Below are 144,179 nucleotides of genomic sequence, written 5' to 3' on the forward strand. Positions count from 1 at the left end.
AAGAGGGAAATGGAGGCAGGAAGGGGATCTCAGCAGCCCCAGTGATCTCCCAAATGTCCTCTGAGGGGGCTGACAAGATGTCCTAGCCTACTGAGCAACTTCTTAGATGTCTGCTGATGTCCTAAAGTCTCCTGGAACCATCCTATCTAGAATCACCGTCAATTTTTAGCCGGAGCTAACTGCCACCAGGTGGCACCAAACTGCAAAGGGAATTGCTCTTATTCCGTGGTGGAGACAGCTTGGTGTCAAAGGCAGAGAGCCATGGATGATTTCTCTGGGTGTTCCTGGGTCCTACCTGGGTCTGGGGATGCAGAAAATATGCAAATGTCTGTTGACTGAAAAATAGATGGTTGAGTGGATGAATAGATGAAGGGACAGGTGGATGAATTTGATTCTTCCCCCAGAGGGACCTGAATACCCCTTCTTTAAGTGGACACTGTAGATGAAGTCAGATATGTTACCCTGAACCTCCAAGAACAGGCTAGAAGCAGGTCTTTATTGCACAAATTGATGGTAGCCTTTGTGCCAGAGGTAGGTCACTGGGAATGTCTTACACTGCATCTGTGTCCTCTGAGGCAATCGTGGAGAAAGCTCCTTCCTGTACCCAGCCCCCAACCTGGCCTAGCCTGTCCCCTTCATCCACCTTCCCACCATATCCTTGCTATTCTTTCTTTCTGGGGAGCTGCTCCTGGATGGTCTTCAAGACTCCTATCCTCACTGCATCCTATTCTCAGTTAAAAGGCATCTTTACAAGATGCTGACCCTCTCTGAAACTTCTGCTTTGGTTTCCTTCTTAACTACCACCTTCTTGCATGTTTTATTGGCACATGCTGAGTGTCTGTCTCCCTGCTGGCAAGCCATCTCCACGGTGTACCCCAGGATCTCAATCAGAAGCTGGCACCCAGTACTGTGTCAGCTGAACCAACCCTAGTTCCACCCCTGGCTGGACCATCACTAGGCAGCTCCTGGTCCCCTCAGCCACCACAGTCAGGATTCCCCACTATTCCACTTGTTGGAGGAGTTCATTTTCCCTGAGAAGTGTATGTTCAGAGTACAGAGGTAACTCTTCCTAATTTCCTCACAGGTTCCAAGCCTTATTAGTTCTCAACTTTGCACCAACACCATGGCCAACCTGACTACCTTATGAAATTCAGGATAAATAGATCCAATATATTTTGGTTTTAGTTATGGCTGTTTAATAGGCCATACAGCTATTGCAATGAAGCTATAGTGAGAAGACTCAAAAGGAGGTCATTTAGAAAATCTGCCAAGGCCAGGGTTGCTGGTGAGGGGGAGGCTGGAGATTCAGGTTTCATTGACTGTATTCCCTATGCCCAGAAAGCCCATCACTTATTCATCTGCCTTTGCTTTTGGCTCTGAGCCTGCCACCCCCACAGAATGTCCTCCCTCCTGTAGAGCAATCCAGAACCCAAGGACTGTGGGACAGTGGAAGTTCCCTACAGTCCAGGTGCCTGGCCCTGCTTACCATATTCAATAAGACCACAAAAAAACTTTGAAAGTAAATTCAGAAAGTCCAATAAGCCACACAAAAAGACTTCTTGCTTTATCTTGTATTTTCTTCTCACTTGTACAAATTTAGGCAGTTTATTGTATTTATTGACTACATTGTATTTCTTTGGGATTTTTGTTATTGTTGGGGTTTTGTTCAGGAAGGGGGTTATCTATGCCTATGTTCCTTTTGGAGGGGTCATGATTTGTCAGCGCTCCCATGCCATTAGATTTTAATCTGTTTGTGTCTGCAATGCAGATGTTTTTCCTGGTTTATTGGGTGGCAGTGGCTGTGTGCCCACTCACATGACAATCTCAATATCTTTAATGGTTTCTCCTTGGTAAGAGTGAAAGTTACCTGTGGCCCTGGACGCTGAAAGAGTTCCCCTCATACCTGCACAAGATTCCCATGGCAAAAGAATCCTGCTCTAGGTTACAATCTAAAAGTTGTGGGAGGTGGTGTTCAAGGGGTTCTCTGACTACCCAAAAAGGAAAATCCCTTCTTGCCCAGCCCCAGGAGGACTGGTCTCTCCAGCCTCACCCTGTCCCTTCTCCTTCTCTCCACTCCCCTGCATCCCTGGTTTTTTCAGCCTTAAGAACTGGAAAAAACGATCACATATAAGAGGTTGTGAGGGGAAAGGGGGGGGGGGAGAACTGAACAACAACAGATGAGGTAGAGAGGGAAGATGGGAGGGGAGGGGAGGGGGGATAGTAGGGGATAGGAAAGGCAGCAGAATACAACAGTCACTAATATGGCATTATGTAAACATTGTGAATGTGTAAATGATGTGATTCTACAATTTGTATTTGGGGTAAAAATGGAAGTTCATAACTCACTTGAATCAAATGTATGAAAGATGAAAAAAAAAAAAAAAGAACTGGAAAAACTCACTTCATTCTCCTCTTGTACTTAGGCTTCTGCCTCCCTTGAATCTTTTGCTTAGGAGGAGCTTGAGAAAGACAAAATCACCCTGGGGCTAAAGGGAAAGGAAAGCATTAGTCCTCTCTATCCACAAATTCGACCAACCACAGACTGAAAAAATTTGGGAGGAGGGATTGAATCCTTAATGAACACATACTGACTTTTTTCTTTTCATTATTTCTTTTTTTTTTAAGAGAGAGAGAGAGAGAGAGAGAGAGACAGAGAGACAGAGAGATAATTTTTTTACTATTCATTTTTTAGTTTTCGGTGGACACAACATCTTTGTTTGTATGTGGTGCTGAGGATCGAACCCGGGCCCCATGCATACCAGGCGAGCGCACTACCACTTGAGCCACATCCCCAGCCCAAGGGGGAAAAAAAAAAAACTCATTATTTCTTAAACAATACATTATAAGCCAAGCACAGTTACACATTCTTGTAATTCTAGTAACTTGAGAGGCTGAGGCAGAAGGATCACAAGTTCAAGGACAGATTATTCAACTAAGCTATCAAGACAATACCATATAACAACTATTTACATAACGCATTGTATTATGTATTATAAGGAATCCAGAGATGTTTTTAAAGTATACAGGAGGAGGTACATAGATTATATGCAAATACTAGACCATTTTATATAAGGGACTTCAATATCTGTGGATTTTAGTATTGGGGGGCATCCTGGAACCAATCCTTGACAGAATAGCAGTATTGGAAGGTGAGGGAGGGGGGACACAGACCATCCTGGAGAGCGTCCAGCAGGGTGGCTTGCCTTCCTTTGCATGCTTTCTCAGAGACTTCTAAACACTGCTGTGGTGGCCTTTTTTTCAGTAGGGTGGTCTATAGGTGGGCCTTCCCTTCAACATCCATTGTCCTCCAAGAAGTATTTTATGGTGGGATTTGGGGTAGCTGTGTCAGCCTCAAAGAAGGTGTAAGGACCTTGGAAACAGCCACATCTGTAAGGCTCTGCAGAGACACACGGTGCCACACACAAGTGACCCTGGAGCGTTCAAGTCCCAGAGAGGGTAATAATTTCCTTTCTCTTTGGGTTTTTCCACCTCTGCCTGGAACTGGCCCTGGGCTCTTGAAAACTTGGAGGGAATTATCTGGCTCATAATTATGGCCAGCAGATTATTTGAAGAAAGTGGTTATTGCATATGCTTCCATCTGTTCTATCAGCCAAGCCAGAGAGGTCTAGATGTGCCCCAGGTGTCCTGCCATGAGGGTACCTGCACAGCCAGTGGCATCAGGCAACACAGGTCCACTAAAGAATCTGTCCTCATTTTACTGCTGTTGACAGCTAGTGCCATGGGCTCCTTCCTTTGAAGTTGGGTTTTCACAGCAAAATAAACAAGCTTCTCTTTGGGGTGGGACTCAGAGACAATGGTGGTTGGGAGCTATGGGACTTGCAGATCAGGGCTCTGACTGCCATTCAGCTCTGCAGAGACCCCCACAGAAGGTGAGTGAGGCAGGTCAAACCACAAAGCTATAGAAAAGCAAGGCAAAGTCAGGGGTCAGGCACATCAGTCCTTTCCCCAGCACCCCTCGACTGACTAATGGGAACAGTGAGGTAGTGCTGGAACCCAATCCTGCCAGCTCAGGAGTTGTGCTGTCAGAAGGGCTCAGCAGGACCCTGATAGTAAGAATGATTAGGAAGGAGGGGAGCTCCAAGCCCAGGGAAGGGTGACAAAGACTCAGGACCAGGACTAGCACAGCCGTACCACCATCCTGCTCCCACAGGTGCACAGCCGCACACACCCTGCGCCACCCTGCCCTCTCCCTCACCTAGAAGGATTGCTAACTCACCCTTCTAGACCAGTATCCCAAATGGTATGATTTTCATCCTCAGTAGGCCTTTGGCAATCTTTGGAGATGGTTTTGTTGCCACAACTGGAGAAGGGGCTGGAGAATGCTATTGGCATCTCATACACCAAGGCCAAGGATACTGTTGAACATCCTATGCAGAAAGGTGTCCAAAAAGATGTTGTGAAGCTGGGGTGACAACCCCACCCCCAAATGCAGAGAACAACCCCACCCCCAAAAAGAAATCATCCTATCAGTCCCAAATGTTGATGGTTCTGAGACTGAGAAGCCCGGCCCTGGAGCCAGCTTGTCCACTCAGCCACCCGTTCATTCCGCACCTGAGCACCAGCTCTCGTGTCTCCTCGGCTGCCTGCCTCCCCGACACCAGGCACACACAGGTCTCTCCTCTTGGTCCCATTATCTCGCCCACAACTTCATCAAGTAGTGGATATGTTCCAAACGCCAGCTCTCTGCCAAGCCTGGGCACTTCAGAAGGTCTAGCAAAATTCACCGCAGCTTCACAACGTCTTCTTGGACACCTTCCCTGTCAATTAATGTTGACTTCATTTCCCTCACTAGGAGGTGAGAGTCCTTTTCTTTTCTACTTACTTACTAGTCTCTTACTCTTCCATAATCCTCATGCTCTCCCCCTGCCCCAGCACAGAGCTCTAAAGAGTGGTATTCCCCACGCTTTACAAATCCGGAGACTGCCACCCAGAGAGGTGAGAGTGTTTTCCAAAGGTCATACAGGTAGCTGGAAGAGGTAGAGCTAGACTTTATCCTAGACAAGGCCTAGGACCTGCCTGCCTTCATTCTGGGTCTGGAGGGCCCAAGAAACAGTCTTTGAATGGCATCTTAGGTTGGTCTGGGAACCCCAGGTTGGAAGAGGCCTTGGAGGTTACTAGAACTTCATCTGTACGAAGCAGAAGGCCACCATAGCCTGACAGGGGGGTCCTGAAGATATGTCTGACTGGCCCTCCCTGCTTCCCCACTGTCCAGACACACGGCTCTCCTATGCAGTGTTCTACGCTGCCTAAATCAAAGAGTATGTAGAACGCATTTGCTTTCTTTTGAAAATAGCTTTAATTGTATTTTTTAATATACCTTCACTTCAGAAAATGCAGGAAACATAGCTAAGTAAGAAGAAAATAAAAACCACATTTGATCACACTAAGCAGAGAAAAACTAGTGTTGGTTAGAGCATATTTCCTTCTGGAGTTTTTCTATGCTAATTGTTTAAAAAGAATACAGGAGGGCTGGGGATATAACTCAGTTGGTAGAGTGCTTGCCTCGCAAGCACAAGGCCCTGGGTTCAATCCCCACCATAACCAAAAAAAAAAAACCAAAACAAAACAAAAAAAAAAAACCAATCATATTGTAAAGACTTCTGTGACCAGTTTTTTTTTTTTTTTCATCTAATAATGTTGCCTGTATGGCTATGAAATCTTCTTCCATGTCTTCTCCATAACTTGGATGGAAGACAGATGAATGGATGGATGGATGAGTAGGTAGCTGGATAGGTGGGTGGATGGATGGATAGATGATCCTTTGTTCACCAATAAGTTCTCTCTATATGGACAATTCAGGTCACATCGATTCTAACATTTTCAAATAAGTGATTTCTCACTCATGACATTGAAGGATTTGCTGGCAGTGGTCTCTGCTTTCTCTAAACTGGTAGGAGTTACACAGGATGGCCCTACAGTCACACTGCTTAGATTTGAACTCTGGCTAGGGCTCTACTAGATGAGTAGCCTCTTATGCCTCAGTTTCCCTAATCATTAAAACAGCAAGAAAATAGTTTAAGCCTCATGGGCTTGCTGAGGATATTCAATTCAGATGACTTGGTGAGCTTAAATCATCAACCCTTGTTTAATAACCCTTGTTTTCATTGCTGTGACCAAAAGACCTCTCAAGAACAATTTTAGAGAAGGAAAAGTTTATTTCAGGGCTCATGGTTTCAGAGATCTCAGTCCACAGATGACTGTGTCCATTGCTCTGGGCCCCAGGTGAGGCAGAACATCATGGCAGAAGTATGTGGCAGAGGAAAGCAGCTGAGGACATGACACCAGGAAGCAGCTCCCCTCATAACAGACACTCCCCCTGTGACCCATCTCCTCTAGCCATGCCCTACCCACTTGTGGATACCACCCAGTTAATCCCAATCAGTGGATTAATGCACTGATTCGGTTAAGGCTTTCATAACCCAATGATTTCACCTCTAAACTTTCTTGCATCGTTTCACAGATGAGCTTTGGGAACATCTTGTATTTCCCTATAAGAGAGAAAACAAATTGACCTCAGCTTAAAAAAAAGGACACAAAAGCTTGAAGAGGTTGGTAGATTAATCACTTTAGCAGGCAGTGAATGGCAGAGCCAGGATTTGAAACTAGGAAGTCTGGTTTTAAAGTGCATGGTAACCACTACATGGTACTGACTTCAACTGTCCTCGCTATGCCTTGGGCTTGGTGTCATGGTTTGGATATGAGGTGTTCCTCCAGAAAAACTCATGTTATTCAATGTAGCAATGTTCAGAGGTGACATGACTAGATTATGAGAGCTGTAGCCTACTTCTTAGATTGGTTCATTGATGGATTGATACTTTGAAAGAACTACTGGACTGGGTGGTAACTACAGGCAGGTAGGACATGGAGGAGGTAGATCACTGGGGGTGTACCCTTGGGGATTATATTCTGTCCCTCTGGATCCTCTTTCTCTCTGTTTCCTGGCTATTGAGAAGTGAGTGGGTTTCCTCCTCCATACCCTTCTACCACGCTGCTCCCCCACACCTCAGGCCCAGAGTAAACTGGGCAATCATGAACTGAAACTCTAAAACCGTGGGCTCAAAATAAACTTTTCCTCCTCTAAGTTGTTCGGTTCAGGTATTTTTATTACAGTGATGCAAGCTGACTAACACAATTAGTTTTCCTCACTTGTAAAATGCAGATGCACATCTGCTTGACAAGGTTTCATGCTCATGATCAGAGAAGGAGCCTTATGTATGAAGAATCCTGCTTGTCGACTGTGGCCTGGCACTGTGTCAGGAGCCCAGGAATCTCTGGCCAGGCTCCCTTCCTAGCCCACTGAGACAACCTTCTATCTGATGCCTCCTCTGCCTATCAGAGAGGCCTGTGACACCTGCCACAAGGTCACAAAGCTCTCGCCATCCAAAGGGTCATCCTCATTTAGGCTAAGTCTGGGGGTCAGCTCACCCATGGGTAGGGCAGAATCGTTACTTTAGAGGATGCTTGTTGGTGGTGAAGATGACCAGCAAGGAATTTCTGAACGCCCTCCCATCCCACTTCCTATCAGTCTTGCTATAGCTGTGCGACTTGGGTTGCCCAAATTCTTGGTGGTCAGGACCAGAAAGCTCTTAGCTGAGACCTTCCTCTGGATCTAGGCAGTCAGCTGGGCACAACAGCCAAAGGCCTGAATACAAACGGGTAGGAGTTAAACAGAGTGGCCATGCAACCACACCACCTGGATTCAAACTCATGCTCTGACTAGTTGAGGGACACTTTAAAAAACAGTTAACATTTATGGAGAATTTTCTATGTGCCAGGCATTCAATATTTCCAGTACATTTTCTCAAACCAATCTTCACAATAGCCTCATAAAGTAGGTTCTGTATTGAACCCTATGCTACATACAAAGAAGATGAGACTTAGAAATAAGATGCTTAGACAATGGAATATGATTCAGCCATGAAAATAATAAAATCCTGTTATTTGCAGTAACATGGATGGAACCAGAGGACATTATGTTAAGTGAAATAAACCAGGCACAGAAAGATAAATACTGAATATCCTCATTCATATATGAAAGCTAAAAAAAAATTGATTTCATGAAAATAGAGAGTAGAAGAGTGGTCACGAGAGACCAGGAAGGGGAGAGTGTAAGGGTGCCAGAAAGGCTGGATAAAAGATATCAAAATACAGTTAAACAGGAGAAATGAGTTTTAATGCTCTACAGCACCAAAGGCTATCTTTAATTCACAATTATTTATTTTATTTTTATTAAAAACTAGAAGAATTTGAAGCTTCTCAACACAAATAAATGATACATGTTAAAAGAGATGGAGGTGCTAATTACCCTAATTTAATCCTTGTACATTGTATACATGTATCAAATTATCACACTCTATCCTATAAATATATTTTGTGTCAATTAAACACAATTTTTGTGTTAAATTGTGTTTTAACACAATTTTTATGTCTCAATTAAATGTTTATAACTATATAATATAAGATGTATAAAGATAAGCCAAAAGTCTTTGGTACCTACCAATTCCTCTTAAGACAAACTGAAAGAGCAATACATGGTTTCCTTCCTCAAAGGATCCAAGCCAGTGTATGTATGTGGAAAAACAGTTCCCAACAAATATCTTATCTATGAATATTAACAATGCAAAATACCTTCACTTTTTTGCAGTTCAACATCCCACACTCCAAAGCAGGATCCCAGAGGTCATTGTTTTTGATCACCATTATAGACTTGAGTTCCTGCAGCACCAGCTCTGCCTCACTGTGTGACCTTCTATGCCTCAGTTTCCCCATCTATACAATAGCAGTAATAACAGAATAAACCTTATAGGCTTGCTGAGAGCATGAAACTCATATGGTGTGGATGAGCTTAATCTCTTAAACAAGTCAGTTTTCTCAAGATATGGGCATCCAGTATTTTGGGAAGTTGCCAAAGTGCTCGTCAGTATTGAAACCTATGTCCAGCACAATATGGACCGGGGCTTCCCTAATTTGGATTATTTCACATTCTTTGTTTTCATTCATTCCTATTCCATCTTCATAGTGCTTAGTATGCCCAGAGTTTACTACTGACTACATCTCATTTTTATAAATTGCTTTTTTGGTAATCAAGATTTTATTTTAAATGGGCACTTTTTAATGTCATTATAAATCCATATTCATATGTTCATAGGATAAATATAAAATAATACATAAGTTATGAGCACACATAGAAATGAAGACACACAGAGCTAGATTTCTAAATACCATTCCCTAATGAAACAGAAGCCAAGCTTGAAGGTATTTCAGAATAAAGAGTTCAAAGGGGAGGAGGGAGGGAGGGAGGAAAGGACAAGACTTCTCAGAGAAATGGCTGGTTCCAGCGAGAGCAGGGAAATTACCCAGGGAGCCTAAACTACAACCAGGAGGTGAGGAACTGGTCTCAAACCAAAGGAACATCTCAAAAGGTCACAAGAGCCAGCTCAGAGAGCCCTAACCAAGACTGGGAATATATGAATCAAAATACAAGATGATATTAATGGATTATAATCCCCCAAATAAAATAGAATTTCATGAGCCCATTCTGACGTAAATAAATAAATAAGGGACAGCTTTTCCTTCCAGTAAATGGCAATAATAAATGGAGATGGAGTGATGGAGTCATAAAATCCTTCGGCAGCCACCACTATCATTAATGGATTCAGGCAAAAATCATCAATGAAGGTTAAATCAGAGGGCAAAAGTTGGATAAAGAACAAGATATTCACATAATCCCGAAAGGATTTCCCCACAAATTACTTACTAATCTCAAAGAGGGCAAGAGAGCTGATGACAAAGGATCCTACCTTACCCAGGGGGTCAAGGTCAGCATCACTAACCCTAGAATGGACTTGTGTCACACACTGCCATGAGGAGGCCCCACAACACATCCTAAACATGCTCTTCCTAATCCTAAACTCAAAGAAGCATCAGACAACTCCTAACTGAGAAGGATTCTGCACTTTCCAAATTATGAATGGCATGAGGGCTCTGTCCCAGTTACAGGCCACTGCAAAGATGGATGACCAAGCACAGTGTGATCCTGGACAGACTGGCTGGACAACTACAGAGGACACCTGAGATAGCTGGAAAAATCTGAGCATGGACCCTGTCTCACATAATAGTATTGTGTCAGTGTGAAATTTTCTGGTTTGGTGACTGTACTGTGATCCTCTAACACATTGCCCTTGTTCTTAGGAAAAATACATAGAAATATTTATGGGCAAAGAGGCATGCTGCCTGCAACTTGCTCTCTAATGTTCAGGGGAAGTGTGTGTGTGTGTGTGTGTGTGTGTGTGTGTGTGTGTATAAAGAGAAGAAGATGGAGAAATAACAAAAGAAGAGGAGAGGGAAAGGAAGAAAAAGTAATGGAGAGAAAGAGATAAGAGGCAGAGCCCCTGAGCAAGTGGCAAAGTAAAAGCAATAAAAATGTACCCACTGGGATATCTTGATCAAGGGAACATGAGAGTTCTCTACCGTTCTCATAACGTTTGTAAAAGTGTGAAGTTATTTCAATAAAAACAACTTGTGAGTGAATGCTTGTTTGGGGTATCACAGGAAGAGTGGAAAGAGGGTGTGACGATACACCTACTGCCCTACACTTCTATAAAGTGTCTGCCTTGCCATGCCCCGTCCTGGCCTATCCCCATCTGGATACTGGAGCCAGATAAACTGGTCTTCAGGCTGTGGAGGGATGGAGGGGGCTCACCTAAGACAAGAGATGTTTCAGGAGTAAGGTCTGGCTGCAGTAGGTGTCAATGTGGCTGCTTCCTTCTGGCCCCAGGAGTGGATGTCCTCTCACTCTTACTGTGTGGGTAACATCAAATAACTGCTTGCCATTAGGAGGCTTTCTCTGTTGGACTCTGAGCTAGATCCCAGGATTCTGTGGACCTCCACCAGGAGACAGCAGTCCGGTCATGAGCTCAGCATACACTCCTGGAAGAGGAGGGGGAGAGTCTTGCTTACTCACAGGAAGCACCCACCCTGTGCCACATCCTGCCCATTGCTGAGCACACCACATCTCCTTTGAAAGCAGTTGCTCTCACATCTCCTGGAGCAGCTGCTCTCCATAGCTTCTCTCCCTGTAGGACTCCCTGGTCAAACTAAGGGCCTTCCCTCCGTTCAGCCTTGAGGCCATGAAAAGTGGAACTTGTCTTCTGCGCCTCAGAAGTGAAGGGTAGGAGCATTAGTGCGGTGGAAAGCTGGTGGGCCCTTGCTCTCACCTTCATGTGGGCATGGGGACAAGAATGATCAGGCCAAGGAAGGCTGGGCCAGTGAAGGAGAAGTGATAGGCCCCCGCACGTGAGGCCTCATTCCTCACTGCCTTTCCCTGTCCCTCTGGCTTCCCCAGCTACCCTGACCAGAGGCTTTCCCTCCTCATTCCCATCCACCCCACCAGACAGATCAGCTCATTCCTCTCCACGTTGCCTGTGAGGGTGTAGGGGTCTCTGGTGGCCCCACTGGGGTGGACACTTCAGGAAGATGCACAGCATGAAGCCAGCTGGAGAGTGAGTCGGGTCCCAGACATGGTCAAAGTCCTCCAAAGTGAACAGGTACTCCCTCTCAATTGGCCTTACATTCTCTGAGCCTAGGATGGGCTGCCTGTTGGGCAGGCACTCTCTACTCTAGGAATTCCCATGACAAAGGTGGAGGATGGTAACCAGGGACTGCAAAGAGTCCCCCCGGGAAGAAGTTCTCCTGAAGAGATGAAGAGGCACCTTCTGTGGCCTTGGACCACCAGTTTCTCCATCAGTGGGAGCTCCTGATGGAGGGGGTTATTAACACAAGGGGTTATTCAGTGGGCAGTCTGAAGCTGTGAGTAGAGCAGCAGCAAAGCCCACACACAAAACAGTAACTAATTTAATGATTTCACATTGTGTACTTCAATTAAAAAAAAAAAAAAAAAAGCAAATCCAAGAAGTGAACAGGAGGCAAATCAGCAATCACACTTCAGTTTAGTATGATTTATATTTTGAATTTGCTTATAGGAAAGGGGCATAATATTATGTTCAGGGTTTGGCAGCACCAAAGGTCCTTAGGGCGCTACCTGCAAATCTCCATCTACCTCACCTCCCAAGGGGACCCCCACGGGAACCTCTCCTGTGGCAGAATGTGGTCCCCACTTTGCCTGCCTTGGCACCCACAGCTGTGGGTAAATCATCTGCTCTGCCCAGTCTGGGTTTCGCCATTCGTAAACGAGGGATTAATACCTCACTTACCCTCACTTAGGGAGCGGCAATGAACGAGAAAAGAATCTCTGCTCACCCTGTGGTTCTTTCAATTTCCTGACTACAAAAGAAAAGATTGAAAAATCTGGCTGACTTCCAATCTTTTTTGAATGTAAAGTGTGAGAATCGCTGTTTGAGGAGAAACACAAGCAAGTCTTGTGTCGCCTTGGTTTGGCCCAGGTCTGGAGTCAGAGGCACCAGACTTTGTTCTCTCCCTCCATCACTTGCAAACCAGCTTTTTCATCTACAAAAGAGGTAAAACTATCCCTCTAAGAGTTGTTGTGAGGATCAATGATCAAAATTACTTCACTCATCTCTGTGGGAAGGGCATGGGCTGCACCCACTACTCCTACCCATAGTCACCCACAGTCAGGAGAAAACATCCAGGGAGGATGGCAGGTTCTGGAAGCCCTTCCAAACCACTAGCCCTGGGCCCAGTAGGAATTCCTGGAGCCCTCTATTCTCTCCATGTAAGGAATTCAAAGTAAAAAACTATACTGCACAGTGAAAGAATCCGGAGATTCAGAGTTTTCTTTCACAACAGCTCTGTGCCATCTGCATTACTTGGGGCTGGCAGTCACGTGAGGTCTCTGCTGGTGGAAACTTAGTGACTCTGGAACAAGACACAATTTGACCCCAAATCATTTGAGAGGTAGTTGCTGGTCTGATGAATTACCTTTAACCCTCCATACTTTAGGGTATACTTCCTAGGAACAAGGATGCAGTCCAGTTGCTAAATTCAGAAAGTTCACAGTAACTTACAGAATAAAATATGAGGTGTAGTATAGTTTACAAGAATTTATTATATATTTTAAAATAAAGATTTTAAATGTTTCCAACACAAAGAAATGATAAATGGTTCCAGCGATGGAAATGCTAATTATCCTGATTTGATTATTGCACATGGTATGCACATGTGGAAATATCACCGTGTCCCATAAATATGTACATTATGTGTCAATTGAAAATAAAAAATACACAGTTCACATTCAAATGTTAAGTTTTTCTATAATGAGAGTGTCTGCCAATGCCTTTAATGCTTGCATCTTTTGTTTCCCCTTATCTAGAATAGCCTTTTGGAATCTTTTATGACATTGACATTTCTGAAGAATGTAGCTCAGATTTTTTTAATAAAGGGCTTTTAAAAAAACAGAAAAAATATCATATTGTATGCAGTTTCAGAAAAAGCTTTTCACATACACGTGCGCACACACACAAACACACACACACACACAAAATGTGTGAGTTTTTCTGCATCAGTAAATAAGGTCTTTCATGTTCTTTTTAAACTGCATTTCATTATATAAATAACTACAGCACTCTTTGCTGCACCACACCACCTGCACCCCTAAACACAGCAGGCCACTGCAATTTGAAAGTAAACACTTGTCATGAGGGCCTGGATTCAATTCCTGACATCTCAGAAAGAGGGAAAGGGGAGGAAAGAAGGAAGGAAGGGAGGGGGAGGAGGGAGAAAAAGACAGGGAAGGGAAGAAGGGAGGGATCTCCTATATTCTTCTTTGTCAGTAATTGACAAGAATAGAAACCTAGACTTGCAATTTAAGTAAACATAGCAAGCGAACCATCCCGAGTGCAGCGTCAGCTTACAGGTCCTTTAACAGAAAGTCCCCCTGTACCACAGGGGACATCCTTCATTTTTCATTGTTTTTCCCCTAGAACGGTTAGCACACGCAGGTCCCTGGTGGCCATTATAGATTATCTGGCTCCGATGGCTGCCAGGAGTGTTCATTAGTTGGTGCTGCTGCCCAGGTGAGCGTCCGTTCCTCATTAAACCTTTTCTCCAGGAAGTGCTCAGCGGCAGCTCTGCGCAGCGACCCCGGCGGGGAGCCGGTGGGCGGTATATGGATGAGGGTCTCCTGGCCCCGCACTGGCTTTTTGGAACTGGCCTGGCATCTTCATTGATGGGTTATGTTTTGTTTGATCTCATTGATGGTGGTGAAGGGCGGAAGAAGAGCCGGTGGACCCAGTGGGCTGACCTGAAGAGCGCCCTGGTCTTCATGGCTCTCACCTAGGGGTTTTCACCAGTGCTGAAGACAGAGTCCGTCAGCACTGACACCATCTATGCCATGTCAGTCTTCATGCTGTTGGGCCACCTCATCTTCTTTGACTATGGGGCCAATGCTGCCATTGTATCCAGCACACTGTCCTTGAACATGGCCATCTTTGCTTCTGTCTGCCTGGCCTCACGTCTTCCTCGGTCCCTGCATGTCTTCATCATGGTGACGTTTGCCACCCAGATTTGTGCACTGTGGCCCATGTTACAGAAGAAAGTGAAGGCCTGTACTCCCCGCAGCTATGTGGGGGTCACGCTGCTTTTTGCCTTCTCAGCCTTGGGAGGCCTGCTGTCCATTAGTGCCGTGGGAGCCATACTCTTCGCTCCTCTGCTGGTTTCCATCTCCTGTCTCTGCCCTTTCTACCTCATTCACCTGCAGCTTTTTAAAGAGAACATTCATGGGCCTTGGGATGAAGCTGAAATCAAAGAAGATTTGCCCCGGTTCCTCAGCTAAGTTAGGGACCCCATTACACTATTCAGGCAAGCTGATAGACTGGTATGCGAACCAGCATAAAATCTGAAGGCAGAGCCCATTCTGGGAGCAGCAGGCTGATGTGGATGAGAGAACAGAGATCAGAAGAAAAAATTAATCAAAGGCTGGGGTGGTGAAGGTGTATGCCCTTCTGTCATTTTCATTTTATGATGTAAAAGCTTTCTGGTGTCCCCTTGAATTACTGCCCATCTGTTATTCACTATAACAGATGAAGTGATGGTCTCTATTAAAGTGATGATCTCTATTAAAGTAATTGTCTCTATTAACAACATACACAAAAAAAAATTTCTCATCATTTCCTACATGATTTTCTATGTCTTGGATGTGCATCCTGTGTTGTAGATGTGGCAGATCTGTTCTCCCAGCCTGTCTTTTATCTTTGTTTAGAGTGTCTATTGTGGCTCAGAAATTTTAAACACCTGTCAGAATCAAGTACATCCATCATTTTTCTTCTGTTTTGTCTTTTGTGTGCTTTACTTTTGAACACCTTTTCTATAGTAAATTTATACACAAATTAATCATTTCTATAATGCCTTTATAGGCTTTTATTTTTACATTTAAATCTTTAATTTGAAAATTTTTTCATGATTATCTACAACTATGTGCAATGCTTTAGATATATATTTAGGTCCTAGTATGTTTATTTAAAAAAGCAGCTTTGTCTTTCTGGACCCATTGATTGAATACATGGGCTGCTATTACATTTCCTTTTGGTTCATTGATGTATGGTATTCCTTGGTATCCATGAGGGATTAGTTTCAGGAACCCCCATGGGTACTAAAATCTATAGATGCTCAAGTTTATATATAAAATGGCATAAAATTTGCATATAAACTATGTACATTCTCCTGTATCTTTTAAATACTGGCTTATTTAGCTTAACAGTTCTAATATCTAATATCTAACACAATATAAATGCTGAATGAATGGTTGTTATACTTTGTATGGTTTTTCAAATAATGACAAGAAAAATAAAGTCTGTACATTTTCAATACACATGAACCCTCCCCCAATTTTATTAGTGCCTTTTAATTATTACAGGATAATGGGTTTCATTGTGGCATATTTGTACATGTGTATGACATGCCTTGATCATATCCACTCCCCATTACCCTTCTCCTGCCCCACCTTTGATAGTCTCCCTGCTACTTTCATGTCATATTTTTTTCCCTCTGTGTTAGAGTTTGGATGTGACATGTCTCCAAAAGCTCATGTGTGAGACAAGGCAAGGTTTAAAGGAAATAATTGGATTATGACAGCTTAATCCAATCAGTGAATTAGGGACTGGCTGGTGGCTAAAGGCCGGTAAGGTGTGGCTGGAGGAGGTGGATCTCTGGGGGCATGGTATAAATTTTATATCTGGTAAGTGGAGTCCCTCAGAGGTCTGATCATCATTTAAGCTGTTTGCCTCCACCACACTCTGCTGCCATGATATTCAGACTCACCTTGAGCCCCAGTGAATGGAGCCCAGCTGCCCATAGGCCAAGACCTCTGAAATCATGAGCCCCCAAATAAACTTTTCCTCCCCTACTATTGTTCTGGTTGGGTCTTTTAGTCACAGCAGCGAAAATGCTTACTAAAAAAGCACCCTGGATTCAACATATGAGGGAAAGTTTGCCATATGTGTCTCTCTGAGTCCGGCTTATTAGCTTAACAGTTCTATCCATTCTCCTACAAATTATATAGTTTCATATTTATGTACTGAGAGTTCTCCATTGTGTATATATCCCACATTTTCTTTATTTATTCATCCACAAATGGAAACCTAGGCTGATCCCATGACTTGACTATTGTAAACTGTGCCATGATAAATGTACATATCTGTAGTATGCTGACTTTAATTACTTTAAGTATATATCCAGGAGAGGTATAGCTGGATCATATGGTAGTTCTATTTTTAGTTTTTGAGCATCTTCCATACCAATCTCAATAGTGATTATACAAATTTACATTCCCACCAACAGTTCCTTTCCCCTCATCCTCATCAGCATTTATTATGTTTTGTATTTTTTTTTGTTTTCCTCTGTGTGTGTGTGTATCTGTGTGTGTGTGTGTGTGTGTGTGTGTGTGTGTTACCGGGAATTGAACACAGGTCCTTGTGCATACTAACTAGGTCAGTGCTCTGTCACTGAGCTAAATCCCCAGCCCTTGTTTTTTATATTCTTGATGACAGCCATTCTGACTTGTATAAGATGGAATCTCAATGTAGTTTTGACTTCCATTTCCCTATGGCTGATCATTTTTTCATATAATTATTGGCCATTTATATTTCTTTTGAAAAGAATCTATTCAGTTCATTTGTCCAATAATTGATTGGTTATTTGGGGGGTGTTAAGTTTTTTAGTTCTTTATGTATTCTGGATAGTAATCCTCTGTTGAAAGAATTGCTTACAAAGATTTCCTCCCATTCTATAAGCTGTCTCATCATTCTGTTGTTTCCTTTGCTGTGCAGAAACTTTTTAACTTGATACTATTCCATTTGTCAATTTTTGCTATTCCTGAGTCACAAGAATCCTATTCAGGACATTGTTGCTTGTGCCTATTTCTTGAAGCATTTCCTCCTGTTTTCTTCCTGCAGTTTCAAAGTTTCAGATCTTATCCCTTTGATCCATTTTTACTTGATTTTTGTACAGGATGAGAGATAGGGATCTAAACTTCTGTTCATATAGAGATCCAGTTTTTTCTAACACGATTTGTTAAAGAAGTTGTGTTTTCTCCAATGTATGTTTCTGGCAACTTTGTCAAAAATCAAAAGGCAGTAGCCACATGGGTTTGTTTCTGTGTCCTCTGTTCTATTCTGTTGGCCTATGTGTTTGCTTTTATGCCAGTACCATGTTGGTTTTGTTATGATGTCTCTGTAGTATATTTTGAAATCAGATATTGTGATGCCTCCAGCACTGATATTTTTTTGTTTACGATTGTCTTGTCTATTTGGAATCATTTTTTGCTTTCATATGAATTTTAGAATTTTTTCTTTTTTTTTAAGTTTTGTAAAGGAAGTCACTGGTATGGGGGGTATTACATTGAATCTGTAGATTGCTTTGGGTAATATGGCCATTTTAAAATATTAATTCTGTCCATTCATGAACATGTTCTCTCTTTTTGTAGTGTCCTCTTCAATTTCTTCAGTGTTCTATAATTTTCATCACAGAGGTATTTCACCTCCTTGATTAGATTTATTCCTAGTTATTTTTTAGATTATGAATGAGATTGTTTTCCTGATTTCTTTCAGCATTCTTGGAATATTTTTGGCCTAAGTTGGTTGAATCCACAGATAGGGAGTCCAGGTGCTATAGTTTGCATCTGGAGGGTCTCCCAAAAGCCCATGTGTTAAAGTCTTGGTCTTAATCTTGGTACTTGTGCAAGGTGGAGGAATCTTTTAGAATTGGAACCTAGCAGGAGGTCTTAGGTCATTAGGTCTTAGGTCCTCCTTCAAAGGGAGTTATGGGAACATCCATTTCTTCCTCTCCCTTCCTTCACCATGAAGTGAATAGCCTTCCTCTGCCCTGTGTTCCTGTCATGATGTGCTGCCTCACCACAGGCCCAAAAGCAATGGGAACAACTGACTATGAACTGAAACATACAAAACTGTGAGCCACAGTAAACCTTTTCTCTTTGTAAGTTGATTATTTTAGATATTATGTTATAGTAATAGAAAGTGACCAATACATAGATATTGATGATTGACTGTATTTGTGTTTTTCTTGGACCAATGACACTTTATTACTATTATCATTATACCTTGTGATCTGTTCAAGTGTCTGTTGGGCTAGGCCCTTTCTCTAGCCTTCTTTCTCAAAGTGTCTTTACCCATTTTGCCTGTCCTGCTGGGTCATCTCTAACAACCAGGCTAACTATCAACAGTAGGGATTTTGCCCCTTCCCCTCCCTCAGTCTCAGTTTATCAATGGATAATTGAAGATAAGCATAATTCCACTTAATTGCTAACCTCTGAGTTTGCCTCTTCATACCCAGAGGAGACATCTGAAAACCAGGCAGCTCCTCCCATGTGGGGAGGGAAACAAAACTCCTGCAGACCAGCAAATCCAACAGAGAGAAATAGTGCTGAAACCCATAACAGAGAATCTGTGCTTTTTAAAAAAAAAAAAAAAAAAAACAGTCAGAGGGCAACATGGGGCCCCAAGAGCAAAAGGGATTTGCCCCAGGTTATCCACCAGGCCTTCTTTGAGCTGGGTGTCTCCACCTTCCTGCCTTTGTTGGCCCCTGGCAGGAGTCACCTGGGGCGAGGTCCCCCTTGCTCATCAGAGTGGCGTTGGCAGATATACCCTTGTGTTTTAGTCAGCTTTTTCCGCTGCTGTGACTAAAGGATCTGAGCAGCACAACTGTGGGGGATGAAAAGTTTATTTGAGGGCTCACAGTCTCAGAGATTTTATTCCAGAGAAGGCCAGCTCCATTCCTCAGGGCTTGAGATGAGGCTGAACACCATGGCCGAAGAGGGTAGCAGAGGAAAGCAGCTCACATCATGGTGATCAAGAACAGAGGGAGAGTGCTGGGCACGGTGGCCCATGCCTATAATTTCAGCAACTTCCGAGGCTGAGGTAGGAGAATCAGGAGTTCAAAGCCAGCCTCAGCAATTTAGTGAGCCACTTGCAACTCAATGAGACCCTGCTCTCTAAATACAATGTAAAAAAGGGCTGGGGATGTGGCTCAGTGGTTAAGCACCCCTGAGTTCAATTCCCAGTACCAGGGAGAAGGAGAAGAGAGAAAGAAACTCCAGCTCTAGTTATAAAATATATACCCCAAAGCCACACCCCACCTGCATTCAGTTAATCCCATCAGTTAATCCCATCAGGGATTAGTTCACTGATTGGGTTAAGACTCTCACAATTCAATCATTTCTCCTCAGAATCTTCTTGTATTATCTCACACGTGAGCTTTTGGGGAACACCTCATATCCAAACCATACATCATATAAGGAAATTCACACTGTCCCACATTAAAAACAAAACGAACCAGATACAATGGCTTACACCTGTAATTCCAGCTACTTGGGAAACTGAGGCAGGAAGATGGTGAGTTCAAGGCCACCTGGGTAATTTAATGAGATACTGTCTCAAAATTTAAAAATTGAAAGGGCTGGAAGGTGTAGCTCAGTGATAGAGCACTTCTGAGCATGTTCAAGGACCTGGGTTCAATCCCAGTACCACACATACTCAAAGGATTACTCATAATAGCAATAAAATTGATATAAATTTTATTGAATGAATCTAACAAAAATATGTGTGAACTTTTATTGCAAAAAGTATAAAATTTTATAGGCAATAAAAGACCTAGCTAAATGTAAATGGGAGTATAGCATGTTTGATTATGCATATCATAAATACAGCAATTTTCATTGAAATAATCTACAAATTACTTGCAACTCTAATTTAAATCCATTTTGCTGGGCACGGTGTTGCACACCTGTAAATCCCACAGGGTAGGGAGGTGGAGGCAGGAGGATCAAGAGTTCAAAGCCAGCTTCAGCAACTTAATGAGACCCTGTATCTAAACAAAATATTTTTTAAAAGAACTGTGGATGTGGCGCAGTGGTAAGCAACCCTGAGTTCAACACCACCCCCCTTTAATCTATTTATTTTTACAAGTCATTAAGCAATATTATACTTAGTGTAGGGTTACGTGCATAGATAGTCAATGAATGGACAAATGCAAGCAAAGAATATTACCTAAATAGGTATATGAGTTCTAAAGTCAGTTATAAAAAGTAATAAATATGTTATAAACAGAAAAGAACCAGGAATGATCTTTGGAGCAAATGAAAAGATGTTCAAACTCATTTGTCATTAGAGAAATGGAAAATCAAACAAAAAGAAACAATTTCACTATCCTCCATTTAAAATAAGTTAGGTTTCTTTATGTGCATTTTTAAAATCTAGGAACTCAATTGTTGTTAAAGGAACAGCTCTTACAAACTGCTGCTGGGGAAGTAAATCAACCTGATGGTAGAAAGCAACTTCTAAATTCCCAGAGAAATCAGAGATTGCCCCACATCTGGGATGTTGGGTCTCAGGAAGCTCTCATGGAGTACCTGAGGGGTTAGGTGCAATGATATGTCAATGTATCATTCCTGGTAATAGCAAACAAGAGTAAACACCTGCCTACCAGCAGCTGAGAACTGAGTTACAATGGAATACTATAGAGTAGTTAAAATGAACAAAATAATAGCTACACATTACCAACATGGTATAAGTCTCAAGAACACACATAGTTGAAGCCAGAATTAGTGAGGCAGTCAGTGTAGATAGGTAAATTGAGTCAGGTCAGATCTAGGAGGCCAATTTTGAGTGAGTCTGGGAAGTTGAAGACTGTCCCCTAAGGGATCTTATCAAGAACCTGCCCCTGCTCCAACCTGTTGCCAAGGTAACCTGTCCCAGGAATTTCCCCTCCCTGCAGGGAGCTATAAGGTTGTTAAGGTGTCCTTGGCTACTTCACCCTGCATTTATTTCTTCAAGGAAAAAGATCTGAAGTAAACATTGCATAATATCTTGACACCTGCTGAACTTGGGCAAAAGATTCCCCCTTCAGCCCACCTGTTTCCCACCTTTTGGCCCTCTCACAGGGCATTCCTAGGCAGGAAGGAGAAAGATAAGGGGGAAAAGGCAGGAGAACAAAGGAATCCTAGGACATATAAAAAAAAGCAGAACACCTCCCTTTTTGGGATACCAGGATACCAGGTATAGCCCCCTTCTCCCTCATGGGAGAAGTCTCTGTTACCCCTTTTTAAATAAACCCTGATTCATATGCTTGCCTTGGGTGCTCTCTAATGTTCAAACTTCAACATGTGGGGAAGCAGAACCGATAACCGGCGGTATCATAGTGAGGTATAAAGCAAATAAAAAAATGCACCATAAAACTCTATTCATTTTAAAAAGTCATTAAACAATATAATACTTAGTGTAGTATACTTAGTATACTTATGTGTGCATAGTCAATGAATGAAAATATGCCTGAGATTAATATATGTCAACTTTCGAAGATTAGTTTCCTCTGGGGAGAGGTAACTAGAGGTAACTCTGGAGAGAAGTGTATGAAAAGAAATTTGGGGCGGTTAATTCTTTTCATTGCATTTATTTCTTTAAGGAAAAAGGATCTGAAGTAAATATTGCATAATATCTTGACACCTGCTGAACTTGGGGAAAAGATTCATGTTGAAATGTCAACATTTAATTCCACTTCAGTGTGAGTGCATGAAAATGAAGGCAGATTTGAGAACTTAATAAGAACTTATTCATAAATGGGAATGGGGAGGGACTGAAATCTGTGAGAGAAGAAACTGGAGGCGGGAAGGATGGGGGCAATTGGGTGGGAGATAGGGGTGGGGATTGGGGGAGGACCAGAAAGCCTAGAAAGGTCTAAGAAACCCATCACCTCCCTGTCCCAGTCATGTTTCAGATTCCAAACTGTGGTTATCAAATAGCTAGGAGGGAGTTGCCTCCTTTTAATGGAAATCACAGTATTCTAAAATGGGATTGCTGTAAACACACCACTAAGGAAAACCTTCAACCTACTTTGCCCTCTTAGTAAAACCAGAACAACGTTTACGTTTTGCTCCCTTCTGGGCCTCTTTTGTCATGGACTCATTTTGCGCCGCGCTGCACAACCCGGAGTCTGCAGACCTCGGTCCTCCAGGGCTTTTGCGTCGGGATCTCCCGGCGCAGGCAGCCCGCGCAGAGGGCGTGGGATGGTGGATCCCTAATGTCATCTCCGCTTTGCAAATCCCCGGTTTCATAGGTATAAAAACAGCTTTTTGTTTTCTTTGATCACTTCTTACCACTAACTAAAAACCAAAAGGAGATAAAGCAGAACTGTGAAAACTGGAAGTGATAAAGGAAGGGAAAACACAGGGTGCTTAAAATTGAAAGTATCACATCGGTTACACATCCACATTTGTACATAATGCCATATTAGTAACTGTTGTATTCTGCTACCTTTCCTAACCCATGTGATTCTGCAATCTGTATTTGGGGTAAAAATGGGAGTTCATAACCCACTTGAATCTAATGTATGAAATATGATATGTCAAGAGCTTTGTAATGTTTTGAACAACCAATAAAAAAAATTAAATTGAAAGTAAAACTTCTGCAAGAGCAGCCCTGAAACTCTCCTGGGAACTCTGAAAACTGACCTGCCTCCTTTTCTTTCAGGATTATCTCCTTTCTGGCTTTAGTCGCACCTCAGGGTGTTTGTATCCAAACAAGAGCCCGCTGCAGAGATGTTTGCCCCCCACCCCCCAATAACCAAATGAATAGCCAGAAGTGCAAATAGCCCATTCTTTTCCTTGCTTCCTTCCTTCTCTCCACCCAACCTTTCTTTCTTCTTTTCCAGGCAGAATCATCAAACAAATGCTTAGTTTTCCTGACTTTTTCACTGTCTTCCAAATAAGCTATGCCCAGGTGAAGTCCAGGGTACTAAAGAATGAGGACCACATCCCTCTCCCACTGTCTTTTTCCTTTGCACTCTGTGCTGGGGCTAAAATCTTAAGCAAAGAGGGAATTCAATGCTCTGGTAATCCCATAATTATCCTGAAAAGCAAAAAGTAAGTTTGCAGGTGTAATAAATTTTTATTACTTTACAATACTTTCAAGGCAGAGGGCACCAAATTCATTGCTTGAAAAAAAAAAAAAAAAAAAAGACTAATCACAGTGGCCAATATTCAAAATCACACAATTTTGAAATCAAGATACAAATTTGAGGTGCTGCCACCAGGAATTCTAACAACTTAGAGATTCTTGAGAGTAATGATGTAAATGAGAAGCATTAGTTGCAGTTTTTCTGTTTTAGATTCAGAAACTACCCAAAACAATAATTTCAATTCAAGCTGATTCCAGTCTTATTTCAAATCTGAAATCCCTAATACACATAAAAGAAAATACACGGGCTGGGGATGTGGCTCATATGGTGGCGCGCTCGCCTGGCATGCGTGTGGCCCGGGTTCGATCCTCAGCACCACATACCAACAAAGATGTTGTGTCCGCAGAGAACTAAAAAATAAATAATAAAATTCTCTCTCTCTCTCTCTCTCTCTCTCTCTCTCTCTCTCTCTCTTTAAAAAAAAAAGAAAGAAAATACACACATTGCACTTTTTCTTCATTGAATATGCTAGGGGGCAGGTGGTCATAGAATATAAAGGTCATACAGATGGCACTTCAAAGGACTATGAAGAATTTCTTATAGGATGAACGAAATTTTCCCATTTCCCTCTTGCATAATTATTTTTTGTTTGCTTGCTTGTTTTTGAAACACAGTCTCCCTATGTTGCTCAGGCTGGCTTTGAACTCCTGGGCTCAAGTGATGCTCCTGTCTCAGCTTCCCAAGTAGCCAATATTTTTTTTTTTTTTTTTAAAGAGAGAGAGAGAGAGGGGGGAGAGAGAGAGAGAGAGAGAGAGAGAGAGAGAGAGAGAGAGAGAGAGAATTTTTTAAAAATATTTATTTTCTTTAGTTTTCGGCGGACACAACATCTTTGTCTGTATGTGGTGCTGAGGATCGAACCCGGGCCGCATGCATGCCAGGCGAGCGCGCTACCGCTTGAGCCACATCCCCAGCCCAGCCAATAATTTTTAATGAAAAATGTTTTTCATATTAATTTCAGGTCATTTGCTCAACAAAATATAATTTTCATTCTCCAGTTAAAATAATTTCAAAATTGTAACCCAGCTATTAATTTCCTCAAATTAATAGATATCCAATAAATTAAAAATATCAGTGTCATTCTTCATCTCCAAATAGAGTTATTTCATTACATGCCCTTTTGACACTTGTGATAGTGGGGTATGAAATGTACCTGTAGTGTTGATTTGGTTAGTGGGGGTTACCTTCCCTTCCTCCTTGGCATAAATTATTTCCCCAAATATCTAACAGCAGAAGATAGTGAGTGAATTCAACTTATGAAAGAAACTTTTGTCATTTGGGTAATAAAGATTAGAATTTGAAAAAAAAAAATGTTCTAACATTACTTGCATGAATTAAGTGCTGATAAATTGGCTCCTTCTCAACTCTTGAGACAGCCTCATTCTCCCTTGAATGTGTATCTACTTCCCTAAATAAATCTGTCTATGAAAAAAACAAAAGCTAATAATTTGAGGTTAAAGGAAGTTAAAGCAGCATCATTCAGTGGAGATCGGATCAAGAATGAGCATAAATAAATATTTGATGCCTAATTTTAGACAAAATTTCAAGATGATGGAAAAAATATACATAAAATTCACATACAAAAATTCATAAATACTTGAATCATATATATACACATGCATATAACCATATATGTATGTAAATTATGCATAAAATTTATACTATGGATAAACACATATATAGTGTGTGTATATGTGTGTATATAAATTGTGAATCAGAAAGTATGACATGGTGGGATAAGAAGGGAAACACACCCCAGATGGAGCAGGTGGCAACTGTCAAGGTGGGAGCAGCCAAGAGAAGTGTGTTGAAGGCAAGAGAGGTGGCTGCATTAGGATCAGCTAGGGTTGGGGTCCTATTTCCACTGCCTCCTTGCCAAGCAGAGAGCCCTGACATCTCTGCGTCTATTAGTAAGAACAGGTGGGCAATGAGGCCTTGTGGTGTCCTAAGAATTGGAAGCAGCCAGGAGAAATGGAAGTCCACGTAAGTCTGAAAGGCTCTGGACACCCTCCCCAGATTAGGATCAACAGGAGCATTATGGACAGGCAAATAGGGGACCTCAAATACATCAATGCAAATGTTTATCAGTCACAGTGGGGTTCTCTTGCTCAATTGGAGGTAGAAATCATGAAAAGGCAAAAGTACAGCTCTTTTTGATGTTACCTGTTCTTAGTTTTATCAGCTCATCAGAGAGTTCTTTCACTCAATTTGAGATAAAAATTATGAAGTGGCAAGCAATATCATCTGGAGGATGTTTTATTGGGGTTGGGCACAAGGACAACAATGCATGGGTTAGGGTGCCTGAACTATTCTCTGAAGATCTGAGGAGCAAAACCTACAGAGGGGAAAAAAAAAAAAAAAAAGGCTTGCTCAGGCTCAGAGTCAGTCGCTGCACAAGATGTCAGGATTTCTGCATGTGTTTTGCAAGTTCTTTGCTTTCCACACCAGGGTTTGCACCCCACACCGTGATCCATGATCTGCACTTGTGTGTTGAGTGCAGCAGGTGGATTTCTTCAGATGTCCTTTGAGTAGATTCCTTTACTTTATAACCAAGTCTGTTAAAATTCTTACCTAAATACTGGAGATAAAGGAAGTGGCCAGCTTCCTCTCTCCTTTAGAGTTCTTATCTTACTGTAATCTTTCCTATGCACAGATAAGTGTTTAACTCAACAGGTTGCAAAGAATGACAAAAATGCTCACTACCTGTGCCAAGAAGGTCAAATATTGGTCAAGATCAGACCTCTAGTGCCTGTGAGGGTTGCAAGGAAGCTTGGGGGAGGAGTCTGCAGCTCCAGAACCCCGTCATTGGTGAAAACAATTCTTTGAAAGCAGCTGACATTTCCGGGAAACTTGGAGTGGGAATCAGGGCCCTCCCTGTTCTGTCTCACAAACACAGCCAAGAATTACCCAAGATATAAGGAAACCAACACCACAAAAGGAATTACCATTCAACCAGCGGCCAGTACTAGAGGTCACCCACCATGAGTGGCTGGAGGAAGCAAAAGGATCTGAAATAGAATGAATGCTCTCAGAGAAGAGAGACCCCAGTATATCCATGACAGAACAGAAGACTGAGAATGCCCAAGAACAAATCTTAGAAAAGAACAATATTTTGTAAAATTAAAAGAGAAACAGTAAGGCATGAACAGAATAACATAACTGACTCTCAAGAAACAACTTATTGATATGGTGATAAAGCTGAAACAATCTCCCCAAAGGTACAAAGTCCAGTTTACACCAGTTCTATGAAGGGTTCAGAAAATCCCTGTTAGATGAACTCTTTTCAGAACATTAAAAAGGTGGAAAGTTTTCCAATTCATTTCCAAAGACTAAAATAACCATCACACACTGACTCACAGACTATTAAAAAATAGGAAAAAGAACTAGGTGTAGTGGCACACGCCTGTAATCCCAGCAGCTCGGGATCCTGAAGCAGGAGGATTACAAGTTCAAAGCCAGCCTCAGCAATTTAGTGAGGCCCTAAGTAATTCAACTAGATCCTGTCTCTAAATAATAGGAAGCCAGCCTCAGCAACAGCAAGGCACTAAACAACTCAGTGAGACCCTGTCACTAAGTAAGCAACTCAGTAGACCATGTCTCTACATAGAATACAAAATAGGGCTGGGGATGTGGTTCAGTGGTTGAGTGTCCTTGAATTCAATCCCTGGTACCAAAATAAATAAATAAATAAATAAATAGGAAAAAGGGATGGGGATGTCTGTAGCTCAGTGGTTAAGCTCAATCCTTGGTACCAAAAAAAAAAAAAAAAAAAGAAAGAAAGAAAGAAAGAAGGAAAGAAAGACACCATAGAGCAAAATTCCCTTTGACCAAGAGGTTGAAAATCTAATAAAATATTAGCCAATGTTACATAAAAGCAAAATACATCATAACCAAACAGGAATTCCTCCATCCTATTCCAGAATTGGGAACATCCCAGGAATGATTAAATAGTTGATACAACAAAAAACAAAATTTGTGCTAATCCAATTCAGAAACTCAGCAAAGGAGGTAAGTATTATGTTAGTAAATGCAGAAAATGCAATTGAAAAATTCAACCTTCATTTTTTTGAGGGATACTAGGGATTGAACTCAGGGGCACTCCACCACTAAGCCACATCCCAGCCCTATTTTGTATTTTATTTAGAGACAGGGTCTCACTGAGTTGCTTAGTGCCTCACTTTTTGCTCCGGCTGGCTTTGAACTCATGATCTCCTGCTTCTGCCTCCGGACTGGTTGGGATTACAGGTGTGCACCACTGCACCTGGCTCAAATTCTTTTTTTTTTTTTTTTGGCAGGGGTACCAGGGATTGAACAGGGCACACAACCACTGCGACATATCCCCTGTCCTATTTGTATTTATTTAGAGAAAGGGTCTCACTGAGTTGCTTAGCACCTCACTTTTGCTGAGGCTGGCAATTTGTGATCCTCCTGCCTCAGCTTCCCGAGCCAGTGGGATTGCAGGAGTGTGCTACCACGCCTGGCTTTCAACATTCATTCTTAATAAAAATTGTCTATAGGAAAAAAAGTTTAACTCATTCAAAAGTATCAACCAGAAACTTACAGCAAATGTGCATCAAAGATTTTCTGATTCAAATAAGGAGCATGGCACATGTGGCGTACCATCACTGTGGCTGGCTAATGATGGGCTGGAAGAGAGAGGTGGCGTGGTAAGAAAAGAACAAGACTTCCAAATGTTGAAAAGAAAGAGACAATCCTTTCATTATTTGTGGATGATGTCTTTTAGCAATACCTGGTAGGCATGAGAATCAGCTGCTAAAGTATTAGTACTATAGATAACTCCATAATAAAATAGTCATCATAGGGGCTGGCATTATGGCTCAGTGGCAGAGCACTTGCCTCGAAAGTATGAGGCCCTGGGTTTGATCCTCAGCACCAATAAAAATAAATAAATAAAATAAAGATATTATGTCCATCTACAATTAAAAGATATTTTTAAAAAATAGTCATAAGACTACCTCACAACAAAAATGGCGGCAGCCAACCCACCAGTGCTAACTTTTATGCCAGGTACTATTTTAAGCTCTTTAATTCAATAAGACCAAACAGAGAATGTAATGGTTTCAGAAATGTTACAAATAAGATTGCCCCAAAGAACTTGTAAACAACAAAAATGTTATATAACAAAAATCCTTTTAACAAAGCTGAGACCTTAGTAAAGTTCCAAGTGAAAAATAATTTTTAAAAAATGGAGCTGTACATGCTCACTGTAAAGTGCTGTTCCTGAAATCCAGAAGTCTGAATTCTACTCTAAGGTATGGATAAGGAGATAAGGATAGGGACCTACTTCAGAAAAGAGTCAGAACTGGTGGTGGTGTGGGGGAGGGTTTGTTCACAGCCACAGTCCTCGGGAAAATGGTGGGCTGGAATAGAATCTACTTCCTGGTACAAACAACTTTCTCTGATCTGAATTCTTAGTGAAGGACTTTATAGCACCCATCCCTCATCCCACACTCACCCGCTGAGAATTCATACTGAGAAGATTATATAGTTTGGGGGTTTGAATTTACATCACCACATGGTCCAGAAAGCTGCAAGTTGAGACACTGTATCATCCCTAAAGCAAAAGGACAGTAAAACACCATTTCCCTGAATGTCCCTTTCTGTTCCCCAAAACCTAGCCAAGTTAAGGGAACAATAAGAGCAGGCTTGGGCCAAAAAGTCCAGATACATATTATCTTGAAGACAATGGCTTTCTTTTATGCACACTGGGAACTAGGGCAAGTTAGTATTATCCATAAAAAGCTTCTTTCTTGCATGAATGCCAGGACCGAGTGGGCACAGGTGCAGAACCAAGGGCACTGTGGAAAGGATACTTGTCTCTCATTCAGTTGGCCACCACTAGACAAAATACCATGAGGGAGAAGAGGCACTGCTGGCCCAACACTGAGAGACTGAGGTGCGCTATCAGCCTGTCACCACTGAACTCTTCTTGGAGCAGTCCCTGATCTCTTATAAGTTTCCCCAATAAAACCAAAGATCTCCTAGGCTGTCTCTGGGCACTTTCTCTGACCTGTCTGCAACCTGCCCTGCTTTCCTGGCACAGCTGGACTGTGAATAAGACAGACATGAACAGAAAAATTGATCCCAGACTGATAATACTCATGGGACACAGTAAATAAATAAATAAAACACTGGTTAGACAAGGCTTATAGCCACAGATAAGTCCCCCCTGGAGATGACTTACACCCAACACTGCAAACACACAAGAAAGCAATTACCATGAGTGAGGGCAAGAGACACGACAGAGAGCAGATTGCTGGCCCAGAACTTCAGCCAGTACAATAATCTGATTCAGATTATATAACAATGTTGCTTAAGATTAAATAAAAATTCACACAAAATAAAAATTCAATTAAAAAAAAAACAGAAAAAGCATTGAGACAAAATTGGGAAGCCTCACAGGGAGAGAAAAGAAGCTTTAGAAATAAATTATAGTTAGGAAATTGAAGATTCAATGAGTAACTTAGGTTAGCAAGAAGTAGTTCCAGAAGGAGGAGAGACAATATTAAAAAAAGATAATGCCTGTACTTTTCTAGAAGTGTTGAAAGATATGAACCCTTAAATTCAGGAAGCATGAATGTCATAGAGGATAAAAATAAATCTGCACAAAGCAGAATGAAAATGCAAAACACCAAAGACAAAGAGATGTTATCCACAACACCAACTTTGAAGACTTAGACAAAATAGACAAGTTTCTGGGAAAATGCAACTTACAAAAATTGCCTGAAAACAATACTGAATGCCTGAAAATATTTTTGAAGTGTACAATCAGGTGCCCTTTAGTCCAATTAAAAATGTTGTACAATCACCATGTCTGTCTAAATATTTATCCCAAACGTTTTCATCACAACAAAAAAGAACCCCAAACGCAGGAAGAATTGCCCACCTAATCCCCTGGCAAACACCAATCTGCTTTCTGTTTACAGAATTACTGTACTGGACATTCCATGTAAATGGAATCATACAATATGTCATCTTTCGTCTGGCTTCTGCCACCTAGTGTGTTTTCAACCTTCATCCATGTTGTAGAATGTGTCAACACTTCATCAACACTTCATTCCTTTTGGTGGCTTAGTAAAATCTCCACTGTATAAATACATTAAATTTTTTTAGTCCATTCCTTTATTGATGAACTCTTTTTTTCCACATTTGGGCTATTATGAATAGTGTTTCTGTGAATATTTATATAAAAGTATTTCTGAATACCAGTTTTCAGTTGTTTGGGGAACATTTCACTGAGTGAAACTGCTGGGTCATATGGTCATTCTGTTTAATTTTTTAAGAATCATCAAACTGATTTTTTCCATATCCTCACCCACAATCATTATGTTTTGATTTTTTAAAAATTTTACTACAACCATCCTAAGGAATATCAAATGGTATCTCACTGTGCTCTTGATTTGCATTTCCCTAAAGACTAATGATGTCAAGTATCTTTCATGTGCTTGGTGGCCATTATATATATGGGAAATTAATCAGATTCCTTTTTTCCAGGGGCAATTTACCACTAAGCTACATCCTTAGCCCTTTTTATTTTTAGACAGGGTCTCATTGAGTTGCTTAGGGTCTGCTAAATTGCTAAGGCTGGCCTGGAACTTAAAATTCTCCCATCTCAGTCTCTCCAACCACTGGGATTATAGGCATGAGTCACCCGACTCACCCAGATTCTTTACCCATTATTTTATATTTGATTGTTTATCTTTTGCTGTTGAGCTCCCAATTTCTCTTGCACCCAATGTTAATTATATATTAATAACCATATTGAGATACAATTCACATACCATCTAACTCAACTATTTAAAAAATACAATTCAATAGTTATTAGTGTATTCAAAGATATATGCAACTATCCCCACGTCAATTTGACATATTTTCATCCCCTAAAAACAAAATAAAAACCCCTCAACCTTCTACTTAGTCCTTCTACCCTCCCCATCTCACTCACCACTCCTTTCTAAGCAACAATTAACCTTTTTTCTGTCCCAGTAGATTTCCCTATACTGGACCTTCATATGAGTGAAGTCATATGTTGTGTTAGAGAGTCTTTGATGATTGAATTTATTCACTTAATTTTTTTTTTTTAAAGAGAGAGAGGTAGAGACAGGGAGAGAGAGAGAATTTCAATATTTATTTTTTAGTTTTCGGCGGACACAACATCTTTGTTTGTATGTGGTGCTGAGGATCGAACCCGGGCCGCACGCATGCCAGGCGAGCGCGCTACCGCTTGAGCCACATCCCCAGCCCCACTTAATTTTTTTTACTTCATCGATGCTGTATTATATAAAGTCCCTCACTGCTTGTTGGAGCTAAATAGTATTCCTTTATATGAATGTACCACTTTTTTATCCATCTCACCTATGAATAAGACATTACAGTTGGACATTACAGTGGATATTACAGTTGTTTCCACCTTTTGGCTATTATGAACAATGCTGCTGTAGACATTCATGTACAAGATTTTGAGTAAACATATGTTTCAATTTCACTTGTGAATAGAACTAGAGGAGGCATTTCTAGATCAAAGGGCAACTCAGTGTTGAGTCATTTGAGAAATTTAAAGTGGTTGCGTCATTTTCCATTCCTGTCAACAGTACATGTAGGTTGCATTTTTTCTATATCCTTGCCAACACTTGTAACTATCTGACTTTTAATTTTAGTTATCCTGATGGACATGAAATGGTATCTCGTTATGATTTCAATCTGTATCTTCTCAAATGCTTATTGGCCATTATTATACATTTTTGGGGGGAGTGTCTATTCAGAGCCTTTTCCATTTTTTAAAAAGGTACTGCTAATCTTTTAATGATTGAGTTACAAGAGTTTAAAAAAAATGTATTCTAGATATAGGTCTCTTCTGGACAAGTGATTTGCAAGTTTTTTTTTTCCCAGTTCTGTGGGTGATCTTTTCATATTCTCGATGGTATGCTTTGAAGCACATAAATTTCACATTTTGATAAAGTTCAATTTACCTATTTTTAAAATTTTTATTGCTTAGGTTTTGGTGTTATATCTAAGAAGGCTTTGATAAATCCAAGGTCATAAAGATTTACTCCTTTGTTTTTTCCTATTTACTCTCATGTTTTCTATAGTTTTGCTCTTACATAGAGGTCTTTGATCTGTTTTAGCTTTTTTGTTTGTTTGTTTGTTTGTTTCTCCTGTATTGGGGATTGAACCCAGGGATAAACTACCACTTAGCTACACCCCCAAGACTTCCAGCCCTTTTAAATTTTGTTGTTGTTAATTTTGGGAAAAGTCTCACTAAATTATCCATACTGGCCTCAAACTTGCGATCATCCTGCCTCAGACTTCTAAGGTGCTGGATTACAGGTCTGTCCCACCACTTGTGTCTTGAGTTCACCTTTTTATATGATGCAAGATAAAGGTCTGATGTTATTCTTTTGCATGTGACTATCCAGTTATCCCAGCGTCATTTGTTGAAAAGATTATTTTATACTCCATTGACTGAACTTGGCACCTTTACTGAAAATCAGCTGACCATAGATATATGGGTCTATATCTGGACTCTCAACTTTTTACATTGATCTACATATTTATCCTTGTGCCAGTACCACAGTTAATTACTATTATCTTGTAGTAATTTGAAATCAGAAAATGTGAGTCTTTCTATTGTCAAAATTCATTAAACAAGAAGCAAAGAGCGGGGGGGAGGGAAGGGTGGAGGATTTATTTTAAAAGAAAACAGTTTGTGGGGCTGGGGTTGTGGCTCAGGGGTAGAGCGCTCGCCTAGTTCGTGGGAGGCCCTGGGTTCGATCCTCAGCACCGCATATAAATAAATAAAGGCATTGGGTCCAACTACAACAACTAAAAATAAAATAAAATATTAAAAAATTAAGAAAGGCATGGAACCTTTAAATAATAATAAAAGAAAGAAAGAAAGAGAGAGAGAGAGACAGAAAGAAAGAAAGAAAGAAAGAAAGAAAGAAAGAAAGAAAGAAAGAAAGAAAGAAAGAAAGAAAGAAAGAAAGAAAACAGTTTGTGCTGGGCATGGTGGCACATGCCTGTAATCCTAGTGGCTCAGGAGGCTGAGAGGAAAATTTGCAAGTTCAAAGCCAGCCTCAGCAACTTAGCAAGCCCTAAGCAACCTGGCAAGACCCTGAGACCCTGTCTTCAAATAAAAATATTAAAAAGGGTTGGGGACATGGGTCAGTGGTTAAGCACCCTTGGGTTCAATCCCTGGTACCAATAAAATAAAATAAAGAAGACAGTTTGCAAGCCAGAGATGGAGCCTTGCATACAAAATGAAAGTGGATCTGAAGAAATGAAGAGTGGGACTGGCTTAAATAGAGAAACCTGGCTCCCGGGTTCCCACTCCAGTCCACACATGTAAATGAAAGTGTGTGGGAAGTACTCAGTCCTGAGTGGTTGACTGCAGATCAAAGCTTATTGGCCAGATCTGGGTAGCAAAATGAAGATTTGGGGATCTGTTTATCTTGCTAGTTGAAAACAGGAACATGCCTGGGAAAGGACAGCAGTTAGTCCACAGTTCTTCCAGGAGTACAGGGCACATTTGTGACACCCGCCCCCCATCAGCAAATGGTTACCAAGTTCTTCTCTAAATTAGTGTACTTAGCTATCAGGCTGTTAGTTTTGGGATCCTTCTTGAAGATTGGGCTACTCTTAATGTTCACTTTACTTTTTTACCCCCTAGGATAGTATTGGCTATTTGGGGTCCCTTGTAATTCCATATTTTAGCATTAGCTTGTCAATTTCTTCAAAAAAAGTCAGCTGGGATTCTAATGGGGATTCTATAAATCAGTTTGGGGAGTATTGCAATTTTAGTGTTAAGTCTTCTGACACATGAACATGGAATGTTTTTCCATGTATTTAAACCTTCTTTAATTACCTTCAACAGTGTTTTGTAATTTTCAGAGTGTAAGTTCTGAACTTTTGATTAAATTTGTTTCTTAAAATCTTATTATTTTCAATGTTGTTGTGAATTATATTACTTTCTTAATCTTATTTTTTGATTATTCATTGCAAATATATAGAAGTAAACTGATTTTCAAAATATTGATCTTGTACCCTCCAATCTTGCTGAATTTGTTTTGTTCTAATAGCTTCTTAATGTATTCCTTAAGATTTTCTGTATACATGATCATGTCATCTGTGAATAGAGATGGTTTTACCTTTTCCTTTCTAACCTGGATTCCTCTTCTTTCTTTTTCTTGTCTAATTGCAATGGGTCAATGTTGAAGAGAAATGATAAAAGTGGCCAACTTTGTCTTATTCATGATCTTAGGAGAGAAGCATTCAGTATTTTTCCATTAAGAATTAAGTTAGCTGTCGGTTTTTCATAGATACCCTTTATTAAGTAAGTTATCATCCATTTCTAGCTTTTTGACCATTTTTGTAAAAAAAATGTCAGATTTACTCAAATGCTTTTTCTGTATCTATAGAGATAATTGTGTGACTTTTTTTCTATTGCTATGATATATTATATTAGTTGATTTTCAGATGTTAAATCAACCTTATATCCCTGGGACAAATATCACTTGATAGTGGTGTACAATTCTTTTTTCTGAGTTGCTAGATTTGGTTCATTAGTATTTTATTGAGGATTTTACCATCCATATTCATAAGCTATATTGGTTTGTAGTTTTATTTCTTTGTGACATCTTTGAATGGTTTTAGCATCTCAATACTGACTTCATAAAATAAGGTGGGAATACCCCCTCCCCTTCTATTTCTTTTTGAATAATCCATGTTAAGTCTTTGATTGCTCTGTAGAATTCAGCAGTGAAGCCACCTGTGGACAATTCTTTGTGGACAGTTTTTCAATACCTGATTTAACCTTTTCCTTGTTATAGGTCTATTCAGATTGCCTATTTCAGCTTGAGTCAGTTTCAGTTGTTCATGTCATTTTAAGAATTTGTCCATAAGTTATCTTTTTTTTGTCATAAAACTGAAGTATTCTTTTATAATTGCTTTTATTCCTGTAAGCTTGGCAGTAATCTCTTCCACAACTGATCCTAGTAATTTGAGTTCTCTTTCTTTTTCTTGGTCAAACTAGCTAAAGATTTGTCAATTTTGTTGATCTTTTCAAAGAAGCAGTTTTTGTAACTTTGATTTTTATTGTTTTTCTATCTTTATTTCATTAATTTCCATTCCACTCCTTATTATTTCTTTCTGCTTGCTTTAGGTTTAGTTTGCTGTACTTTTCCTAGTGACTTAAATGGAAGGTAAGGCTTTTGATTTTAAGCCTTGTTTCCTTTATATTGTAGGCAATTTCATCTATGAATTTCTTAAGGGATGTGTCTTTGTTTTCATTTGTCTCAAAGTATATTCTAATTTTCTTTGGGTTTTCTTCTTTACTCATTGGTTATTTTTTTCTCTCAAATTTATAAGCTTCTTAAATTTTGCCATTTTGATTTCTAATTTCATGATTGTGAACACTGAATATACTTTGTATTGTTTCTATTCTTTAAATTTATTGAAGTTTTATGGGTTAGCATATGGTCTATGTTGAATAAAGTTTCTTGTGAATTTGATAAGACAAACTGTGGTTGTTGGATGAAATGTTCTATAGATATCTGTTAGGTGTAGTTGGTTTGCAGTGTCAAGACTTCTATTTCCCTGTTATCCTTCTGTCTAATTTTCTATCCATTACTGGATAGAATTATTGGAAATTGGGTATTTTAAATCTCCAACTATTAGTGTTATTGATTTCTCTCTTCATTTCTATTAGTTTTTGCTTCATGTGTTTTGGTGCTGGTTATTAGGTGCATATAATTGTTATATCTTCCTGATGGATTGACCCTTTTAGCATTCTCTCTGTCTCTGGTAACATTTTGTTTGAAAGTTGATTTTGTCTGATAAGCAAGCACTCTACCGAGCTATATTCCCAACCCAAATTTGAGTATTTCTTGTTTAAAAGACCCATTAGCAACAATTTTTATTTATTTTTGTTTATCTGAGAAAAACTTTAATTCTTGTAGGTTTTTTCTTATTATTTAATTAATTTATTTATTTTTTGCAGTGCTGGGGTTCAAACCCAGGGCCTTGCACATGCTAGACAAATGCTTTATCATTGATTTATACCCCTGAGCCCTCATTCTTGATAGGATTCTTTGTTGACTTTTTCTTTTATCCCCTCTCTAGAGCACTTTGAATGACATCCCTGCCTCTGGCCTCCATTTTTTTCTACCCTCTGAGAGGTCAGCTCCCAATCTTACTGAAGTTGCCTTTCCACTTTCTGTTTACTGCTCAAATTTTTCTGTTTGAGTTCAGCAATTTTACTATGATATGTCTGTGGGTCCCTTTGCATTTACTATGCTTCAAGGTCACTGATCTTCCTGGATGTTTTTCAGTAAATTCAGGGAGTTTACAGTCATTATTTATTTTTTCTTCTTTCCCTCTTGTTCTTGAAAATCCATTACATATACATTTAACTGTGTCTTAATAGTGTACTTGGTGACGTCTCACATTTCTCTAAGGCTATGTTCATTTTTCTGCTTTTTTCCTGTTCTTCGGATAGCATAATCTGTCAATCTTCAAGGTGATAGAATATTTCTCCTACTAATTCAAATCTACTCTTGACTTCTCTACTGCATTTTTAATGGTAGTTTTAAACTCCATTAATTTAGCTCCTACAACTTGGAACTAGGGGAGTTGGAGAAATGCCGACAGCCTACCCCTCCCAATGAGGTATTTTATCCCTTGACTGGGAGCTGAGAGGGAGCTCCATTTTCTTGAAATACATACCTGGAGCTTCTAGGTGAGGGAAATGTTATATCTCAAACATCATAGACTCACTGTTCTTACCAAGGTTTAGTAGGTTTTCTTGAACAAGTATTACTTCATTCACATATAATTTTAGGACAATTTCCAAAAACATCATATATGTTTTTACTAATTTCACTGATTATGTTTGATTCATGGGTCTACAGGGCCCATCACACTGACATTTTGGAAATGGAAGTCTAAGGGATGTTTTGAAGTTGGAAAATTTATCTGTGTACTTCACCACACTAAGAGTGACATTAAAGATGAAGATCTACACAATTTTATCAATTTAACAGAATAAACAACCCAGAAACTTTCCCATTAATTATATGGAAGTGGTATATAATGTAAAGATGATTTTATATATTAGGAGGAAAAGGATGAACTTTTAGGAAACCAGGTTAGGGAACAGCTTCTTAAATAAGGAGACAAAACATGGGAAGACTAAATTCACTATATTTAAAATTTTAAAACTCCTGAATAATAAACCTCAAAAAGTAGATCTATGGATATTTTAATCTCCTTATGTAAAAGTAAAAAAGAAAAGATCTCCAACCCCAAACTCTATAAAATACCTAGTGGTAAGCCTAATATGAACTATAAAAGATTTTGAACAGTTAATAAAATTTTATCCAAGAATATAAGGACTTAAAATGAGGCCCATCATGAAACTAATGGGGAAAATTATATTACTTATGAAAAAGTCTATTATCCTTAAACTAATAAAGTAATACAATCCCAATCAAAAGAATAACACAATTTTAGTGGAACTTAATAAGCTGATTGTACAATTAATTTGGAACTGAAAATGCACAAGACACCAAAGAGAGTAAAAAACGAAGTGGGACTTGTCCACAAGCGTCAAAATATGGCGCAAAACCAAATGACAGTGTGAAGAGTGTGGTAAAATAGACATCTAGATACATTTCTAGAAGTAAATGACATAATATATGATGAGTTAAAACTTGGGATTTTAACTGGGCAGAAAAAATAATAGACTATTCATTAATAGCTGTGAAAACTGCCTTTTATTTCTGTGTGGAACAACCCTAGAAAATTTAATAACTCATAAAAACCGAGGCAAATATGACATGAACAGGCATGATACAGCAGAGATCTACAAATAATCAATAAACATAGAAATGTTTGGTTTTATGGTAATCAGGAATATTCAAATTAAACCAAGGTTATTTTCAACCACAAGATTTTCACAAAAACCTACTGAGCCTGCAACTATCTACCTCCTGCTGCCATGGGTGTGGAGAAACAGGTTCTTTCAATGTATTGTGAATTGGAGGAAATAAATTCACTTACATTCATTGCAGAATATTAAAATGGGGGCTGGGGTTGTGGCTCAGTGGTAGAGTGCTTGCCTGGAAGGTGTGAGGTACTGGGTTCAATTCTCAGCACCACATATAAATAAATAAATGTCCATTCACAACTAAAAAACTTTTTATACTGTATTATTTTTAACCTAGCAATTCCATGAAAGTATAGCAGTAAGAATGAAAAGATGTCTGTATATAATGTTAATTTTGGATGAAATAAGGATGATATAATTCCATTAATGTAAATTACATGTAATAAACAAATTAGCTCCTATAATAGGAACTCCAAAATACAATGGTTTAAATAAGTCAGTAGTTTATTTTACTCTTAAGTAACAGAGCAAAGAGCACAGTTCAATACTGGCAGATCAACTTCTCCATCCTCAACACATAACCTCTTTGGAGATGCCAGGGCATGCCAAAGCTCCCATGGGCATTCCCACCAGCAAGAAGGGAATGTCAAGGAGAGTATACACTCCAATTCCTTACTGAAGACCCTATCTGGAAGTTTTACATCCCACAGCCCCAAACTTCAATATGTGGCCATACTCAACTATCACAGAGGTTGAGAAGTATAGTCATTAGCTGAACAACCATGTGTCCAAGTAAAGTTCAGGAATTTTATTAAAAGAAGAAGGGGGAAATACACACATTATGGCAATAAATTTTTGCCACTTGTTTCATAAATGTGTGGAAAACAGCCTGGAAGAACACACACACATATCTGTATAGGAACTATATATATTCCAAATATAGAATTTAGCTCTGGAACAGGAGCAAGATTGGTGCATGGGTGGGAAGATAGATAGCATGCGTATTGCTTGAAATTTTTTAACAGTGACAGTACATTCACATAGTAACTAAGGAATTTTAAAAACTTGACAAAAATTTCAAGTCCTTTATTTGTATTAATATAATACAGTCAATACATTAAATCTATTCACATTGTACAAAGAACTTAATGTTCCAAAAATTAACTTTCATCTAAATGAATAAGTTACTCTATATTGTTAAAACCTTTCCATTTAGAGCACTGTTCTTCAATGCCCTTCACCCTGGAGGCATAAAGACCATGTTTACAGATCACAGGTACACAACCTACCCAAGACCATGGCTTGTCAGCAGCAGAACCCGAAAGAGGACTATCTTGCACTTATTGCATCATACTTTTATTTCTTGCTCAAAGAGAAGGCTACAACTTCTCTAGCTCAATATAATTTAGATTCAGACTCTATAAGGATGATGTCCAAATGTTCCTCACTAGTGAACCAGATCAGTATTTTACCCTGAGAACAAGCCTGGAGGGGGAGATAAAATTTTCTTATATGCAAATAATTACAAAAATAAAAATGTACCCCATAAACAGTCACACGTTTTGATTCTCTTTAGGATTTATTGAGTGGTTTAGAAATCCCTTCTAAGGCTTCTAGATAATAATGGCAAAATGAAGAAAATATATATGAATATATATGAATCAAACTAAAAGCAAACAAAATGAATAAGCCAGAATCCAAGAAAAGAAGCAGAAAATCCTGATAGGAATATAACTCTGCTAAGGGAAGGGAACCCTGGCCTAAGCTATCTAAAGAAAGAACAGCAAATCTCAAACCAGGGTTCCCCAACCAAAGCCACATGCATCCTGGCAGGGGCACCACCTGCACAGAACCCTCCCCTCTGGGTTGCAGGGAAAAGCAAGTATCAGGTCTAGACACAGCTGTTCACTTAAGCATGAGTTTAAGATTTAAGACTACCGCATGGGAGGGAGGCAAGCAAAATACAAAGAAATGACAAAGAAAAAAATAGCAAGTTGCAGAAAACACATCCAAGCAACAAACTGCACTGTGATGGCTTAGAAGAAATTTAAGGAATGCAATGAACTTGAGAAAACAAGACTTGAAAGATTTAAAAAAAAAAACAAACAAACTATGAGAAGTAAACAAGAAAAGCAAAGCTAAGAAAATAAACTGAGGATTAAGGTTATACGATCACAGAACCATAAATATAACAGACTCTAACAGTCTCTAAAACACAATTAGCTGAAAACCAAACCATTAAAACAGGAGAGTATCACAGTGAATGCCAGCACAAGAGGTGAATGCCACTAGAAAGAAGATGACTTAGACAACGGTGGTCACATCTACAACAATCAGTGCCCTCAGCAAACCAAGCTCAACAAATGAAACAACAGATCTTCAGACACCAGCCAGCAAGAGAACAAAGAGAACACTGCACGGTGGTCACCTCATGGTGAGGAAGGGATGCCTGGCCGTGGTCCTGTACAGTGTAGTACAGTGTAGTACTCATGTGTTCTTTCATGCATGTACTTTTGGTTTTTCTTGGATATTCCTTTTTTTTTTTTTTTATGATAACACATTTTATTTTCCTAAAACCAATAGTGAAATAGGGAGGAAAATGTATGTTTTGCTTAAAGCCAGAGTAAAATGAGTACACTAAAACTTTTGACAAATATTTGCTTTATTATTTATTACCAGGCTTTCATGCTTTACTAATAAAAACACTCTCCGACTAGAGATGCCGCTCAGAGGTACAGTGCATGCTTAGCATGTATGAGGCTCTGGATTAAATCCCCAGCTTCCAAAAAAGGGGGAAAAAACCTGCAAATTTAATTATATTTTTTAAAGGAGGATTGTTTAAAGGCAATTAATATGATGTAAATTTGAAATATTATCTTTTCCTGTATGGCAGATGATAAATTTAAACATTTAAAAATTATGCATCAAAATACTGTTATCAGATATTGATAAACTAATTTACTGAATAGGCTGACTAAACGCAAGACATGTTTTTAGCACCAATAAAAAGAATTGAGACTTCTATTCTACAACTTCTTTTTCTTCTTTTTTTGAGTACTGGGAATCCAACCCAGGGAGTTTTACTACTGAGCAACATCTCCAACCCTTCTTACTTTTTACTTTAAAGTAAAAAGGGTCTCGCTAAGTTGCTGATGGTGGCCTTCAACCTGAGATTCTCTTGTCTCAGCCTCCTGAGTCATTGGGATTATAGGAGTGCACCACAGCAAGCAGCTCTATTCTGTAAACTTCTAAATGAATAGTTATATATGGTCCCTGACACCATCTTTTGGGTAAAGAACAAATGTGCTCCAAGAAGCAACTGTTAAGTCCCTGATTTTAGAACACAATTCATAATGGAAAAAAACAATTCATCCAAGTATTTTTCTTCTAATAGCATTATTAAAACTTTTCAGTTTTGGAGAAGAGTTTTTGTCTTTAAAGTTTTAGTTATGAGGTAGATTCCATTTTAAAGTAAACATAGGGACAGTCAACTTTCCTTGACAAACATATGATTATTAAGCACAAGTTGGTAATCACACACTTCCAGTAGAAGACATGACTGAAAATTTAGTGTTGTTTAGCAGTACTCTGGCTTGAGTTTCCAAATTCCTTCACCTCGAGGAGTTCTATGAAAAGTGCACAGATTTCTCAATAGTTCCCGAAAGACACAAGACTGTGACGCTGATAGCTTGGACTCAAATTCCTGCAGAATCTCCTGAGTGCTGGCCTGGCCGTCAATGTGGGCCTGAAAAGCAATGAAGTTCCTCATTTCCACCAGCAGGTCATCATGTTCTGTGGTGAGCGCCTGAGGGGCAGAAGCCTCTGGCAGGTGTCCACTTTCACTCTCTAACCGCTCTGGGAGAATTAGGTGATTTCTCGCTCTCATTCTGGCCAAGAGTGAGGAGGAAGCAAGAGCCCCAGAAGACGACTCTGAATCTTCTGCTTTTCCACTGAAGTGATCAGGGCCATGATCTTTTCCCTCCTTTTTCATGACACCATCCTGCAGGAAAAAGAGCACTACATTGATAGGTGGAATTCTAGATTATGTCCCTAATTCGTTCCCCAAAGGCTGTGAGGGGTTGAAAAATAATTCAGGTGCCAGGTGGTGAGGTAATGGTGGAAAGAAAGAAAAACTCCACATAACACCAAAGGAAAGGAAGTAAGCCAGACATTTGAGTCCATACACAGTTAAAGAATATTTCCTAAAACTAGAACAGCAAATTGGCGCAACCATTATGGAAAGCAGTATGGAGATTCCTCAGAAAACTTGGAATGGAATCGCTATTTGACCCAGCTATCCCTCTCCTCGGTGTATACCCAAAGGACTTAAAATCAACATTCTATAGTGATGCAGCCACATCAATGTTTATAGCAGCTCAATTCACAATAGCTAAACAACAGAACCAACCTAGGTGTCCTTCAACATAGGAATGGATAAAGAAAATGTCAAATATATACACAATGGAATATTACTCAGCCTTAAAGAAGAATGAAATTATAGCATTTGCCAGTAAATGGATGGAGCTGGAGAATATCATGCAAAGCCAAAAAATCGAATCCCCAAAAACCAAAGGCTGAATGAATCTCTGACATACAGATGCCAATTCACAATACAGGGCAGGGTTAGGGAAGAATAGTTACTTTAGATAGAGGGGAGTGTAGGGAGGGGAGAGGGTATAGCGTAGGAAGGATAATAGAACGAATCAGGCATTATTACCCTATGTACATATATGACTGACTACACGACTGGTGTAATTCTACATCATGTACAACCAGAAGAATGAGAAATTATACTCCATTTATGTATGATGTGTCAAAGTGCATTCTGTTATGCATAACTAATTAGAATAAAATACATATGTACATATATATTATGTGTGCGCGCGCGCGCGTGTGTATGTGTGTATATAAATAAATAAAAAGGGAGAAACAGTACGCCACTCCATGGATTACCACTCTGCATACAAGAGCAGAGGGAGGCAGGGTGGAAGGGCTGTCCTTCAGGCACTGCTCCTAGGAGGCTTCCTGGAGACACTTTCTGTGGTTAGGAGTTATTCTGTTCTTATTTTCTCATGCACCCTGACTGAAACTCAGTGAGATAAGCAGCAATATCACACTTTTTCTTCACTTTTAAGCCTTCTCACTCTTTCCTACAGAGATAGGAACTAGGGAATAAAGGGAAAAGAAAAGTCCATATACCACTGAAATGCAGAAAGAAACCATGAATAATTGCAAACTCCGGGTTGGCAAGCCCCTAAATCCATGCCCTTGTAACATAAAGGCAATGTGCAAGTGCAGGGAAAACTGGTACAAATTGTGTAGCTCCAACCTGGATCCACCTCTAATCCAGTACCTAGCACCAGCCCTCTATGAATATTAACATCCCACACCAAGGGATTGCCGTCTCTCCCTCTAAAGATTTCCTGCATTTTCTCTTGAATGTGTATTCCTTGCTTTATCCCAAAGGCATCTCTTTTGAGAGTGCCCCATTCTTCCTTGAATTTCTACCTACTTTCTTAAATAAACCTTTGTGCCTTTGGTGTGTATTGCAAATTCTTTTCTATCACATATGCCAAGAACCCTGGTGGTCCTGAGTCAAGTTCTCTTTGGGAACTCCTTGGATTCTTTGGAGACATGTCTTCTCCCGTGATACTATGTTATAACTCATGTGAATTTCCCTAAAACAATAAAAACTAACTTGGAAGGGGCCTCAAACTACTATTCAAAAGCACAAAATCGACAGTCAGAAAGGTTCTCTATTCCTAAATGTGTTTATACTAACCTAAAATTGGAATCTGAACCTGGGAATTTTTAAGTTTTCTCATTAACGCAGAAAGACAAAGAATGCTGAATGGTGCAGTTTGACCCAGTTTTCCTCTTACTGAAGTGCTTAGGGCATATGGTGTGCTCCAGAACAGGGAGTGATAAGCACATAGTCAATATAAACTCCAACACTCAAGGTAGTTTTTGGTAGCTTCATTCTAGAGGATGGTGGTCTCTAGGCATGTTCCTTCCAGGCTGTCTTCCCAGCAATACTTTTTTCCATGTATTAACTTTCTGAGGGCAATAACCATCTTCATATCCAGAATTTGGTGAAATTTTCCTGGCAATTCAATCAAGAAACTCCCTCACATTAAAAACAAACATGCTATCTTATTACCTGGCATTTATCTGTTGGAGATGTTGAAGGACGCTGCACAGAGAGGTTAGAGTTCTTTTTCTGACCAAATCTACTCCTAAATAAGAAAAAGAATCACAGTAGGTAAAATGTTAGTTTTTGTGACGTGATGATCAAAATATTTCTTTAATAGCTAAATTTGTTCTGGAAAATTATCTTCATCAAGGTTATAGTTTCAAAAGCATGTCATTTTTGGTTTTCAACCTGTCTGCTTTGATTATTCCACTTTGTTCTACTGGGAAGTAACTGATGCATCTTGGAATGAGACCCACTCAGTATCCTCATTCAGCACATGAAAGCAATCACATTCACATTACAGGTAGGAAAGTTATTCTAAAAATGGCAAACTGAAGAGCATAGTAATTACTGATTGGTATAAGTTGGTTAATCATCTTATTAAAGTTTAATCATTATTCTGAATCTTGCACTATTTAAAAAAATTTTTTTAGTTGTATATGGACACAATACCTTTACTTTATTTTTTTTGTGGTGCTGAGGATCAAACCCAGAGCCTCACACAAGCTAGGTGAACACTCTACCACTGAGCCACAACCCCAACCCTTTTGTACTATTTTTAACTTTGCCATCTTTCAAATAAAACTGATTACTACTTCTCCTGAAATTCAGCTTTAGAAAGCAGGGAATGAAAGTGAGGAAGAAGGTAAGACCATTGTATTTCCCAAATCACCCACTCTGATGAACACAATGCTTCCCTGAGAGATTTCCTATTACTGCAGATAAGCAAGCAGGTGAGCATGTTCACCTGCCCTGACTTTTCTGCTAGTCTTCACTGTTTGTCCTGCTTGTAAACATGGCAGGGAGCAATCTCTTACTTTATTCCTGCTGGTGCACCTGAAGTCCCCCTGTGGCCAGTCCAGGTGGGGATACCAGACACTGCCCCAAGACACCTTTGTCGAGAGAGCCTCAGGGCTTTCAAGGCGTCCTGGGCCACTCGGTTGGCTTCTGCCTCTACCAGGACATAATCTGGGCTGGCTCCATCTATGATTGCATCGTGCTTCACCACGCTGTGCACACCCACTGATAAAAGAACAAAGAAAACAGCGAGAGTCACATTTCAGTTCATTGAACAGGATACTATTTTCCTCTATAATAGTCTAGGATTGTAGGAGATGAAAAGAACATCTTTAGCTGCTATTTGCGAAGTGGCTATTAGAACTCAGGAACTTCACAAAAACCACTTCTATTCACACTCACTACTATCCTAAGGGGGAGAGTTATTAATTATCCCTCTGTTAAAATAACTAGGGAAAATGCTTTAATCTCAACTTTAATATTTACCCTTTCCCCTGCTATCCAGAAGAAAAGCAAAAACCTATTAATAAATTCTTCAATGAGGAGAAAATATAAACCAGAATTATAGAATTTCTAAAAAATAACAATCATAAAAATGCTATGTATCAGAATCACTGAGACAAACTTAATATAGTGATCAGTGGACAATTTCATAGTCTTGACACTTATATCAATAAAGAATAAAAAGTGAATTAAATTCCCAAGTACAAGTTACAAAAAGAAAAAAAACCTATACAAAAATAAAACAAAACTTCCAACCAAAATACAATAAAAACAAAAATACCAGGAAGAAAGTAATAAAGAAAAAAGCGAAAATAAGGTAGAGAACAACCACAGATCCAGTTTAATAAATCAAAATCCTAGTTTATTGAAAAATAATACAAAATAGACAACTAACTAGCATGGCTTAATCAAGGGAAATAAAAGGAAAAATAAATTTACAGAATTATAAATAAAAAGGGAGAAATTATTATGGAACAAGTGGATTTTAAAAAAATCACCTCTATGCAAGTTGGAAAACTAAACAAAATAGACAATTTCTAAGGAAAACAGACCAGTAACATAGAAGAAATAGAGAAAGTTATCAATGATAAACACAGCACAAAGAATATAGATCAATATCATTTATGAACATCAATAAAAATTACTAAGTACAATACTAGGAAATAAAATTTTAGAAATTCTATTGTTTGTGAATAGAATAGGAAGCTTATAGATTTCCGTATATTAATTTTTATGTTTCATTCTTTTCTGAGTTATTGTTAAAGTTTTGTCATTGATATTCTAGGATTGTCTGGATGGGTTGTCATTAAAAACTTCAAAAAGAAGGATGGGGACATAACTCGGTTGGTAGGGCACTTGTCTAGCATGCACAAGGCCCTAGGTTCCATCCCCAGCACTGGAAAAAAAAAATAAAGGAAAAAAAACTGCAAAAAGAAAATTTTACTTTTTCATTTTATGTCTTTAATTGATTTTGCTTTTTTTTTTTTTTTTTTTTTAAATTGCACTGGCTAGTAACTCAATTTAAATGGAAAGTGAATACTGGAGATAATATACATCTTTCCATTCTCAGTGGAAATAACTTCTATCGTTTACCCATGAAGTAAGATTCTGGTGTTATGACTAAGGTATATGTTTTATTATATTAAGGAAATATCATCACTTCCCAATTTTGGGGGTTTTCTTCTCGCATGGATGTTGAATTTTGTCAAAGGCATTTGCAGCATCTATAGAAATCTATAGATGATACTAAAACCACCAGCATCATAATATGGTTTATTAAATAATGGGATTCTTAATCTTGAACCAGCCTTGATTTCTAGAATGACTCCCCATAGAGTATAATTTTCTGACTGCTATGGGGTTCTATATCCTAGTATTGTACTTAGTATTTTTTTATTGATGTTCATAAATGATATTGATCTATATTCTTTGTGCTGTGTTTATCATTGATAACTTTCTCTATTTCTTCTATGTTACTGGTCTGTTTTCCTTAGAAATTGTCTATTTTGTTTCGTTTTCCAACTTGCATACTCTATTTCTTCTATGTTGCTGGTCTGTTTTCCTTAGAAATTGTCTATTTTGTTTCGTTTTCCAACTTGCATACAGGTGATTTTTTTAAAAAAAGAATACAATGGTGGGAAAAGCTCCATATTACAATAACAAAGAACATAAAACAGGAATAAACCCAAGATACATGTAAAGCCATTACATGCGAGAAAACTTTAAAACATGTCTGGGAGGACACGTTAGGCCTGAACAAATGGAAAGACATCCCTTGCTCTCGACTGGAATGACTTTATAATCTTTCTCCCTGAGCTAATTTATACATTTAGTGTAAATCCAATAAAAACACCAAGAACTGCTTTTATGAAGCTAGATAAACTGATTCTGACATATGAAAAAACAAACAAGCACAATCAGCTAGGAAAACACCAGAAAGCTATGCCTTAACTGACAGCAGACAAACAGTAGAACACTTTAATTCCAAGTGTGTTGCCAAGGCAGGAATAAATAAAGCAGGGGATCAGTCACCAAATCTACAAAAGATATAGAAATGCTCTATATGATAAAGGTGGCATCTTAAGTCACTGGAGAAAAACAGATTTTAAATAAACGATGCTGGAAAAGGTAAGGAATTACCTTTTTGCAAGTAGATTAGACAGACTTAAATGTAGAAAAAAAGTCATATAAGTAATGTGGTGAAACATGATACAAATTCAAGAAAACGTGGTGAATTCCACTATTATCTAAGTGTAGAAAATGTTTTTGTTATCCATGACTCAAAATAAATAACAGGTAAGACTGATAAATTTGAATTACCTTTTTTTGTTTTGTTTTTCAAGGGGCTGGAGATCAAACACAGATCCTTGCACATGCTAGGCAAGTGTTCTACCACTCAGCTATATCCATTTTTCTAGATAACATTTTCATGAATAAAATTATTATAAGTAAAACAAGACAAATTGAGAAAATATATGCAACATATATGACAAATAAATCAATAAATAGGAATGTTTGAGTTAATATCCTCAATTTATTAAAACAACAACAAAAAACTTAAAGGGGAAACAAAGGCCAAAAAACTGATTTAGAAAACAGGCAGAAGTCATAAACAAACAATTCTCATGGAAATTAAAAAAAAAAAAGAAAAGGAATAAGATAAAAATGGTTCTATAAATGTTGTTCAGCTTCACTCAGTGAAATAAAACAAGGTATCATTCTTCAAATTTTAGATAGTCAAAGTTAAACATAGAGCAAACTCTCTTAGCAAGGGTCTGGGACAGACACTTATACATTACTGGTGATAATTCAATTTGATATAAACCTTATGAAGGGGAAAAGGACATTATCTCCAAAGAACAAAAAAAATATATACATACATACATACATACATATATATGTGTGTGTGTGTGTGTGTGTGTGTGTGTGTATATATATATATATATATATATATATATATATATATATAAAATTACCTTTTGATGCAGCAATCTCACTTTTAGAAATTTTCTCTGAAAATATATAGGTTATGCTATCAGCTTTTTGTCACTGTGACCAAAATACATGACAAGAATAACTTAGAGGAGGAAAAGTTCTCTTTGGTTCATGGTTTCATAGCTCATAGCTGGCTTCAAGGCAAAAATACCATGGCAGAGGAAAGCTGCTTAGCTTGTGGCAGCAAAAAGAAAAATAAAGATCCACAGAGAGTCACAGTCCAAGGACACATACCCCATGACCTACTTCCTATAGCCATGCTCTACCTGCCTATTAATACCACTCAATAGTTCAGTTATCAATGGATCTATTCATCGATGAGATTACAGCCTACATAATCCAATCTTTTCACCTCTGAACACTGCTGCGTTGCTGAACATGAAAACTTCTGGGGGGACATTTCCAGATGTAAACCATAACATGAACACAAGATTATTGCAAAGTGGAGATTTAAAAAAAGGTATTAATAATCTAAATGCTCAAATGTGAATAAACTATGGTATGTCCACATAAAAGCAATAAAAAAGTAGGAAGCTTTCTATTAATAAATACAGAGTGACTGTCAGGATGTATGACAGTTTTTAAAAGGTTAATATAAGATATTATAGTAGGTACCCTTTGTATCAAGAAGGGGTATAAACACATATAACTGGGGAGGAAGTGATGGAATGGAGGTGAAGGTAACAATTCTTTGAATATATCTATTTGTATAGTTTTGACCTTTATAACTTTATATTAATGTATTATATATTCAAAAAGTAAAATAAACAAGGATAGGGGGACCCTAAAATGGATAAAAGCAGAAATAAACTAACCTGTGTTATCAACTGGGACAACAGAGAGAAAGGAGAGGAAAAAGAGGAACCAAGAAACTTTTGACCATATTGTGTGGACTAAACACTCCAGACCAAAGACAAAAAGAAACATAAAAAAATATTGAACTCTAGGTAGTATGGTTGTCTTTTGTGGGGGTAAAGGTTGGGAATTCTAATGCTACTATGTATTCTAGGATTGATAAAGTAAGTCAAGCTGCTGAGAATGATTATTAATACTTCTCAGTCTAAAAGAAGAATCACGAGCATGGAAAGGACCCTATGTAGTTGGCTGGGAAATTGCCTATTAAAGTTCAGACAGAACATGTCTATTTAAAGCATTACATCTTGCCTGTGAGTGGTTATTTGTTTCCCAAAGTTTCAAACTCCTCCAGTTCTTCAGAAAAGGGGGTAAATATAATTTTCAGAATGTCAATACAATTGAAATCTAAATTTTAGAAGGAAAACATCTCTGGTTATGACCCCCCTCTGTATCATCAGTTAAAGGATGCCACACTAAAAATGGCTCCTTGTTCTCTGTTCCTAGCACCTGTTGGTAAATGTATCTAAAGTATTACCTGATTTTTTGAAAAGCTTTTCCAAAACATAATCATCACTGCTCCGTTCCTGGGCCTCACTCGCAGGCTCAGTGTCTCGTTTGTGGTACTGCCTTTTCTTCACCAGGTGTGGGACTCGAATTCCTTCAAACTTGGCATCTTTACAATGCTTAGAGTTTTTGGCCTTTGGCTGCTGCCGCAGATGTTTTTCTGAGATCTCTTCTTCTGACACATTATGATGTTTTGTTTTTGACTTGTGCTTATAAAAATGACTTTCAATTTGTTCATTCTTCTTAAGACGTTCTGACTGAACCTGGGAGCTTTCTCCTTTATAAGAAGGACTTTGCTTTTCATCGGTGCTTTCTTCACCAGATGGCTGGGATTTTCCACCAATGCTTGCAGAATCTGAACAGTCCCTATTTCCACTAATCACTATTGGCTCCTCCCGTCCAGACACTGCTTTTGTCTCTTCTCCAAGCCCATCACTGCTAGTTACGTTCCCATTTCTATGAGGGTTACTTTTTAAAGGATTATTTTCAGTAGAAGTTTCTGTATTTCCTTTAGTTTCTGTTGCCTTAGATTTCTCTTCAGTCAATAAGGCATCGTTTATAGATGTATCAGAATCAGGAAATTTTCTGCATTTTGGAATTCCACTATCTGTTCCAAAGGCTGATGGAATCTTTTTTTTTAAATGGCATTTGGGTGTCTGAACATCTGAACCAGTTCCTTTAAAGAGAGAAAACAACACTAATGTTACATTACATTATTCATATAAAATTGATAATTCTGAATTAAATGACTTTATGTAATACCTGCAAAAATAGCACTAGTTTCAGTGCTCTGTGATGCATCAGGACTAGTCAGAGTAAACAGCTCATAAAGATCATTCGATTTGAAGAACCGCCTTTGTTTTGGATCTTTTAGTACTCTGTTTGTCAAAAACTGCTTGAAGATTTGTCTATAAAGATAAAAATTATGCTAGTATGAAATAATGTTAGATACACTTCGAAACTTCAGTTATAAAACAACATGAGATATAACTGCATCTGTATAAATGCCTAAATCATCCCCAAAACTTTCAGTCTTATAAAATTATAGTTCTGGATGTATATATCAGTTGATCTTCCATGTTTCATAGAATTTAGATTTGAAAGAATACCTTATTAAAATGAGCTTTTACAACCTCAAAACATTTCTTTTTTTTTTTTTTTAAAGAGAGAGGGAGAGAGAGAATTTTAATATTTATTTTTTAGTATTTGGCGGACACAACATCTTTGTTTGTATGTGGTGCTGAGGATCGAACCCGGGCCGCACGCATGCCAGGCGAGCGCGCTACCACTTGAGCCACATTCCCCAGCCCACCTCAAAACATTTCAAACAATATTTTTCATACACATTCATGCAGCTAAAAGCTTCTCAAAGCTGCAAGGGTCTCCCTGATTCATGGACCAAAGGTCCCATCTCCTGCCCTGCTCTGACCTTCCTATGATGGGTTCAGGAAACTGACCTCGGTTTTGCAAAGTCCTGACTCTGACCTGCCCTGTCAGTTCCCACTTGCTGATCCACACTCTTTGCCAAAGCCCCATACCATTGTCCCTCTTACAGTCATCTCGAGAAAGCAGCACTGTTCCCCCAAGTTAAACCTCTCTTCTCACAAAATCATCTCCAATCCTCCACAATAGGACTTAAGGACATGGAACATTCTAGGAATAATCCAGGGCACAGTGGAGAGTAGTAGCTTTCCCTTAGCAACTGGGGTATAGCACATAAGAATGAACTCTCCAGTGGGTGGCAAAGTCTGGACTGCTGAATTTATCATTGCTGAAAATCCCTGCATTCTAAAGAAAGATAGAGAAAGAAACAGATGTTCCATCAACCTCTCTCCAAGAGGCATCTGAGCCCAAGACTATGCTGATCACACCTGAAAGGCATGTGAAAATGCCAATGTTAACTTCAACTCTGCCACTTTTCACAATTTCCTAAAAGAAAGTGGAATATTGCAGGGCACAGTGGCACACGCCTTTAATTCCAGCGTCTCGAAAGGCTGAGACAGGAGGATTGGAAGTTCAAAACCGGCCTCAGAAAAAGTGAGGCATTAAGCAATTCAGTGAGACCCTGTCTCTAAATAAAAATACAAAATGGGGCTGGGGATGTGGCTCAGTGGTCAAATGCCCTTGAGTTTAATTCCATAAACCCCCACCTCCAAAAGTTGAATACTATAGCAGGTAGAAACAGTTCTCTCAGATAAGATTATCAAGTTTACACATAAGTGGACTTTGAAGTAGAATAAGATGATCAAATTTGAAGACATTTTTGAAAACTCACCATTAAGCCATCTATGCTATGTCAAAGAAAAAATCACAATAGAAGAAAAACTATATCCTTTAAGTTATAGCAATTATTTTATTTTTAAAACAACACTTAAAAAATACTCCCTGCTCAAAACTCTGGGTGCACAGTCAAAACTTGGGCAGCCATCTATACCAACCGATGGTAAATCTTCTCTTCAATTGTGCCTGCCATCAGAAGCCTATACACAGTCACCTGCTTCTTCTGGCCTATCCTCCATGCTCGCTCTCGGGCCTGCAGCAGAGAGAGAGATCTTAATGAGGACCCTTCCCCTGCAAGTGCTGATTAGAAACAAAGATAGCTGGTCAGTGCTTTCACTCTCTGAGATAAAATTTTGGCTAATGAGGCCACAGGCACCTAAGGCCTTTTAAAGGACATGAACAGTCAGTTGACAAAAACTGAACCAAGACATCTAGATCTGAAAAATATCCTAACTCTGCTTGTGCTCTTTTTACTCCATATCTAGAAATGGATGCTGTGGTAAACTGCTGAAAACTCCTCTGCCTATGGAACCCTAAAGGATGTGTTCATTCATGTAAAAGAACAGGAAACTACCAAAATTTGGACTGTGAATCAATTAGAACATTAAAGAATGATCACAATGCTAACCGAGAAACTCCATTTCTACTAACACATTTTGGTTTTAAAGTAAAAGACAGACCTGTGTATCAGTGCTTGGGTTCCAGTCAGGATCATAGATGATGACTCTGTTGGCCCCAGTCAGATTGACTCCTATGCCACCAACCCTCGTGGTCAAAAGAAACACGAAGATGGACGTGTCCTACAGGAAAGACACATGGCACTTAGCAGACACATCTGAGACTAGCTACAGCTTTTTGTTTCTGCCCACACATATTCTATATGTGGACAACTAGGCTATTCCCAGTATGAGGAATGGTGACATCCCAGAGACCTTTGGTGAACCAGGCTCACCTCATAATTCCTACTCAACTAATTATATTAGTAACATTTAAAAACTGGGTTTTCGGGGCTGGCATTATAGCTCAACAGTAGAGTGCTTGCCTCACAAGGTACTGGGTTCGATCCTCAACACCACATACAAAAAAAAAATAAAATAAATAAAGATATTGTGTCCATCTTAAAAAAAACCAAAAAACTGGGTTTTCAAGAAGGACATTTTTTAAGTACATGCATATCCCACTTCCCAAAGATCCTGAAGTGTACAGAAGCACAACATCTCCCTTCAGCAGCTACCCAGCCCTAGGAAACATAAACACTGCTCAGGTGGCTGTGGATGTATTCACTCTTGTCCCTCTACACATAGCAGCACAGTTTAACTCCTTGTTACCTCATTGTATTTTGTAATCAATGGTTGTCTTGATGCTATGGTAGTGCTTCCATCCATCTTGAGATAGGAATACTTCTGGCTTCTCAGGAACACTTCTAGTATGTGTAACATCTGTTTGATGGGAGGAAAAGAGCATGCGAATAAGATATACATCCTGGTGAGTCTTTCTCAACCTGTATAAATAGCCATATCTTCCCCAATGGGCCTATTTCCTTGGGATTAGTTCTTAAAACTTTTTAAGTAGCCCTACCTCAGGCCCAAACTCACCTTAATACCAGAATCACATCTTTTTTTTTGTAAACCAACTCTAGTCAGGTACAGTGGTGCACGCCTGTAATCCCAGTGGTTCAGGAGGCTGAGGTAGGAGGATCTTGAGTTCAAAGCCAGTCTCAGAAACTTAGCAAGGCCCTAAGCAACTTAGGAAGACCCTGTCTCTAAATAAATAAGGACTGGGGATGTGACTCAGTGGTTAAGCACCACTGGGTTCAATCCCTAGAACAAAAAGCAGCAACAACAATAACAACAAAACAATTCTAGATGCCATTTCTAGAGAAAGAGCCAAACTGCAGGCTGCCATCTTAACAACAGTGGCAGACTTGCTTTAGAAGCATTTTAATTTATTATATACCACCACCACCACCCCCTCTTTTTTTCTTTTTTGTATTGGGGAATAAATCCAGGGTTGCTTAACCACTGAATTATGTCCACAGCCCTTTTCATTTTGAGATAGCACAACCCTCAGCAAATAAGTGAGACCCTAAGTTGCTGAGGTTGGCCTCAAACTTACGATCTTACTATCTCGGCCTCCTGAGTCACTGGGATTATAGGCATGTGCAACTGTGCATGATGATTATATCCTATTTTTAAGGCATGAAGAACAGACTTCTTTCTTATATGAAGAACAGATAGAACTTCTCTCTTTCACTCACCTGTCTTGACTGAGAAAACAGCAACACTCGCTGACCCTGCTTTTGCCATATTTTCAACAAAGACTCAACAACAATCATTTTCCCAGAACGTTTCCAGTATCCAAACTGATTTTCTTCTAGTTCATCATCTGGAAGACCTCTGAGATTCTTGGGACCTCCAGAAAAGAGATCAGGGTGATTGCAGATTTTTCTTAGGGCTATAAGTCCAGAGAAAATCTGTGATACAAAAGAATATATGTGCACTCAGATTACCCATGTAAAAATAATATTCAGGAAAGAAGGAAGGGAAGGAGGCTATTCCATATGTGCCATGGATTAAAAAAAATCATTCTTTACTAGCTTCTTATTTTCTTCCCTAATTGCATTATTAGGAGCTGGAAGACATTAACTTTTGCTCATCTTCTTTCCCTGATAGGGCAATTCTCTGGAAACAAAACAATTCTATTGGACTGAACATGTCTACAGGGGTCATATTCAACTGCTGATAATTTACTTTCTTTACTAGTAAAAAATGGTATGTGGTTAACTGCATTGTAATCTTTATATAAAAACTGACTCCTTAAAAATAAAAATCTGAAATATCATACCAATCTAAATTTAGAGAAATCAGTCATGTTAACTATCAGATATATTTAAATATTACATTCCTAAGCAACTCAATGAAATTCTGCAGTTGAATGTGTGAGTCAGAGGCTGAAGTTTCATTTACCTGTATATTATTACTACATCAGAAAATGAATCTGGGGCTGGAGTTGTGGATCAAAGGTACAGCACTTGCCTAGCATGCATGAGGCACTGGATTCGATCCTCAGCACCACATACAAATAAAATAAAGATATTGTGTCCACTTATAACTAAAAAAAGAAAATGAATCTGCATGACAAATGCACAAATGAGAAGGATATGAAGAAAGGTTCATGCAACAGAAAAGTATAAGAGGCTGGGGTAAGTATTCCCTAACCCCTGCCTCAGCCCGTGCCTGAGGACATTAACAAAACAGCAAGAACAGGCCTTCTCACAGATTTCAGAGTGTGACTCAAATAAAATTCATTAGTATGAGAGCTCAAGTAGAAAAAGAGATATCAGCTGGGTGTGGCGGCACACACCTGTAATCCCAGCAGTGTGGGAAACTGAGATAGTATGATTACAAATTCAAGGCCAGCCTCAGCAACTTTGCAAGGCCCTACACAACTCAGGGAGACCCTATCTCAAGATAAAAAATAAAAAGAGCTGGGAATTGGCTCAATGGTTAAGCACTCCTGGGTTTAATCCCCAGTACCAAAAAGAAAAAAAGAGCTAATAAATTAAGTGAATAATCAAAGGGATGACAGTTTAAACCCCCAAACAGTTACACAAGCAAATAAAAGATCTGAACAAATCAGAAATACTGTGAAAACTCTCAAAGAGCCATCTCTAACTCATTTTTCTTCCTCTTGTCCTGCACTGTCTGACAGAGTAGCCACTAGCCACATGAGGCTATGAAGCACATTAAGTGTGGCTAGTCTGAATTGAGATGTGCTGCAAATGCAGAATATATGCCCAATTTCAGAAACTTAATACAAAAAAAGAAGAGTAACATATCTCATTAATCATTCTGAAACTTTGATTATACATTAAAATGATATTTTAGATATATTAGGTTAAATAAAATACACAATCAACATTAATTTTCTATTTATCTATTTACCTTTGTAATGTAATTGAAACTTACAGGTGTGGCTTGCATTCTCTATCTATCATTTTGATCTTGGAGGCACATGAAGAAGTGAAGGGGAGATTTAAGAGCTGAAGAAATGTGAATGATTTAGAAGCCTTTATATATATCAGTGACTGATGAAGTAAGAAACAGATGTAGTTAAAAGAATGAAAGAAACTACTGAATCTGGAAGCACAAGCACTCAGATACTATGAACACAGGCAGCCACACTGCCTGCATTCATCTCGATCCACACACATCACTAGTCCAATGGGACAGGACAAGGACCATGACTTCAAAGCTCAGCATGGATTAAAGGATACAGAAAGGTCTGTATTCTTAAACCTGGATTCCTAAGGCTTGTTTTGAAAGCACCTCGCAGAAATGGCTCTTGCTCAGGATGACAGCAAGCAGAGTGAGCATCCTCAGCCTTAGGAATCTTATATATCAAATCAATAAGACAAAATTCACAGGGTATACACAAAGAAGGGGTACAGTTTAGTCTAAAGCCCTACAGCTTTAGACTAAATGCTGATTATATTCTGCACCTACTTATTTAACATACATATAACCACATATATGTATGTGAGCACTTAGTGCTATCTATAGTTACAATGTTATTGTAGAAAAAATGTGTAAAAATGATTTTTCCTCAATGTGTCCACTCACACCAGCACTCTGGGGCTATTTCCCTATATTCTGCATGGGAGCCCCAGTCCCTGAAAACCTCATCATTGCAGATGCCAATACTTAGCTATTCTTCCACTAGACCACAGGGTTGGATTCAAATACAACAGTATTGCAGTAGAGATGAAATGGAACATACACAAATTTAATGTATTCTTTCACTTCTTCAAGGCTTGAAATTTAGTCAAAATTCTCACCAAAATGTTTTCAAAGGGTCACAGAAAATTCCTAACCCAGCAGAAACACATGCCATCTAAATAGCATTTAGATACTAGCTTCCAGCATACAATCTCAGCAGCACATTCTTATTTAAAAAGTTCCCAGGGACAGTCCACCATGGGAACATGTTCCAGAGAGCTAAATTCTAGCACATTCATTTAGTTATATAATGTTTTTCCATTGTTGTTATTTTGTTTTTTTCTAAGAAGACATTATCTACTTCTGAATTCTGGACAACCACAGGAGTTTTTGGAGTTTTGGAAGGAATAGAGTGACATAAATTCTTTTTCTTTTCCTTTTTTTTTTTTTTAAGAGAGAGAGAGAAAAAGAAAAAATTTTAATGTTTATTTTTTAGTTTTCGGTGGACACAACATCTTTGTTTTTTTATTATTATGTGGTGCTGAGGATCAAACCCAGGGCCCTGCGCATGCTAGGAGAGCACTCTACCGCTGAGCCACAATCCCAGCCCATAAATTCTTTTCACACAAAAAGGGGATGATGAGAATTAGAACCAGAGACATTTAAACCAGAATTATATTTCTTTCTAACCTGGAAGTGATTCTTGTTTATTAGGGTTCAGGACTCCCTTAAGAAACTGATGAAAATTATGAATCCTCATAATCCTCTCATTATATATAATTTCTGCCATCATTCCCAGGACAACCCAGCAATGTACCTGACACTCATCTACCTGCTAGGTGAGACCCTTGAGAGCCACAGGAACTGTTGGCCTCGTGGTCACACCCACAGTTGGGTTCCAGCTCCATAGCTCATGGCTACCAATCTCCCACTAGTGACCTCCCTCCTTTGCACTTTACTATCTTCATGCTAGATCTCTGACTTCATACTTCCCCACAGCTCACCAACAAATCAACTGAGAAGACATGATATAGAAATCCTGACACATTCTAGACACCAGTTTCCTTTTCTCCCCCACCTCTTCTCATACACAAGTTATACAGCTTCAGTTCTATGGCTGACCTGCATCTCTCCATTGAGAATCCTGTAAACTTCTTTGGAATCAATGAAATTCTGGTAGACTTTCTGCTGCTCATCTGTAAGACGGCAAAATAAGACCTACAGGGGAAAAAACAAAGAAAGTATAATTAAAAAAAATTATTAGAATAAAGTAATTAAAATATTACAACATAAGTATTTGGTTCCCTAATCAAAAGAATACAACATGGGCAATTTTAACAATGCTACTTACTAAAACAACAAAAAATGATGATACCTCTCATTGTTGAACAAAGACCATTTCTCCATTTTTGTATCTACCTATCTCCTGGTCCCTGCCCTATTACCCCAACAGTCCGTAAAGACTAGCTTCCTGTTCACAGGCCAAATTCAGGATCCAAGTACAGACCATTCCTGGCCTCAACGTGCCCAGACTACTCCACCTTCCATGCCCCTTATGCGCACTCTGCTCAGCAGACCTGACAGGGACCTTCACCTCACCTAGAATTCCTCTTTTCCTGAAGTTCATAAGTTAATTAGACTCATCTCTGAGGTCAATTACTCCATGCCATTGGGTTCATGGACTTCCTATCTCTCAACCTTTCTCTTTCTCTAAATTCACCACCATCACCTCAAGGCTTGACTTTCTTCTGTGGCCAGTCATATACCCTTGTGTGGCCAGACAGCTACCCTGTGTCACCAGTATGGGCTCTTTTCAACCTACTGCACTTGCCATATGAATTTCCCAGAGGCAGATCCACTCTCCCACCTGCCTTCTCGACTTTTTATGGTCAATATCTAGCACCATCTCCCATCCTGTGCAGCTTGCCACTTCCTTGTTTCAGAGAACGCCTCCACACACAACCTGCCCAGTACCTTCCTAAAGCCCAGTGCAGCATGAGAACTGTTGTGCCAACACTCATTTCCCCAAGCTACTCCACTTCAGCCACCGTTGTCTCAACTTCTATTTAAAAGCAATCATATAAAAACAAAATGATAAAAATCAAACCTGAAGCCACCAGAATCGGCAGAATTCCCTAGTTTCCACTCCCTAAAATGTTTCTACTTCTGCATCTACCTCACCTTAGTTTTCCTTATTCCAGAGGAACACAATCCAATAAAGGATCAATCTTAACTCCTCAACCTTTGCACCATATCTGAAAACCATGACCACTGGATACTCTAAAAAAGGGAGGAAACTTCCTGAAATAATAGGGGATAATCCTTACTTCCATTCCACTGTTTCACCTAGGTGTTTCTGCAGATAGCAAGTCTGATGGGCACCCCGACTGATGCCACTGATTTTGTTCCTATGTGTCTGTCACTAATGACTTCAGAGATGCCAAAATCATCAGGTTCTTTCCAGTTCAGTCCATTCACCCTGTTGTTCTGCACTCCTCCTAACCCACTTCTTACCTGTCTTCCTGGGCTTCCCTATCTTCCTAGCCAGCTTCTTTTCTTTTACCCTTTTCTTAGGTGTTAGTGCTCCTCTGGGCTGCTTGTCTTTTCTCATTCTCCACCTATTCCACGGGCAAACCAATCCCTGTTTAGCACGTTCCTAACTCATAGGTGTTAGTTACATCCTAAGATCCTCCTCAAACCTCTAGACTCATTTGCAACAGCCTTTTGGGCAAGGGAGTGTTTGCATAGGCACTTCACATGCATCATAAATTAAACCTGTCAGTCATGTCCTTCTGAAGCCTCTATAGCAATAGATATATCCCAGCATCCTAAGGGGGAAATCTGGACATCACTGGGCCCTTCAAGTACCTTCTGTCAGCTCCAACTTTCTACCGGTCCAAGCCACATTTTCTCTCCAAAGATTTTGGAAGATCTCATTAACTTATCCTTCTGCTTCTACTTTCTTTCTCTCAAAAAACTTTCATTTGTGGCATGAGTAGTCTTTCTAAAATATTAACCTCAGGGTTTACAATTCTCAATTTCTTACATTTGTATTTCAGTCTTAATTTCAAGGACAACAGAAAAAAAGCCCTTCCTCTAAAACACAAAGAAAACTAAACCAATAGTTTGCAGGTGCTTAGCACCTAGGAATCACTGTAATATTTTTTACAAGGGATTTTCAGATGGTTACACAGAGTCAGATTTCCAGGAGTTTCCAGTCTAGTAGAGAGACTAAGAGGATCTTTTTTGTGGTTGCTGCTTAATTAATTATTTTTTATACAAATGGAGCACTACTTTTCATTTCTTGGTTGTACCTGATGTGGAGTCACACCATTTGTGCAATCATACACTTGTTTTTTTTTTTTAAATACTTTTAGTTGTAGATGGACACAATACCTTTATTTTATTTATTTATTTTTATGTAGTGCTGAGGATCAAACCTAGCGCCTCACACATGCTAGGCAAGTGCTCTACCACTGAGCCACAACTCTAGCCCCTTTGGAGGATCTTAATAAAGAAACTTATCTGCTTGTGTTTTCTGGAGGGTGGAGTGAGTGTGTCAGAATCTTCAGGTGGAGGGGACTTAAAAGCGAAGAAGAGAGACACATGTTGAAAAAGCAGAAAGTGATTCGTTTGGCTATAGCATAGTAAACACAGTTGAGATTCCATAGTGAAAATAAATGGTGTGAATAAATCAAATTGGTGATCTTAAACCGGTGATGGGGAAGGAACAGTGAAGGTATGTTGACAGGAATAACCTTGGGCAAAATTAATCCAGCAACAATGGGAAATACTGCATGGAGCAGGAAGTCTTGTTGGGTGGGAAGCTTGTCAGACATCAACTGCACCAGTTTATGACCAAAGTCATGGGTGTGAAACAGAAGAGAGTAAGAATGAAAAAGGACAAATAAAATGTTACAGCAGTGACTGACTTGGAATTAACCAGCTCAGACAACAGTAGTTTGGGAACTTGGCTACAAGGGGAGAATGTTTAGAGAATGTGAAGATAAAAGGCTAAAAGTAGAGATAAGTGTGGTGGGAAGAGAAGAGGCAAGAATGAAAGGAAAGGTAGCCTTGATGAAAGAAGTCAAAAGTCCTATTCAGTTTAAACATCCAACATCTATAATGCATTTATAGGTGCCAAGCAGAGGTACAATCATCTTTTAAGATTACAGAATACCAGGATGGAATTTAGAAGGACGATTCTTTTGACACCAAGTCAATGACATCAATCCTTCGCTCAGTATAATCCTATGACTTTCCACCTTGCAAAAAGTAAAATCTACAGTTTTCCCCATGACTAGCAGGCCCTTGACATCTGGCCTCTAGCCAGTAGTCTGGCTTCCTCCCTGTGGTTCTTATCCTTGCTCCTTTGGTCACACTGGCTTCCCTACTGGTCCTCAAGAGTACCAATGCGCTGCTCCAGTCTACCCCTAGGAATAGTCTTTCTTCAACTCCCATACAACTCACTCGCATACCTTCTGTAGGTCTCTGCTCAAATGCCATTGGATCAGAGATCTTCTCAGACTATCTCATAAAAAGCCTAAACCCTTGCCCCTAGCACTCCCCATCTCCTCGCCCAGATTCAATTTTCTCCATACTCAACCACCTGCCATCTTCTATACTTATTTGTGAGTCTCTCTCTACATTAAGAATAAATGTGAGAACCATGATAACTTGCCCTGCTACCTAATGTGTCCAGAGACTTGAATCATGCTGAAAACATGGGTGGCATCTAATACAATGTATAGTATGAATGAACTGGGGACCTAAGGAAAATGAAGCTTTTAAGAAAAGTAGTTAAAGAAATCCATGTGTTAAGAGAGAGAAAACAAAGTCCATGGGTCAGAGGAAGAGTCTAACTGAGGGCAGATGCCACAGAGGTACACGTGTCACATGCAAATGAGGACCAGCCTGCCTTGCAGCAACAGGACCCACCTGTTGGCCTAATCTTTTTTTTTTTTTTTTTTTTTTTAAGGAAATGTCAGGTCTATACAGCAATCCCTCTTTACCCACACATCCACATGAACCAATCTCCTGAGGAAATTTTTGTTTCATTCTGAACCTTATTTATTTATTTATTTATTTATTGAAAGAGAGAGAGAGAGAATTTTAATATTTATTTTTTAGTTTTCGGCGGACACAACATCTTTGTTTGTATGTGGTGCTGAGGATCGAACCCGGGCCGTACGCATGCTAGGCAAGCACGCTACCGCTGGAGCCACATTCCCAGCCCCCCTAATCTATTATACACAGGAAAATCAGAGTGAAGGGGCAGGCACACCTGTGCTTGAGGACTATTTGGTTAAATTCTATATTTACAGACCTGTTCATTTTTATCTGGCAAAGAAAGGCTCATCTTGACATCTGACTTCATTCTCCGCAGAAGGTATGGGTTTATGGTGTCTCGTAAGACACATGCACACTTATAAGCAGTTTTAACCTGTAATAAAAGAAAAAGGAGAAATTACTACATCTAAGGAATGCATTTGTTCTTACCTCTCAACAGATTCCACTGCTTAAAAACAAAAAGAATGACTATGGTTGTACAAAAGTGGTTGGAAATGGTCAGAAAATGGCTTGAAAAAATTTGTAAAAGTTCTGTATACTTTAGGCGATGGTGGATTTCATAATATCACCAGGTGCAAAACTGATCTCATTAACTAAAATGTACAACAAAGGTAAACCCAATAATTTTGTGCCTTATTCCTCTTCAATATTTGCTTTAGTTATTATTATATAGTTAGACCTTAAAGTAAAGATTTATGTGATTCTTAACCACCCTCCAGGGAAAAACCGCTTTCAAACAAGACTGTTTATAATCTTGTATTCTCCAAAAGCTACAAAGGAAATGCTACTCTGCAAGACTGAAGATCAAAAGCTAAGTGTGGGGGAAGCTGAAGCAATGGAAGCCACCAGCTAATAAGCAGAGATTACTGCCCACTGGAGACTTAGGAGACTAAGTCTGTTCAAGAGGAGCCCTATGATCCCAGAAATGAAAGGTCACTCTAGCCTAAAATGGAACATATGGCTCCATAATGGACACAGTCACACGAGACGGGTATTAACTATACATAGAAAAACAAAGACCCATAGCCCAGGAAACCTCTCCCTCTGCAATTTACTTAAAAGCAAACAAAGACTTCAATAAATTATTAATAATTAAAAAAACAGGCTTAAGAACTAAGTAAATTACTATTTCACAGAACAAGAAAAAAGTCCAAAGTTTTAATGCAAAAAAATTAGCTATAAAATCAATGATAGTGAGGAGCATGACCATAATACACAAAGAAAAGTTCAAGTTAAAATATTAACATGCAAAAATAGAAAACATTTTTAAAAAGCATAAGAACATCTCACTCAAGCCCATGTCCATACAGGTACAGTGTGAAGGCATATGAATGGGTGCGCACTCCCACCCCCCAAAAAAGGTGTTACCTGGGATAACAGAAACTAACAAAGAATTCAACTAATCAACAACTTTTAGTTTTATATATCTCCAGCACCTCAAGTGTATCATTGGATGCTGATCAAAATTACGTTTAAGATAATCATGAAATACATGATTTGTGATGCAGAGATGATTAAATTTCAGAATTTAACAATACATTAGGGTCTCACGGAGGAAGCAAGTGTTTCAATATGCTGAGGAGATTTCCCACATCCTCCCTTTGCCCACATCTCTCTCCTGCTGGTTGTAGATACTAGTAAACTAAAACAGAGCTAGCTGGGAGGGGCCAGTCCCTCAGCTTTGCTCTTTCCTGCAAGCCAACTCCAAGGCAGTGATCTTATATTTAATTTCTACCTGGCTCCCATGGCTGCCTGTTATTAAAAAAATAATAATAATAAGGGGGTGATCTAACTGTATTTCTCTAACTTTCCCAGGCCCCCAGTGCTATGGAAAATGGATACCTCACTGCACATACCAATCTTCTTCCTGACAAGATGGAGAGGTGATTATAATCCCCCAGCTCTGCCTCTTAGACAAGTCACCAAAACAAGGAGTCTCCATTATCTTGACTATAAAATGAGACATCTCCTGAGGTTCTTTGCAGTTCTGAAGTTCCATACCAAAGCTGAATGCACCTACCAAGGGAGCAGTCCACCCTGTGGGCTACTGGTGTTCTGCCCTTACCTTCCTCAGCCCTATTAGTCCTGGCTTCCTCATTCCTTCTTCAGGAGGACTTTCTTGAGCACTACAGTCTCTGATAATAGATATCTCCCCTGGTCACAGTCCTCATTATTCGGTTCTCGGATTTTCATTTACCATTTTCATTTTGTATGCCCCACACTGGACCAGAAATACTATTCATGGAAGCTTCTGGCTTCCAGAGCCCTTTCGTCATGTTAGCCACAGCCTGACACAATAATTACCAACGAACAATCTTTATTCTTAGGACTGAATAGCACGTGACAACTCCATTCTAACACAAAAAGAAGCAAATTAAAAATACTAGAAAGGGAAAAGGAGTCCTCTTTTATCTGCACTTTTACTTTGCATGGTTTCAGAACCAGAGGTTAACTGTAGTCCAAAAATATTAAATGGAATATCACAAAAGACAGGACATAGAGTTGGATACTCTTGATTTCAGGTATCCACCAGATGCCTTAGAACACAACCCTTGCAGATAATGAGGGGCAGGGGAGGACAAATACTACACAAACTCCTGAATCAAAGACTTCAAGGAAGAAAGATTGTATTTACATGTTCTCAAAATGTCTCTCCATAAAAGACTAATTCCAAAGCAAAAGTGTAACTTCAGAGTTTAGAAATCAAGCCAAAACTTTATCAAGCAGTTACCAATGATGGGACAAACGAACAGCTGGTGCCGCCAAGTAGAATGCACTGAGAAAGATCACTCCTGCAATATTTCTGCCAAAAATGTATAATCTGATCCAAATATGAAGGAACATAAGAGAAACCCAAACTTAGGTACAGTCTAGAAAAATAATAGGTCTATAGTTTTAAAAACTGTTCAGGTCATGAAAGGCAAAAGAAAGATTAGAGAAACTTTTCCAGATTAACCAAGAGAGACTAAAGAGACATGGAAGCTATGAGAACAATTGGCAGAATGTGAATGACAATAGATTAGGTAACAGAACTGTATCAATGCTAAATTGCCTCCTATAATTATGTAAGCAACTGCCCTTGTTTTTAGGAAACACACTGAAGGATTGAAAGAAAGTGGCATTATACTACTACTCACTCAGAAGTTTCAGAAAAAAAATAGCATTAATCTGTGGATATCTATTTGAGGAGATGGAAAGATGATAAGTAAATGCAGTAAAATGTTAGAAAAAGCTAATAATCAGTAAATCTGGATGAAGGGTACATGCGAGTTTGTTTTTACAATTCTTGCCACATTTCATTCAATTTGAAATGATTAAAAATGGCAAGTTAAAAGGGAAAAAAAATGGTTTAATTGAAGGATAGCAGGGGTTGAGAGGAAGAAAAGAGCCCTTGCAAAAGTTAAGTAAAAAAAAATATTCGATCTTAAAGTGTAAAAGTATTAAAGATAAAAGTACTGATGTAAAGGTATTAAAATGGTCTAAAATTCTTTTTCTAGTTATATATTTCAAAACATGTGAGCAACTCTTTTGATGGAAGACTTTATTCTTGGCCCAGGCATGCCCCCACAGTTGCACCCTCCACCTGAGAAGGGCTGTGCAGAAACCTTGCCTCCCTTTAAGGCTGGAGCCTGCCCCCAAAGGCCACAAATTTTCGTCAGGTTAGCTTTAGCTCCTAAGGTTCCTGCCTGTGACAACCCCAGTCCCTACCACCACCATTTCCTTTATTCTATTAGTCTCTACATTTTGCTTGAAGTTCTATAAGCACCATTGTTCCTCATGGTCTTTCTCAGACTACCAGCCAAGTTCATGTCCTCACTGTCCTTACTACCAAAAGTCCCCAAAGGTCCCTCAGTTCCAGCCTCTCTCCTCATGACCTTACTGCAGCCTGAGCAATCCCTGAGAACCACCATCTTCCAGCAGCCTGCTCAGACACCTTCCTGTTGTCCCTGAGCACCACTGCCTCCTTTTCTGGGCCCCAGTTCCAGCATCCACAACTTCCTACTACCTTCCACCAAACAAGCATCTCCAGTCCAACCAAGCAAGTCTCTTCATTGTTCTAGCCATGAAGTGTGGCTATACTCTAGCTGCTGCCTCATTGAGAAGGCACTCATTTTCCATGGCCTATTACCCAGAACTGGGTTAAGGGACATATCATTTCCCCTAACAATCCAATCTGATCTGTCCTGGTGTTCCCTTTCTTAAGTCTTTCACTATTTCATGAGATGTACTACCCAATTTGCACTAAATTATATGCTGAACTAATTTGCTCTCACTTCATGATTTCTCACTGTTCTTGTGATCACACATAGTATCATTTTTTAATTTATCTAACAGAAAAAACCCAGGAACAACCAACCAAAAATTTTCATTTCTATTCTGCAAAGAAAAGTTTAATTTTAGGTAGTTCCTCTAAGTAAATATTTTACACGATTTTTAAAAAAGTTTATCTGGAAAAGTATATCAAGCAGAAATAATTATCTGATTTTTATGAGATACCAATTTATAAGCCTGGCTATTTCCCTTACATTCTGAATGACTTGGCTACAAAATACAAAACACAATATTAGTAACAACATTTTAATACTAAAATGCCGAAGTTGTAACCTGCCTGCTACGTTACCTGTACTGGAGAAGCATTGGAATATCCCCCCATGGTGATGGGGACAGAGAACTGCTCCATAAACACAGGCAATGTGCCTAACTTCCCGGGGAAGACAAAATCAAAGAGGGACCAGAGCTCCCGGAGGTTATTCTGCATCGGTGAGCCAGACAAGATGATCCGATGAGGTGTGCGAAACTAGTTTGGGAAATAAAGCACCTTCTTAATAAATTCGCCTTTTAACAGATGATGGATATCACTGCCCCAAAACATTACCATGTAATACCATTATTTAACACATTTTACTCATTTTAATTCTTACATCATTTTCGTCCTCCTCAAAACATTTTATGCAATTATAATTCTTTAATTACATATAGATGAAAAATGGGGAATTTTTTTTCTTATATCAAGCTGAATAATATAGGTTAGAGTAGGATTTGGTTACATTCTAACAACTGATCCTTATAAGAGACACTAAGTAATGTGAACAGTCAGAGTTTTAAAAAACAATTAAGGGTGAGCATACAGAATTTTCTACATTTAGGTAAAATGTATATTTTTAATTTCTTAAGCATAAGGAATTAATTAATGTGTTATTAAAAGCAGAAAGTCTATTCTAAATTAAATACTATTGCCAACCTATAAACTCCTTGTTATGAGAGGTCATACCTGCTTGCAAGCAAGTGTGACAGCAGCATTTGGATTTCGAATTTTGTGTCCTTCATCCAAGATCACATAGTGCCAGTCATGCTTGCTAATATCATCTTGCATCAGACGAATGTAGGAGTAAGAAGTTATCAAAATTCCATGACAATGAGCAATATCTCGAATTAGTTTCTCCTAAAATCATAATAAAATAGGAAAGCCCATTTTAAAAAGGAAGTAAAATACAGTGAACATGACTTAAAGTGACACCCTTTCAATCATAACACAATTTAGGGCACTTTATAAAAATGTATAAACATAATACACACATCCTAAATAATACCTTTTCAGCAGTAAAAGTGTATTTTACATTTGTTTAATCTGTAAGGCAGTAAACACTGACTAATAATTCTTCTTTGTCTCCACCCTTGTTAAACTTAAAATAACAAGGTGAATGGAAAATGATTAATTGTTTTAAAATAAAATGAAAGAAACTTCATGGGGATAAGGAAGTCAAATTTAGAACTTTTAACCACATATAACATGAATTCCAGGAGACTAGAGTGAAAAGGATATAAACAGGAAAAAACTTAATACACTGAGGAGAGATGTAAGTCTAAAGAAAAAAAAAAAAAATCCCAGAATGTTAGGTAGAAACACTGAAAAGGCATATCCTTCTGGATATTGGAACTCTAAAAAGAGAAATAAAAGAAAGAGAATGCCATGGCTTCTGACCAAAACAAAGCAGAGAAAGAGAAGATTCCTTTCAGAGACGAAAGACCTCCTGCACTGGGCATTTCTTTCTATAACACTAAATATGTCAAAAAGCAAAGGAAAAAAATCTTTATGTAGTTCTCAGGGGAGGGGAGAAGGGGAGACCCTGGAATTCTGCATCAATCCAACAAGCAGCTATGCTTGATGAAAAAAAATTTTAAATTCCAGCTTCAGATAGGCAAAGATTCAGAATATAGGCCAACCAGAGGCTGGCAAGATACACAGTGTGCTGAATTCAGAAGCCGAGAGGTGTGCACAGAGATGCTGCCCTCTGGGAAGAGCTAAAGCAACACTCTCTACCCAGTATGTTCTCAACAGAGAGCATGCTCCTAGCAATTCACTGAGTGCGGACAGAGCAACCACCACTAACCCCATTTTTTATATAAACTGGATTTAGTAACCAATATACCACGTCACAAAGATAGGAATGGTAAAGTCAGAATTCCAAAGCAGAAGGTTGTCCATCCCAAAGCTGGAACTATTAAGTATTAGGCTGTACTACCTCTTACTATACTACAAAGAAAAACTTTAAAAGGGAAAATAAAGCATGACTACATAATAAAGAATTCCACTAATATGTATACTAATAATGCACCAATAAATTTTTTAAATTTAAAATGGGGAAATGTCATATAGATACTTATGTATCTTAAAATAAATTATTAGAACATAATAATCTAAATATTAAACACTTTCAAATATAAATGAAACTGTTAACAAATGATCTAAAATATAAAACATATTTTAAATTATACTATAATCCCTGCTTAGCTTAATATAACTTGGAGTAAAATTGGTGGAAAATAAAAGTGGATTATAAACCACACCCTATCCACCACAGAATAGATACTGTACTAAGTCTTAACTGTGAGAGAAAAATATGTTAAACTACACTTGTCAAAAATTTAAGCCTATTACTGGCTAATGGTTGCTGACTCTATATAAACACTAGAAAAGATAAAGGATATAGAACTATTAGACTACTATAGGGTGAAAAGTATTAAAAATAGCAAAAAAAAAAAAAAAACAGAAAATGTAATAAACAGAAAACAAGATGGTAAGTTGCAGATTAAAGATACATCAGAGGTCACCATGATGGCAGATTATTAACAGCAAGATTTTCCCTGGAGTAAGGCAAAACTCTAACCTTGAGTTTAAAGAAGACCCAAACCAGGCCCACAATGAAAGCTGAAACAGAATTAATCAAAGATACACTAAGAACTGCAAACAAAAAAGGGTAGTTTTAGCAAAATGAACATGAGATAAACAAGTGAACAGAAACAAGAAGGATGTTTTAAATTTTAAAGGGAGTAAAATACTAAGAAGCAGCATTCACCTTTACCTGTCAAAAAACACAGCAACAAACACAAAAGCAAAGCCCTGAGAACCACAACCTGTCCTGAGGCCTGACCACAGCTTCTGAGAAAAGGATGTTTAAAGGAAACAGTTTTAAAAATTGGTACACAAAGGCTTTCAGTGCCACCAAGAAGCTCCCTTCATAGCTATCAACAGAGCCTTAGCCTGCACACAGAATACCTGGTCTCCCCCTTCAACATTTCCCTTTTCTCTTCACTCTTCCCTCCCCCTTCCTCTACTGGTCTTCCATCTATTTATTTATTTACTTTTAACTGGCGCCTTATAATTATACATAAAAGTGAGTTGATTCATTGTGATATATTCATACATGCACATAGCATAATTTGGTCAATTTCATTCCATAGTTTCTACTCTTTGCCTCCAAAAAAAAAAAAAAAAGGAATCAAAAATACCCATTCTTCACAAATATGCTACTCAGAAAGGTTAAAATCTGAAAAAATAAAAAAATTTAAAAAGCCGAGATCAATATGTATAATCAACCCAATAAATTAAAAAGAGAAAAGACAGAATAAAAAAAGAAAAAAGAAAAAAATCATAGGAAAAAAAAACTGGCAGAACTGATGAGGAGAAAAAAAAAAAAAAAAAACTCTTTGAAAAGACCAAACCAATTTCTGAAAACTCAGCCAGAAGAACAGACTCATTCTCATTGAAGAGCTTTAGAAATGTTAAAGAAACAGTTAACCAATGTAGAGAATACAAAAATGTTAACCAATACCACATTTTGACATAAGACAATAGTTACAAAAAAATTACCCTAATGAAAATGGACCCAAGAAAAATTAGACCAACTGAGCAGAATAATACTGAAGAACATGAAAAAGATGTATGCTCTTATAAATAAGTGACACAGGAATAGAACTAGCTATAGAACTGTTCCCAAATACAGAAAAAGAATGCATTTCAAATCCTTATTACAAGGCTAGCAAAACCCAGTCTCCAAAACTGACAGATGTGTCCATACCTCCAAATCAAAAATTTATTACTTTAAAGCCCAGCAATACATTAACCCAATAAGGCTTATCATAAGGAATATCAGAATAGCTAAATATTGGAAAGTCTAATATCATCAAGCAATTAAAACCATTTCATACAAACTATATAGAATTCAAAATATTTTAAAAAATGGTAATTTTACTAATATCATCTTTAAGAACTAGATTAAAATGCTTTTTAATTCAACAGAGCATAAAAGAGTGCAAAGAGCACAAAAAATTTTGAAGAAATAAAACAGAGAAGAATTATCTTCTCATGTGTCATAACACACTCCACATTTAAAGAGTTAATAAAATTGCTTTGGAGATTCAAAACAATACCTGGGACCTTTAAAAAGGTTCGACAAGTGAGAACTGTATTATTATAACCACTCTTTTCCATCATCCCATTCACAAAGTTCAACCTCTGTATAGTACTATAATGAAGGCCACACCTGTTTTAACCATGTTCTGATTTTTATCTTAGGAAAATGAAGCAGTAAATGTCTCGGGTGCACAGCCTTGCAAACATGTACAGGTTTGCCCAGGACTCACCTTCATCCCACTCACTGGACTACACTGATACTGCCTTGGCTGCCGATGCCCAGTGTAGAAAAATGTTGACCAGAGAAACAGGCTGCACATCTAGTACCTCAACTGGCCAGTTCCATAACTTTGAGAAGCCAGCTGATTTCTATAGTTCTTCCACATCTAATTTTTTTACTGAGATTGTAGGCAGGCAGCACCCCTGAGTCTATCACTATCTTCCCCTCCAAGAGAGCAGAGGCTACCAGAAGCCATGCCAGCATGTGGGGAAAGGCAATAGCAAACTGAGCCATGGGACTATGCCCAAGTCCACTCTAGGAACAAGCCATGTGCACTCAGATAGTGAGAGGAAACAACTTCGGCTATCTGGGACTTGAAAGAAAGTGGAAGTTAAATTACCACTCATATTTGTGAAATGTCCACTGTGTATAGCCAAACCTGAAAATATGGGTCTACTTGCTCATGGCTCCTGGAACTCTTGTTGGATGCACAGACCAGCCATGGCCCACTAACATTCAAGAAATACAATCCCAGAGTGAGTTCTGGACACCACTCTGTGTGGCTGGGAGCTTTATCCTAGTTAAATAAATGGGATGCCAAGCTTCAAATGTACACTAATGGAGCAATGAGTAGTTTCTTTTGCTTATTTAAGAATCAAAGTTTATTTGGAATATTCTGTAATGCTGGCTACAGAAATACAGAATTCCTACTGGGTTCAAAGAGATGCACAATTAACAAGAATTAAGAAGATGCTTTTATAAAAAGAATAAGTTGTGCAAAATGTCTCCATTGCAAAAATAATCTCCACTTAGCCACTTACACCTCACACTATTTGTTTTCACCTGATTCAATCTCAGAATTCTATAACTGCCTTGACTGGAGTTTCAATAATGGTGAATTGTTGAATATTATGGACGTCTCTATCCAAACACTTAAGACAAATCATCTCGGGCGGTTTCAAATTAAAAGCTTGTAAAATATGTAACCTCTCCTAGTTTTTGCAATTAATAGGGTACATCTGCAATTAGCCTGACTTACTGAATGCAGTGCTGTTGTCATTAAAAGATGTCTGTGGAAATGCTGCTGTTATTATGGAGGCTCAGGAGACCAATCCCTCCTAGAGGGCAAACAGTGGACTGGTAGAAAACAACAGCCATAAATCACACTGTCAGGCAGCGGGGAGAGCGAGTGAAGCACAGGCACATGAAGGCCATTCACGGTAAACACAGCACGGCAGCTTCCCAGGCAGGATTTACTGCACCTGTAATTAATTAAAATTTCCTTCAAGCTAAATCTTTAATAAACAAGGATTTGTGCTGACAATGAAGAAAAAAGGACCCCAGCAACATAATTTTACAATAAAACTTATGAAACAAGTCTAGCATCTATCATTTCTTATATCAGGTGTATATACTGACTCTGAAGTTGTTAGGAATTATATCACTTTGTGTTATAATTGTGTACATGGAATGGGTCTGAAATATTTAGGATGCTTGAGAGACCTGGTGGTTCCCTTTTCATTTTTACTTGTTAAGGTTTTTTTCCTGACCCCACTTCAGCTTTTTAAAAAGCCATTTTTTTTTTTTTTTTTTTTTTTTTTTTTTTTTTGCTCTAGTATCTCAGGAAAGGGGAGTTTTAAAAAAATCTGTGATGGCAATTTCATCAGATGGCAAATTTTTTGTGAGGTTTGCTTTTTAATCACTTTCCAATTTTGTACTTCCCTCCCAAAAATTCAACACTCTATTTGGGATCAAATGTATCTGGATGTGAGAAAAACAGATCTAGAAGCTGAATGACCATAAACCTTTCTGATAAAGCAGTTAATGAACTTTCTATCTAGAAAACATATCACATCAATCAGCAATGCATCTTTCAGAATTTTTCCTCAACCACTGAAATGAAGAGGCCTGGGCTGTGCTGACAAGAACAACAAATACTTAAGTGACTTTATATATCAAGGACCACACTGAGCTTTTTATGCATACATGTTAATCCAAGTAATCCTCACTAATCTATAAAAAAATTCTAATTTTATAGGACATCAAACTAGGTTCAGAGAAGCTAAGTGACTTGCCTGAGGTCACAAAGACATAAAATGGCAGATCCAAGATTCAAACCCAGGTGCGGTAACTACCAAACCTATGCAATTAAAACTATGCCATTGTTGTTTTTCCCACTCCTATGACTGTAAATAGCACAAACTGATCAAAACAAGGCAAAACTCTCTGAATAATCTAAAATAGTCCACAGAATTACTGGATCCCACACAGTAGAAAAAGGTAGGAAAGATAAAGAGATAATTATTTCAGGATATAAACAATTTCTCATTATCCATATTCCGACAAATCTAAAAAAATTCTTAATCATTAAATAAGCTTTACAACATAGTGCTAACGATGCCACCACCCACTGGGAGTTATGTGCTAAGTCTCACAAGACTGCCTTCTTTCATTATCTTTTCATATATCCTCTTTTCTTTCCCCAAGAAAACAGTTGGATTTTCAAGGTTATTTATCATATCCATTTTTAGAGCCCTAACAATATCAAAACACCTGGAATGTGGCATTTATACTTGTTCAACAAATAAATATTAATCAACTCACACAATTTTTTTCTGTGCTAGAAAAAAAGAGATCACAAATCATGATGGGAAAATCTTAGACTCCTATTCAATGAGATTTCAAGTGACCATCAAAGGAGACTCAGAAGTCTGAAATCTTCAGACATGAACATTTGGTTCAAACTGATAGATGCATGTTTTTATATACTTATTAGGTGTGCACTTGACAATTCTTTTTTTTTTTTTTTTTGCACTTGACAATGCTAAATCATGCTGCCAATCAAAGAGACTTTTAACAAAGATAATATAGGATTAAATGGTGAGAGTAATGAGAAGCTAAAAAAAAAATTTAGGGAAGAAGAATGATAGATGTTCACTATTTAGAAATTGTTCAATCATTTGTTTTCCAAAAGAAAAAAATCTTCAAATTTTTATGTTACACCAGCTACAAATAGGTATTAGGAAAATAATGATACTCCTTTTGAATTATAAGGAAAACAACTGTCATTATTACCGTTTTAAATATTTCTAAAGAGAAATTCTTTCCTTTCCCCTATTTAGTCCAGTATTGCATGTCCCTATGACAAAGTGTCACTACTGAATTCAGACACAGAACCAGTGGGTATAGAACCCTCAACCATGAGAAAAAGAAATCTCAACTGATAAGGAAGGAAAGGAAGTCAGGCATTAAGTGCTGGCTTAGGGGACAGACCAGCATTGACAGAATATTTGAAATGTGAAAGAGAGACACAGACTTTATTGCAGTCTAACACATATTTGTAAGCTACCAGGTGTGCATGGAGTAGTGACCAAGATATGCACACACAGATAGGAAAGGAAGGAGCAGAAGGATCAACTATCATTTTAGTACTTGAATTCAGAAAGCAAAGTCACAATCTTGGAAATGACCCTAACCAGGCCTATGCAAAGGAACAATTAACACATTCTCAATGTGACACTACCACAAATAATAAACTGATATCGACATTAATAATAAATAACAAACTGTGTTTTTAAGTCAAGAATACAGTCTGAAAGATAAAAGGTATATCTTTTCAATCTTTGCATAGCAGCTTAATCTTCAGAAATCTTAGGTACTTTATAATAGGAAAGGAATAGTAGAAAATTACGAGTAAAAAGATACAGTAATTGTAATACTGCATTTCCTCAAAAGTAAAAAGTTTCAAGCTCAAGTCCTTATAAACTGGAAAGCACTGACAAAAAGAGAAACCACCATGCATTTGTCTCTGGTGTAAATCCACCTCAGAAGGTGGAACTATTCTAACCCAAAGTAAAATATCTAGGCTTTAAGTTTTTGCCCTCTATCAGAGTTAAGGAATCAAGTTTTCCCAGCAAAGTTCAATGTCAACTTGCTGTCAAAACAGCAAGTTCAATGTCAATTCTCTTTCCACTAATGAGTCAATGTAGGTGGTTTACAGGAAGGTAGTTCTTCAGGTTATAATTCCAGAGGGACTGTAGGTAAGCACAATCCAGGTGAAAGTTTGAAGTACATGTACTTTGCTAACCCAAAAGAAAATAAAAGGATAAAGAAGAAACATATGAAAAAATTTGCCTTTATAAGACAAAGATTTACTAATGAATCCTGCTACAGAATTTTATAGCACAAAACATTAAGGATGTCAACAGATAATGGAAATGAAAACAAGAATCATAAAGTTTTGAATGGGTGGTAACAGGATAGTTGTAACAAGTGAAAGTCTGGCTAGCAAACAACTTAAACTTAGTATTTTCACTTTCTTTTAAAACACAGCATTTACTCACCATCATTAATTATCTTAACTCTGTTTTCCATTATCTTTTAAATCATGGTCAAAATCTGTTGATTTAACAGTAACAGCTAGTATAAACAAGATTCCACCCCACCTTATTCAGTTACCAAATCAGATATTCTTGATTAATTTCTATCAAAAGTTCTGCTCATATATGATTGTGAACCTATAAGAATTTAAAGGGAAATGGGAAAAATTAGGGAGCCACTGGAGTTCGTCAGTCAGTGAGCCAAACGTCCACGGCCCTTACAGCTGGCACTGCTTTCCTAGGGTGAAGGAGAGCTCACTTCAGAAGAGTTCAGAAGATTCAGAAAAGGCAGAATTCATTAAAAAAACAAAAACAAAAAAACCTCCCACTTCTTATCAGTAATGTAACTGGCAAAACCAACAGTGAAACTGATTATTATTTATTCAGCAAATGCTTATAGGGCAACTGGAATGTAAAATGAGACACAGTGTTATCTATTGAGTTCACAGTTTAGATAGTGAGAAGGAAGGGAAAAAAAGCACAATGTTTCTATAATGCTAGCCATAGGAGCAGAGATAAACCCCCTTTTTGATAATGCAGCTAGTAACAGAACTACAAATAAGGGAGGAAATACAACTCTCAATATATGACGATACAGGATTCAGGAAACAAAAAGTAACAAACTAAAAAAGAATACTTGTAAAAATCGCAAATTGTCAATCTGCTTTTATTAATCAAAAACATGTTTTAAAAGCACATTAACAGGTGCTGGGGTTGTGGTTCAGTGGTAGAGAGCTCACCTGGCACATGTGAGGTTCTGGGTTCAATCCTCAGCACCACAAAAATTAATAAATAAAATAAAGATATTGTGTCCAACTACAACTAAAAAAAGTATATTAAAAATAAGCACATTAAGAAATTAATTTGCCAATTAAGGTCAAATATCCCTTATCCAAAATGCTTTTTTCAGATTTAGAAATTTTTCAGATTTGAGAATGTCTGCGTATACATGAGATATCTGCTGGTTGAGACCCAAGTCTAAACACAAAATTAATTTGTTTCATATACACCTTATACACATAGTCTGATGTAATTTTATACAATATTTTTAGTCCACCTACATTTTTACTGCATCCTGTCACATGAAGTCAGGTGTGAATTTTCCAGTTTTGATGTTATACTGGTGCTCAAAAGGCTTCACATTTTGAAGCATTTCAGATATTGGATTAGGAATGTTCAACCTGTATTCACTTTCCTAAAACTGTTTAAAGTTAATAATGCCAAAGTCTCTCCAGTGAGCCATCATTTAAACCACCTGTTATGATCCTGCACATAATATCAGGCTTATGGTACTAGTTTGTGCTGATTTGTGTTTTGCTGGACAACGTTCATATCCAGGCATCACTACAGACGTTAGAACAATAAGAACATATTCATAATCATTGAGTTTTACATTGTCAGTAATTATAAAATAATTTTAAATGCTTGAAAGATACAGGGATATATATTTGAGAAATACATGGTTCAAAGAAAAACCAAATATGTAATGGAGGGCTTTAAAACAAAACAAAAAAGTACTGAAGTATTATAGCATTACCTTTTTGTGGGAGTAGGAGCCAGTTTCATGCAGAACTGCCACTCTGAATGGAGGCCACCATGTGTGGAATTCTTTGACCCACTGATGCATCACTGTGGTTGGACAGACAAGTATAGTGGGACCCAACCCCTCGAACCTGCACCCAAATGTCCAAGAAGAAAACACAACCATGAAAGCCAGCATATAGAGTGATCAACTGCTGAAGACAAAAACCCTTAACAGTACAAAAAAGAAAATGCAAGCTGTGGAAGTTTCATGATATTAAAAACTCAGTGAGGTTATAACTCAGTAAGTAAAATCTGAGTCCAACAATCATCAGTGGATGCAAGAATTAAGAGAAAACACCAAATAATATTAAAAGTTAACATCTATAGTAAAGGAAAGCTGAACAATATTATATAACAAAAATACTTTTCTCTTCCTTTCTATTCCACATTAGTGACATTATATAAGTGAACACAATAGCATCTTAAATTTGGAGCTTTACATCTACCAAAATTTTTAGCCCACAGAATTTCAATATATCTTCACCATCCTGGGACAAGCAGGACAGAACTAGTGGCTTGGAAGGATGGTGTGCCCAGAGCAACATCACCACCAGGAAACGGAGAACTGCTTTGAAGTGAGTCTATTACTTGCTATGGCCTGCTCTCAGTCCACCATGCTGCCTGCTTCTCCATATGGCAACACCTGGAGAAGCAGCCAGGGACTGTTCTCCCCAGGAAAGGCTATATGGTAGACTGTACACTGATACCACTGTGTGGAAAGCAGCTGAGCAGCACACGACAAGCAAGAGCATTATGAGCAGTCACCCAGGGGCCCAGCAATCCCAATACAAACAGTTAGTACCAGAACACACACTTTAGTGTTATTTGTACTACAGAAAAAGCAGAGGCAACCTAAAAGTTCAAAAAGAAAGTGTTGAATGAACTATCTCATGTCTTTTGCACAGCACAGGTCAGTAGTTAGTAACGCTGCCTGGGTCTGAACCTCAGCTCTACTTGCACTAAGTTGTCATCTTGGGCACATTAATTAACCTTTCTGAACCTCACTTATCTTCAGATGGGACCAATGACAGTACTGATCTTATAAGGTTACTATAAAGATTAAATCAGTTAACATGTGTAGTGTGCTTAGAACAGGGTCAAACAGTAAATACTATAAGAGTTTGTTAAGACAGAATATCATATAACCATTAAATAGTTTTTGAAGAATGTTTAATAACCTGGAAAATGTTCATAATAAATTCTTATAAAACAAAATCATTTATGGAATCACCCCAATTTTTTGACATACAGGTAGCCAGGAGTCTGGTGGTGGCCACTATGTCAACGTCCTCCTCTTCTCTCTCCTTCCTAGCAGAACTACAGTTTGGGTAAATGCCAATCCCCCCACATACACACACACACCTCCCAGAGACATGTTCTCTATGAAGCTGGAATTCCGTTCCTCTAAAGCCATTCAATGCACAGCACATTTCAGCAACTCTCATAGGTCCACAGAACTGGCCTAGTATGACTGTCCAATTTAGGGAGGAAGGACTTACATAAACTCCAGGTTGAGGGAGTCTTTTCTCTCTCAGTTTATCCTGCTACATGTACAGCCCAATAGCAGGTCTCCAAGTACTAGTTAATGCTTGAAGTACAAGTTAAAACCAACCACATCAATTTCATGCACACCAGGGTCACACTCAGCTCAAGCTCTAAAAGGCTGATCAAGGCCCCAGGCCCTGGATGCCACCTGGCCTGACTCCCTCTCAATCTGAAACAGTCACATCTTAAACTGCCCTATCCCTCCCCTCCCTCTTTCTGCCTGTGTGAAGCAAAATGCACTTGAATTACTCCACAGTACACAAATTCCTCTGAGATATCCCTAATCCCCACAGCTTCAACTCTATCTGTGCACCCAGGATGCCAAGACTGGGTCTCCAGCCAGATTTCTTTCCTTAATTCTAAACTATCCTGCACTAGATATCTAATTGCTGATGCGGATGTCCCCACTGCAGCATACATCAAAAGCCCCCTTCACCCCAGTTTCCGTGTCCAGTGGACAGAGAACATCCATTCTCCAGGGCCTATTCTGAAGACCAGGCCTTATCCCTTAATCAGTCTTCTTGTACTCCAGCAGAACCAACCAAACTCCCAATATTTCCACCTCCTAAATTCCTCTCCAAGTTCTCATGTCCCTCACTCCATACTGTCATAGTTCTATATACTGTCACAGTTCTAGCCACCATCATCTTTCATCTGAGTTATGGCACCTTCCAACATGATCCTTTCTCAGAGCAAAATCTGAATGTCTCATACCCCTAGTTCAAAGCCTCCAATGGCTGTCACTGCTTGTGGGACAGAGTGCACACCTTGGTCTAGCCTGTAAGACCATGAGAATCTCATCTCTGCTCACCCTTACAGCCTCACCTCTCTCACTGCCATCACCCTAATACCTGCCCACATGGCCAGCACCTTGCCAGCCTGAACTGTCCTCAGTTCCTATAAAGCGCATTCTGCTGACCTTTCAACCCTCGCTTGCTTTTTACCCTCCACTTCCTCCCAGCTACCTTCTACTCATCTCAAGACCTCAGTTTCCTCCATACAGACTTCCCTGTCTCGTTCTCTCCAGACATGTTGAGGACCGTTCCTTAGAGCACCTATGCTAGTTAGGACCCCACTGTGATCCTTTCATAATAGTGTTACCCTTCCTGAGCTTCTTGAGACTATGAATAACCTCTTCTTTAAATGATCTCAAATTGCCATTATTACATGAAAACACTTTTTAAATACTAGAAGAAAATATGGTCAAAGTATTCAGAGATTACTTCCAAGTTGGGGGATCTTTGACTCCTGAACAAAAACTTTTTTTATAAATACAGTAAACCACATGGTGCTTAAAATATTCAACATCATCTTCTACGCAAATGAAAACTGGTGGTTCTAACAGAAAAATGAGATTTTGGGCCAAGCCCTAACTTTAAGGAGGCTTACCCTATACTCCAACATGACAAAATGCCTCTGTCTGCTTATGAATACTTCCACCTCCTGCTGTGCATGGTTACTGCCCCTGGCTCTCAGAGTCAGAGCAGAAGAAGCCAGAGGTCACAATAGACTTCCTAGAGAATGTCCTCAGACTATCCAAGCTGAGATCTTCACCAATGGCAGGGCCCTGACAGATGCCCCTCAAGCACCCTGGGGAGAATGGGACTCTGCCCTGGCCCCTGGCCCCTGGCCCCTTCCAAAACGGCATTCCTTTTTAAAAGGATCAAAAGCACAAGCTTCTTTATATCCTCCAAGGGTCATAAAAGAGAATTATCATCAATATACACTTAGCAGGGATTAGGGAACAACCAATCAAAGGCTGTTTAAAATATTTAAAAACAAGCTCACATTCAAATAAGCATGAATTCATACATATGGCTTTTTAGGTTGTATACCATTTTTTTTTTCTCTTTATAACACACCTTCTACAAACTGCTACACTGATGACTCACACTTATTCATTTAAGGCAGCTATTTTCTTCGGCTTCACATCTATCTGATATTATTATACCCTTTAATTTCTGCCATTCTCCCCACCTCCCTCATTAAAATAGGGAGATTTTCACACTGAGTTGAAATCTCAGAGCTGAGGCAGATTGTTCCTGGACCACAGAAGGGGCAATCAAACCCATTAACAATCACAACAACTGAACCACCCTTTCCAACTTCAATATCAATGAGATGAGCCTAAGAAATGGCTAAATGTACTAGAGTGATTAGCATCAATTACCAAACAGACTCCAGTTCCTTTTATCTTTAATCATCATTGATTACCTAATGAATTTGGTACATCAACAGCTTCATGGTCAAATATTTAAATCATAAGGTTAGAAACCTGCTAGTCATAGCCAGGAAATTACAAAGTACAATAAAAAGTTTATTAACTTTTTTGGGTGTTCATTCTTAATTAGAAATTAACTAAATGATAACCAAGACATTAAAGTACTAACTTAAATTTGAAAGGTAAATAATTGTATTTCCTCTCCATCATAACATTCAGGAGCCCATCATTATAATAAAAATGGCAAGGTGAAAAGAATGCAATATATCCATTATAAACCAGAAATAAAACAACTGGTTTAGATTTTTATTAACCACATGTAATATGTTTCTCCCTCTTCTAAAAACAAACAGGCATACAATACGCATTTTAAAAACACCTAACAACAAACCAAATTTCTTTTACTATGAAGTTTCTTGTTATCACACAACTTTTTATGTTCCAATGTTCATGAACCTTAAAATTGCAACACTAAGACCATCTCAAATTTGGCCCCCAACATCTTCTGCTGCAAGAATTCAGAAAAAAATGTACATAGCCAATGAAGCAATGCCAGTTCATGCATAACTTCATTTGACCTCAAGGGCTGATGATTTTTCTTTAGGACACAAGCAAAGAGGAGACTCTTAAGTTCACCTAGTTTCAGGAGAGGTCATGTTTTAAAACTGTTAGGAAAATGTTAACCAATTTGCCTGGGCATGTGAAGTGGAGGGGAACCAAGCTCCTCAGTATACCTCTATATGTAAAGACCCTAGTTGTTTGGCTGATATATTACACCATTTTCAGAAGCCACTTCCACCAATACTATTTTAATAAAGATGATCTGGGCACTAGTCCAATATGCTGCACTATTTCATTATGAAGAAGAGGTTATGGGCATTGATAGTTAATTGATTACAGATGATGCTCATTATTAGTCCTGACTTCCACTCCTAGTAGGATTGTCACCACTCAAGAGAACATGTTTTAATTTTTAGATTAAAACTACACTGCAGGGATAACTTTAGGATTCCTAGGCCCAGAATATTAGACTCCATACAAATGTCATAACAGGAAAGAAAGGGAAGGGAAGGAAAAAGATGGGAAAATAGAAAACCCCAAAAATCATTTAAGGAAAGACAATCCTACAAACCATCTGGGGCAACTTGGGACATTCTAGTTACCTAAACAACAGAAACAAAACAAAAAACCAACAGAGAGGACAATCAAAGAACTAATTTGTGGGCTGGGGACATAGCTCATTTGGTAGAATGCTTGCCTCACATGAACAAGGCCCTGGGTTCAATTCCCAGCATCACCAAAAAAAAAAAAAAAAAGGTGGGGGACTTATTTAAACAAAATCATTTTTTAAATGCTAAACTAATAAATAAGAAAACCCTATATACCCATTTTCAACTTTGATTTTTCCCTTGGGTTGAAATGTTTTTACATATTTCCAGACAAAACATAACAGAATTTTAACATTTGAGAAAATCCTCTGCCTCAATACAACTTCCTTTTAATGACACTGACAAAATATTTAGCATTTAAAACTCTCTAAATGTTTTCCCTCCTCTTACATCCATATAAATACAATGGGAACTTCCAATTTTTTAAAAAAATTTCAAAACATTCCTCACAAGAAGTACTGATCTGCTAACTGAATGAAAGAACAAGAAATAAAAGCAAAATGCCAAACTCTGAAGACTAAAAATAACAGTTTTTACTCAATAGCTCACAGTCGGTATTTGACTCTCTATTAAACATTTCTCTGCTGATACACTGAAGTGAAGGACAGTAACTTTCTGCAATTGCTGATTTCAGGCACACAGACACTGTTTTAAAGGCATTTCCAAATCATGTGTTGGGAGTACCTGAGATTCCTAGGTCACAACCATCTCTCACTCATTAGATAAGTCTATCAAAACATAGGAGCTCTTGGATTATCTGGGTTCAAGATTAAACATCCTATATAACTTACCTGAAAAATTTTTACTAATACAGACTTCCATAAAGCCAATTTACAACTTAAATATGGAAATGTACTCGAGTCCTTTACTTCAAGATCAGGTATTTCAGTCCTACCATACTGAACAATAAAATACATATTATTTTAAAATACTAAATTTATTCACATTTTTAAGGACAATAAAAATTAAAATCTACACAGTCTTTTTGGCCTTGGCCTTAGAATGTATATGAAATCGTAAAGACTGGGAGAGGAGCCACAAGGGGAGCATAGTGAGTAGACAAGTAACTTCATTCAAAAAGAAAAAGAGTGCTTTCTATAAATGCTATCACAAGCACTGACTATAAAGGAAATTAGGGAGAATGGCTTCTTCAAAGATCCAACTTTCCCCATGAATAGACTTTGTGCTTACTGTAATGCTCACCTGGTCTTCTGCCAGAACAAATATTTTAATGTAAAATTTAATAAATGGAACTAAAGGTATTATGTCTAATTTAAAATTCCATATTGTGTAAACTATTGATATTAACATAATTGAGTTTGTAAACAATCCATTTGCAGGAGCTAACCTTAGACATTGTATTGACCCAAAATATCTAGTGGGGCTCATCTGCAAAATGAAGCATCAATGCCTGGAATTCATTAAAAGTGTTACATGTTTAATTTCTCCTGCCCTACAGCTCCATTGTCTCGTAAAATTTTTCCTTTGATGTCCCCCACTAAAAGAATTAAAGGAATATTGTAATTGAAATGTCATCAATAATTCACAAGACCCTCCTCCACAGCAATACATCTGATGAAATATTAATTGAGCTCCACAGACTGACAGTCTGCAGAGGAGCACTTGCCTGTAATTTGAACCACGAGTCCTGATCTTGCTGTAGCTCAGACCTGCCAAGAAGGCAATTATCTGGATGGTCTTGCCCAATCCCATTTCATCTCCCAGAATTCCTCCTGCCTGCTGGCAGTGCAATTCCCACAGCCACCTAACACCTGTCTGCTGGTACCTACAACAAAAAACACCAACAAGAAAAGAGAAAACGGCAAATGGTAGATAATACGGATCATAACAGAAAGTACTCATGAATTAATCATTTGGCTAGGTTCTAGTACCAGTCAGAGAAAGAGGCTGGATGTGTGTTTTACATGAGTATTATATTTATAAGGTCATACATTTTTGATCACCTAGGCATAAAATCACAAATTTTTCTTTACAGAACATTAACACATTTCTAATTAAACTGATAGATAGGGTAATTAGGGACTATTTCATTTCTTTTTCAACATTAGGATAGCTTAGTAAACAAGCATAAACTTATTATCTTTTATTCACTCTCTAGGAAAAAAATTCCAAATATTTTTAGTCTATAAAGTTTCGTACTTTTTTGTATGAGGCAATATGTTTGTTTTTTCAATCTGAATAGCATCAAGAAAGCAAAACAGATAACACCACAATTTATAGCTTATACAACTGTCAAGTAACTTGATAATCACATTATCTTTTTATAGGAAAAATTAAATTTTAAGGCAATAAACAAGTCTGAATAATAGGGTTGCTCTCAAAATTAGTATATAACAGATGACTCTGCTGTACCACTAGCAGATGCAAAAAAGAAAGTTTAAAGACTCAACAGTACAAAAGTTCTTTTTAATATTTTAAAATAGAAATTGATTCAGGGACTTTATCATAAGGACAAAAAGATTAGAGCTATTAAAATTTTAAATAAGAAAAACAGGTCAAAGAGAAATAATATATCACTATCCCTCTCAAAAAAAAAAAAAAAAAAAAAAGCACAAAATGTAGGAGTTGGTATTTTCTTATCTCCACTAATGGAACAGTCGACTAGTCTATAAATCCAAAACTGAAGTTTTTTTTTTTTTTTTTAAAGGAATAATGCAAAACCATTTTTATGAAAGACTTAACATCACTCAATAATATGAAGATTTTATGACATGTTTAAAAATCTAAAATAAAAACTACTTAAGTTTTTTCCAAAGAAGATACCAAGTTTAATGAGCTACCCACCTTAGAAGATGGCATTACTCTTGTTGTTTTACTGTCCCAATATTTACTATTTGATATCTGGTATGTCTACCTAAAATCTCATTTAGATCTCAGTTCTTACTGAGCTGATTTTATTTAACCTCTTTCAGTAATTAACTTCCCCCAGTATTCTGCAGATCAATCTAGAAGTGTTTCTCTAGCTGTTACCATTACCTACAATGTAACGAAAACTTTTGAGAACTTTTCTACTTTAGTTTTCTAATTATAAAATACACACTGGATATGCACTTTGGAGAAGAGGGTTAAAAATCAAAACATAATGGTCTAGTATGTGTATAAGATCATTTAATTCAGAAAGAACATGTTCCATAAATATGTTGGATGTAAACAGAGAATAATGAGTCTATTGCCGGGGAGGCACTAGGCCTGGTGGTTTGGACACAGAATCAAATACCCTGCACAGAGGCAGATATCAGTACATTTTTAATTAGGAAACAAAGGCTCAGAGTGGTTAAGTAACTTGTCACACTCAACCAGTTTCCAGAATCACTGAATTTTAGCCAACTAACCTCCTCTTAACTAAGGAACTATGGGAGCAGCTCCTCAGGGCAGGAATCAGAATCTCCCCACTGGCATACTACCTATACTACCTCCACCCAACATAGGGCCAACACCTCTCTTTATCTGGGGCCTAAACCTAATAAAAGTGGGAAGAATCTGGAGAACAGCAACTGGGAAATTTTGATAAGGAATGGTAATCAGTATGGTATCCCAGAAGTAGTCTGGGAGGGAGCTAGAACACTGGATTCCACATGACCCTCGAAAGGCAATGTGCTGGTTGTTATCACATCCCCAACCTCATTTCCAAGAGCTCTCAAATAGCATGATTGTGGGTTTATAAGAAGATGGGTAGCACTAAAGAAATGACTTCAGGAAAAATCTGTAAGTCACATTTCCACATGGAAATCTCCAATAGCTAGGGCTATTGCACAAAGATGGTACAGAGTAGCATGTTCTTTACACCCACAGCACAGGTAGATCCTTGAAGTTGAAGGAAATTCACTCACACATGCACCATGGTCAGCAGGGGTGTATGCTGGGTGAGGAGTGAGGAGGCCTGGGCTCTGGTTCCAGCAAAGGTAATGACTGGTTTTATTGCTCCACTTTTCAAATAATAAATAGTGTAAAATACTATAAAACAATTACACAGTTGAGATGAAAACAGATTACAGAATCCAGTTTCAAAGCCTTTGAAAAGAATGAAAATTTTTCTTTAAAAAAGGTAAAGATTCTTATAAACTATTTAAAAATATTAACAAAATATTGTACTCTGCTATCTCCATGGTACCAAACATCACAAAATAACCACAAAAATTGGTGTGTATTAGCACTGCCATATTAACTCAATACTGTGTTTACTAGTTTGGCTAAAAGTAAGGTCAAAAGATAGAAGTTTGTCATGTGACTGCTAAATTATACAGATGAATGCATTTGCTGGGCAAACTTTCAAAACAGAAATTTAGAAGTTAGACATTATCTTGAAGAAAACAGCACTTAAGTGGATAACTCTACCTTCTGACTCCCTGGTGTACAACTATACACCCTGTTAATTCAATTCCACAGAGCACAGTAAAAACATATCTATAGTTTAAAATTAAATTGGCCTGGTAAAACTTAATCATAAAAGAAAAATGGAGACTCCTATTACTCTTTTTATACAGAAGAACAGGAACAGAAGTTTTAAAACACTTATAAAATATTTAAAATTCTGTTTTTGATAAACAATAAAATACTTTCTAAGAATGTATGTTTAAAACTAATTAAAAACATAAACATCATGCATTTAATATTTAATACAATAGGGTTAATAGTCAATACATTGACTCTTAGTAAGTACAAACATTCTAAGTAAGCATAAGTTTGATTCTATTAATTGTGAAATTTCTTTGCTAGAAAACCTGACATTTATATAAAAATGCATATTCAAACTCGACTCCTCAGGTTATTTGCCAAATCACTTACTACACGTGCAGAAGCATCCTGTCTTTGTTAAATCAATTGAATCTATAATGTGGGTATTCCTTTTGCCAGTACAACACTCATACTATTTGGCCTGTTCCTTAATAAGCAATCAGTTTAGAGAAAATGAAAGAGTGGCCATTAAATGTTGCCTTTATTTACTTTCCCATGGTTGGTTTTCATTTGGGAGAAGCAATAAACAGAGCAGCCACCTCTCCAGGCTATGAAATGACTTCTCTGCAGAAATTACTAGAGATTCAAATTTCACCTGCAATTCTTCTCTGTTCAGTTATGGTCACCCAAGTGCATCAATTCACCTATTCTAAGGACTCCTCTTTGCTCTAAGTGTAGTGAGATGAAATAACTACTCTTTACCTCTCCCCTAACCCTGCATAGAGAAATTAAAACCATAATAAAGGATTGAGGATGTAGCTCAAAGGTAGAGGACTCACCTGGTATGCCTGAAACCCTGAATTCGATCCCCAGCTCAATACACATATCCCATGTATATATGGAGGGTGTGTGTGTGTGTGTGTATGTGTATGCATATGTGTATATACATGGACTCTTTGAAAGGAAATATAAAGAACATGCTATATATATATTTTAGTTGTAGTTGGACACAACACCTTTACTTATTTGTTTGTTTGTTTATTTTTATGTAGTGCTGATGATCAAACCCAGGGCCTCACACATGCTTAATTAGGTAAGTGCTCTACCATTGAACCACAACCCCAGCCCAAAGAGCATGCTATTTTTAAGCAGACATTTTCCACAAGTTTAGGGCATGGCTGATGCCTGAATCTATAAAGGACATCAAACTTAATCATCTCACAGAAAGAAATTTGCATCCTGCTACCAACTATAAATTGATAGGAAAAAGAGAGAAAGAAGCTATTTAATGGTTTAATTTCCTGTATGCACCTAAGAAGCCTTCCTAAGCATCTTGTTAAGTAAATCCTACGAGTGAGGAGTTGGAAAATGTTCCTTACTATTTACATTCATCATGGGAGATGCCCAGCCTATAGAGTCAAAGCATACATCTATCAGGCAGCAGTTGCTCATCCCAAACACTCAGCCATTTTACGTAAGGAACAAGTCAGCCTCAAATAGCAACTTAATCCTCGAGGTGTTGCCTAGGTCTTCTCTTCTGACATTAGAACGACATCTACATAAAATATTTAGAAGCACATTTGGTCAACTCAAACGTATTATACCCTTAGGTATGATATAGGACACTCAGAAAATCATGTGAACATTTTTTTATTTCTACAAAGAAGTTAAAAGGGGGAGGGGCCCTTCCAGAGGTTTGATTTTAACATACAACTCTTGATATTGATTTTAGTATACAACTCTTTTTAAAATTAGTCTGAAGTAAGAATTAGCGGTTTGGTTCCTTAAAATTACTAAAAACAAAAAAATAATTCAATGGAGAGGTTTTTAAATATGTAGCTTTTCGTCTGCTTAGATCTATATAGATTCATCAGTTTACAAACATACCCAACGCGCACTTTAGTCAATTTATTATCATCTAATTTTAATGAACAGCATGTGGCTAAAATTTCATTTGACAGTGTTTGTATTTGCAATAAATTGCTGCAAGTACCTTAAGGACCTACAGGTAACTAATGTGTAATTCCTAAAATATTAATTTGTACCCAATGGCTCAATAACAAATTTAAAGGACAAAACACATGGCACATACTTAAAGAGCTTTTTGAACAGAAAGCCTGGCACTTTGAAACCTTCATCAAATTCGGCATCACTTTCCTCAGAATCATCTTCAAGTTTCAGACGTTTCTCTTTGTCTTGCAGTCTTAGTTTATTCCACCTCCTATTATGAAAATAAAAATTATATTTCCATTACTTTGGTTATATAAAAATAGGTAGTTCTAGATCACAAGCTGGGAAAAAAACGGCAAATTAGAACAGTATTTCCGGTTTCTGCTGCCATCATTACTCCTATTTTATTGATAGTCAAAGATGGAAAACAATTCTCTTTTTCTGCCTTCTCAATTTGATTCTTATTTGAAGTATTATAGCTGCCCTAGAAATATTCCTGTAAGGTCTCATTTCATTATCAAAACTACTCACTCCTCTCTGGCATACACTAAGGGAAAATTTCTAAAAATATGTAAACTTAGATCTAGAAAAGATTCAGAAAAATCTTTTATCTCCAAAACAGCAATACAGTATAAAAACATTTTATTTATTTATAATTATTATTTCTGTACTAAAAATGATAGTCATTAGCATAAAACAACACAGTATCTTGGACATACAGCAACTTTTTTAGTCATAACTGCTGTATCAGATACTCTAATAATTCACTTAACTGAAGTGGAAGCATCAACAAAATGGACTGATAATTATACTACTCAGAAAAAAAAATGTATTCATTGAATAAAATCTAAATTACAAATTATTTGCATTCATATAACTAAAATGGACTCTGACTTTGTTTAAAAAAAAAACCCACAGTAAATAGCCTGAGATTCTATGCACATTAAAATAAATTAATTTCTTCAGCATACATGCAACTGACATTCTGTTGGAATGTTGGAAAATGGTTGGAATGGAATAAAGCAATACAAATACATGCCTTCAAACTAAAAAATCTCACAGGAAGGGATGAGAACAGTAACATACAAAGAAGGCATTTATCTGCCACTGACTATGCAATAAAAATAGAGACTGTCTGAGGGAAGGAAGAGAGAACTGAAAGGATTATATACTGCCCAGTGAGAGGTAGGGAATGTTTTCCAGGACACATTACAAACCCAGCATGGAGGCCAACTGCCAGAGAGATTGGCATTCCCATCCAGAGAGCTGCTGGTAGACCTCAAAGCACATCCATCCTTTGATAAATTCTTCCCTGGTTGAAAATTTCAACTCTTTAAAATAACACAAAGAAGGGCTGGCTGAAATTTACTTGTCATCAATAAGAAAGCACTAGTTGGTTATCTGAAACTGCACTGCAGGGTAGTAAGAGAACTTACAAATAAGATCAATGAAGCACTATTGTTAATTTTGAGAACAGCAAATGGAAGAGGCAGGATATGACCAAGTCTAGGGAAATAGTTCTCATACAATCATAAGGTTTAATATATGTTGTTCTTTTTATATAAAAAACTTAATGTACTTAACTTTTAAAGGTAATCTCTCCCTTTCTTTTATTAGTATTTTTTTTCCTTAAAAATTATTTCTGGCCAGGCACGGTGGCCCATGCCTGTAATCCCAGCAGCTCAGGAGGTTGAGGAAGGATGATCTTGAGTCGAAAGCCAGCCTCAGCAAATTAGCAAGGCCCTAAGCAACTCAGTGAGAGCCTGTTTCTAGTAAAATATAAAAAAGGGCTAAGGATGTGGCTCAATGGTTAAGTGCTCCTGGGTTCAATCCCCAGTACCAAAAAAAAAAAAAAAAAAAAAAAAATTATTTCCATGCAATTGACAAACTGAAGTATCTCTAAGTGGTTATGACAGTCTTTGCTATTCTTTTGAGTTTCATGTTATTTATAAATTAGTTAAGTGCAATGGTTTTCAAGGGGGCAATTCTGCCCTTTTACCCTCAGAGATAATCTGATACACTTGATTATTGTAAGTGTGAGAGGACTAGGGGGACATCCTGCAGGTGTTATCCAGATAAATATCCTACAACTCTCAGGCTCCTCACCTTTGCCAATTAAAAGTTATCTGGTCTCACATGCCAATAATGCCGAGGCTATGAAACCCTTAATATCAGAACTTAGAAACTAAAAAAACACACGTATTTTTTTCCTGGTGCACATATCAAAATTCTTGCTACTCATTCTCTGAAATTTAACAAACAGTTTCAGATAATGAGAAAATTCCTCAGTACCCAACCTTACTATCAATTCAGTACCAAATATCTGCATAACAAAAAATACTTGTATTTAGAAAATTTGTGGATAATGTGAAATTGAAAGAATCGCAAAAACTATCACAGCCACTTAAAAAGACTTCATTTTGCAATTTCTCAAAGATGACTTTACAGGAAGAGAAATGAAAACTCAGAAGATACTGGCTTTAGAAGTTTGACACAATAATAGCATTCAAATTTCCACACCAGAGTATCATGTATTAAACTTCACTGATAGATGACAGCTATTTCCTTGGACTTAACCAATAAATCTTTGTGGCTGTTAAATTTCCCACCACAACATTCTGCACTGACAAGGTTTCACCTTCTATTCCTTCCTCTCTCTCACCCTCCTAAAATATACAGGCATCATGTCACCACAGAACTTAGTACCTAGGAAACCACATAAGCCACCATAGAAGTGATTGCATCCCAGTGCCTTCCGCTTCACAAAGACAAAAAGCACTGAACATTTATTAAGTCTGGCCAAAGGATGAGTAAAGGTGGTGGGGAAAAATCATTATGACCTAAAAGTACCTGTAGCATTGTGAAGACAAATTGTCCCAGCAGAATCACATACACGTTACAGACAAAATACCAGGTTGATAGAATCTCAGGCATATGTAGCTCAGGCAAGAGATTCTGTTAGCTACAGCAATGCTTCCTTGCTTCCTCTTGTGGCTTAGAGCTGACCATCTAAGGCATGCCCACAGAAGTAATGCAACAAGGTGCTGGCCAACAAGAGGGCTATACAGAATGTGGTACACAGGGAGAGGTGGAGCTCTTATCACCTGAATACAGACACAGAGAAGTTTTCCCCACCCTTGGTGCTATCAAATATCTTAAAGATGCCCTCTTCAGCATATTAACCAGGTTATCCTGAAGCCTTGAGCTCAGCAAGCTATCTGACCATAAGAGGAAGCAGTGCTATGAATATGCATTATAGGCTAGACATGCAAAAGCACAGGCCCACAAAAGTCTGGGTGCACATTGGCTAGAATCAAATTCTGCTGCTATTAGCTCATTAACCCTCACCAAGTTGACCAATCTTGTTAGCACCTACGTTTCCTCCATCCTGTGATGGGGAGACCACCACTACCTACTTCACTGGGTTTGGGGAGGGTTAAACTAGGTGTCACATGCAAAGACTCAAAACAAAGCCTAAAATATAAGAAGTGCTTAATCAATTAAAACGGTACTACGTTCACTTACTTAAACTTGCTAAAATCCTCACTATAACCCTACAGCTGGCACTATTACCACATTCACATAGAGAAAGAAACAGGCAATAGACAATGCAACAAAATATGCACATGACAACGAAATGCACCACAAATGTTTAATAGAACATGCATATTTGAATTAAAACTAGGATAACATCAAATGGGATGTTCAGTAAATTATTATGAATGTGATCACTATATATACATAGATATTTGCCCTTCAGAAGACACCTGCTGGACTATCGTACTTAAAAAATCTTGCCATGGGCTGACGATGTGGCTCAGTGGTTGAATACATGCTTAGCTCTACATGCACAAGAACCTGGGTTCAATCCCCAGCTCCAAAAATAAATTTTTAAAAATTTCCATAAATTTGTAAACAATTTGCTGTCATGAAGTATGGTAGGTTACTATATGGCTGTAACAAAGGCAGATGCAGACACAGAGTAACATGAAATGGCTAGGGGCAGGTCAAAGTCAAGATCTATGCCTAAGTGAGCTGAAATCCAGACCATTAGGAATGGCTCCAAAATGTCTAAATTCTGTTACTTCAATAAATGCACCAGCTAACTGAGAGAAATCAGAAGGGGGCAGTAAATTATCCAATACTTACCTTTTTAGAAAAGAAATAACTTTTTCAAGTTCTCTATCCTCTCATTTAAAAAAATCCGCACATGTAATAGTCACAGCTGCAGCCACATAAAACGAAGTGGGCCTGGTGTTCCCTGGCAGGGTTTCTAACTCCTCGCATGGCTGCCATGTTCAGCCCGCTATCAACTCCACTGGCAGCCACTTAGAAAAGAAGCCAGTAATAAACATAAACTTACAATTCCAATCAGATGCAAGCCCAGAAAACACTCCCTGGCTTGTCCACATTTGTGCAGGAATGAGACACTGGTCCAGGTTGCAGGGTCTAGTGCTAATCCTGCAACAATGACCTGTAGATGCACCTCAGCCTAAAACTAGTTCAACTGCATCAGAACCAGTGTAAACTGATGGGTCTCTCATCAATGGAACCCTAAGAATATACCCAAGAGCAAGTTTCCACCATCTAAAGTTAATTTATTTTAGAATTTCCAGCATTCAGAATGTTCACATAAGTAGAAAAACATGGCTAGCCACCATTATGCCATGTATTGTATGTGGCTTCCTCAACTCTGTCCACCTGCATATCTAGTACCATAATCAACATGCATATCCACCCATCTTTTGATCCTTTCAAATCCCTACCCAGAGCAGCACCTCTGATCCAAGTAAATGTTCCCTGACCAGGCAGAATTAACATCCTCTCTTCCAAGTGCCCTTTATAACTCCCACCAAGTATTAGCATATTGTGAAATCCGCATCTGTCTCCCATTAGTCTTAAGACAGAGACACTGACTTTGACATTTTTATATTCTGAGAGACTAGCACGATGCTCTCCTCATGGCAAACATTCAATAAATGCCAAATTATTAAGTTCAGAATTGGGCTACAGATAAAAGACAAGCAGACAGAGGGACATGGCTTGCAAATTGTCAAAGTAAGTCATCAGAAATGGTTCTAGAAACTTTCTGTTTCATCTTATTTAGAGACTACCTCCTGCTCATCTTCTGCTTCTTCTACATGTGTGACTTCTGATGTCCTACACCTAACTCTATCTATTGAATAAACATGGTTACAATCTATGATAAAGAATGACCCCTGGAAGAGAGTGACTGCAAAGAGAAAGAAATTCTTAATTTAGAATCTTGTAACCAAAAAAAAAAAAAGAAAAAAGAAAAAGACAGAAGGATAGAAAGAAAAAGGAAAAGAGGGAAAACTCTTGGGCTGGGATTGTGGCTCAGCAGTAGAACGCTCGCCTAGCATGGGCGGGACCCGGGTTTGATCCTTAGCACCACATAAAAATAAAGGCATTGTGTTGTGTCCATCTACATCTAAAAAATAAATATTTAAAAAAGAGGGAAAACTCATTTTTTAAAAATAATTAAAAATGAAATAAGTGAAATGAAAATTGTTTAACATATTTTCAAACCTGAGCTCCACTTTTTGGGTCCACCAGTGGGTCCACTTTGTAACAAGACTGACTGGTTTCTGTACCCAAGTCAATGGGAAGAAATCAAAAACTCCAAGTTTGGTCCAAGCTTCCTCAGGACAAGTAAAAAAGGCTGGTCAAAAGATTCAACTGCTTACCAAAGAATTCTTCTTACAATAGGAAAAGGAGTTTAGTCCTAAATTATGTGTCCATTCCTAAGAAGGAAATAATGCTTTTGTTGTTCCCATATTCATCTGTCTTTACTAAAGACTTGTTATCAGTCACAGACACAAAGAAAACAAAGCGAGTGTATTATTTCCACAGTATGTTCTACCTCCTAAGGCCCCCATCAGATTCCAATGGTGGCCACTAGAGCAGAACCCAATAATAAACACAGATTTGTGCTAACTACAAAAAAATGAAAACAAGATGTACGCAGACAGCTGTATTACAGGGCTTCACCTGAGAAAGGGAGATCCAAACTTTAGAAAATGTTACTCACCACTGCTGCATTTGTCTTCTTGATCACAAAATGAGCCAAAGACAGGGTCTTCTAAGGACTAAGTGAGATGGTATATGTACAATACATTTGGGAAGCTACACAAATATCAGAAGCTATCTTGAAATATTTGGCAGATTACATAACATTCACAAAAAGAGTGAAATCAAAAAATTTTAATTAATTGCACGTTAATGTGAATTAAAAGTAACCAATGTCAAAAAACCTACTGTAACTTTGGGCAGGCAGGATTTAAGTTCATCCCCTAAGTTACCCAACCCCACACTGGCCAGTCAAGGTGAACAGAACATTGTGGTCATGCCATCCTATGCATCTAGAATTACAAGAAGTCTGGAAATTGAGTCCCAGGAGAAGAAACAAGAAAACTCCCAAGGGAAGGCTCTGGCACATCTACCATAGAACATAACTGTGAGGACCCACAGTGCCATCTTTACTTATGCTGCCCTCAAAAGTAAAGAGACAGTTAAGTTTCAGTGTCCCCTGGAAAGAAGTCTAGTGCCCTCTAGTGTGTTCAAAGGAGAAATAAGACAACTATTGATACTGTATTTGTAAAAGTAAGCCTTAATCACATGAACAAAAATGTGTGAAAGGTACAAAAAGCATAACATCAATAAAATTAACTGTGTAACAGCTAATAATTTGGTTATACACACTAGATAGTACCAATTGTAAACTGTCTTTTACTTGGAAAAGAGATCCCCTTTTCATATACCTCAATGTTTATGAGCACTTCTTTGTGGCTCACACAGACTCTCTTTTCAAGCATCTTACTGGCTTGTGGAATCTTTGTCCTGTTTCGGCTAGTGGCATGTGAAAATACGAATAGCTAAGAGTTAGTGAGCATTATCTTTGTAGTTCTACCACCCTTGGTATTATCACCGTTGCCATTTTATAGATGAGGAATCTCTGCATTCAGATCCCACCGCCTGTGAGTTCCAACCTATATGAATATACTGTCACCTCAAGTAAAGTTGGCTAGTTCTGGACAAATTTTGTTCTGAGATTACACATATGTACATGTGTATATATTTGTAAATTCAGAGTCAAAAAACAAATATAGGTGATAATGGCTGACAGTGATTTCACCATGTGATAAGCACTGATTTAAGTATTTCACATTTATTAATTCATTTAGTCCTTACAATCCAATGGGGCAGATACTCTATTATTACTATTGTTATTCTTTTTTATTTCACAGTTAAAGAAAGGCAGACTAGGAAACATGAAGGTAACTGCCAAAGATTACCAATAAGACAGTGATGAAGCCTCCAGCCCAGATAATCAGACTCTAGAATCTGTCCTCTCTATGACATAATATAGTCTCAAAAAACTCCACAGAAGCTGGTGTGGAGGTGAACACCTATAATTGGAGCTACTAGGAAGCTGAAGCAGGTGTATGGCAAATTCAAAACTAGCGCCCTAAGCAATTTCATGAGCCCCTGTCTCAAAATACAAAAGAACTGGGAATATGGCTCAATGGTTAAGTGCCCCAGGTTCAATCTCCAGTACCAAAACAAAACAAAAACCACTCCATAGAACTTCCCTTTTCTCACATAAGGAAAACAATTATACAAGGGCAAACCAAATTTTAAAACTCTGATTCAAATTTTATCTTTAAAAAATATGAGCACTAGGGGCAAAAAAAACTGCCTTCATCTTTGTACGATAACATGATCCCTTCCTGCCTCAGCACTGAGCAAGGTTAAGTCAAAATTCACTCTTCACTGGACACCAGCAAACTTTTTCAAGTAAAAGCAATGGCAGCATAGCAGTTCTTCTGATTACAGACAGTCTCGACTGAACCATCACATGAGATGCATTAATACCAGACAAATCGACATATACACTGCCTATACCAACCTATAAAAAAGGGACAAGGTACACCTATTGATGGGGATTGTCAAATATGAGCAGCGTTGGATCACTTATTAGTAAATGAACATGCCTCCTCCAAAACTTCAATAAAATTTAAGCACACATGAGGTGCTTAAAATTCAAAATTGTCCTTACTGCTCTGCCTTTATATTGTTTTTGTGTTACAAAGGTCACTGAGCCTAGAGCAGTTTAAATCTATACTGATGGGAAAGAAAAAACTACACACCACAGAGTTAAACTATTCTTAATATGGAGTGAAATTTCAACCTCAGAATCATTCTCCACTTATTGCAATCTCCATGAAAGAAATTCTACAACAGCAGCACAATGAGTACAATTTGATTTTTAAAAATATATTCAGGCACCAAGCTGGGTATTTAATATAGTTTGCATTTTTGTAGTGCAGTAGGTTTTCTACTTCAGACAGCTAAGAATTCCTTACAGATTAGTCTAATTTGCTAAATTGAGATACTCAGTGTTTTACTTTTCTTATCTGCCTTTTTATGGTCTATCTGGGTGGACTTAATTGGCACATCTGAGCAGATGAAATACCCTCACTTAGGAGTCCAGATCTCACAGAGTAAATTAAGACTGATGCAGACAATTATGCCCGAAGCTGAGAATGAAAGGTGTGCACAGAGCAGGAAGCAGAATTAGTCTTCATTTGTGTCTCAGCTTTGTCATTTAAAAGAAGTCAAAGTGCTCTCTAAGAAAACATCCTTAAGGGAGTAACTTTTTCTTTTCTCTTTAAAATACGGATTCCTAGAAGAAGAAAATAAAAAAGAACACTGGCTTATTTTTAAAAAAGAAACAAACTCCTGGAAATAGATAAAAACAATCTTTAAGTCACTGTCTTTAGGCTTCTGGATCAAATCTAGATTAAACTTTCACTAAACTCAGATTTTTCAGAGATCAAGTAATTTGGGCTTTAAAACAAAACACACAAGCAAATCAATTTGATTTTTGCTTAAGTGGGGCATAAAATTGCTGAATGCTCACCCAGTGCAATCAAGGATCCAACCAAAAGGCAGACAGGGAACACTCCCAGTAAAAATGGGATCTTGGCAAAAGGAAGAGAAAGAGGCTCCATAGAGACAACAAAATGGAGATAGAGCAGAGGTTCTGCAAACATGGCCTTCAGCAAGGTCTCTGGACAGTTGAGAGCTGGTCCCACCAAGTTAGGAGAGAAACCAGTCCCTGCAGCAATGCTCATCTGAGTCCATTGCAGCAGACCAGATGCTGGATCACTTCCACTTTCACACTCCTTTCCAAGTTTCCTCCACTAATCTTACCTTGGCTAAATGACATCACCCTCAGGGATCAGGTTCCTATCTCCTAGAGCCTTCGAGGACTAAACCCAATAGCCCACACATGATGTGAAACATCATCAAGTGGTAAACATCCAAATACACTAACTCTGTGTTCTTATACGCTCTCCCCCACACACCCATACCTGATGTCACTCGTGTTCAGGCAAATCCTTAAGACATTTTAAAATATTTATTCTGGTTGGCTTTCAGATAGGTGGGCTCTTAAGGGAAGACAAAAAGACCCTTACTAGATGAAGAACCAAATCTTTGAGCATGACCAGTCCTGCCTGTCTCTTTAGTTAGAAGAAAAAAACCCACGGTGTTTGCTTATAACAGATCAACTAGGACAAAAACGTAATTGATTTCAACATCACCAGATTCAAAGATTTATACAACATGCCCACAACTGATTTATGAGTAGACTGTTTAACCAAGAAATATTCTGAAGCCCAAATATCAAATGATTAACATGGAATTTCATTTTCACAAAAGCTTGCCTGGGGACCTGCACTTTCTTTCCCAGAAAATCCTATATGTAGCCAGATGGTTCAACCATGGTGTCTTAATGGTCTGCTCCTCTCTGAGAGGTGAGGGGCATCTATACTTGTGCCTGGTTTTTGATGCATCTTAGAATTTTTTTCAGCCATACTGTCAAGAACCTACCAAGGTCTAGTTCAGGTCACAATGACCTTGGAGGTACCTCCTTGGACCCCTGTTGAGTGACTGCTCAATCCTCTCAGTCTCTAAAAATGATGACGGCCTGCCCCTTCTCAGAACTGTGCATGTGTACAAGCAAATCCTACAAACCAGGATCCAACCTACCCTGGCCATTGAAGCAACACTGCTTAAGAATGAAGACAATGAGGAACATTATTTTCCCAGATGACTAAGCCTACTGGTCAGTTAGAAGACATTCTATAGATTTACACAATGAATGGAGTCCCCATCAGCCTTTTTTAACTCAATATTCAATGAATCAAGAAAAACCTTTAGGATCAAAATTTACTGAAAACACTTTCTAGCAACAGGTATCATACAAATTCAGTTTACACCAGATCACGAGGCAAATCCCAACATGATCTACACCATACTTTTCAGGTCTTCTAGACTCCCTAGCCATCTCTTCATACCCTCCTCCAACCCAATTCCCAGATCCCAGCTTTCAGGTTTGGTTTCTAGGCCATGGAGATGGGAACAGCTGTGTGCTGGTTCTTGGCACCACCGTGTGGTCACACCTGGATATTGCACCTTCCACCCAATCTCAAAATGGAAGGAAATACATTTACATGGCATTGACACTTCAAACCTCAGCTCTGTCTTTTATTAACAGTGAGACCATATGCAAAATGATTAACTTGGAAGGACTATGATACAGTGTTTGCATAGCCCACAATAATTACAGCAACGTAAAGATATATATGTCTAGAATCAAAAGTTGCAATAATGTAGAAAATAAAAACAAAAAACACAGATACAGGTAATTTTCTCATCTTAATAATTGTTTTTTGTTGTTGTTCATATTTTCTGTGGTACTGGGGATTGAACCAAGGGGTGCTCTACAGCTAAGGGTTTTTTTCTCTTCCCCCCCAGCCCTTTTTATTTTTAATTCTGAGATAGGGTGTAACTAAGTTGCCCAGGCTGGCCTTGAACTTGCCATCCTCCTGCTCAGCCTCACCAGTAGCTAGGATTATAGGCATGCACCACCACAGTCCAGCTTAATATTGTTATATTTTTACAATTTAAAAACACGAGACAGGCTGGGGATGTGGCTCAAGTGGTAGCGCACTCGTCTAGCATGCGTGAGACACTGGGTTCAATTCTCAGCACCACATAAAAATAAAATAAAGATATTTTGTCCACCTAAAAAACTAAAAAAATAAATATTAAAAAATAAATTAAAACAGAAGACATCATCACAAGTGCAGAAAGGTGGGGAAAGAGTAGAAAGCCTTAAAACCATGAAAAGGTACCAACTCTAATCAGTTTCAGGCTGTGATCTCAGCAGCTTAGCTCAATATACCAGATAATTTGAGGAGACTCAGGCACCTAGAGAACTGACTGGCAGTGGGGCTGGGTTGGAGATTTATCACAGAAGCAAAACTATGCTGACTTTGGGATGAGTAGGAAAATAAAAGCATTACATCTCAAATCCCCAAAATCCTTAAGATTCTTTCCAACCACTTCAAAGGTCCCCTAAATGGGAGCACATTTCTTTCTAAACCAAAGCCTATGATAATGAAGAATGCCACAGACCTCACATCAGAATCAGTGAAACTCAGTCAAAGCACAAGTGCGCACCCAGTTTCTCCACACCCAGACCTGCTGCCCCTGACTCAGCAGCTGAGTCAAGCTCCTGCCTGTTGAAGACGTGCCCAGGTGATTCTTATGTGCACACACCCATAACAACCAGAACATCTGTTGCTTTTAGCTGAGCTTAGTGCAGCTAATTTAGCTGAATTAGGTAGTTAGAATCCCCTTCTAGGCCTTTGTCTATGTAAATACAACTGTGCAGAGCACAAAAGGGAAGATTTTAGAAAAACTGATATAAACCAAGTTGGCTAACAACTACAGCTTCAGAAAGGAAAACAGTATATAAAATCAATTTATATACATCCAGTAGTTCCCAACACAGTGCACCAGAATGACATGGGCAAGCTGTTTCAAAGACCTGCCCAGTGGCCCCACACTAGACCTTCTGAGTCTGCACCTCCAGCATTGGGGCTCCCAGGGGTCACAAAATCGATTTGTGGGCCAGGAAGCATGGTTTCTTGCTAAGGAAGTACCTGCAGTTAACTCAGCAACTTAAATAACAACTGGGAGGTGAAAACAGAAGAGTGAGCTTGGGGTTAAACTCAAGTGATAAGTGCTAGGTCTGGTTCAGTGAGGAGACAGAATAGTCTTTGGAAGTGGGCCTGGTCTGTGCCCATAGCAGTTTTGACTACTGCTGGGAAAAATGCCAGAATAATCAGTGTCATTTGTTTGACTATCTTAAAGGTAGCAAATAGCTGGTATGAATGTTGCTGGTTTCTTTACCCATTGACCCAGGACAGAGATCACTAAGGAACTGTGGCACTCTCCCAGTGAACCCAAACAGGGCCTCAACCTCCCACTGAACAGATGTCCATTCCCCTGAGATAGAAGACAGTAGGCCAAGTGAAGTACATGTGAATCCCTGTCCTGATGTGATCAGTTCAGAAGCTGGGCCTCTCTGCAGATCATGCCACCATTCTAATCTCTTAAGGTAATCCAAATGAGATCTCTAAGGATCTCAGAGCAAAGCAAGTCCTTTTCTTCTCAGTGATACACCTAAAGTTTTGGGAAAAATGCAAAGTTTTTAACTTGTATCTCTGTCAATATTCTGATAGGGTTCTGCACTGGAATGTACCTCCTCCACAAAGTCTCCCCCCATCCTAAGACACCTCAGTCTAAATTCATTTATGCCCTTCACATCTCATTAGGTCCTATCTGTGTTCATGTCACTAACAGCCTGAAGATTCTTGGCCAGGAACCCTAAAAGTCAGTCCTAGAATGAAGATGTGCACTCACATAGTATAAGCAAAGATGAAGCAATGGGAACTGACTTCACATCTCGACTGGGAAGTAAGTCAAAACTGAGGCAGCAAGGTCTGGGCACAGGTACCAATGGAATTTAATGCCCTGCACCAAAGGGTTTGGTGTTGAGATTTCTAAAATAGTGGTATGTTTTAAGTGCCATATCCTAACAGAAAATGATAGAACCTGCAGAACACTGACGTGAATAGGAATCAACAAAATATTTACTTCTAAGCAATGACTCACCACCCCCCACCATTGAATGTTAGCAGAGAAACACACACCAGGGGAACACCCCTGAGGAGTCAACCTTCATATGCACTTGGATACACAGAAGGAAAGAAAAACATGTGGAAAGAGAAAATGCACGGGTAGTTGAAAAATGGTTAGAACCGCCAAGACTGAGCTGAGGTCCTAAGCCAGTTCAGAGGAAGCAGGATCATTACTCCTGTTGCCTAGTTCCAGAAAAGATCATGCTATTCAAAAGCCCCAACAGGAAATGCCTGCTGAACATCAGGCAAAACAAAGATGCTTAGTCAAGACAAACTATTCATTATAGCTAATGAAAGGCCTATGGACTCTGAAGCTGAGAGGATAAAGGGGATGAGATGTCTAGGAGGCACCCACTCTCTTCCAAGAGTTTGAAAGTGTATTACAATTAGCAGGCTACAACCAATGTGAATCTGTGAAGTTCTGTACAAAGTTCTCAGACTGAGTCCATATTCCTAAATCCTAACCACTAAGAAAAATTCAGTTTCCAAATTTTAAACTATGTGACTTTTTGGGGGATCATCCATCATTAAATCATTGCTAAAATACATAATCCTTTTTCTTCTTCACTCAAAGAAATACCATTATTATTTCAATCTATCTACAAAGATTAACAACAAGCAACAAAATATAGAGTGACTGGCAGTTCTCAAATATTCTTAATATGCTTTTCAATCCTGAGCATTTTATTTTCTTTTAACTTCCCCCAATCCAAAGAGCACCAAAGGAGATGTAATACAAACCTTTCAATGTGGATATCTGCAGCTTAACAGCCTTAATAACTAGCTATAAAATTTTAAGAGCTATCGTATTTTGGTGGCAATTACAGTTATTGATATTTCTGAAATTCATTTGAGATTTTACTGTAACTTTAGCAAAAAAATTTGGCTTATGATATGGCTCTGGAAATAATAAATTGTTTTACAATCTTAACATTATTAAGAAAAACTTACTGCCATGAAATCAAACTGCACCCACATTTAAAATTCAATCAAAATAAATTGCTCTTGATCAAAATACTGATATACTTAAAATATATTTAATATTGACCCAGTTTAATGAGAATATACATTGCTGCACTTATAATCAATATGTTGAGATTAACACTTTTATTAATTTTCTACAGTAATTAAGAAGACTGACATTGCTCACTGTTCAAGAGTATTGAGCAATATTCCTCAAACAATGTTACAGATATCAAGTATGCACACTGAAGTTGCAGTGAGAAATGACAAAAATCATTCCTCAGTCATGAGTACTATGTGAGGTACTATTGGAACCTGAATAACAGCTCTCAAAAACTGGATTTAAGTCACAGGGCTTCATATTACTAAAATCACCATGCTGCATCCACTCTGAAAAGCAGCGTCCAAGAATTTTTTGTTGTTGTTATTCTTTTGGCAATACCAAGGATTAAACGCAGGGGCACTCGACTGCCGAGCTACATCCCCAGCCATTTTTATTTTTTGACAGGGTATCACTAAGTTTCTGTTCCCTTGAACTTGCGATCTTCCTACCTCAGACTCTCAAGGAGCTGGAGTTATAGACACGTACCTCCCGTCCCTGCTATTAGTGGTTACAAACAGAAGAAAAGTAGTAGGTTAGCATCATTTAAAGGGATTTAAGAAAGTGGTCTATAATTCTGTAGATGACTGTTTTCTCAAGACAAGGAAGGGGAATTTAAGAAGGCTTTAGACTTCTAAAATTACTATTCTGCTTCAAAATGAATAATAAAAATAAATAAAAAGGCTATTTATTGTATGAGAAATACAATAAACCAGATCTTCCCACATTGAGAAATAAGGAAAAACTCTTGAGAAGCAGGAAAAAGCCCCCCAATATTAAATAATCAAGAAGTACTGCCATTCATTTTTCCCTCTGACTTCCTCAGAAATCTAGAGCACTCGGTGAGATACTGCAGAGAAGACTGCGGTGTACAGATTGCCAGGCTCAAAAAAAACCCTGTGGTGATGGCAATTTTGACTTCATATTACACCTGTTCACTCCTTTTCATCTCACCTGTATCATATAATATCATATCAATAAAGTCACAGAGGCAAAAGACAAAGTCAGTCTCTAGCATAAAAAAAAATCACAGTGAAAAGGAAGGTACACTGTACACACAAAGTACATTTCTGACACAACAGAGGTTTATAATTCTGTAGATGCCTATTTTCTCAAGACAAGGAAGGAGGGATTTAAGAAAGTAAGCTTAAAAGACTTCTAAAATTACTATTCTGCTTCAAAATGATTTAAAAAAAACAGTATACACAACACAATCTTTTCCTTTTGTTACACTTAGTACAGTGTGACCACTCAGAGTAAAAGCCACACAACTCTCACATCAGTATTCTCTATGCACTTTCCCTAGACTTTCTCTTAAGCTCTTCACCTTAGATTTGCCCCCAAGTGTGGCTCAAGACCTGGAATTATAAGGATTTGGGGTCTGAGGTTCACTGAGACCTTGGCTCCTATTTCTAGCAGGTTAGAGCTGCAGGAAGCCCAACCTTTTGTACATGGGAATCTAGAAAAGTAAGCTGGACCTAGAATGTTTATGTGTCATTAATAAAGCTGCTGCCTAACATCAAGTAAGCAGTACAATGTACTCACAATCCCTGCAGACCCACCTTAATCGCTGTTTATAATAATCTTCATCTCCATCATCTTGGCATCTCACTACTTTTCGACTTCCTTTTCCTCCTCCGTTGGCTTCAGCTTCTTCCTCAGAACTTGGGAAAAAATCGTCATCAACCTCTTGCACTGAGGCTTTCTTCTGGCGTTTCCTGCCCTTGAGCACAGGCCTCAGTTCATAGTCAGTGGCATCTCCACACAGGCCAGCCTCTGCCTCCTCTTCCTGCTCTGTGAGACAGGACCAAGACTCTCCACTCTCAGAATCTCCCTCTGACTTTGGCCTGGCCTCTGACTCAAGGGGCTTCTTCCCTCTTGGCAACCCCACCTTCCCCTGGAACTGCAGTGCCCTCTTCTGGAGCTTCCTGATGTGCTTTTTCAAGCACTTGTCTGTTTTTGAGAGAACTTTGCTTCTCTGATTTGTTTTGTTTTCATGTGGTCCTGGGCCAGCCTTAGACATGACCAAGGCTGGTGCTTTTCTGGCTGCTCTTTTATTAGCAGCTTGCTTCTTCCTTTCAACAGACAGTTTTGCTTGATCTGCCAAATACTTTTCGAAGCCTGATGCCTCATTGAGCATTATTTTTCTAGGCTTTTTCTCTTGTTTCTGAGGGACCTGGGTACCAAATGGTGTCATCTGACCAGTGCGAATGAGCTCTTCCCAGGCAGTCTCCTGGGCAGGCATGAGCATACTGCCAAGACAGGACGGCCCTGGCTCTGAAAGAGCAACAATAATGTGACTAGCATAAAACTTCCCAAGAGTACAGTGGAAATATTCACTTGTTCAAGTAGGTACCTACCAATAATTTACATAAAAACATGAATGTAATAAAGTATAAATATTATAGCACTTAATATATTCCTGTTCAAAAAGATGACTTCTCAGTAACTTTTCTTCAAAATATCATACCATATAAATGTGGTATATATACAACATGGAATATTATTCAGCCATTAAAAAAAAAATGAAGTTCTCTCATTTGGGACAGCATGAATGGAAATGAAGATCATCGTGCTAAGTGAAATAGGCTACTCACAGAAAAATAAGTACTATATGACTGCATTCATATTCAGAATCTAAAAATGCTGAGCTCATAAAAGTGGAGATCAGAATGGTGGCAATGGCTGGGGAGAGCAGGGGGAAGGAAGAATGGTCTTGCTCAAGGTACTGAGTTATAGTTAGGAAGTTCTGGTGTGCACAGCAGGTAACTCTTCATAACAATAGCATGCTACATATTTCAAAAAGCAAGAAAAGGTAGCTTGAACGTTTTCACCATAGAAAAATGGATAACTGTTTGAAGAGACAGATATGTTCAACCTGAATTATACCTTAGGCAATATACACATTTATTGAAATATCACATAGCACCTTAAAAACATGTATAAATTTTTTTAAGTTAAAAAAAATACACTTGAATTTAAAGTTTTAAATATCACATTATAAATATACTTTGTATAACTAAAGACAGGCCTAGAACTATAAAAATTATCAACAGAAGAGTAGCCCACAAGAAAAAAATAAAATCCAAGTTTCCATATTTTTGCTAATATCAATATTCAGATGGACCTAAATTCAAGACAGTAAAATTAAAACAGGCATCACCATGTATCCAAACAGGAAAAAATTCAAAGTGTTATCTCTGTACTGCTCAGCAAGTATTTACCAGTCAACTGTAGCTATTTAAAAATTAAATTAAGTTAACTGAGTCCTACAGTTATATGTGAATAATGGTTACCATCCAAACAATACAGAGTACTTTCCCCTCAACATGGAGAATCTTCCCCTGTAAGTATAAAGTCATGTAGAAATCCCTCTCTCACTAGTTGAAATTAATCTCCAGCAAAAAAATTACTTTATCACATAATCTGAAAACCAAAAAACTTAAGATTTAACAGGAAGGAATCCATATTCTAAAATCTATAATTCTTATACAAGCCAGTTTTTCCTTCAACTTGCTCTCCTGAAATAAAATATACAAGAATGTACACAAATTATAACCTCAATGGATATTCAGAAAAAAAATATTTATGCACCAGAATTCAGATTAAATAACAGAAATTACTAGCATCCCCCTAGGTGCAGCTGGTGCCACCTCCAGCCGACCCAGGGATAATGACAGGCCTGACTCTATGGATGAGTGATGCCTGGCTGTGTACCTCATATCAATGGAAAGTTTGGGCTCCTCTATGTGCCTGCCTTTAGTCAGAATTGCACTTATGAAAGCCACACTAACTTGTTGAATGAAGATGCCATTTGTTAGCTCTTACTATTGCTGGTATTCCATAATTTTTCCATTCTACTGTTAATGTACTTGGGTGGTTTCTAGATTTGGGCTGCTAAGTATAATGTTGCTATGAATATTCTCATACACACCCTTTAACAATAAACATATATAATTGAGTATATTCAGATTTAGTAGACACTGCCAAACAGATTTGCAAAGTTTGAAAGTTCCAACTGGTCTATATTCTTGCCATTCCTTTTTGGCTACCTATGATTCATTCATATTCTACAAATATCTTATCCCACTCTGTAGCTTACATTTGCACCCTCTAAATTCTATCTTTTGACAAACAGAAGTTCTTAGTTTTTTTTAAATATTTTTTTAGTTGTAGATGGACACAATACCATCTATTTATTTTATGTAGGCTGAGGATCAAACCTAGTACCTCACGCATTCAAGGAAAGCGCTCAACCATTGAGTTACAACCCCAGCTCAGTTCTTAGTTTTTATACTGTCCATTTAATAAATCTTTTCCCTTACAGAGAGCATTTCTGGGTCCTATTTAAGTCTTTGCTTACACCACAATCATGAAAATGTTTGCCCTATGAGATGTTCTAGATGCTTTGTCTTACCATCAACATTCAGATATATGTTCTGCTCAGAATTTATCTTTGTGCACAGTGAAAAAGGTCAAGATTTCTTTTTTTTTTAAATGTGGATTAACCCAGCACCATTGATTGAAAAGACCATTCTTCTCAATAGCATCGCCTGCCAGCTTTGCCATAAATCAAGTGATACTATGTGCATAGGCCTATTTATTGGGCCCTCTTTTCTATACCAGGGGTCTGTCTGTATATCCTTGTGTCAATACTACACTGTCTTAATTACATCAGCTATATGACAGTTCTTGATATTTGTTCTTCAGGATTGCTTTGGCTATTCTTGGCCCAACACACCTTTATACAAATTTTAGAATTGGATTGTTAATGACTTCTAACCTCAACTTCAGATTTCCTCCCTCATGTCCTTTGCCTTAAAACAAAACAAAAATCTGAAATGTATATTGGGACTGCGCTGGAACTATAGCTGGTTAGGATAAATGACATCTCTACAACATTGTATTTTCAATTCACAACCACAGTTATCTCCATTTACTTGTCTTTGATTTTTCAGTGGCCTTTTTTAGTTTTGTATGTAGGAAACACTGCAGAAAACCTCATTTTTTTTTCTTTTTCTTTTTTAATTTGCTCTTTTTAGTTATACATGACAGTAGAACGTCTTTTGACACATTATACATACATGGAGTACAACTTCTCATTTTTCTGGTTGTACATAACGTGGAATTAAAATGGTAATGTATTCATATATGAACATAGAAAAGTAATGTTCAATTCATTTTACTATCTTTCCTATTCCCATTCTCCCTCACTTCCCTTCATTCCCCTTTGTCTAATCCAATATACTTTTATTTTTCCCTACCCCACCCACTTATTGTGAGTTAACATCTGCATATCAGAGAGAACATTTGGACTTTGAGAAAAAACACATTTTTTTTTTGCTAAATTTCTTTCTAAGTATTTGATTTTCAATGTAACTGGCATCTTTATTAAATTTTATACTTTGTTTTTCTTGGCATATAAAAATGACAAGTTTTTATATGTTGATCCTATATTCAATGATATCGCTAAGCACATCAATTTCTGAATTTTCTACATAAGCAATCAAAAATTCTATGATTAATGATAGTTTTATTTCTTCATTGTCATCCTTACACTTTGTATTTCCTTTCTTCAGTTCCTATACTAAATAAATAGGAAAGGTGTGGGTATACACTCTTGTCACCCTCCAGATCACAGTGGCAAAGTCAAAGTTTCCTTTTGTTTATAATCTGTTCTCATCCACTTCTAAGAAATTACTATCAGGTAATTCTCACAATCACCTTATGAAATGGATCACTATGTGGAGAGCTGGGGAAAGGAAGCCTCAGGGAAGTATGAGGGAGGGCTGCTACACTTACACATACTGTGCAGGTTCAGAGAGACTTAGGTAGAGAACACAGCCAAGTTCCACCTGGCAATGCAGAGCTAAAACTGTGCTCTCAGGCCCTCTGCTCTACTGCCTCAGCAGACAGAGTGGAGGAGATAGGATGGTAAGAGAGATCAGAGTCCCAGGTGATGGCTGGTGTCCAGATGGAGGGCTATCATAAGAATCAGGAACTCAAAAACTGACAGCAACATATCTGTAAGATAGTAAGTGGCTGCAAAGCCATATGAGTAGATTATATTTGGGGAGAGGAAATCGAATGAGAAAGGGGCTCAAAAAAAAAATCCTGAGGAATCAGCATTTGTGATAATACCAGAAAAGCTGACCAAAACAACGCAACAGACTTAGGCAGAGGGCAGAAGGAAAACCAGGAAAAAGATAAGGTTCCCAGATGGCACAGAAGTATCAAATGCTGTCAAAAGACTGAGGGAGGCAAGGTCTGAGGAGGTATCTTTTAACCCAGGGCAAAGTTTTACCAAAGTAGCAATAGGAAGTAAAAGCAGATTATAGACATCTAGACAGGAACAAATATCCTTTACCAATGAGAAGTATGGTACCACAGTTGCAGAAAGCACTGGTCCTAAGATAATGAATATTGTGAGATTGAACTTTAAAAAGCACATCTCAGAACAATACTCTTGTCTTAGTGAATACTAGAGATAGTAGGAAACATTTGCTTGAAGCGCTTATACTAAGAAAGCTTAATTTAAATTTCAGGCAGTAAAACGAGCAGCGACTAACAATTTCTACACACACACACACACACACACACACACACACCTGCAAAGATATTTAGTTCCAGAGCTTATGCATTTTCCAAAAAGGTTTTCCAAAAGACAATAATCCAAAGCAGTAATTTAATGAAATCATGGCTATGATAAAACCTGAATGTCTTTTCTTATACAACAGAATGGATGCTTGGAAAGCCTGCCAAATATGATCCTTAAAGAAATGTGAGAGCAATTCTACAGATGCTGATTGATGATGCTGGGCTTTCAAAATGTAATTCAATCAAGATATTAGTGTCATTATCAAATTAATTATATAACCATGTTTAGAATTTCCAATTTATTAAATGTAACACTAAACGTCCATCAGCAGCCTCTAGAGAACTGAGTTAAAAATTTACTTTCAAGCTGAGCACAGTGATGTAGGCCTGTAGTCCCCATGATTTGGGAGGCTGAGGCAGGAGAATCCCAAGTTCAAGGTCAGCTTCAGAGGTTTAGCAAGACCCTCAGCAACTTAGTAAGACCCTGGCCAAAAAATTAAAAAAGGCCTGGAGATGTAGCTCAGTGGTAAAGCACCCTTACCTTTAAAAAAAAAAAGTGTGTATGTGTATATGTATGTGTGTGTGTGTGTGTGTGTGTGTACATATACACCCACATATATACACATATTTTTTTTTCTTTAAATTCTCTAAAAACCTGATCTGACTGAAAAGGTTTGGTTTTGCAAGTGTAGAGAGTAAAATATTCCTAGAGCCAATCTAACACTAAGACAAAGAAAGGCATTTTTCTCAAAGCCCAGGCATATATAAAGAGGCATTAATTCAAGAACACAAAGAAACTGTTCCCAGTGTCCTCACCTTCATCCTCTTCCTCCAGGCTGGCATGATCCAGTTCCACTCTTACCTCTATTCCTCCAAGGATGGCCTGCAAACGTTTCTGTTTTGCAGTGATCTTCTTTAGCTGTTGTTCCTTGAAAGATAAATACCAAATACAGAACAGGATAATGCAGTGGTTTATTGTTAAATAAAATAGCACTATGAAATTTAAAAACTTTAATGAAGAGTAAAATAAACTTTACATTACTATTACTATACACAGCCTTATTTGAACAACTCTCACTTTCCTGCAGCAAGTTAATCTTGAAGCAATCCTGTTGTATAGACATGCCTGCCCACAGGTGTTCCTCACTGTGTGGCATAGAGCTTTCCCCATTCTTGGGCACTTAAATTGGACACTTAAATCGCATGTACCAACTGAGGAAGAGTGGAATTGCCCTCCTTGCCTACCCCCTTCCCCACTGCATACTGGATACATCATTAAACTTCTCTGTGCTTCTGACCTGAGCAGCCAATGGGCTATAGAGGGCAAAAGAGTTCAATATTTTTAAAAATCACTCTTCTTAGATAACCTACCGTATTTATGACATTCTTTATAGTGTTCTATCCTATCACAAAACTCAAAAGCAAATACATTTTGCCATGCTTCTTAACCCTGACTGCCCTAGATTCCTCTGTCTTATCTTCCTTGATATCATCAAAATTCATATTGTGGCCTTCCTACAGCTTCCCAATTAACTGGGCCTAGAGTACTTGGATCATTTTTACAAGAAAAAGAATGTTTCAACTTCACCAGTGGTAGAGCACTTGTCTAGCATGCATGAGAACCTCATTCAGTCCCTAGCACCACTGGAAAAAAAAGAACGCTTCAACTCTAAATAAGTATGGAGCAAGGAGGAAACCTGAACATAAACACTACATTACAATGACTTACAATTTTTTCTTAGTCTTTCTCTCAACAAAATCCCACTTAAAATATTTTCTTTCTGAATAGTTTATCTCTAAACATCAAGATGCTGATAAAGAAAGACAGGAAAATTGGGCTGGGGATGTGGCTCAAGCGGTAGCACGCTTGCCTGGCATGCGTGCGGCTCAGGTTCAATCCTCAGCACCACATACAAACAAAGATGTTGTGTCCACCAAAAACTAAAAAATAAATATTAAAAAAAAAGAAAGACAGGAAAATATAATTAAGTTAGACAAGGTTCTGAAGTGGCCTAAAGTTTGTTCTCCATCCTTGAAATCCTGGTCTCCCAGAAGCCCAAGAAGTTCAAAGGTCTCTGCACATCAATTCACATGTTCCCACAAGAGGCCAGATGCCCCCTTTCTGATTTGGGGGGGATCCTCTCTGTATAAAACAAATACTAGCTCTGACTTGTGGGGTGCAATTCCAAAAGTGAGAGAGACAGGTGGTAAAGATAATCAATTGATGGGTGGAAATTAAAAGGAGGACCACATGAAATGAGACTGTATGCCCCACAAGTAGAACTTAAAAATACAAGGACCCCCACCTGCTGCAAACGATCAACTGTAAGCACAAGGCTATAAGGCAGAATTGAAATGAACAAAACTAGTCATTCCTATTTATTGCAATTACTTTCATAAAGGTATACATAATTCCTACCAAAACTCATAAAAAAATATCCTTCATAATAGATCTTCCCAACTCTTAAGTTCTCTGACCTTATGCATCTGGGTAGTGAATGTAATATTTAAGGTAAGGATGAAGGACCAGCCTCTCAGAATAAGAAGCAGAAGCACTGTGCAGGGGTGAAGACAATCAGTGTTACCAAGAGCTAAACAGAAAAACAAAGCCCACAGGAAAACAAGGAGATTTAAGTGAGAGACCAATACACCACACTAGAGCAAAAGGAAATGGTCACACTAGAAAGACTATGAAAGTGAACATAGTGGGGAAGCATGCAAAGTCACATAGGAACTACTTTCAACTATGTACACAAGGATGCATACAGGCATGTATAGTGTATATATATGTGTGTCTATGTGTATGGGTTTTTAAAAATATTGTATAACTAAGGATGTATAAGGGAAACAATTTAAACATATAAAAGTGACTCAAAATTTCTCTACAAGGAAAAACATTTGCTTTACATTTTATAAATACTTCCCAGAATATGTTTTAAATTATTAAGTGGGCTCACATGGTGACTTTTTCAAAAGTGTTAATACTTTATGCATTATTTGGAATCACCTTATTATACTTCTGTCGTTTTACAGAATCTAGTTTCCTGTTGATGTCTCTGTTGGTGGCAGCTTGAGGGCTAAGCTGTTCAATAATTTTATTGATTTGCCTTAGAGATGTTGAACATGACCTGAAAAATAAGATAAATTATCTATTTTCCACTATGGTAACATTTATATCATATAATAATAAGACAAATGCCAGAAACATGTCTCTTCTACTTCTTATGAACTACACAGAAACTAAAACAGAATGCACATTCTTATTGGTCAGAAATAGACTAGAAGTTTAAGATAACTACTAGTGGTTTTCTTTTGTTTTTCTGATTTAAATCAGCTCATTTCCATTTTAAAACTGATTCATTCCTTCTACAACCATTTTTCAAGTGTCTACTTTATTCAAGACGCTGCTAGGACAACATGTAATACATTGCCCTTTTTTATGAAGAAATGCATACACAGGTTTTTAAAGCCCATTATGGAAGCCTCCCAAAGTCTGGAAAGTCCTAAAAGTTCCTAAACATTTTCTTATATAAACTGTAAATCATAAAATACTGTGACAATATTTTTCTTTCATTATGTGAAAGAAAAAAAAACAAAATTATTCCTAAAACAGGAATAATAGAATTATAGCTTCCAATTTTCAAAACACAAATTCAATCTTCTGGACACTTGTACAATTTGCTGTTTGTATCCTTTGTGGATTTCAGGATAAACAATATAAGTTATTGGCCATCTAAAGTACCACATCACCAGGCATAGTGTCCTCTGCCTTAAGAATCCACAGCATTTTCCTATCTCTAACCTCCAGAGGAAGTGGACACATTTTCAAGATCAAATATAAAAGGTATGTCATTATAAAGAACTGAGGTCCTCAACACTCAAGGTCACTAACAACTATGCAAGAGCACCCACTATTCAAAAGGCCCCCCAAAAAGGTAATTTAAATTAAAACAAAAAAGAGGCCAAGAGAACACACCAGAAACACTGTAATAATTAACACACTGATTTCTTAGAGTATCAAGTAATAACCTTCCGATTACATAAATTGAAATTTCCAAGCAATAATTTCTAAAAAAGGGCACAAATTACAAATTTTCTGTTAGCAGATGATACATGCTTAAAGTACCAACAGCACCACTACTATAGACTTTCCAACCAGACAGCCACAGATTCCACACACTCCCTCCCCAGCTACCTCAATACTGCCTCACACTGCCTGAGCACTAGTCAGTCTAGGGCTCAGTTTCTCTTTCTTGCTTGCCTGACCTGACCCAAACTCAGCCCTATTGACAATGATGAGTAAGCTTAACTCTCCACAACTTCCCCACTCCTGTCCTCACCCCACAGACCCCACAGCCTGGCCCAGTCCCTCTCTTCTCCACCAATACACTATGCTCAACAGAGCCCATGTCAGTGAAAATGAGGTCTCCATGTTTCATCTTTCCTTACCGAAAGTCAAAAATAGGACAGAAGAAAGGAAAGGCAAGGGAGTTATTATTTCTAGAAATGCAAATCTGAAAAAAATTGCCAAGGGACTGAACACTCAATCTGAGGACAGCAAGCTGAAAAGAAACTACAGGGTTGTGATAAAGGGGCAGTATATTTCTCGTATCTCAAATAGGAAACTGCCCAAATTCAGACATAGTTCTCCTAAGACCACACAGCACATGGCAATGAGTCCTAAATAGCACCTCTTCAGGACACTATGCACAAGATAGGCCTTTGTGGGCTGGGCTAAGCTGAGCCCCTAACCACTGTGTGCAACACCACTGTGTGCATCACTGCTCCTAAGGCAAGGGGCAAGGACCAAAGTCAAGGTGGAGAGTTGCCCTTACTGACGCTATCTCCCCCAAAACAGGTTCTATACATCTCTTACATTTCTGGAATATTATAAGTATTACCTAGATTTCTCTGCTATGTTTAAAAATAAACTCTCAAAAAAGATATGGGCCACACTCACATGAGGTCATCCAGGACTGAACGATACTCCTTCTCAGCGTCAACAAGCTGTGCTACGCGGTTAGCCTCAAGGATTGCACTATCCACCTGCTGAAGCACACCCTGCTCCAACACAGCCTGGTCATAAACATCCACGCCCAGGCCTTGCAGTTCCAGGGCCTGTGCACTGGGCTCCACAGCCGGGATCTGATGCCTGTCAATGTGCAGCAGGGCTGGACCTCTCCTTGCAGCTGCCGATGTACAGCCCTCAGTAGAAGTAGAGGGCCCAAAGTCGGAGGAAGAAGAAGGGAGGTGCTCCTTCTTCTCTGCATCCCCACCATTTTTTTGCTCAGTTGATGATTCTTCATTAGTACTAATATGTTGTCTCTGTAAACAGTCTTGCTCCTGAGTCTGACTTGAGTGAGAGATTTCTTCATTTGGCATCTTGTACAGACTATCTAAAAGGATAGAAATATTTTGATCATAGCTATTTGATCATTATATAGTTTCTTCAACATTGTATAATTAATACACTGATTTCTTAAAGTATCAAGTAATAACCTTCCAATTACATAAATTGAAATTTCCAAGTAATAATTTCTAAAAAGGGCACAAATTATAAATCTTCTGATAACAAATAAGAAAAATTAAACAAAAGAAAAAAAATGCAGTAGCATCGACAAGGACATTTGGGCAGCCAGCTGAGCATGCCAGCAACACAATCCTGAGTGACACTATGAACATTCCCAACAGCTGAAGTAGTCTGGCTGCTGTCTTTCCTGTTAGCATTTTCACTGTACTAAAACACAAATGATTTACATTAGAGTAGCACAATCAACTATAATTTATGAGTCAATGACATAAGGAGAGAATTCCTGTATGAATCTGACACTAAAAATTTTGAGGCTAAACATGTATCTAGAACTTTGAACAAATGAGAATCTCAGAGAAATTAACAAAAATATTATCAAAAATATCTCCATTTCATTATACAATATAATTTCTCACTCATCAGTTTGGTAGGCATGGTAATATTCAATATAGACAAGAAGCAGGACTCACCTTCACCCACTCATGGTGGGAATATAAATTAATACATCCCTTTTGGGGGACAAATTAGCAATATCTATCAAAATTTTATTGCACATGACCTTTGCCCAGCCAATTCTAGCTCAAGGTATTAATTCCAGAGAAATATAGAACACCCAAATGCCTTAGTTATTCTTTCTCATGATGTGGCTGACTATGAGCTGTAGCTCACTGCTGCTGCCTAGCATCATGAGAAGGATCATACTGCATATCACTAGTCCAGGAAATGAGCAAAATTCAAATTGAATGCAAGTTACTTTCACACCATTATAAAGTTAAAAAAATGTTAAGTTCTAAGTCAGAGACTGTTTCTACTTATACATCAGTACAAGGATGCTTACTAAGCATGTTTTAATAGTTTAAGGTAGCCTTTATATATTTTCTGTGGCGTTGATATAAAACCATGAACACATTTATGGTTCTTGACATATGTAGGCATGTGTGACACATGTGGGCATCTGTGTGTATGGAATGCACACAAAGATCTGAAAAGATGCATACTAAACATATAGTAGTTGAAGGAGGAAGTGAAGGGAACACAAAAAAATAAAGGAAGCATCTACATTTTATTCACATACTTAGGAACTGCTTGAAAGAGAATATATTCACTCAATTACTTGTGTAACATATAAATATATTAAAAAGTAACATAATAATAAAGAGACAGACTTGATTTTTTTTTCAGACTTGATTTTAACCATGAATAAATTAAGGTTTTCTGAAACTTTATTTCTATGAAATGATCACAAATTCCTCCCACCCACCTACTCATTCCTCATTGAATAAAACAACCCCAGAGACCAAGCACTAAGATACAAAGTTGCCATGAATTTAGCATAATCTGCCCCAAAGTGGCTCACTTTGTGCTGGAGATTCAGCATGTGGGGTAACAACACAATAAGGCAGGTCAACTACTGGCCACATGAACTGACAAGAGGGAAAAATGCTTTGTGTTTGGGGCTCAAGAAACATCATGGATGAGCTAAGACCTGAACCCCTGGCCCATGGTTTAATACCTAGAGGAGGTGTTCAATATCTGCTGAAAGGAAGTAAGGTTCAGATAGATCTAAAATATAAAGTTTGGTTTGGATAACTGAGTTACCAGTAAATCCAGTCACACACAAAAAATAAGACTAAGTCAGAAAGGAAGCAGAAGGGAAAAGTGGGGGGGGGGGGCTGGCAAGGCACTCAGAAGTCACCATAGTGGTACAGAATGCAGTCAGGATGCAAATCTGAGCTCAAGGGAAAGTTCTAGAAAGAATATGGACACACCAGCAGAGCAAGCAAACCCAGAGTTCCCAAGACTCTAACAAGTGCCAGAGGTCATCATTTTAGAAGGTAAAAAGAGGCTAACACTGAAAAGATGAAAGTTGCAGGGTACAATGATGCACACTTATAATCCCAGTAACTTGGGAGGCTGAGGCAGGAGGATCACAAGTTCAAAGCCAGCCTCAGCAATTTATCAAGACTCTGACTCAAAATAAAAAGTGAAAAGGGATGGAAATGTAGCTCAGTGGTTCAGCGCCCCTGGGTTCAATTCCCAGCATCAGAGGAAGAAACTTCCTCCCTTCTGAGGCCTTCTGTTTATCTTTTAGAGAAAGGCTCAGCTTGGTCTCCCTTTGCAACAGAAGGGGCAGGATTCTTGTTCAGAGCTTTTCTAAGAGCCTCTAAATAAGAAACACTTCTGTTTTCGTTTTTCTTATCTGCATGCAAGAGGTGGGTTTTTTGGGGGGGTGGGGGGCTTTTTGTTTGTTTGTTTCCCAATCCTTGGGATTGAACCCAGGGTCTCAAGCATGTTAGGCGAGTGCCATACGACTGAGCTACTTCCCAGGCCAGATTTATTTTTTAAGTTAAAAAAAAAAAAAGTCAATTCGACCAAAAATATTAATAGTATTGTAGTGCAAAGACAAGATTTAAAATAAAGAAATTTGGGGGAAACAACTAATAATTTTAAAAAGGGTAAGAGGAATGGTTAAAAGTAGAAAATGACAGGGCATATTCACATAAGGAAATCAAGAAAAGGTCTGGTGAATTTAGACATGATTGGTCACTGGGTTATCTAGTAAAAGATGATTCAATGGAGCAATGGAGACAAAATCCAGACTGTAGTGGTTTATGAAGTCAGTAGTAGATGAGGCACCCTATAAGGGAGTGGACTATTCGTTTAATTAAGGAGATTGGCTATGGGAGGGAAGTAGATGGAATGATAAAGTAATAAGAGATCTATTGGCAAGTGGGGAAAGAAAAAATGAGGGCAAGAAAAATGAGAAAATGTAAAGACTGAAAGAGATAAGAGATGACCTAACCAGAAAGCTGTGCAGCAGCAGAAGGTCCAGGGTGTAAATGAACAGAAAGAAGGATGCCTATTTCTCTGGCAAAAGAATAACTCCTGATATACCTATCTGCAGATACAAAAAGAAGCTGACGTGGACCACAGAAAAAATATCCCATCAGATAGGACATCTGGGCACTTCCTGGGTCAGGGGACAAAGTTGGGATGGGGGATGGAGAAGAACAGAATTCTGGAACAAATGTCTATTTAAAAACACATAAGGGCTAATGCAGAATGAATAATAAGGGTACCTGCTGTTGGCTCCCTAAAACCAAGGACTGCCAACACTTCCTAACACTGTATAATTTCCTTCTCTAGCAATGAGTAGTTCCTTGGGGAAATTTTCAGTATTGGGATTTTCAAAGTAGAAGTGGTAGAACAAAAGGTTCCTGAAGTTGATGTTGAGAAAGGCAGGTGAAACAACAGGTTAGGAATCATACTTGGAAGATTTATTAAAAAAAAAAAAAAAAAAAAAAAGCCAGAAAGGAATTGGATTGGAAATGGGATAGAGAGGTAGAGAATGCACCTAGCATCTGGTCATGGTAGGAAACCTGAAGGCTTTCATCAGAAAGTTAAAGAAAAGCCAGGCCTGGTGGCACACAACTAATATCAGAGACTCAGGAAGCTTCAACAGGAGGATCGATTGAGGTCAGTCTCAACAACTTAGCAAAACCCCGTTTCAAAATAAAGAAATAAAAAGGACTGGGGAGGTACCTTAGTGGTAAAGCATCCCTGGATTAACCCCCCCCCCAAAAAAAAGCTAACGAAGAGTTTCAGAAGTGAAATAAATCATTAGTTCAACAAATAAATGAGAGTCAATTACACCAAAAAATGTGCTAGGCAAACTAATTCCTTTCCCTACAGAGTTTAGTCTCTTGGGAAAGACCAGACATCTTAAAAAGTATGTCTATATAGAGACAGGGATATACAAATGCAATCATGGTAACTAACATAAGAAGAGAATACAGAGCTCTTAAGGAAAAAAAATAAGAGAAACCTAACTGACATTGTGGAGGTAGGAGTAAGGTCAATGAGGCCTATCTGATAAAGCCAGTATCTGAAGGATGAACAGGATTTACTCAGACCAAAAGTGGAGTGAACACCTTGCAAAGAGACAACATGTGTAGTTGCTAATGCCGGGAAGAGCTGGTGAATTTGAGAAAATGAAAGAAGACTAAAACAATGATTTTTTTTTTTTTTTTTTTTTTTTTTTTTTTTGTACCAGGAATTGAACTCGGGGGCACTCAACCACTGGGCCACATCCCCATCCCTATTTTTATATTTTTTATTTAGAGATAGGGTCTCAGTGGGTTGCTTTAGCACCTCGCCACCTGTGCTGAGGCTGGCTTTGAACTCGGGATCCTTCTGCCTAAACCTTTGGAGCTTCTGGGATAACAGGCGTACGCCACGGCAACATTGAGGATTTTTTATCTCCAATTTTGAGTTAAACAGAAATTATCTACAGAATATTTCCTAACAAACTACAAGACTTAATTATCTGGGAAAACATTACCTTCAGTGTCCTCTCCCTTGAGCACTGGGGGATTCTGTGGCCAGGGGTAAGCTGAATCCTGGTGTGGAGAGTTGTTTGTACATACGCACAACTCTGTGAAGAGGCGGGCAAGAAGAGTCAGGTCACACAAGGTCTGGGAAAGCTGAGCTTGGAGTTTACTCCAAGTGCAATGGAATGGCTTCGAAGCGTTGTAAGCAGTGATGACACTGTGACCCGATTTAAAAACCAGTTAGGCTACTGCAGGGATAATAGATTGGAGAAAGTGCAAAGAGAAGAGACTGGGAGATGTTCAGAAGGGAAAACGACGACTTCACAGCTTGGAACAGGGTGACAGCTGTGAAGATGGTGGCTGTGAAGAAAACCAGGTTACAGCATATACAAGCGGACTGCTCAATCCTACTTCCCCTACTCCAACTTGAGTATAGCAACGCAGAAAACTCCAGACCGGTACCACACTAACCTCTCTCGAACAACTCTAGTATTTTAATAGAGAACAAACAGGGCGCGGGACCTCAAAAGAATTCGGTGAAGCAGATGCGTGGTCGCTAGCCCGCCCCGCCGGGAGCCAAGACCCGCAAACAGGACGCCAGCTACCAGCTCCACGCCTCAGAACAGGGCAACCCCAGAGGAGCGCGCGCCGCTGCGTCACTTCCGGTCGCAAGCTAGCCTACCAGAAAGCGCGCGCCCGGGTAGAGGACCGGTTCGCGGCCGCCGGTACTCTAGGCTCCATCGCCGCGGCCAGAAGCCAAAGGCGCGGAACGTAGCCGCTGAAAAAGCCCGAGCCGGCACCAGTCACCCGCCACTCGACAGTAAACCTGGTCGCCACTCACCCGAGGGCCACGTAACTGCAACACACGTAAAGCGAGAAGCCGCTGCCACCACGGAACACAATCCAATCGACTGTAACGCATGCGCCCTCCGCCCGCCGTAAACCCCGCCCCCAACATCGCGGCGTGGGTGACGGCGCACGCGCTGGCCTGCCAACTTGCTTTGGAAGCACCAGTTAGGCCACGTGGTCTGAAGGAAGCCGACTGTCTGGTCTTACTACCTTGGGGCGGGGTGGTGTTACTATCACCTGGCCCACTGGCTAATTGGGTGGCTAGAAAACAGTGTATCACCCCTGGTTTTTTTGTTTGTTTTTTTTTAACTCATTAGTAAAGCGGTTATAAGAATTAAAAGATGTTTCTAAGGGAGAGAGGGATATGCAATTGGCCATTTAAATGTAAATATTGCTACTTAACCATGAACCCTAAAGAGAAAGTAAGCTGGAGGAAGCAAGCCAGCTCCAGTTGAGTGCCTCACTGGTGAAGTCGCCTTAACCAATGGAATTGTTACCTCTCTTATGCTCTGGCACCTCTGACCTCCTGAAGAATTGGGAAAGGTCTTATCTCCTTCTTCCCTATGCCCTAAGGCAATGAGCAGTGCAGGCAACCCACACTGAACCTGCATAAATGTCTTAATTATGTATCTGTCCTTAGATCTTAGTGGTAGGGAAGATTTTGAACCAGATAATAATTTTAGCTTGGAGCATTCAAGGAAAAAGTTGTCTATGGAATGCTGGAGGACGCAAGTTCTAGGCCAGCCTGAGAAATTTAGCCAGATCTTCTCTCAAAATATAAAGAGGATGGGGATGTAGGGTAATCTCCAGGCCACAAAAAGAAAGAAAGAAGATATGCACTCATAGGCTAGTTCAGAACAAAAGAAGGAAGCTGAGCTCCCCCCAAGGAAAGAAATGGTGGGAATACCAAACTGGAACTTTTCAGCTCAGGAATGCCAGCACTGGAAGAGGGCACCACAGCAAAAGTCCTCTAGGAGCAGAAGTTTCTATCAAACGGATCTTTGAAGCCTGATTAAGAGAGTGTATCTTTCTCATTTTGAGCCGAAGATCAGACAATGGGAAAATTAGTTGGGAAGAAGACTTAATAATGCTCTGTAATACCATCATATTACTTCTGTTAGTGATAGATATCCACTCTGGTCATCCCACATGAAATTGAATGTATTTTAAAAAGGAAAATTCTAGTGGTCTCTTAAGTAAATTGTTGAGCTGGGCTGTGTACATTGCTCAGTGGTAGAGGCAGTGATTACCATGCAAAAGGCCTCAGATTCAATCCGCAGCACCGCCACCACAAAATGGGTATAGTTGGTAGATATTAATTTTAGTGCTTAAAAGTGAAAGCAGAGTTCTTACCCAGCAGTTCCCAACAATTTTGAGAATGAGATTACCCATTTAACACGGAGTATTTTTAGAGACTTATGCATCAATCAGAAGAAACAAATGGTATCCACAAATGGGGCAGTTGACCATTAATAACTTTTATAAAAATGTGGGCATGGTTTAGGAAAACTCTATGGCACAGTAAATAACCCTGGGGCTAGTAAGGACCAGGAGCTCTGCCCATCTGTTATGGACTAAATTGTGTCTCCCTGAATTCATATGCTAAAGTCCTAACCCCCAGTACCTTAGAATGTGACTGTTTGGGGATATAGGGTTATTAAAGAGATTAAGTTAAATGAGGTCATTAGGGTTGGCCCTAATCTATTGTGACTGCTGCCATTATAAGAAATTTAAATGCAGAGGCATGCATTGATGAAAGAATGTATAAGAATACAAAGAGAAGATAGTCATGACAAGCCAAGGTTAGTGGTCTCAGGAAAAAAAAAAAAAAAACAACTCTGCCAACATATTAATCTCAGATTTGCAGCCTGCAGAATTAGGAGAAAGTAAATTTCTCTAGTTTAAACCATCCAGGCTTTAATATTTTGTTAGAGTAGCCCTAGCAAATAGGCCTGGAGGAAAAGTGGGAGGACCCAGACAGAAGTGAATAGCAGAATGGAGAAGACCTCTTGAAATAAATACAGAATGACCTCAATGTCCTCTATTATTTCCAATCCCGTTGTCTCCCATTGCCAAAGCCAACTGAAAGCTGGAGGGCCAAGGAGCCTGCTGATGCCTGATTTTAGAGATCAGCCTCCAGGGCACAGAGTAGGGTGGAGAAAAATGAAAAGTGCAGCTGGAGTAGCAAACAGGAACTATGCATCATTCCTCACATAGTTGTAGTTATCCTTTTGTATCCTCTTACTTTAGAAGAAGCAGAATACTATTCACTATTAATTCAATAAAGCTTTTAAACAGATTAGTATTTAGTTAATTAAAAGATCAACATACTTTGTCTAAGCCAAGTTTCTCCTGCCCTCCCTCCTCTGAAAATAGTAATAAGGTCCAATGAGCTGTGATAAGTCAGATTTGATCATTTCTGTGCTCACCTGAATATTAAGGACAACTCTTTATTCATACCCTCCCAGTCTCTTGATCATTCCTGATCAGGCCTCCTTTGCTGCTATCTGCTGTTTGTTCTCACATCTTGAGAACGATGTCAGCCTCCAATGCCCACCACTGAGTGGAAGCATCATTGTGTGGGGGCCACAAAAGCTCTGTCAAAACCACTCCCTGTTGGCACTCTTTGAGGTCTTAATTGAACCTGTCTCCAGGCTGATGGGGAATAGACCCCAGACTCTGTCAGTATCATCTGAGCCTCACAGTAGACCCACATCCACTTCCAGCAGCATACATAAGGATATCTTGTCCCCAAGGAGAGCACTGCACATGCAGACACCATCTCATTGCATTCTTCAACCTAGTTTCTGCCCTAGGCATGTACACATTCTCTCTCTCTCTCTCTCTCTCTCTCTCTCTCTCTCACACACACACACACACACACACACACACACACACCATGGTTTATTCCAGCTTCAGCACTCCCCCCAGTAACATGCCAGTGGAGCCATGGAGGGTGAGCCCAGAATTTCATGAGACATGTCTGACTTTCATTTTGAGCCTCAGGTAGGGAATTCTTATATGGTTTGGAAGTTAGCAGCACTTACCTATGTGGATCATCATTTATTCCATTTTTAGACTTTGCTAACTGGTTGTATAGGCAGGTGTCTTATTTCCTTGCAAAGAACTGGCTAGATGGTTGAGGGAACTGCAGAGCCCTTGGGAATCCATGAGATGGCTGAAAAGAGTTCATGACTCAGAACCAGATGCCCATGGTTAAAGGTGGGAAGAAAACAGTGTGCCAAGGACCAAAATGGGATAAGCCAGATAAAACGTGTCCAAAAATGTGCAGTTTGTCCACAACTCTTTAATAAGACGCCAGAAACTTTTAAAGAGAGAAATACTCAAAGAATTCTTTCAGTTGACAGCAGCTTCCAGATGCTAAATTCTCTCTTTTGCTAAATCTGTCAAAAACCACAACATTGGAGAACATATTTTCTCTTGACTACAGTCATCATGAAATAGATAAGTACTTAAGACCAAACTGCAAATAGCTCAAGCTGAAGCCTACCAATAGAATATATGAATATGGAAATTCTGCTGTCAGCCCCATCAACTCTGAAACAATATAGATAAGATATAATAGGAACATACCTCAACATTGTAAAAGCTATTTATGCTAAGCCCAAAGCCAACATCATTCTAAATGGAGAAAAATTGAAAGCATTCCTTTAAAAACTATAACAAGACAAGGATGCCTTCTTTTACCACTCCTATTTAACATAGTTCTTGAAATTCTAGCCAGAGCAATTAGACAAGAAAAAGAAATTAAAGGGATATGGATAAGAAAAGAAGAACTCAAACTATCACTATTTGCCAACGACATGATTCTATACCTAGAGGATCCAAAAAATTCCACCATAAAACTTCTAGAACTAATAAATGAATTCAGCAAAGTAGTAGGATATAAAATCAATATCCACAAATTAAAGGCATTTCTATACATTAGTCTTTCAAATCCTTGAAAGAGAAACTAGGAAAACTACCCCATTTATAATAGCCTCGAAAAATACTTTGGAATCAACTTAACAAAAGAGGTGAAATACCTCTATGATGAAAACCACAGAACACTAAAAAAAGAAATTAAAGAAGACCTTAGAAGATGGAAAGATTTCCCTTGTTCTTGAATAGGAAGAATTAATATTGTCAAAATGACCATACTACCAAAAGCACTCTACAGATTCAATGCAATTCAATCTAAATCCCAATGACATTCCTCGTAGAAGCAGAAAAAGCAATCATGAAATTCATCTGGAAAAATAAAGAGACTCAGAATAGCCAAAGCAATTCTTAGCAAGAAGAGTGAAGCAGGAGGCATCACTAAACCAGACCTTAAATTATACTACACAGCAATAATAACAAAAACAGCATGGTATTGGCACCAAAATAGACTTGTAGATCAGTGGTACAGAACAGAGGACACAGAGACAAACCCACATAAATACAGTTATCTCAATACTAGACAAAGGCACCAAAAACATATATCAGAGAAAAGATAGCCTCTCCAAAAGGAAAACTGGAAATCTAAATACAGCAAAATGAAATTAAGCTCCTATCTCTCACCATGCACAAAACTCAACTCAAAAGTGGATCAAGGACCTAGGAATTAGTCCAGAGACCCTGTGCCTAACAGAAAAAAAGTAGGCCCTAATCTCATCATGTCGGATTAGGCCCTGCCTTCCTTAACAGGATTCCTATAAGTGCAAGGAATAAAATCAAGAATCAATAAATGGGATAGATTCAAACTGAAAAGCTTCTTCTCAGCAAAAGAAACAATCAGTGAGTTGAAGAGACAACCTACAGAATGGGAGCAAATTTTTACCACATGCACATCAGAGAGAGCACTAATCTCTAGGATATGTAAAGAACTCAAAAAACTTAACACCAAAAAAAAACCCCCAAATAATCTTATCAATAAATGGGCCAAAGATATGAACAACACTTCTCAGAAGATGATATACACTTGATCAGTAAATATATGAAAAAATGTTCAATATCTCTAGCAATTAGAGAAATACAAATTAAAGCCACTCTAAGATTTCATCTTACTCCAGTCATAATGGCAGCTATTAAGAATACAAACAACAATAAGTGTTGGCAAGGATGTGGGGGGAAAGGCACACTCATACATTGTTGGTGGGACTGCAAATTGGTGCAACCAGTCTGAAAAGCAGTATGGAGATTCCTTGGAGAACTTGGAATGGGACCAACATATGATGCAACTATACCACCCCTTGGTTTATACTCAAAGGACTTAAAAACAGAATACTACAGTGACACAGCCACATCAATATTTATAGCAGCACAATTCACAGTAGCTTAATTGTGGAACCAACCTAGATGCCCTTCAGTAGATGAATGGATAAGGAAACTGTGGTATAAATACACAATGGAATATTACTCAGCATTAAAAGAGAATGAAATCACAGTTGTCAACAATGAACCAAAATGCATTCTGCTGTCATATATACCTAATTAAAATAAATAAATAAATAGATAGATAGATAATAAAATCATGGCATTTACAGGTAAATGGATGGAGTTGGAGAATATCATGTCAAGTGAAGTAAACCAATCCCAAAAACCAAAGGCTGAATGTTTTCTCTGATATATGGATGTTGATCCATAATGGGGGTGAGGGGGGAGCATGGGAGGAATGGAGGAACTTTGAATAGGGCAAAGGGGTGGGAGGGGAAGGGAGGGGGCATGGGGGTAGGAAAGATGGTGGAATGAGATGGACATCATTACCCTAAGTACATGTATGAAGACACGAATGGTGTGATTCTACTTTGTGTACAACCAGAGAAATGAAAAATGGTGCTCTATATGTGTACTATGAATTGTAATGCATTCTGCTGTCATGTATAACAAATTAGAATAAATAAATAATTTTTAAAAAAGATACAAGAAGTGGTGGGATTTTTAGTGTCAAGTTTGTGATATGCACTTATGCACTTAGAAACCTGTATGTCAACTAAGTCATCTATTTTTTCTTACCCATATCCAATCAGTCCCCCAAGTTGCAACAGTTATGCCTCCTCTGTAGCTTACACACCTATCCCATCTTCTCCATCTCCTCTGGTTGCCTTAGCTACTGCAACCAGCCTCCTACCCCAAGTCTTGTTGCATCTCTTTTATTTTCATGCAGTTGCCAGCCCTCCACAGGTATATCCCTTCTCTATCTCAAATCCAATCCCTGAAGGATAAAACTCAAGTTATTTAACATTTCATTCAAGCCCCTTTTTTCTCTGAGCCATCTATTTTTCTGCATCACTTCTTTCCCTCTCTTCCAGGGTTTCTATGCTCAAAATTTAGGGAGCTACTCACTACTGTGTCTTTCAGGATATGCTACAGTCAGCTCCTAGTGTTACCAAGCCTAATGTTCCCTGCATATGTCTTCTTAATTGTTTTAGCTCAGGATGCCATAACAAAACTTCATAGATTGGCTGGCTTAATCAACAGACATTTATTTCTCACATTTCCAGAGCCCAAGAAGCCAAATGTGTAGGCAAATTTGGTTCCTGGTGAAAGCTTTCTTCCTGGCTTGCAAGTAACTACCTTCTAATGTGCTCTTTCATGGCAGAGAGAAAAAAAGCTCGTGGGTCTCTTCCTCTTCCTTAAAAGTATCTGCCCTGTTGGATTAGGATCCTACCCTGATGATCCCAACTATTGATGATCCATATTACTTTCTAACAGCCCTGTTTACAAATACATATGAAATTTGGGGCACACAATTCCATCCATAGTAGCACTTTGCCTTTTGTAACCTCACATTGGTAGCTTGAAATTGGCTATTATGAGTATATTCACATCATAGAAACGGACAGGCTCTACAAATCATCACTTTGGACCAGTTGTAATGTTTACCCCTACTTGTTACTCTCCAAGTTTCTGGACTTTGCATGCAGATCCCTCTGCTTGGAATTCTCCCACCATTCCAGAGTCAGCCCAAAGTTTCTCTTTTCTGAAGCTTTTCCTGACCCTTTAAACAGAATTAGCCCCTTACATCTCCCCCATACCCATAAATCATCTCCATTATTACATTTATTGCTTTGGACTTTAATATATTTTATTTATCCACTTAAAGGCTTTACTCTGGGGGGGGCTGGGGCTGGGGCTCAGCAGTAGAGCACTCCCCTAGCATGAGCGAGGTCCTGGGTTCAATCCTCAGTGCCACATAAAAATAAATAAATAAAGGTATTGTGTCCAACTACAACTAAAAAATAGATATTAAAAAAAAAGACTTTACTCTGAGCTGTGCATTTTCTTGAGTGCTTTACAAGTTTTAACTCATTTAAATTATCCAAAATTATTCTTGTGCCTTTATATGTCTAGTGTACTGTGTAAGAGACTCCTTCCATCCCCTATAGAGTAGAAGGGCTAAGTTGACTTTCACTTTTTAAATCTTCAGGGTAATGAAAATGCACTAATTTGCTTTATCTCCCCCATATATATGACAAAAAGTAAAAAATAGTAGAATATATTAGAAGTGCAATAAAAACTGTAAAAATAATTAAAAAGAGTGGAGAAGTATCCCATTTAGAATTATGTTGGCAATCATAAGAAAAACCAATGTTCAATAAATGAGCAAATAAAATCAATTTAAAAAAATGAGCAAATAATTTTAAAAGCATATGAAAACCATATGATTACATCGAAAAATGTGTGCTAATGTTGTAGCTCAGAGGTAGAGCACTTGCTTCACAAGTATTAGGCCCTGGGTTTGATCCTCAGCACTACATAAAATAAACGAATAAATAAAGATATTGTGTCCATCTACAACTAAAAAAAATTTTTTTTAAAAGAAAAATATATCTATACATGTGTTGTGTGTGTGCATTTGGTTGAGGTTGGATGGGGTGATGAACAGTCCCCTTAGTTCTATGTCATTCTTCTATCATTGGTGTTACATTTCTTTCTTGCTGCTCATCTTATTGTTTCATATTCTTAGTCTGTTTTGTGTTATGACAACAAGTACCTGATGTAGAATAACTTATAAAGAAAAGAGGTTTATTTAGGTCACAGTTTAGAAGGTAAAATTTCAACATTCAGTGACCACACCTGATGGCCTCCAGTGAGGCTATGTGGCTCCCATCCCTCAAGACCACAAGACTCCTGTAAGATGTAATTCTGAGGGTGGTACACTTATGACCTAACTACCTCCACTAGGCCACACCTCCTGAGATAGCAACATTGAGAAATTTAACCTCAACATGAGTTTTGGTGGGTATGAGCCGCATCCAAATCCCAGCACATAATATTGTTCAAGTTTTTGTTTTCCCTGATTTTTTTCTCAAACTACTCCCTGATTAATTTTGGGGATTGATTTTTTTCCCCAATCATTTAGGGTCTTTTAAGTAATCTCCACTAAACACCTTAATTTCCAAAGCTGATCCAAAAATAAGAGAACAGATACAAACAAGCAGAGTTCTATTCAAACTTTGGAAGGTAGAAAGTTAGTCTCAGTGTTCCCTGACTTTAGCACACTCTGCTATCTCAATATAATTTTACTATCAGTAACCATTATTGTGACTAATGAATTAGGTATTAAGGAGATTTTGAAAATGAAACTGCAATGATTCTGAGTACATCAATGAGAACTGGTTTGAACTGAATTTAAACATAAAAGACTGTAGCAATAGTTAAAAAAAATAGTCTGAGGGTATGGGCATGTTATATCTAATTTGGAGAAGTAAAATAAAATCATGTTTGTTTTGTAATTGTCAATTCGTGCAGCTCCCTCTGATCAGCCTACCCTCAATTTAACAAGCAGGATGCTATTTAACAAGCAGGCAGCAGTGGAATGAGAGCACCAAGCAATAGATGTGGGCATTTTCCATTTCAACAAATTCATTTTATTAAGTGACTACAATGAAGCAGGTGCTCTGTTGAATGTGGGGAACACAGAGGTGAATGAAGCAGACATGATTCCCTCACTCTTAGGACCTGCATTCTAGCACAGAGAGGGAAAAATGCATTAGGCAAATAAAAATATAAAGTGATAAGTACTATTAAGGAACTTGAAATAGGCTAACAGAGTAACTGGACTATCTTTTAGTGGATGGGTTAGTTTTGTGTGGCTGTAACAAAATTCCTGAGACCGGATAATTTATTTAAAAAATACAGATTTATTTCTTACAGGTCTGGTGATTGAAAAGGCTAAGATTGAGAGGGCTGCATTTGGTGAAGGCCTTCATGATGCATCATCATCCATGACAAGGTGGAAGGGCAAGAGAGCACAGAGAGCAAGAATGCTGAACTTGCTTTTTCAACAAACTCAATCTCATGATAACAACATTAATACATTCACGAGGGCAAAGTCCTGTGATCTAATCGTGTCCTAAAGGTCCCACCTCTTAATACCATGGCATTGGGATTAAGTTTCCAACACACAACCTTTGGACACATTCAGACCATTGCAGTGAGAATGAAGTGGTATCTGAATAGGAGACATTTCAGTTGCAATCTAAATTACAGGTAAAAGATAGTTATCAGAGCCTCAGGCAGAGAAGGATTCCCCACAAGGTACAGTCATGCAAATGGAATAAAGCAAGCACAACTTAGTATGAATAAAGACTAGAAATTGGGCACTTTGTGTGTGCATAGGTGTGTGAGAGTGTGTGTGGGCACGAGTGTGGTCGCGGAGCTCGAGCAGGACCGGGCGGGAGCGCTCCTCCAGGCTTGCCCCGCATCAGAACCAAGTCAGGCGGGTCCAGGAGCCGAGACCAGGAGCCGGGCCAAAGATGATATCAAGAGGGTTATGGAGGGCTGGGGATGTGGCTCAAGCGGTAGCGTGCTCGCCTGGCATGTGTGCGGCCCGGGTTCAATCCTCAGTACCACATACAAAACAAAGATGTTGTGTCCGCCAATAACAATAAATAAATAAATAAATATTAAAATTCTCTCTCTCTCTCTCTCTCTCTCTCTCTCTCTCTCTCTCTCTTTCTCCTCTCTCACTCTCTCTTTAAAAAAAAAAAAAAGAGGGTTATGGAGTCTACAAGTGGGTCCCTATGATGGAGCATAAAAGAATAAGAAAAAAGGCAAAGATCACAAGATCAAAGATCACAAGTGTGGCTCCATGGTCACCACTCAGGAGAATAACTCCTTTCCTGGGAAGATGGACATGCACAACGTTAACAGCAACCAGAGCTCCATAGCAGACGCCTCCTCCATCAAACAGAACAGCAGCAACTCCAGCCCTGCTCCAGTGCCCAACTCAGCCATACCCAGCAAGGGCATGGACGCCAAAGTGGATGAAGCACAGGCTGATGGGAGGGAGCACCCGAAGAAGCTGAAGATTGTATTCACAATGTGCTATGGAAAAGTCAATGAACAGTTCAGAGAAAGTAGAACAGCAGCCATCTGCAGAGTCGGGGCTGGCTGCAGAGATGTCTACAATCTCTCAGGATTTGTTTAGAAGGAGTGTCAACTTCCTGTGATTTAGATTGCATCTTCTAAAAAGGTGAAGCTGGAGCCCTCTCAACAGAACTCCGAAGAGAACTCAACAGAAATCCTCTGGTCCTTGTTCTGTAGCAGGCATATCAGCAGGCTTATTCTAGAAAAACTCAGCCACAATGATTCCTCTTGGGCACAAATGGAACAGCTAACATTTCGAGTTTACCAAGTGCAGATCCCAGAAAACCCAGATCGGGGAAACTTCTCAGACACTGAAGAATGTGCTGTGAAGCAAAACACCAGAATCTTGATGAGACTGTCCTGGGAGGCGTGTTGACTGCTCAGAAGTGTCCAGACTGTCTTCCAAGCCAAGATTACATTTGTGTTGCTGCTGTTTTACCCACTTTTCCATTTAACCATATAAGCTATTTGAGAGTGATACCCATCAGGAATTCACTTTTTTTTTGGTGGGGGGGGAGGAGTGGGGGGGCTTTTCACTCTTCTACCAATTCCTTCTGCTTTGTTTTTTCTTTTTCATTTTTCTTTCTTTTCTCTTTTTTTAGTGCCTCATGGCCTTGAGGTGACCTCCGGTAGTTTCTTAGTTGTTTTGCATCTCCCTTTACAAAGTGCCCTCTCTGTCCCCTGATGCAGCAGCCACCACCTCCCTCACCTCTCTCTTCCCTGCCGGGAATTGCTGTGGAGCAGGCAGGGTGAGCTGCGGGAAGTTTGACCCTCCTCAGCTGGCCCAGTGTCGGAAGGAGGGGGACTTGGCACCCCCTGAGCCCTGGTTGGGGTTGGCACCAGCCTCCAGAACCCCTGGAGTCACAGGTGTCAGGGCCCAGTCTCCAAAGGCTGGCCTCCTAGTGTCCAGCCCATGCCCCACCCTCCTCCCAGCCTTGGGGGCTGGGTGTTTCCAAGCTCCCAGCAGCCCAGTTGGACCTATAAAGTTCTTAGATTTTTCTGGCACTTCCACCCTCTTGCCCCCACTATCAGGACCACCTCCATCTCTGCTTTCTCCTGGATCTCCAAAGTCAAAGTGACTTCTCTGGCTGACTGAACATTTGTCTCCTTAAGACGGTAGCAGGGCCAGGAGGTGAGAGCAGGCAGCAGGACTAGCTGGTGCTGAACTTTCTCTTAGGATATTGCTTGGATTTCAAATCCACAGAAACCTGCTGCCTTCTGACACCACTCTCCCCCCCACCTCTCTCAACCCCCAGAGGCAAGATTGCAAGCAGAAGAAACCCACTCACTTCTGCATAATGTTCTGACTCTTAGAGCCAACACTTGGATTGAATCTCATTCCGAGGACAAGCTGTTGTCTCCTCCAGGGATCAGGCCTTGATGGTTGGGCCTTAAAGGCCAGAAACAAGGCACCAACAAATTGGAAAGATTTGCCCATCATCCACAAATGAGCCACTGAATTTCCCCTACCCTGTGCCCAGCCTGCATTGGGATAGTCCTCTCTAAGTGGAGATGCCCCCTTGGACACACTGCCTACCTATTGACTTTTGAGGCCTGGTTTGCTCTTAATTAATACACAGACTCTCAGAACTTAAATCTTTTCCTAAGCTTTCTTTATTGCCTTGGAGTTCTAACTCTCTTTGAGTTGTGTATTACTGGGGGGTGAGAGGGAGACTTTGGGTTTTGTTGGGAATTTTTGTTTTTATTTTGGCTAATTGGTGCATATTCAAGTACAACTTTGACATGCGGATCTTTCTCCTGACCACCACGGGAAATATCTGCCAGCTTCCATTTTCTAAGAGTTTCTAAAGATGAAGCTCCTGTTTTGTTTTTTGTTTGTTTGTTTGTTTGTTTGTTTAAGGGAGCTTATCTGTTTCCTGCACTTCAAGAAGAATCAGAATGTTCCTGAATTTCAAATGCCTCATGTAAAATGTCTCCTGAAGTAAGGGAAGAAAAAAAAAAACTTTGAAAATCTCAATTTTGAAGTTAGCAATGCTGAAAGGTTCTGTATTTAAAAAAAAAAAAATCCTTTTACTTATCAGTTTTGCCCCTCAAGCAGTCAGTTCTGCTGGTAACTGTGCTCTGCCTTGGCATGGAAGTGACCAGAGGCACCATGTCTCAGGGTATCTCAAGGCTGCTTTACCTTCAGATCCTGTAGATTTAGGGAATTGTTTTTCTTTTCAGCAAAACTCTATTTTTATGAAAGATGAATCTGGAATTTATTTCTCTTTTGGAAAATGAGAGGTTACAACCCAGACAGTTGAAGGAGACTCCAACACACACATCCATGGACACAGGAAGGCAGCCCGGGCCTCCTCTGATCTTGGCTTCTCTGGACAGGCAAGGGGAACTGGCCTGGTGGTGAAGGATGAAGACACCCATAGTACTGAGGCTGTCATTAGTTTTCTCTGAAGTGCCTGAAGGTAGGAATGGGCCAGCGGTTGGGACCAGCTGGGCCCCGCGGAGGCCATACACCAGCAGCACCAGCAGCCCTGCACTCCACGCTGGCTGCCCTGGACAGCGTTCCATGCTGAGTGGTTAGACTGCAGAAATAGAATGTGCTTCCTTCCTCGATGCAGTCCGCTACTATGAGGCACTACTCCCCACCCGCCCTGCACCCCTCGCCCTCATCCCCTCCAAACCTTTCAGCCGGCTGAGGCAGGGGTGGAGGATCCTAAGAGAAAGCTTTTTGTGGATTTCAGATCCCATGGCCTAAAAGGCTCCAAGGACAAACTTAATCTGCTCCCCCTCCCCACCTTCCCCCTCAAAACTTGAAGATGGGGAAGCTGTGGTTATACATTCCACAAAGTGCTGGCACTTACACCCATAACCTGGAAGGCTGATGACGGATTCATGTGGAGTGGTGACTTCCCATCATCATGTCATGATTGGAAGTTCATTATGGTTAAGGACCTAGTTAGAGATATGAAGTCCTTTTTTTTCACCATTACCGAATTTTTTCTGCCTCTTAAATGATTTTCTTTTTTTGTTGTGTTACACAGCAGCATAACTTTTCACTTATTTATTCCATCAGTAGATATGGTTGTACAGTGTACAATGGTTCCATTCCAAAAAAAAAAAAAAAACTTCAAATCACAAAAAAAAAAAAAAGACTAGAAATCGGGCTCTGTGACTGAAACCAAGATAAGACGGGGTCAGATATCTAGAGTTTTGTAAGTTATGCATGAAATTTAGATTTTATTCTTTTAAAAAAAACCTACTGGAGTTTTTGAAGAAATAAGTGATATGATCGGATTTGCATTTTTAAAAGATTATTCTGGCATATAGATTTTGGGGATAGAATAGTCAAGAAAAAAATTCATATATCTATGCTCAACTGATAGTCAACAAGGGTGCCAAGGTAAGAAAAGAATAATCTCTTCAACAAACTGTTCTGGGATAGGTGAATACCACATGCAACAGAGTAAAGTTCGAACCCTACCTTACACCACATATAAAACAATTTAAAATGGATTGAAGACCTAAATGTATATCCTAAAATCATAAAACTCTTGCAAGAAAACTTAGGGTCAATCTTAATAACCTTGGATTTGGTAGTGGATTCTTAGATATAAGACCAAAAGCATGAGCAGCAAAAGAAAAAAATTAGATCTATTGTACTTCATAAAATTTTTAAAGTTTTCTCTAGGGACTCTTATGACAACTGCCATGTGAATGAGTTCAGGTGGTCTCCATCATCCCAGTGGTGTCAGGTCAACTCAAGATGTGTGAGACCAACCTAGATTATCCATCCCTAATCAAGCCTTTAGCTAACCTCAGAGATCAGTAACAATGACTAAGGCCAGATAAATTCTTAGCTGACCCACAGAAATGTTAGAACTAAGGAATTTCAATTGTATTTATCACTGTTTTAGAATGATTTGTTGTACAGTAAAAGCTAACTGATATGGAAGATGACCCAGAATGCTGCCATAATACTCAGCACAAAGATGTGGATGGAAAACAACCAGATGACTGCCTTATGAGGGCTCAGAGTGCCAGAGAAGACCTGCTGTCACACAAAGGAAACCACCAGGGACCTTGAAGAGTGCACAGATAGACAGCATTGAAAGGAAATGCAAGAATGAGCTGGCATCTTGGGAGGCTGAGGCAGGAGGATCATGAGTTCAAAGCTAGCCTCAGCAACTTAGCGAGACTCTAAGCAACTTAGCAAGATCCTGTCTCAAAATAAATTTTAGAAAGGGCCGGGGATGTGGCTCAGTATTGAGCACCCCTGAGTTCAATCCCTGGTACCGAAAAAAAAAAAATGCTGGCAAATGGACACCCTTTATATCAAGAGCCAGTGGTCCCTAAATAAGACCTTCCTCACATCTCCCCTATATTGGCCACACTTGGGGCTCAGGCACCCAAGGCAGGGAACTGCGGAGGATAAAGAAGAAGGAGGATCTGGGAAGAAAGTTAGGCCACATGGTCTCTACCAGCAGGTCACTGCTTCTGAAGACCTAGGCAAGGGATCTCCACCCCCAGAGAATTGAACTCAGGGCCTCTTACATGCTCGGCAAGTGCTCTGCAGCTGAGCTACATTCCCAGCCCTGGACAGGGGAACTTAACAGCCAACTAAGCTGAATATTTGCCTGAAAGGATGCAGAGGTTTTACTCTCATGTCAGAATACTGACCAAACTTATCAAATGTGATCTGGATATTATATGGAAGAGACTGAGGTTTTTTTCTTCCCACTTTAAGGAACAGAAAAGGAATCTGAAAAAGTAAAATGGATAGAGTGGTTATTGGGAGAAGGAATCACATTTGCACATTGCTGGATTAAAATCCACCAGGATAACATTCACTCATTCATTTTTATCTCCCAAGTATTTGGAACAAGCAATGTGCCTGGCCCTTGAAGAGTGGAGGAATAAATGTCAGATTCTTTGCTCATGTTCTTTCTTTCAGAGTGTAAATCTTGTGTTTATAGGTTAGCTCAAATTCCAGCCTTTTTAGAAAACTTTCCCAATACCACTTTCAGGCTGACTGGAGTCCTTTTCTTTCTTTCTTTCTTTCTTTTTTTTTTTTTTTTTTTGTCTGTTCACAACTCCCCTTTAGTATTCACCAGACTCTTGTAACTAACTACTTGGATCAAAGTCCATTTCTCCCATGATCAGAGAACAGGATCTCTGCTCACACAACCTATCCCTCCAGGGACACAGGATACCATGCCCAGGCATGTTCCCTCTCTCACAGCCGCATGAACATAAGCATTGCACAGAGAGACAGTCTCCTAATGCCCCAGCCCCTGAGGAACCCCAGATCTCAAACCCATCGGCTGTCACAAATTTTCCAACCTGGCAGAAACCCTTCCCCACAGCCCACCACATTTCTGTAAGGTCTGTGTTTTGAGACCCACAGATTCCTTGAGGTACTTTTTGAGACTTCCTGCTCTATGCTGGCAAATTGTTAATCAGTTTGTGGCAGCATAAATAAAATTAGAGGGTTTAATTAAAACTAATGAATGAGTGAGCAGAGACCAGCCTGGCCGCTTTGCTCTCCGAGCCTCAGAGCAGTAAATAATGAAAGTGTCACACATCAAGTGATGTGTTTTAGCAAAACGTAAGGGCAGCAGAAATGAGACCACAGAGCGCTCCTCCTTCTGGGAGCAATTTGTAAGTTGGTGGGATCCCCATTTTGTTGTGTCTTAGTAACTAATTCTGCAGGAATGATTCCAGTTTTCTGGCTGGTCTTAGTTTGTTTTGTGCTGCTGTAACAGAATACCATATGGTAATTTTTAATAAACAGAAATTCATTTCTTACAGTTCTGGAGGCTGGAAAGTTCAGAATCAGGCAAGCATCTAGCAAGGACCTTCTGCATTATTCCATGGTGGAAGACAGAAAGAAAAAAGAGCAGGGGGTGGGGGCCAAGGGAGGAATAGAGAGAGAAAGAGAGAGAGTCAAATTCACTTATAAAATAAGCCCACTCTTGCTATAATGAACCCACTTCCACAATAATGACATTGATCCATGCATGGAGAAGAGCCCTCATGACCTAATCACCTATTAAAGGTCCCACCTGCTAGCACAAAAAGACGGGACTGGATGCAAACTTCACAGATTATCTCAGCCTTTTATTCAGGAACAGGATTACACTACCTATGGACCCACTTTCCTGGTGGAAAATGAGCCCTTGGCCAAAGGAGGAGTTTGGGCTTATATAGGTTATACTGAGAGGTGATATCATGAGCAAGTCAGTTTGGGCATTCAGGAATTTGGGTTTTTTGGGTTAGGGGTTGGTGGCCAGCATCTTGAAAGGATTTATCTTGAAAGAGATGAAAGCTACCAATATATGGCTTTCTTTGTCACTCCCTTTCCCCAGGCCACACTGTCTTGAGGTTTTTTTCAATTCCATATCTAATACCTCCTCCCAATACTGTTGCATTGAGGATTAAATTCCTAACACATGAACTTTAGGGAAATCATTCAAACCACAGCATGGCCACTCCAAAAATGGATGGGGCATTACACATAGGATGTCCATTTTCTGGTCCTCATGAAGGGGAGTAGTGGATACAATGATGGGGGCACACCACAGACATTTGGTGGTCAGGGGTCAGAAATTCTAATATTCTCAATAAGTGATGTGAGAAAGAAGAATCCCAAACATCCTGTATAATTGTTTGAGCATAGAATTGAACTGCAAGCAAACATAAAGTCCTGTTTGCTCAATTTAATATTTAAGGATTTTCCAGAAATGCAATCATTATGTGAAATGAATTGTAGCTAGGATTTTGGCAGCATTTTTAAAATGACATCCCCAATAACAACACCCTTTCTAGTATATTTCTAGTTTTTGTTATAGCTTATCACACTCATAATGATTCTATATACAGGCTCAAGCATCTCATTGTTCATTTGTCTTGAGTATAGGCCTGCCCAGGCATTTACTTGTTGAAATAAATATTCTTTTATTATAAATTACTTCCCTTTTATTTTATTCTGCTAGGACATCATGATTTTGAAAATTCTGTGTGTGTGTGCGTGAGTAAAGGGTATTAAGATCTATTTGTTATAGAAATGGGTACATTGGACAAATGAATTTGACAACCACTGCTCATGTTGACATGCAGTCATGAAAATTGTATGCATCTCACTAAGGAATCTAAAGAAACTGCTAGTTCCTATTCATCAGATCTGATCATTGTAATATTATCAATGTAGTGGAAGACTATGATGTTTTGTCAAATTTTAAGATGACTGAGGTCTCAGTGGACTTTAATAGAGCAGAGCTCAGAATTGACTGTAAGAGTATGAACATGTATTATTCACCCTGAGAGGTAAAAGCAAACTGATACTCATAGTCCTGATGTGTAGGTGTATAAGTAAGCTTTAAGTTGCTGTGATGAAATGCCTGAGGCAACTAACTTTATAAAGAGAAACGCTCTATTTAGCTCACAGTTTTGGAGGCTGAAAGGCATGGCACCACATCAATGCAGTTCTGATGAGGACCACAAGGCAAATGGCAGTGGCAGGTGCACATGTCAGAATGAACAGTGTCGTCTGGAACAGGAATAGAGAGAGAGGGGACCAGTTTGGGTCTCACAGTCCCCTTCAGGGCCATCCCCTAATGATGAAGGACCCCACAAAAGGCCCCACTTACCAAAGTTCATCATCTTCCAATAGCACCACTCTGGGGAGCAAGACTCTACATAAGAACTTTTATGGGACACTCAAGTTATGCCCAAACAATAGCAGTAGGTATGGGGGAAAAAAAGGTACTAGCTAGGTAAATGACTATGTAAGAAGCACCAGGGGCTGTATTTATTTTATCAGGTAAAGCTGTACATCTGGGACAGATAAAATTGTAGTCATTATTTGATTAAGTTTGTAATAATCCACATTCTCTAGATTCTTCTGACTTGGGCATAGGCCAAACAATGAGTTACATGGGGATGTAACAGCATCATCACCCTTCCTCCCGCCAAGTATTTTATGGTAATGTCCATCTCTGCGATTCTCCCAAGGATGTAGTATTATTTCTGGTTTACTACCTTAAAGAAGGTAGAAGTTATTCTTTAACTATTCCTATCCTAATGACCATCACCTAGCATGTCATGAGGCTATGTGGGGATTCACACAGAGCTGTTCTGTATGTATACCTCAATTATATATTGAAGAACTGAGGGAATAAGTACACAGTGGGTCCACGGACCACAGGGCCCACTGTAAGTCAGAACTGGGCAAGAGTCTATCACCCAACTGCCATGAACCCCCACTCTGGCTAGTGGGCCACTGTGATATTTTGGGTCCCCAGGTATTAGTGTCAACTCAGAGTCAATGTTTAGTAACCTTGGAAAGGTCTTGTAATTTGTTTCTCTCACATGCAGACTTTCTGATAAATAGTCATAGGTGGCTTTGGAAAAGACTTAGAGTAAGACTTACAGGGTATATTGGTGGCAGTGATATAGGTTTCTACCTCAAGGGACTCTCCATTTAAGGGGCTCTGAGTGTTGGGGGCCCTCCCTGAACAGGAGCTGAGCATATCCCCTTACCCTTGAGTAATGGGGTGTGGAGCTGGCACTGCAGCAGTGTGAAGCAAGTGGGCCTTACCTTCCCTCCGCAAGGAAGTGCAGCTCTGGGATTGGGCGTCACCCATTGGGAACCGGGCTACACCCCCTGTTTGTTATAACACAATCCCTTACCTTATTTGGATGGAATTTTCTATGGAATGTCTTTCCCCTAATAAAAACAAAGTTAAGGGTGTACTTGCTCTCTTGCCTCTTGCCTCCCTTGCTCCTCTTGCCCCCCAGCATGGGAGCTGACACCTGAAGTCTCAGAGCCAGCCCTGACCCCTGAAAAAGGTATTTCTGTGTTTGTGTGGTCTTTTAGTTGCCAGCCCAATTCATGCGGAGTGATCTTGAATTCTTCGCTGTGCAGGACACGGGCCATAGTTGGGCCCCAACAGGGACGTTCTGCATGAATTTCAGGCATTTGGTGGGTGTGGCTATTGTCACAATATCTGAGCATGTGACTAATCTTAGGTCTAGAAATGGAGTGAGAAGCTGAGGCTTGATTCAGACTTTTGGCTACCCGACCTAAAGTATTTCTTACCATATAGATCAAAAGTATTAAAGTAGACTGCCCATCTATGAAATTCCTAAGAATATCATGAGCAGTTGGCCACTGCCAAAGTTCTCTGTGGGTCAAGGCATTCTGAGTGCCTGAACATCTATGCTACCCTTTAGGGTATATGTGTCTTGGACAGTTATGTTCCTGTTCTGTGCTATTCAGGGATTTCATCCCTATTGAAACCAAAGAGCCCATCTTGGTATCAGCATTCCCTACAGAAATATCTGATCTATAAAAGAAATGAACCAGAACCATTCAGGAGTGCAGATGCTTTGCTCACTGTTGTATTTCTCAATGCCTTAGTGACTGGAATATCTTCTGAACCTTCTCTGAGAATGTAGTTGGGAGGGAGTAGATAAGTCCTGTCCAACATTTCTATCTCCATAGCCTTTAAATTCCATTCTTTGTATCATGCCAGGGAAGTTCTAGCATGTTATTCTCACTAAATATAGGTCAATCATGTTCAAGTTTCAGCCAATCAACAAAGAAAACTCTTAGAATCACCTCCAGCTGCATGAGCTAATGCATTAAGTCCAGAATGTCCAGTAGGTATTGCACCCATTGAGATTCATCCATATCAATGAATGAGGTTTAGTTTAGTGTTATACTCTACCCTGCTTGGTCTAACATCCTACTGCTATTCATGTATCCAGGCTTCTGACAATATACACTAATAAAATCTTGTAATTATTTATGTGTAAGTTATTCAAATGGGGGGGGGAGTCATTGTGTTTACCTGTTCCCCTGAAAGATGCTGAGATTTGACATTAATTAGGGATCTAGTGGCAACAGGAGGTGGTTTGGGTGGATTCTGAGGAATATGAGCACCCCTCTTAAAGACTTTTGCCTTCGGTGAAGTTCACAAGATTTTCACACAAAAGAGACCTCATGTTTTCACATACTAGAGAGCACACTTCTTCCATAGGTAAGGACATTGCAGAGCAGTTTGGAGGTTCAAGATTGTCATTCTTTTCTGAATCCAACAAGATTTTCCCATTCTAGATTTCAGAATCACATTCTTTACTCACCAATGCTCTAAAATTTAAATGCAACTCTGCAAAAATATTAAATTTTGTGTTTGATTTTTAAATGTTATCAGCTCAGCTACAAGAAATGAGATTTTTTTTTTTAGCAATCTAGTTTTCAGACTATGACTTGAGTTGAAAAGGAACCTGTGTCGCCTATTTTTTATTTGTAAGTGCTCAAGTATGCTTAAAATATAAAACGATCTTATATCAGAATCCTTGGGATCGGGCTGGGGATATGGCTCAAGCGGTAGCACACTGGCCTGGCATGCGTGCAGCCTGGGTTCGATCCTCAGCACCACATACAAACAAAGATGTTGTGTCCACCGAAAAAACTAAAAAAATAAATATTAAAATTCTCTCTCTCTCTCTCTCTCTCTCTCTCTCTCTCTCTTTATAAAAAAATGAAAAAAAAAAGAATCCTTGGAATCATCATCATTACCAAAGCAGGTCAGTCCAGCAAGCACTTGGACTCCTGAGAACTGAGAACTTGCTTCTGTTGATACTTCATCACGGCCAACCATAGGTAACAACATGACCCACGTGCTGTGGGTTACTGGCACCCCATCTCCCATGAACAAGGAGCTGAGAACTGCACTCAAGCCCAAAGGCCTAACCATAGCAACTCCAAGTTCTGCCTCTGTTGTCTTTCCCCTGGGATGACTCCTGGTATCAATCAGGATCCAGACAGAAGAGTGAAAACCATACCATCATTTTATTAAGAAATTTTTGACATAAAAAATTACTAATATAACAGGGGATTTGAGTAACAAGGGATTAGCTGGTAAAAAAAAAAAGTAGAGAGAACTCTAAAGAACATCAGAATAGTGGCTTTAATGTGAAGCTACAACTCCTAGAGCTGAGAGCATCCCCAGAGAAGAGGGCTGAGGTCTAGCCCTTCCTGGAGAGTCCACAGCTGAGGATCTGAATAGCAGAGAAGTCTCTAATGTCACATCTAGGGAAAGGAGTCTATATCAATTAGGGTTCTCCAGAGAAGCAGAATCAAAAGAATATAAATATAACCAATAATATACATATATATGAAAGAATATATAAAGAAATATATACCCTCATACATATATTTTAATTTCTGAGAATATATAAACATTCAAGTTTATCACTTACAAATTTTTCTCTCCACAGAACTCCAATAGATAACTCTGCCCTCTGTCACTACATAACTAGGAGTCTTCTCCCTCTGGTTTCCAATGAAATAGTACTCACTTCCTTCTCTGAGTCCTTGCTAGTGGTATCCTTAAATCTCATTTTTCCACTAAGTCTGTTCAGGGTGACTTAAGTTTTTTCCATCATGATTTTCAAAATTCCCTTAAAAATAATTCCTTCAGCCTCAGCTGGCTCTTGATTTCAGAATCATGCCCACATTTTTGGCACTTTTTATGGATGTACGTCACTTTACAGTACCAAGATCCATTTTGGGTGTCTGTTACTATGAGAAGTGCCACATTTGTGTGTGTGTGTGTGTGTGTGTGTGTGTGTGTGTGTATGCAATGCTAAACAAGTACTCTATCAATGAGCTACATCCTCAGTCCAAGTTTCTGCAAATTTAGCTGCTTAATACAACTATTTATTAGCTTACAGTTCTATAGATCAGAAGTTCATGTTCAGCATTACTGTATCCTAATTGTGCTCAGTATCTCACAAAGTTCAAATCAAGGAATTGGTCAATACTACATTCTCATATGAAGCCCAGGACCCCTTTCTAAGATCACCTGTTGTGGCAGAATTCAGTTCCTTGCAGTTGTAGAACTGAAGCCCCCATTTCCTTGCTGATTGTCAGTTCCTAGAATGATACCTGCATTCATTGCCATATAGCCCCCTCCATCTTTAAAGCCAGGCATAGAGAATCTCTCTCATGTCCAATTCATTTCACATTTCAAATCTCGTTTGTCAAGAAGAGACCAATCCTTTTTAAGGACTCATCTGGGGGTCACTCACTCAAAATAACCTCCCTATTTTAAGATCAATATATTTGAGATCTTCATTATATCTTCAAAGCCCCTTTTGTCATATAATTTAATAAAATCATGGGAGAGATATCATAGTCATAGGTTCTGCCCCACTCAAAAGGAGTGGCTCACACAAGGACAAGGGTCACTGGGGATCATCTTAGAATTCCAATTATCATAAGTTCTTACCTCACAGAATTGTTGTAAAGACTAAATAATTTAATATACACATCTTCCTTGACTTATACTGAGGTTATGTCACAATAAGCCCATTGTAAATTGAAAATATCGTAAGTTGACTATGTGCTTAATACATCTAGCCTATTAAAACCCTAATTTATCAAGTAGCAGAGTAGCTTATCAGTTGTTTACCATCATGACCACATGACTGATTGGGAGCTACAACTCACTGTCACTGCCCAGTATGGCTAAAAGTTTCATACTGTGTTATCACTAGCCCAGGTAAAGATCGAAATTCTAATCTCAAAGTACAATTTCTCCTGAAGGCCTCTTGCTTTTGCACCATTGTGAAGTTAAAAATTATAAGGCAAACCCTCATAAATCAGGGACTATAAATATAGATATGAGGACAATGACTGGCATATATCTCTTATCAAATGTCAGCTGTTATTGGTGTTGACATTAAATACAGAATCCCAGGCCACCTTCAGGCCACTGGAACCAGAATCCTCAGGATTGGCTGGGAAAGGATTATCTCTCAGCAACTTGGAGACCTGATAGAAGCTGAGAGGTGGCCTCCAGGATCCACACCAGATAATACATTTTTTTTTTTCTTTTGTGATGCTATGCTGGGGGAAAAACTCAGGGCCTTGTGTATGCTCTGTAAATGCTCTAGATTACTGGGTCACACTCTCAGCCTTTCTCTTTTATTTTATCTCCCCCACCCTGAGGAATTAAACTCAAGGAGGGCCTGGTCTGCACGCCAGGCCAAATCCTTTCCCACTGAGTTCAGCTTCCAAGCCTCCATTTTATCATCTTTTGGATGTTGCTTTTGTTTCATAAAACTTTAAGTTTGTTCAAAGTGTTAAAAGATTTTACTCTCTTGGGATCGGGGTTGTAGTTTAGTGGTAGAGCTCTTGCCTAGCATGTGTGAGGCACTGGGTTCAATTCTCAGCACCGCATATTAATAAATGAATAAAATAAAGAGGTCCATCAACAACTAAATATATATATATATATACACACACACGCACACATGCACATGCGTGTGTGTGTGTGTGTGTGTGTGTGTATATATAAAATATTTCACTCTCCAGACTGGGGTTTTAGCTCAGTGGTAGAGCATTTGCCTAGCACTTGTGAGGCACTGGTTTAATCTTCAGTGCCACATAAATAAATAAAATAAAGGTATTGTATCCACCTACAACTGAAAAAAAAAAAAAAAAAAAAAGATCATCTGGGGATTTGTCCATATAAACAGGGTCAAGAGAGCCAGCCCACTACTCAATCCTGGGTAAGGCACTCAGTGTCCAGGAGCTCTTCACCCACTCGCTCTGAGGTCCAATCAGGTTATTTCCTCCCCTTTTTTGGTGGGGGTTTGAGTACCAGGCAGTATATGTCTCACTATCATTTAGTTCATTCATCCCAGTCCTTTATAGGGGAGTTTTCCTGACCTTGTTGAAGCTTGATTTCTGTCCTGTAGTGTAACAGCACTGCTGCAGGGAGAACTGCCCTCTAAGAAGCCCAAGTTTCCTGCCTGTTTGTTTTACCATTTTCTCCTGCTGCAAAGCGAGAGTATGGATGATGATACATTTCTGACTCCACCTCT

General features: G+C 38.9%; 1 protein-coding gene and 1 pseudogene across 1 annotated transcript; one reads left to right on the forward strand and one right to left on the reverse strand.

Annotated features, from left to right (window-relative positions):
* The first annotated feature begins 3,830 nt into the window (after positions 1 to 3,830).
* Positions 3,831 to 14,770, forward strand: LOC143381550 (phosphatidylinositol N-acetylglucosaminyltransferase subunit C-like; annotated as a pseudogene).
* A 24,473-nt stretch (positions 14,771 to 39,243) lies between these two features.
* Ercc6 (ERCC excision repair 6, chromatin remodeling factor) lies at positions 39,244 to 119,190 on the reverse strand. The gene is made up of 21 exons (XM_076834268.1): positions 119,129 to 119,190; positions 114,217 to 114,652; positions 112,264 to 112,384; positions 110,073 to 110,184; positions 104,222 to 104,936; positions 88,660 to 88,788; positions 83,779 to 83,937; positions 77,170 to 77,305; positions 67,611 to 67,781; positions 66,960 to 67,136; positions 62,595 to 62,711; positions 58,391 to 58,486; positions 54,808 to 55,023; positions 53,879 to 53,989; positions 53,231 to 53,350; positions 52,709 to 52,803; positions 51,033 to 51,178; positions 50,242 to 50,946; positions 45,374 to 45,578; positions 44,523 to 44,598; positions 39,244 to 42,362 (listed from the first exon to the last, which is right to left on the reverse strand). The coding sequence occupies exons 2-21, from the start codon at positions 114,636 to 114,638 to the stop codon at positions 41,940 to 41,942; spliced, it is 4,452 nt and encodes a 1,483-aa protein (XP_076690383.1). The 5' UTR covers positions 114,639 to 114,652; positions 119,129 to 119,190; the 3' UTR covers positions 39,244 to 41,939.
* Positions 119,191 to 144,179: the final 24,989 nt, after the last annotated feature.

This window comes from Callospermophilus lateralis, chromosome 15, assembly GCF_048772815.1.
Source record: "Callospermophilus lateralis isolate mCalLat2 chromosome 15, mCalLat2.hap1, whole genome shotgun sequence".
Lineage (NCBI taxonomy): Eukaryota > Metazoa > Chordata > Mammalia > Rodentia > Sciuridae > Callospermophilus > Callospermophilus lateralis.

Bases quoted from the DNA above. Each gene is read 5' to 3' on its own strand.
- Ercc6 (XM_076834268.1), bottom strand. From the start codon at position 114,638: ATGCCAAATGAAGAAATCTCTCACTCAAGTCAGACTCAGGAGCAAGAC. The intron at 83,938-88,659 runs GTATGTGCCATG...TTTTTGTTGTAG, and splicing joins CTGTTCAAAAAGCTCTTTAA to GTACCAGCAGACAGGTGTTA. The intron at 51,179-52,708 runs GTTGGTATAGAT...TTATCTTTATAG, and splicing joins GAAGAGAAGATTTACCATCG to ACAAATCTTCAAGCAGTTTT.